The sequence below is a fragment of the Nesoenas mayeri genome (assembly GCF_963082525.1).
Source record: "Nesoenas mayeri genome assembly, chromosome: 2".
In the NCBI taxonomy this organism is placed as follows: Eukaryota; Metazoa; Chordata; class Aves; order Columbiformes; family Columbidae; genus Nesoenas; species Nesoenas mayeri.
The window spans coordinates 13,593,637-13,712,531 of record NC_137543.1 but is presented as its reverse complement, the minus strand read 5'-3'; the positions used below and the strand labels follow the sequence as shown (position 1 = coordinate 13,712,531).

The window sequence follows — 118,895 nt, the reverse complement described above, 5'->3', positions numbered from 1 at the left end:
TGAATGCAATCCAGCTCTCTTGGGCCCCTTTTCCTTCAAGCACTCTTGCCCATGGGATTTTGGACTATCCTATGTTGGCAAAATGAGGCTGAATTCCCTGGTGCTCTCAATGTGGGAGTGGTGGCTGGCTTCTAGCAAACTCAGGCTCAATAGGACCCGAGGGAATGGTAGGAAGATGTGCCAGGGGATGTTTAGGTTGGACATTAGGAAAAGGTTCTTCACCCAGAGAGTGCTGGACACTGGAACAGGCTCCCCAGGGAAGTGTCTCTTCCCCAAGCCTGACGATGGTCAAGAAGAGACTGGACAACATCCTCAGACACATGGTGTGAACTGTGGGGTTGTCCTGTGCAGGGACAGGAGTTGGACTTGATGATCCTTGTGGGTCCCTTCCAACTCAGGACATTCTATGATTCTATGCTTTGTAGACAAGTGTCCCCTGGGCTCCAGGTTATGCTTTGTTTTTTAATGGGTTTATGGTCAGGCATGTAGCCGGATAATATTTTGTGGGAGGAGGGAAGGAGAGAGAGAGAATGAAATGATTCTTAAGTGTGTAAATCTTATGAGACCTTAAGAAACCTAAGAATGTTTAGTACTGTTAGTAGATTTCCACTTGCTCGAGAAGAGCTCAGGTGGATTTCTTAAAATATTTAGGTGATGGGTTTAGTTTGCTTAAACGCTATGTGGTTTGCCACTGAAGAAAGCTGCCACAATGGGGAAAAAATCTCCCTTTCTGAGACCAATTAGTCTGTGCTGAGATCAATTAGCAGTGCTAGTGAGGCGATCCAAGGGAAGGAGCCTGACACCGGGGTACCTCGGGGCTCTTAGCAGGGCTGTATGGGAAGAAGAGTGGAAATCGATGGTTTAACACATCTGAGGGGACTCAAAGGGATTTTATTGCTATTGCTGCTGCATTTCCATGCCTGAACTGCTGGGCCAGGGTTGATTTTGCAGATCTTTCCGCTCCACCTGCTCTGGCTCTGCTGTCAAACCCCCAACTTGCTCCGTGTTGCTGTTCCAGCACACAACGGCTCTTTGGAAAGAGTTTTTCCCCGCAACAGTCACGCTGTGTCTATCACCGGGGCTCCTGCCCATACCACGCTGCCCACCTCCCCTTCCCACCCACAGCGCCTTAACTGTGCCAGAGGGATGGAGATCAAACCCATCCCAAACTGCTCCTGACCATCTCCGGGTCCTGTCATCTCAGATGGCTTCAGAAAGGTCTGTGCAGGGACCTGGAAGGGACAGCTGGGCCACAATAACCAGCAGAGAGGCCTCTGACCGAGCTGCCCTGTCTCTGTAAGAAGAACCTGTGTCTCCCGAAGGTGTGTGCTGATATCTGAGTCTTTCAGAGCTGTATGTAGCCTTTAAATTTGGAAGGATTTCTCTGTGCATGAGAAAAATTGAAAGACTGATGTTGGAAGAAGCCTTGCAAGGTGTTAGAAAACACAGAGGGTTGCACAGGGAGGAAAAACACAGCAAGCTTTTTCATTTTTTAATGCCGCGGACTCCTTTTAACTGTTGTGAAGTATTTGTGTCACTAAAATATTTCCAGCCGTAGTCACTATAAAGTTTAATTTTTGTAGAGCGATGAATTGAATGACAACTTGGGAAGAGGGTAATTGCACTTCAAAGTGGAGACATCATTCTGGAATAGGGTCATTTTTAATCTGGGATTAGGTGCCCCCATGGTAGTTACATGGGTGTATCTGAGCTGCCCCATCCCTCTGCTGGAATATTGCTTGCCCCTTCCTCTGTCCTCGTGTGGTCTTACAGGTTTCATTTGCCTAAAGTTTGCTTTGATCCCCAAGGTCTAAAAATAGGAGGTAATTTAATAGCGAGCTTCAAACTTGCCAATCAAACTTGACTTGCACATGAAGGGAAAAATGACAGAAAACCTTCAAATGCTTCAAAAAAGCTTCAGCTGAGCTTACCTGTCAAATAAGGTTTTTCTTTAATTACCATGTATGTTTGGTAAAGACTGTAACTATCCTCTGGGGTCAGGCTTAGCTTGAAAAGAAAAGGTTTTACAGAACTATGCTTCTACCCCCAAACTAGTGTTGACTTTTGCACATAGATTTATTGACAGATGGGGTGCAACCACCCCTTCCTGCCTCCCACCCCCTGTTCCTTGGCAAATTTCTGCCCCTGGGAGTTTTGCAGAGGTTGGACATGCTGCAGAGTTTGCTGCTCAAAGCTGCTCCGCAGGGACCCTTCTCCATGCAGAACCCAGTCCAGCCTGGCTGAATTTCAGCCTGGTTTAATGGATTATTAAGAAGGCGGCTGCAGCTCCTGAGCTCACCCGGTTGTGAGTCAAGGCAGTCGGGTGACTAAAACGGTGGCAGTGGTGGCTTTGTGGGTGATGTGGCTGCAGTTGAGATGTGCATGGGATAAGTGTGTTTGTCTTCCCATTCCCTTGTGTTTTTATAGTATTTTCTTTTTAAAAGTGTTTAAAGGAGGAGGGGAGAGAATGGCCTATGGCACTGGTGTGTCTCTGGATGTCACTTCCCACTTGGGAATATTTCCTGGAGGGTTCTGGCTTTTTATAGTGGCCAGTTTGCTGTCTTCACTTCTCAGACACCTGACACGTGTACAGCAGTGGGATGAAAAGGTTTTCCTAGCAGACAGCATAAATTTTCATTCTGAGTATAATTTCTGTGTGTTTAAAATATCTGCTGTGGGAATATATACCTCTCATCTCCTTGCCACGATCCTGTAGCCAGATATCTCATGGTCTCCTGCCTTCAAAGGCAGGTCCTGAAGCACCCAGCGCTCCAGAGCAATTAGGGCCTCTGAATTTTACACTGACAAAATGGTCAGAGTTTGCATGTGGAGGGCACCGAGCAATTCTTTTCTGCTCTGGTGTGACTGATTGGCACTGGCGTTTCGTACTGCGTGATACATTAGATTCATTTTCTGACTTACTGCTTTGCAGAACAACCGAGGTGTCCCCAGGGCAGATACATCTTTTCACGGGTGGAGGGAACAGACTCTGGCACTTGCTGCCTTTGGAAAAGTCCTGCTTTAGAGCAACTGTGGGAAGCCGTCAAACACAGATTTCATTGCAGCAGATCAGACTGTGGAAGCTGAAGCTGGTTATTTTCAGGAGGAAAACTGTTATCACCAAAAAGTAGCATGAATTCCTTTGTCTTGGTCTTTCTAAAGAAGCCCTGCTAAGGTGCACAAGGGGTATAAGTAACATGGGTGTAAAGAGGAGGGGCGACACACATCTGATGTGAGCTTGGATAGCTTGCCTGAGTGTGGAGCTTCGCCCTGGTGTCCTGAGACCTTGTGGCAATTTATTTCAGCAGACTGAGGTGCTTTAGGAACAGGTACCTTGGAGGGGGCACTTCTCCATGCTGTCAGGGTGTCAGACCTGGCTCTGGGGTGAGAGACAGAGCTGAGCTCTGTGTCCATACCCTGTGACCACAGGGTGCTGGGGGAGAGCTGGTGGCATCCTCCAGCTCCTCTTTGCTCCCAGCGCTGTTTGCAGGTGAAGAAACAACAGGTTAAACTGGGTGCGGAAGTTCAACTTCTGACGTTAGCCCTGCTGCTGTCTCCCAGTGGGCCTTGGCAAGTTGCTTTTCTGCCTGTTTTCTTGTCTGTGAGATGCAAATACAACATCACCAGCCTGGCTGCTGTAACCTCTTCGAAACCTCTCCTGGAGGAATCATAGAATCACTTTGTTTGGAAGAGGACCTCAAGATCATCAAGTCCAACCATTAACCTAACTCTGGCACTAAACCATGTCCCTGAGAGCCTTGTTTATACGTCTTTTAAACACTGTCAGGCATGGTGACTCCACCACTTCCCTGGGCAGCCTGTTCCAATGCCTGACAACCCTTTCCATGAAGAATTTTTTCCTAATATCCAATCTGAACCTTCCCTGATGCAACTTGAGGCCATTTGCTCTTGTCCTATTGCTTTTTACTTGGGAGACGAGACCAACACCCTCCTTGCTACAACCTCCTTTCAGGTAGTTGTAGAAACAGACGGGTGCTGTAAGTGTTTCTGTTGCTGCAAGTGCAGCAGAGGCAGCTGGGCTGAATTAGCTGCTCTTCTCCTGGGGCCACTTCAGCACAGCTGGTGGTGACCAGGTCCTCGGGCCAGCTGTGCTGAGCTCCCTTCTGCCAGGGCCAAGCTGCAGGGAAGATGCTAGTGTAAGTCTGGCTTATTTTTGGGCTTTGTGATTTCCCCAGCAGGCTCAGTTTATTTCTTTCTGAGGATTTCAGCAATGCAGCACGTGAGGCAGCTGGGCTGGGAGGCTCAGCCGCGTGCCAGAGCACCCTGACCAGTTTAATACACCAGTGTAACACAGTTAACATGCAGCTCATCAGGACTAGCTGGGATGGTACATCTCCAGCCTAAGGACAACCAGCAGGTGCCTGGAGTGATCTTGTACCCTGTTGTTCAGCTGCTCTTGTAAACCATCACGCTGCTGTGGAAAGAATAAATGCTGCCCTTTGCAGGTGCTTTCTCATTTTGCCACCCCTGAGCTACATTACATTTTAATGTAGCCTTGCTCTTCCCAGTTCTGGTTGTGGAAAGGAAGGTAGGGGTCTGGATGCTTGAGACACAGTTCATTACCTTCATCTTTCTGCACCTCTGTCATCTTAACAGAGCTATGGTGATGCAAAAGACAAGAACTGCAGAATGGTTAGCTTTGGGTATGTAGAAATTAAAGGGCTTTGGTGGCACTGAAGGGGACATTTTTAGCATCTGTTCCTGGGATGCTCCCAGTCCCACATTTACAGACCAGGGAGTGTGCTCTTGAATTTCACAGCAGCACCTGTAGCTGTATCCAACCCTGATATAGATGCAAAAACTCCTGTAGGTAATGAATACAGTCACCAGAATCCCAGTAGGCTTTTTTTTGTCTCCAAACAAATCTAGATTTCAATGTAATGATGAATCCATCATGCTAATTACAGCTGTAGGGAAAGGTCAGTCCTGTCTGCCAACAACTCATCTGCGTTGCTCAGGCGCAGGTCAGACTCAGGAAGAGTTTCTTTCTGCTGCAGATCTGTATTTTATCACAGTAACAGTTCTAGGCTTTATTATGATACCAGCGCGGACACCCTCTGTTAGTTCGTGTTGTATTGCTGTGCCTGTCACATGTGAGCTTGAGGCTTCAGTGCTCAGTGGTGCCTCGGGCTGCATATGGATGGGTGATGTGAGGAGAGGGATCAGGGCAGAGATTGCACTTTTGGAGGAAGGAAAGGATGCTTAAACCAAAATAAAATACATGAGGGTCTTCTGAGGTTTGGGACATCTCATTAATATTTAGAAATAGAGCTCCTAGCTCTGGAAATTACAGAATCATGCTGTGTATCAAGTCATTTTGCTGCAGGCTTATCTTTGCCTTAAGTGGGACAGAGAATGACTGTGGCTGCATTGTGCCATTTTATTTGTAAATAAAAACAGGTAGGCCACCAGTGACTTTGCTATGAGCAGTATAGATACCTCCTTATTAATTAGAAAAAAAGATACTTTACTTTTGAAGACTGCATTTCTAAGGAGTTCTAACGAGGTCAGAAGGGTCTTGCGGCTGGCACCAAATGAAGGTGGGTTCTGCAGGCTCAGCAGCAGCGCGGTGCTCAAACCATGGGCCAGGTCTGAAACACTTGTCTGAAGATGGGACTGAGGGTGCCAGACACATTAACACTATTTTGTCATTGTAATTTGAAAGTTTACCATAGTCTCTGCAGACTTCAGCTGGCCTTCATGGATTTTTTGCTGCCATATTTAATATTTGCTTTTTTTTACCATAAATATTTAACTTCCAAGTGTGATTTTGTGAGCTGGCTGCCCTAGACTGGAGTTAGTCTTTTCATCAGACAGTTCTGATGGCAAACTAATGGGAATTAAAACCCAGACCAAATATGAGATGCATAGTTACACTGTAACAATTGATATCTGTAAAACCTATTAGACTGTTGTAGACCGAGGGACTTAGCATGGTTTGTATGTTAATTTTATGCACAGAAACATTAACTGGTATTATCTGTGTTAGAAGCTTCTGGATGGAGTTGTGCTTCTGAGGATGGGAATAGTAAAGCAGAAAGGATGGAGGGTTCAGTGTTCGCCTGCAAGAAGAGGGATGTTGAAGTGACTGTCTTCCCCATGGTGTTTAATCCCCGCCTAACACCTGCTGTCCATAAAGCTTTGGCTCTGGTTCTGGTGCCATAGTTCTCTACTAAGTATTCAATAGCTGTACAGGGCACTGGCGTTGCTGTAAATGGATTTTAGTTATCTACTCCAAAGAGGCTGAAAAATCATGGAATTAGACTCTGGAGCAGCTGTTCCTAGTTTTACAGATCATTTGAGCATGACACTTTTTCCAAAGAGATAACTATTTTAAAAATTTTAATGCAGTTTTTATGGTTTAAAAAAAAAATCAAATAAAGTTTTTAAATTAGACACAAAACTTTTTAACTTTTAGAAATTTATTGAGTTGCACTTGCAAATCGTGCTAGCAGCTTTTTGATGTGGTTTTAGTGCTGAAAACCTAGCTGAAAACCTGTGTTTGGGAACCTGAGCTGCAGCTGAAGCTCTGTTGGCCATAGTGGTACTATTGTATTTGATTCCACTGAGGTGAGAAAGACTGTTTTCAGAACAGAGGTTCTCTGAAGTGTATTTACCTACCTGAATATCCCATCTCGAGCGATGATGTCGGAAGGTAAAGCTGGCATGACAGCTCTGTTGAGCCCTGCTCACAGTGTGGGCTGAGCTCCACAGTGCTGGGCTCTCGCCCATGGGGATGTCAGCCCTGGGAAATGGCAACTGAAACATCCCCACACAGGGTGTCTGTCTGACAGAGGCTATTTCAGGTCCAATGTTGTTGTGGCTGGAGAGGGAAGCACACAGGCCTGTTTGCATCCCGAATTTTGGGTGCAGGCAGATGTGAGGTGTGGGGGACAATGGGATGTCCGGCAGGGACAGCTGGCTGAGTTACCAGAAGGGACGGGGCTGTTCTTTTGCTTCACCAGTACAGGCAGGGAGTAAAATTGTAAGAAGTAACATTCTGGTTTGTATTACTCCCAGGGGGACGTGCTGTCCCCCGGCTCTCACTTTGAGCTCGGTTCAAACTTGAACATGCCACAAACCACTGGGCAACTGCAGTGATCCTGGGCAAAGCCCAGGAGAAACCAACTTCTCTGGTGGGTTTTGGAGCAAAACACACAAATGTTTTATTGGCCAAGATGTGCATGATCTCTTGCTGGTGTTAAAGTGTGAGATGCCACAAGGGATCCACAATGATCATCGAGCCCAACTCCTGTCCCTGCACAGGACAACCCCACAGTTCACACCATGTGTCTGAGGATGTTGTCCAGTCTCTTCTTGAACACTGTCAGGCTTGGGGCTGTGACACCTCCCTGGGGAGCCTGTTCCAGTGCATCATGTACATGTATTTTCCAGTCTGTGTTTTAGTTGTGCTTCCTCCCTCCGTGTTACCTGCCCATGGGGATTGCGGCTCAAAAGGTGTCGTAAGAGAAATAAGGTCAGAACAGCTTGTACCCAGTTGTATCAAATATTTCATTTCAGGGTGCTGTGAGCCCTTCTTCAGAAATAAAAATCACTTGAAGGTCTTCTTTTGATGATATTTTATTTATTCTGAAGCTGGTAGAATGTCACTTCCACAGCTTGTCGTCGTGAACTCTGAGAACTGGAATAGTTTTTACATCTCTGTGGCCGGCTATGGAGACGGAGATTGAGCTGCTGTTCCACGCACCTCTCCCGCTGTGCCGTGTACCCCTCACAGCTTTGCTCCACAGGCTCTGCTTTTGTCAGCTCTTCCTTGGGATGAACGGCGATGACAAGAAAAAAATGAATTGTCTATGTTCTGCTGCTCAGATTTATCTGGAGATTTCACCCTCACTTGTTTAAAAAAATTGCAAACCAATCTGCAGCCCTGTGCAGGATGTAGGATGGCAGAAAGATTCATGCCTGCACCAAGCTCTAATTTGTTTTTGTCACTCACTTCAAAGAATACAGATAGCTAGTATTTTCTGAAGGAAATGGAATTAATCTTTTTCAATGCAGGATATAAAACAAAATTAAACAGAAAATTGTTGAGCCAATTTCATCTACGAAGGGAAAAAAAGCTTACACTAATAGCAAAGTGCTTATTTAGAGGGATATGTTATGGTACATGATCATCCCTGAAGGAATTGTCATAATATTTTTCAAAAATTCAGGCTGAAGCATCACCCCATTTTCTTCTGAATGCGAAGAAGCCAGTTAAATCTGAAGACTGGAGCTGAAACACTCTGTTTGAATGTCGTATTTTGGACGAATAGTTTACCTGTTGAAAAAATGCAAATGAAACAGGCTTTTTTTTTTTTTCTGAACTATTTTCTGCTTTCACCTAAATCCACACACCTGATGGAGAAGCAGCCTCAAACCCCAGCAGCTAGTGGGAGCTGTTTGGGGAGGCAAAATGCTAAAGCGAGATTGTAACCAGCTATGTCAATAGGTTCTTCTGTTGGAGAGATGCAAAGGGCAGAAAGGTTTTACCTGTAAGTAATCCGTCAGTTTTCCCAGCTTGCTGAGCAGCAGCACTGTGTCTGTGTCATCTGGCTGACACCTGGAACAATGGTGCTTTGGAATAAGGAGAAAAGACCTGGATGAAAATAGAAGGACAGAAGTGAAGGGATTTCCTAACTACAGTGGTCCCTACAAACCTCCTAGGACTCAGTCGTTCATCAGCTTCGCCATGATATGGTGGTCAAATAATTCCTTTTAATTTAAAGGAAAAGAGCAAAGATCCATATCATTGCACTGAACTGAAGAAATGTTTATTTCTGAATTGTGCCAAGGGGCAGGATTGCTGAAACACTCCCAAGCCAGTATGGTAACCACAAGAGCGAGTTCACCAGGAGCAACCCAGGTACCGTGACCTATAACGATAAAAGAGGCAAAATATCTTGTCTTTCAATGCAACAGATTAGTTCCAAAAATAGCTTGCAAATCCCTGTGTCTGGTAGTTTCAAATACAGCCCTGTTTGCACAGCATAGCTTGAAATGGCTCTGGCAGAGGCTAAGTCTATTTCTAAATAGACACACAAAAATGTACCATTTCCTGCCTTTCTGGCAAATATTCGGTTAAACAGATATTGCTGGGACTGTGCCTTGCTGTGTTGTTAACATGAAGGATTTGGCATTGCAAGTTAGGGGACAAAATGGTTTGATATTTCCAAAAACAAGGGGGAATGCACATGCCTGTCCCTGAGTGTTTGTTGCAGGAGAGTTTTATCCCACTGTCAGCCAAAATGGGGATTTTGTCCCTGCTGTATGCTTAAATCAGCGTAAAAACCCCACAAATGTTGTTGAACTTGATGCTGCAGTCATCGTAGTGTCATGGGACAGATAACATAAATACTAGGTCTAACTTCAGCCTCTCTGACCTGTGTCTATAGGGAATGTTGCAGTCCTCAATTATTCAGGCAACTTCTGGCAAGATTCAAGGCTGAATTTATCTCCAGATCATAAATCTGTCAGAGCTTTTAAAACCACAAGAGACCAGGTAACACTGGTCTTCAACCAGACATGTCACCGCTGCACTGCCACGGAGATCGCTGCTGGGTTTTGGAGGTAGAGAGGCTGCAGTTGTTCTGGAAAGAGAGATGTGGGCAGTAATTCAAGGTTTCCCAAGTCAAGGATTTGCGTTATTGGACCAGCCTGCAGTTAAATAAATCCAGAGAATTCTGCTAGTAAAGGTGCCCTTCGGGACCAGCCTAAGGGGGAATAAAGTGCAATGGAAAAGCTCCAGCAACCTGGGAATTGCCATCAGAAGAAAATAAAGATGGTTGTGTATTTCTTGCAGACAAACCAGCTTTGGAAGTAGCTGACCTAAAAATAAAACAGAAAACACTGACACCAGCCCTCAAAATCTTCCAGGGTGCATTTGCTCTGAGTTCGGCACCTGGCTGTTTGTCCTGGTTTTGTTAAAACCAAGTTTCTCTTTCAGTGAATTTTGCCTGTCAGCTAAAGCCTTCATATTAACTGCATTTTCCTGGAGAACCAGACACATGTTTTGGTAAACATAGCAATGGAATGCAAACTTATTGATAAGCATGGATGGACATCTCGCGAGAGGGGCGATCAGAAACTGGTGACCAAGAAACTGACCAACTGTGTATAACATTCCATTCACCTGAATACTTCATATAAAAGATGGAGATCACGAGGATCTCATCCCTTTTTTCCTTTTTGCCCTTTTTGCACTTTTTGCCTTTGCTTTTTCCCTTCTGCTTATGGCCGACATTAGGAGAGGACCTTGCTAGTCGTCCCTGTGAACTGAGGCCTAGTGACAGACTGAATCCAGTTCCGGTTGGCTGCAGAGTCCAGTCCAGGACTTCGGGTGCCGGCTCTGCAGTTGCTGAGATTTTCAAGATTAGTTTTGTATATTTTGTATTATTTTCTCTATTCTTATTAATAGCATTAGTAAAACATTGTTAATTTTTCCAACTCTGTTCTCTCTGTCCTTCCTTCCCTCCTGATCGCCTGTCCTTAGTGGGAAGGGGGGAGGGGGAGGGGCAAGAAGGAGGAAGTGTGATGGGGAGAGGGGGTTAACAATACATCTGCCAGGGTTTTATTGTCACCCCGCAATCTAAACCCTCGACACTGTTCCTGTGCTCTGTTGGATAAATGCCTATTGCAGCTTTCCCGGGCTGTCCCAGGGCTGGGCCACCCTGGCCCCTGAGGGATGGGGATGGCAGAGATACAAGATTTTTTAATTTTCTATTTGGAGAATATATTTGTCTGCCAGCTCTGAGATCCATCCCATCCGGGGGTGGTGAGCCCGTGGCAGCTGAAGATTATACAGAGCATGTGCTGGTTCAGGAGCCTCTCCCTGGCGGCCCCATGAATATACTGTTATTTAAATAAAGCAGAAGAACAAGTTCAGGAGAGACCGAGACTCATGTTTCCTCTCTCTTTTCATTTTTTCCTAAAACCACAGTGAGCGCATCCAGGCAGGATGCAGAAGGCTCACCTCCCGGTCGGGTTTCTGTCAGACAGCTACATAATCTGGCATTTCCCACATTTTTACAAAATACCTTAGCAGGTGGTGAGTGTCAAGACTTTAGCACAGAAAGCTTCAATTGCTGTACAGGCACGTTAGGATAAATGCCTAGAGTTTTTGGAAGTAAATGTCATTTCAGATTAGTAACTGGCTTTATCCGGCCTCTGATAAGTGAATATTTGGCTCCTGAATATATATATATTATACTCCAAGATACAGCATTATTTGTAGTGTGTGGTCAGAGCTCTGTGTGTTCCTGATGCTGCAGCTTATTTTCTGTGGCCATGGTGGAAATGGATCTCTAAGAAATGGGGTGAAGGCTCTGCTGCTGCAGATTTTGGGGAAAAGGGAGATACCATACGGGCTTTGGGCTCTGTTTGCAAATGGTTCTCTACTCAGAAAGAAAGCAATTAAGTGACAAAGAGTTTTGGTTACCCTTTGCAAAAAAGCATTAAGCTTTCTTCCCTTGATTTCTGTTCAGTGTTTGTGTGAAAACATAATGACAGTTAAATGAGCTTTGTTAAATCTTTCATAAAACATGTTAGCTGTGGAGAAGGCAGAGGAGTTAAAATAGAGTCTAGCATTTTCCCTGCAGACTTTCTTGCAGAGACTCCTACAAATACTGGGGTCTGCAAATCTAGGATTCCTACATCCAGCTGCTCATTTTTGAACACAGAAATTCCTGCGAGTGGCTGTTCTGAGAGATCCTGAATTTTCTTCTATTCCATCTGAAGTCATTTTTCTGCCATTTGAAATGGGAGGAAAAAAATTGTGTAAATGTGACAGTGCGTTTATTAATAAATCCACTGTCTTTTCACGAAGGATCAGCTAATTATTTTGAAAGGATCTGAACAGAGAAGAGACAGGCTTTTAGGGACAGATATAAATTTCTTAGATCATCCTGTTTTCTGGTCTAATAAACTACCCCAGGATATGAAACCCTGTATGAGAGCAATCCAGGTCTGCACTCCACAGAGATTTTGGAGAAAGCAAAGGCTGTATTTGCTCAAATGCTGACATAATTTAGTTATATCACAGGTAACTGAAGCTGCGTTTTCAATATCAAAGATTTTCACACTGCTGCTTGCGTTTGCCTTGTACTAATTAGGTTTCAGTATGCCTCAACTTTGTGTTACTACCTTTTTATTAAGTTAATATCTAAATTCAAATTGAAAAGCATGGCCAGCAGCTTACACAGTACCTTTTCACAAAACGAATCTAAATGTCTTGAAAAAAAGATTTTAATTCACATTCATTGAGATGTCTGTTTTATCTGGCTTTCAAGTCCCTAGTGCAGTGGATTTTTGCTGTTTAAAATAAAGTAATTCCTCTGCAGGACAACAAATGTGCTTCCACGTCAGGAGCTTCGCTAACCTGTGCTAATGCTGCGAGAGGGTGGGTTGTTTCTGTGTTGATTCTAGCAGAGTGTGATCAATAACTAGACGTCTCGCTGTGAATTATGGCAGTTCAGAATACCAAATATTATCACTAACTTCATTTTGTGCAGAATAAATGACACAAAGCAATGCAGCTTTTTGTACACCTCCTTGTTTAACAAAGACAGTAATTTCTGCAGCATGTGTTTGGTGTGGAAAAAAAAAAGAAGACATATTTCCTCCCATTTAGAAACCAAACCCTCCTAATGAACAGTGAGTCAAAACACAGGAAGCCTAGGGAGATGCTTCATCTCTTATCTGCTCTTTTCTTTCCTGGTTAGTGGCTTTGAGGCAGCAGGTACATTTTCCTGCCTCTCTGAGAGTCTGGTCAGAGCTCAATGGACCATTGGCTTGAACATCTCACAGAGTATTAAAAAAGGAGCATAGAAGTGACTTGTAAGAAAATAATAATCTCCTTTTACCTTTGCCTTTTGTGGTTACTGTATTTTTAGTGTAGTTGGAGGCAGTGATCAGAATGAAGATGTCAAACTTGCGCTGTGAAACCAATTCATCCTGCAATCAGATGGCATATTTGGAGTTTGGAGAGGGATGGAGTAATCTATGCCATATACGAGATCCCTTCAGCCCTGGTTTGTGCTTAAAACTCTGAATTAAAGCCCTGGGGACAAAATGCTCTTGTCCATTCTTCAAACTCTCAATAGGGAAAAGATGCTGCCACAGAAAGAGCTTGGACCGATGTTTCAGCCAACTCTGTGCTGCTGGTTAAATGTCACCACCAAAAAACAAGACAAAAAAACCTTTCAGAGTGAGAATGACCAGGATTTTGGGCATTATAATAATCTCTATTAAGGGTCTATGTGTTGGGAGTCAGATTCCCTTGGGGCAGGTTTTGGGTACTGCAAAGCAAAGGGGCAGGCTCTGGCCCACCTTTCTCCCACCATCCATGGAGCACAGCTTGGGTTGGCTGTCCCGTGCTGGCATCTCTGAGGGCTTTGCCAGTGACCTGCTGTGAGGATACACTGGTGATTCTGGTATTTTCGTGTTGCGCTGTTGCCTTGTTGACTCAATACGGAGCTGTGTGTTACCTTCTTCATTCACTAAAGTGGGAACTGAGTGGTCTGGGCTCAATCTGTGTGACCTTACCAAACTCCTGTTTTCTTAAGCTCATTTTTTTTTAACAACTTTGAGTTCTTTTTTCCACCTTGTCATTTTGTAAGTCAGTTTTATGTGTAAGTGATATGAAAAGCAAACCCAAGGAGGAGAGGCCATGCCTCAGGGTCTATTTATAGGCCAGTGTATGTACTGAAGCATACCCTGTTTGACCAGGTTTTTAAGTTTTTTGGGGCAGGAACTATCCCCCTGCATAGCTCTGAATGAGTCTTAAGAGGGTGGCACCCAATTTTGAGTGAGATTCTTAAAGAGAGGTCACTCTTGCTAAAACATCACTCACAAGCATTTAGCAGTTGCTGAGGCCGTTGAGGGAAATATAAAATACTAGTGTTTGGACAACAGCAGCAGCATCTTTCTTATGAAGAGATTTGAGTAACCAAGGAAAAAGGTGTGAAGTGCAAATGTGGAGCCAGGAGGTACCCACCGGGTGAGATCCACCACGGTGACTGTGCTGGGTGATGTTTGCCAGTCTTGCTGTCTGTTCTGTGCCCTGATAAGGGAAGTGAGTCCACTGAGCCAGAGAAACCACCATCCTGGCTTTGCATATTCTGATCCGAAGTTGCACCTGAAATCATGACTGTGTAAATAAACATTTGCCAAAAGCACAAGGAAAATTCTCACGGCTGCAGCACTGAAATGACAAGATACTTCCTCGAATTCCACTGCATGTTTGATATTGACTCAAACTGGTCTGAACACACAATGTATGGAGGTGTTGACACACCAGCCTACTTGACAGAAATTCTGTGTTATAGTCCAATTTTATATTTGTATGTGGCCTACCATTTGATATGTGCTATAAAAGCTGCACCACAGAACAATCTCAATGGGATGACAGTCAAAAGGAAGCCAAGAACTGCAAAATAGCCATTGCAAATGGAAAAAATGGGTCCCGTTGCCAGAACGGTAGACAGGAGTTTGCATTGCATCTCCTTTCCCTTCTCCATGCTACGCCTGAATGATTTGCAATAATTGTGACAAATTATCTTATCCCTTATGAGTTATTTGCATGATATATGGGAACATTAAAAACTACAAACCACCCATAGGTGGAGCGCCCCAGCAGGTAAGAATCTGAGTTATTTCTTGATTTCTCAGCCTGTAGGTGGTTTTGCTGCATATGTGGATGGGTCTGCATCCCATCTGATGCTCTGCAGTCAAAGCATGCTAGAAATGGAAAGAATGGAAGCAAAGGCTGAGGTTCTCAGGTGATACTGAGCTGTTCCAACAGCTCAGACTATTAAAAAACAAAACAAAACAAATAAATGAACCCAGTAACAATAACACAAAATGACAACAAAACACAGAAAAGGATAATAGGATACCTTACAAAAACTCTAATGATAAAATCATGCCAACATCAATATAAACCTGCTCATGGAAATACTTGGGAAAATTTTCTAGCATTGTTCCTGGCCAAGTAATGACACCAGTGGGCAAAATCCCTTCAAATTTGTTGTTTTGATATCAGAATATGCAATATTTGTCCATCATTTTCTTTACCTGAATTGAGCTACTACTGACTGAGTGTTTTGTGAGGACTAATGAGAGCTGAACGCCATCTGGGATGCCTAAATTGAGGCCAAGTTATCAGGTATTCAGAAGTGGCGGTGTGGCTATTGTTGAAGAGGTTCGCCATGCCCAAAAGTTAATGCAATCATTTGGAAAGCTTGATTTGATTAAAAATTCTGTTCCTGAATGAGCTGAATCAAAAGTTGCCAGTTCAAAGGCCTTCTTGATGTTCCCTGGCACAGGTCAGCTGCACAGTCAGTATAGGGACCTCAGAGCTGTTCACAGGGGGAGTGTTTACCTCCCCAAAAAATCAAATGAGGGAGAGAGTGGCACCTTGTATTGGCAAGCAGGACCATGGCTGAAAAGTGTTTACCAGCTGTATTTGGAGTTATTTTAGGGGCTCTGCATTACAGCATTTGGGGGACTGGCTATTTTAGGGACAGGAAGCTGAAGACAGGCTGCCTGCATCTGGCCCTCTGCTGCATTTTGGTTTCTGGAGTTGGTCTGCAGTGATATTACGGCATCAAGAAGCAAGAATGCTACCTAATACTGCTGTAATCTTCTGTTTAAGACCTGCATGCAGCTTTGAAACAGAGTCGTGTGAAGACATCACCATTCTTGTCTCATTCTGGTTTGAAACATCACAGAAGAAAATTAAATAAGGAGATAATGTAAAGACTGCTTTACAAATTATCCCACAGGTATTATGAAGACAAACTAGTGCAGATAAAATACATGGAACAGTTTCAGATCCACGAGCACTGGATGTGTTTAGCAGCCCCATGTCTATTATGGAAATTGGTTGGCAGCTGTCCATAAATTAATACAAATGAGCAATGCTTATGATGCTGAGGCTGGAACCATAATGGGGGAGCTGTGCATGGCTTTGGTGCTAATTATTCTCTGTAACTATACACACAGAGAAACAAAGACGAGGCAGGGAAAATCAGAATTGTAGAAGGAATTAGTCTGTTTAATGCAGAAATTAACAAAAAGGAAGAAAGTAATTATGTACAATCAGGGGCTCAGTCTGACTCACACCAAAATCAGAAGCATTTCAAAAGTATAGCTGTTCTTTCCCCTATCAAGTGTATACTATGGAATAAGGTTTGAACAAATGAAGAAGCATGTGTTATTACAGATGCAATAACTACCTGGTCATGCAAAAGATGAGAAAGTATACAAATATTTCTATGGGCAATGTTAATTTTAAAGAACATGTTTGTAGAAAAGTAGGTTCAGGGGCATCAGAGGAGAGTAATGAAATTAATTTTGGAAAGGAGAATAAAAGATTGCTGTGGGCAATGCTGTGTGATGTTTAAAAGCACAAAACACTCCCTCATGCATATGACCAAGCAGCTGAGGCTTGGAAACTTGCCCAGAGGTGAGATTGTATTATGGACACTGCTGAGCAAATGCTGTATAAACTTGTTTCTGTCGAAGTTTAAAAAAACCAAAATAGGCATCTGCTGACATATGAGCATAAAAATGTCTCCCACAGGATTTCAGATTCAATTTAAATGAATAACCTTTTTGTGGATTAAATAAACCAACAGAATGTATCTATATGGGATATCAAGAAATGCTAAAAATTTTATTTCCCTTTTCTAGTGTAACACAGCTGAGGAAGAAATTTTTTACAATGAAGGCAGTAAAACACTGGCCCAGGTTGCCCAGAGAGGTGGTAGATGCCCCATCCCTGGAGACATCCCAGGCCAGGCTGGACAGGGCTCTGAGCAACCTGATCTGGTTGAAGATGTCCCTGCTCATGGATGGGAGTTGGACTAGATGAGCTGTGAAGGTCCCTCCCAACCCAAACTATTCTATGATTCTAAGAAAACAAATCGACTTTATCACATTTTTAACTACATGGGCTGTGTAGACACAGCAGTTTGAATGGTTTATATAGACTTTTATCACAGAGGGAAACCAAAACATCTGCATATGAATTGCATGGGTAGCTGTAAGAATACAAATGAGAAGACATTGATTTGATTGACATTTACATCTGGCTCCGTTTGTCTGTCTTTCCGCTTTCCTTCTGAAGTGTATGAGAACCTCTGCCAGCTTTGCAACTGCCTGGGTAGAACTCTGTTCCTCATTGCCTGTTTTCCCATCTCTGTCCAACTAGGTGCTTCACCTGGACCATGCTTCTCCTCAGCATTTCAATGCACTACACTATGCTGCTCAACTCCCTCCTTGCAAGCATAATGACACTGTTCAAACTAATAATGATAACCATATAATGAAAGCTAGCCACACCTTTTGGCTACTCTTGTCTAAACTACATGATGAACTCACCCTGTCAGGGACTGAGGAAATATTAGTGGGTAAACACTTATGAGTCACAGGGGTTTCTAGAAGTCACCTGCCCAGGAAGCAGGAAAGTCCCTCACCTGGGAGCTCTCTCTGATCAGCATCGCATTGCTGGACATGGGTCCTGACAGACCTGCTTCTGCCTATTTTTGCCCCTGTGAAAACACACAGTGTTTTCCAGGTTTAATCATCAAGTAGCTGTTTTGAAAACATTGTCAATGTGTTATTCTTGAGTTGTTAGTGTGAACTGATAACAAACCAAATCCCACCGTGGATTTCCAGTACAGTCAATCATTATTGACTATTTGTACTATAAAAGTCTATTAATACTGTAAAAATACCCTGCCATTTCTATGAGTATATTTTAACCCTAAGATACTGGTAGAGTGAAAGCCTGTTATCTACACACTTTTCCTTTCCTCCCTGCAGGCAACTGACCATCACTGCTTTCCAGGTCACAGTTAAGTTATTTTGCAGCATCTGCCCCTGGGGTGCTCAAGTGGATCACACAGACCTCATTGGACTCCTGGGTGACTTCCTCCAGGGCAATGAAGGGTCCCTCGTTTCACTTTCACTTATTTCACTTCCAAACTTAATCAAACCAAATCAAATTACTGTCACGGTAATTCTGAGCATGTGTCTCTACACAGCGATTAATGCAGTTGAATTTGTCCACTTCAAAAGTTAATTCAGATTAACTCCGTAGGGCCCTCTGTGCAGTAGAGCCATCAGTAGTCTCCCACAGAGCCGAGATACTAGTGTCTTCCAGGGAATTTGGAAAATAAAAATACCTAGTGTGAGATTAAAGTCACTTAATCTCACAAAGCTCCTTTCCAGGCCATGCAGGGTGTCCAGGCACAGCTCCACGGGCCTCCTCTGCACAGGGACATTGGGGAGTGCCCTGGAGCGCTGAATTGAGGGCAGCTGGACCCTGATGGATGTCTGGCACCACATGAGATAATTCTCCCCCCTTAAGATGGGTCAGTATCTGAAGTGTGAAGGAAACAACATCAGTTCTGTAACATAATGATCAGTGGCAGCTATAACACCCACTGAGCTAACTGCACTCCAGAAAAATGCTACAAATAATTATGAAGTGAAAGAACTCAGCACTGTGAAAAGCAAAATCTTTTGAATGTGAGAGCTGGACTGATTTAGGTTCACCAGAATAGCTTGGAATTACTTCCAAAAAGAGTCAAATTTCCATCTGTTGTTTTATTTTAGTCAGTTTTCAGAACTCAGCCCTGTCACATTTCTTTCTGAAAATTAGTGGGTCACACTCAGCTGCCCTAATCTGCGCTATCACAAGTGAAACTGGAACTGTATAAATACAAGCATCTAGTGTCCCTAGAGATGCCAGGGACTTCAGCCAGCCACTTGGGCGGGCAGGTATAGCACAGCATCCATAGGACACTCACGCATTTCTGGAGCAGTGAAGGGAGACAGAGCAGGATGTCCTGAAGCACCACAGATTACACTGATTGCCCCTGTTGAGGCAGAATTGCTCCCTTTGCATTCTTATTTCTGAACCTCTCCTGTTTCCAGTTGCTGTCCTGATGAGGACCCATATGGACCTACCTAGAGCCCTTCCTCAGGAAGCTTCTGAAACTACTTTGTCAGGATAAACTTATCTTTGGGTGAAGAAAGGTAGAAACAGCTTTCCTGGTACCTTCATAGGCCACACAGGGAATCTGTGAATTTGGAACAAGTACTTAAGGTTGTGGCTTCATCAGCAACTGAGCCAACCTGATGGTTCCACCTTCCCTCCCATTCTTCTTCCTGCTCCCTGCTGCATGGTGGCTCTCCCTCCTTTCCTCCTGGCTCCAGACTCCCTGGTTCCTCCTGCAAGATAGTTCCAAATTGTCCACCATTTCTGGTGGAATGGTGAGTTAAAGTGGCTCAGAGCAGTGTTGCTGTCGTTGGCATAGCAAGCATCAGGAACATGGCTGAGAGCAGAAGGGGGGATTGGTAAAGGGGAGTGATGTCCCCATCCTTTCTCAGCAGCAGTGAGCTGTTAAATTGGCTCAGATTGCTACGTGAAACCCCACCAATGATAAATGTCTAAACTTGGTGGTATGAACATGTCACTGTGTCTTTTCCTTAGCACCTAGAACATCTGTGCTGACTAACCAAGTGCTAAACCAGTCTTAAACCCTAAAATTCAAATAAAAAATCCAAATGACTGTTGAGGCTTTATTGTGTCACTCTGTCACAACCTGTTTTTAACCAAGCTGGAGAGCGGCTTCTGTTTGGAAAGACCTGAATTAACCTTTGTGATGTAGGACATTCCTCTTGCCAAGAGATCAGGCTTTTCTTCCCCGTTTGCTCCTCAGCACAACTCTTTGGCAACCCTTGAACATGCATTGCAAAGCTACTGACCTGAGTAGCAAAATGACTGTGTATGCAATGTACTGCACGGTGAGCCAGGTCTCCCCTTTTTGTACTAATTGTATTAATTGCAGCAGTTTGTTTATCCTCTTGTGTGAATGGCATTTTTTAATAAGCGAAAGAGATTTACTTTTGCAGAACTATGGAGCACAGTGAAGCATGTATATATTTTTGACATAAGAGGTGAAATGGTCAGCTAGTTAACACTCTGTATTTGGTCAGCAGGTTGCTGTTCAGTTAATTTAATTAGGTTACACAAAACATGGCCTAAAATATGTCTGTGCTTTGTCCCGAAGTTTACATTTGTACCGCTCCAAGGACTAATGGAAATGTTGCATTTGCTGTGTTGCTGTGACACTGTAGAATGTCGTTTGCTGTACGAATAATTTGAAAACGTTATGCTATGCTTGTAAGTGCCCCAGAGAGAAGCACTCCATTATTGCAGCTGCATAAGCAGTAGTTCAGAGAGCACGTGTGACTTGTGTGGTCACAGTAACGCCAATATCGCTGCAGGGAGCAGATTTCATCCTCAACACATGCTGTAAATCCTGACATACCTGCACACACCATGACTAGTATCAGAATATAGGATTGCAGGGCAGGATCAGAGGAGAACTGAGCTTGGAAGGGCTCTTGGGTGGTCTCTAGTCCAATCTCCTGCTCAGAGGAGAGTGAATCATGAGCACAGAGCTTGGTACTCAGGGCTTGGTCTGACCAGGTTTTGAAAATCTGCAAGAACAGAGACCGTACAGCCTCACTGAGCAGCGTGTTCTCATGCTGGACTGTCCTTATTGCGAAAACATTTTTTTTTGCAGATCCAGGATATATAGGGAGCAACATATCTGAACCCTGGAGGGAGCTAAACTCTCAAACTTTCTCTTGTGCCCATCCACTCTGCCAGTTTCTAATCATTTGACCAAACTCCCATTCGTCTGCCTGGGGTATTTGTACACTGGGAAGAGCAGTCTGGACTGGCAAGTCTGGACAGAGGGTCTGTGCATGTGGAGGAGCAGAAATTGTATTAGTGCAGTAGAAGCCTGAACTTCATGAAGCCCTGTGAAAGGAAATGCATACTTCATTTTGGCATTGTCACACCCCAGAACATCAGGCTACTGTTTTTCTGGAGCTGTTTTATGAGCCAAAATGCTGTCTGAGTCATAAGAGCACTGTGAGCCAAAACCACAGAGTTTTGCAAGGCTTCACTAAGCAGCTAACTGCACTTGTGCATTCCAGTGCTTTGGGAAGCCTTATCTAGAATAAGAGCAATGAATATAATTAAGTGTTTAAACAGCCTCACCCTACTGTGGCGGATATCTCAGCGGGTTAATCATAAACACAAGCAGAATCCCTATGGCAGCCAAGGGAAGAAGAGTGGTGTGTCTCACGCATGCTGGATGAGCCGCTGAAGGCCAGCTTGACACCAGACAGCACAAAAGCATAGGAGATGGAGGAAAAAAAGCCAAGGTAGTACCTCTTCTACTCTTCTATTTTTCCCTTTTTTTTTTTTTTATTTTTATTTAACATTGAGGTTCTGTCTCAGGGTTTCTTTTATGTCAGCAAGATTTGTATTTGTTATTTTTGTACTTTAAAAGTCTTTAAGGGAAGATCATTAGTTCTACTGAATTGCCAGTGTGAGGAGATGAATGTCTCTGGCAAGGATATTTTCTCGTGTCTTTAGGGTTTTCTTTTCCTGTCCACTATTTTTTAGAAGTGTAGTGTCTTCAGGATTATCTTGGTTCACACTTGGTGTGCACCAACCCAGCAGTGCAAGTAGGACAGAAATCACCTGGAGCACCATGGCCCAGGACTTTGGAGCTTCAATGTATAAGAGTGGTTTATATGGCCACATCAACTGGTATAACATAACCTTTAACTCTCCCTGTGGTTCTGTGATTCTGACTTGAAGAAGTATGTAGAAGCAGCATGCCATCTTTCTTAGGTAGATGCATGTATGCTTCACTTTAGGCAGCAAGAATTTCTTTTTACTTCAATGGGATGCATCTAGGGGCAAAATTTGACACTTAAATATTTTAATGCTCAGGTGCTGCAGCTGGAAATAATCTTATTTTCCCGAAATCAGTCCAACTAATGAGCTAAGGATTAGCGCTGATTTGTGAAGCGCATGTTTTTCACAAGGAAGGTTACTGGCTTTTTGTTGAAAGAGAACAAAGGCACCAATGGGTGTTTGTGCCTATGAATGTATACGTATGCATGTAACCATGTTTATTCATATGTTTCTGTATTTCTGTTTACAGTAAGATTATTTCAATAGGATGTCCTGCATATAGTGTATTTTCTTGTTTCTACCTTCTTTTGCAGTAGAGCTGAATATGATAGTAGCGAACAAATTTTGCCCTGGCTGTAGTGGACCAAATCCAGAACTTATTCATGGATTTTGTACAGTCTTTACAGACTCAGAGATATGGAACTGAGACCAAAGCTTGGCCAAAGCACTTAGAGGATTTGCCTGAGAATGTACCATAAATCAATTTATATAAACAGTAAATAAATAGTAACAATTAAGTAAATTAACATAGTGACAAATTTTAATTTGTGCCTGCCCTAAATTCTGGGACAACTCCACAAGGTTTTGTTTGTGAAGATAAAGCCATGATTTTTTTCAATAGTTTTCTTTCTTCATTGAAACAGTCTAGTAAAATGCACCTGAAACTAATCTAGCATTAGCTCTGGTAAGATTTAGATTAACTTTTCTGTTCTTACTGCTGAAATGGGTTTGTTCTGCTGAGAGAGGTACATGGTTTCGGAGCCTGGGTCGTTCACTGTTCTGTGGGCCTGATCCAGCAGACAACAGGAATATTCTCCATCAGGTGCCTGTGATGTTGGATTAGCCTCTGCACCAGGGAGTTCCCTGCTTGATGGTTTTTAAAATTGACTCTAAAAAATGTATAAGTTTTAGAAAGTATTAGCGGTCTGCTTTTCATGGATTAGATACCTCTCATTTCAGCTGATGTAGTTGATTTTTAAGAAGCCATAGTCACAACAATACATAACGTTGTAAACATGCACTGCTCGAGCACTTGGGAATTTGAATCATTCATGGGAAAATATGAACGAGCACAATGACACAAATCTAATCTAAAAAATATTAATACCAATTTCTTGTGTGTCCTTTGCTTAGATTGCTCATTCTAACACCAATAGATTTTTACTCTGAGGATGCTGGCGTGTTTGGTGTTTCATTCAGTTCATGGTCTCGTTTTCTTACGTACTGCTATTGTAACTTCAGAAGTGAACGTAGTTTCTATGAGTTGTAAGGAAATATGGGTAAAAACACAGCTGATGTTCTACTTATTGATTCTGATTTTATCTTAGATGCTGTTCTTGGATAGCTCTAGAGAAATAAGTAATTGCTTCAGAATTTACATCAGCATACCTGACAGCAGGATTTGACCCACTAAAAATAAATGATGTGATTTCAGCTATTTATTAAGGTATTTTTTAAAAATGCACAATCATTATAAATGAGATCAAACAAAGCACGGTGGTTCCCACTTGTGTATATCCCTTTGCCACCCCGTGTTCTGAACACTTCGAGGCAGTGGCTTGCAGCTCTGTTGTGTGCAGCACTGGAAGGAACCCCCATCACAAGGCAGCTTCAGGCTGAGGTAGCCATGGGGAGTTTATCAGGAAACAACACACAAGATGCAGCAAGGAAGGAACTGGGCCACCCCTTGGCAAGTTCTGGGTGGTTTCAAGAAGCATCTGACTTGTGCTGACACTGCTTTGGAGGAGGGTTTGAGTTTGTAAGCACTCAGGGAATTGTAATCCCTCCTTTTTCTTCTCTGTGCTGTGGATTATCATCCTGGCTTGTATCAGGAATAGTGTGGCCAGCAGGACCAGGGCAGTGATTGTTCCCCTGTACTCAGCGCTGGTGATACTGCACCTCAAATCCTGTCTTCAGTTTTGGGCCCCTCACTACAAGAAAGACATTGAGGTGCTGGAGAGAGTTCAGAGAAGGGCAACAAAGCTGGTGAGGGGCCTGGAGCACAAGTCTGATGAGGAGCAGCTGAGGGAACTGGGGCTGTTCAGCCTGGAGAAAAGGAGGCTGAGGGGAGACCTTATCACTGTCTACAACTACCTGAAAGGAGGTTGTAGCATGGAGGAGGTTGGTCTCTTCTCCCAAGTAATAAGTGATAGGATGAGAGGAAATGGCCTCAAGTTGCACCAGGGGAGGTTTAGATTGGCTATTAGGAAAAAATTCTTCCCGGAAAGGGTTGTCAGGCATTGGAACAGGCTGCCCAGGGAAGTGGTGGAGTCACCATCAATGGAGGTGTTTAAAAGACAAAGAGATGAGGCTCTTAAGGACATGGTTTAGTGCCAGAGTCAGGTTATGGTGGGACTCAATGATCCTGAGGGTCTCTTCCAACTGAAATGATTTTATGGTTTTATCATCTGCACCAAAGCTGAGGGAAAGGCAGGGGAAGAATCCCCTCACAATCTTCCTGGGGAGCATTTTGCTCTCATTAAGCCTGTGCCCAATGGTACAACCTGGTCCTTGTTTGTGAGCATGGAATGAACATCTGCTGGGGTTCTGGGATGCTGGTGTGTTGAGCTGGAGCATGACGGGATTTGGCGTCTTGGGATTCTGTTGCTCAGTGTTGCAGGTTGACCTCTCCAGGCTTGGTTGGCTTGTCCAAGGAAGGAATTTGGATGCATTCAGTGCCTGCAATTTGCCTCAAGCCAGCATATCCCCAGTTCCCACAGGTGAAAGTCCTGGCATGTGGAAAACTTGAGAGCTCAGATTTAGAGCTCTGAGTACTGGGCCGTTGCTCAAGATGCCATTAATTCATAGCAAGCCAAGAGCGATGGATGCAAGTTTTCTCTGGGAAAGGCAAAATCTCTCTCTCAGGTTTTATGACCTGTCTGTGTAGAAGTAGCTACTGGGATTAAGCCTGTAAATACAGTGGGAAACCTCCTGCTGCTGGTTTTGCACTTAGAAAAATTGTGGTGGTTTCTGAGGCCCAGAAAGTGCTCTCCACCAAGAAACAAGCTAACAAACAATCAGTGGCACCTGAAGTATTTTGAGCAAGTACTTCCAGAACACTTTTTGCCTCAAGGATGCATACAACACAGCCTTCTTCATTTCCTCATTACTTGCCTTGAATCCTTTTTCCTGGCATTTCCATGGACTGGGGTGACATGCAGGCACTGGAGAGCAAGCCAGTGCCTCCAGCAGGTGACATGGGAGGTCTGGGGCAGCAAGGACCTGGTTTCACTCTCTGTGGGTGGAGAAAGCTGCCCCGGGAGAAGGGAATCTCCTCCAGTCCCCTTTCCCCCGGGGAATATGGTAAATAATCTGTGATCTGCTGTGACAATCAGCAACTTTGCACATGCAGTAGCAGTGAAGGACTGGGACAACTCCTGAAAATGGTGAAACCCCTGCTCTTTGGAGTCATTCCTCTTCTTCTTTACTTCTTGTTACTTCTTAATGGTTATTTTAAAAAATTATTTCATTGCCTTTTTATTGTTTATTACAGAGCTACTGTAAAAGTTCTGGAAGTGTGACATTCAGGTCATGCTCCTAAAGCTGGTAATGGTATCACTGAATAACTTCACCTGACTAAAACGAACTGCATGGATAGAAAAGGTGGCTGATGCTGAGGCCTTTGGATGGGACTTGGAAAACATGCATTGACTTGTGTGTGTACTACCAGCCTTGGGTCCTGCCTTCAATGTACACACCTCAGGGAAGTTTTGATGAATTGGTTCTGATGCAGCTTTTCCCCACTCTCTGTTTCTGTTATAATTTATGTTACTTGCAGCAAAGTTTGCTTCTATCTGAAACTCTTTATTACAAGCCCATCAAATAAATACACTCAATGGGGACAAGGACTGCAGGAATATCCCTTCCTGCAGAAAGCTTGCTACTCGCAGGACACAAATCAGCTTGATTTATCCTCAACGGATGCCTATAATGACCCCATAGACCTTCGAAGAGGCACCACCAGGTGGCATTTGAGGACCAAAGCACTGGTGGCACAGCCAGCCTTTGCAATGTCACTTAGTCCTCCATTAGGACAGGGTGATGGATAACCTCACTTTAGAGTGGGAAGATTTGCTGACTCCAGCCATGAGAGGGCAAGAACTCACATCGCTGTCTCCCATTCACCAACCTAGAGATATGCTGACATCAAGTTACTTGTGTAGAGCTAAACTGATTGTGTTCATGAAAAGATGAGCTATGCTCCATGTGGCGTTCAGTGCAAGGGCAGGGGAACCCTTGCATTTGGGCTTCTCAAATGAAATCCCCCAGATTTTAGAAAAACCTTTTGTTTTTCTTTCCCTCAAAATACTCTACACAATCTCTCTGTATTTGAAATCTCTATCTCATTAAGAAAGTTTGATATATCTTTTTGTTGTTGTTGTTGTTGTTTTTATACCCTCTTGCTCAGGCTTGCCACATGGGGATGGGGTTAATCTGGACAAATGGAGATGTCTCGAGTGTCTAGACTCCCTTCTCAGTTGATAGGGAGAAATGAACACTTCTGGTGCCTGATTCATTTGGATGCATTTCTGATGCCCACTGGATATGGATTACCTGAGATGACTGGCTAAGATGTAGCAGCCTACTTTTAGATGTCTGAAGTTAGGGCAGATAAATCTGACACTAGTGTCTAGATGTGTGGCCACAGATCATGCTCAAATAAACCCCATATTGTGCCTTTAATGGAATATTTATGTCTTTTTCCTCTCATGTTTTTCTGCTGGAGGTGCTGGCCAGGTGGCTGAGCTGGATCCAGCTGGTCTAAGCGGGAAACCTGTTAGAGGGACAGCCAGCTGAGCATGTGTTCTAAATTTCTTTTTCAATATTGGTCCATATTTCCTACTTCATGTATAAACCACTCTGGAAATCTCGTTTCCTGGGATTTTTTTTTTTTAAGTCATACCTTTGCAAATGTCAAAATTCAAGGGTATTTTTTTCTATTAGTGCTTTACTCTTGCTGCCTTCAGAGGAGATGAGGTAGATTTTCTGGGGTGTTTTATAGAATTTCTGAAATACACTATCTTTTCAGTGACAATGGATATCTTAAGTTCTTTTGTTTCTTGCTGTGCAGGCTGGAGCCCTGCAAAAAGACTGGAAGAGCCATTATCCAACATGCAGACCAAGGCTGAGACATGCATGCTCTGCCTGACTGACAGAAACTCTGGGCTTCTGTACTCTTCGAAAATAGGAGATGATTTTAATTAATTTAGCCTGCAACAACAGGCATTTATATTAAGTGAAATTACTTTACATTGCCTGCAGCTGATGGTCTGTACTGATACAAGGCAACTCAATCGTGCCTGAACCCTGTTCTCAGTGGCTGTGTCTCTTCCAAGCTGTAGCTCAGGGCTTTAGCAAACTCTAAAATGATGGTTTTAGTCAACACCATTAGAAATGCCACCCTGGTAGAAGTGGCTGAAAAAAGCATGTACCTTACAGATGGAAAACTACCAGGCTTTGGTGTGTCCCTGCTGAAGGCAAAGGGGTCAAAATGTTTTCTGTGTGTTGCATTGCAGCTTCCTCCAAGACAGACGTTGTAGGATGGTCTCTCCACTAAGAGCAAATGTCCGTATTGCCTCTCTCAGAGTGTCTCACATTGCTCCAGCTAGTATTTGTTCGTATTGAGGTTTTGTTGGTGTCAGGGAATTATAGAAGATAAAAAAGAGACTTGCTATAAAACACTGCTTGTGACAAAAATAAGTAATCCTTTCTAAAGCCAAAATCAGCCTTCACTTCTCACCTTTTTTTCACATACTTTATCTGTGTCCCAAATAATCCTGCCTTTTGGGCAAGTAGATAGGAACTCTGAAATATGACCTATAGCCTAGCCTCCATAGGACCATTAGCTTCTCTGTTCCTTGATTTTGCCATCTTTAAAAATGAATCTATGTTTGCCCTTGCCTTGCCTTGCTCCCCTGAAATCCTCAGAAGAGAGCATTTCTAGTTATTATCATATAGATTTTTCTGCTGCATTACTGAGGAATACATTTGAAATAAACAAAAGGAAGTGTCTTCTGAAAAGGGTTTATCACAGCAGAAAGGCAATAGAAGGCTGGATGGCATTACTTGGATTAATTTTAGGTGTTGTATAGGATCCATGCTCCTCGTTGTCACTGAGGGAAGTATTCCTCCTGAAAACAATTTGCTTAATATCAGGTAAGCCTTTGCTGTTAAATGCTGCCTGGAAGAAGCTGTCTGTCTCCACAAGTCTGATAGTAGGGATCCTGCTAATTTGCAGTGGGACTCTCCCTTCCTCGACCTCAGCAACGGTGAATGTAGCAGATGACTTTTATTTCAAGTTTGCGGCAATAAACCTACTCAGTACAGCTCAGCAGCTCTCTTAGGGACTGCAGCGCAGGGGAAAGTGAATCATTTGTGCTAGGGAACAGGTATTTTTAAAATAGTAGATGTAGAAAATAGCTTCAGTGCTGTGTTGCTTTTCTCCTTCAGTGATATGAATACCCTCAGCAAGTCTGTAGAAGACGCTAAGCTGAGTGGTGCAGTTGATTTGCTTGAGGGAAGGGCTGTCATCCAGAGGCACCTTGGCAGGCTCGAGTAATGGGACCATGTGAACCTCATGAGGTTCAACAAGGCCAGGTGCCAGGTTCTGCACCTGGGTTGGGGCAACCCCTGGTATCAATAAAGGCTGGGCAATGAATGGATTGAGAGCAGCCTTGTGGAGAAAGATTTAGGATGAAAAACTGATCATGATCTTGTAATGTGTATTTGCAGCCCAGAAAGCCAACTGCATCCTGGGTTGCATCAAAAGGAGCACCAGCAGGTGATTCTTCTTCTCTGCTGTGCAAGACCCCACCTGCAGTTCCCTGCCACCATTGAGTCCCACTCTGCGGTCCCTGGCACAAGAAAGATGTGAACCGGTTGGAGAGGGTCCAGAATAAGGTCACAAGAATCAGAGGGCTGGAACACTTCTCCTGTGAAGGAAAGCTGATAAAGTTGGGGTTGTTCAGCCTGGAGAAGAGAAGGCTCTGAGGTGAACTTATTGAGGCCTTTCAATATATTTAGGGCACTTATAGGAAAGACAGAGAAAAACTTTTTACCAGGTCCTGTGGTGACAGGACAAGGGGCAATGGTTTTAAATTGAAAGAGATTGGACATAAGGAAACAATTTTTTATATAAGGGTGGTGAGACACTGCAACAGGCTGCCCAGAGAAGCTGTGGATGCCACGTCCCTGGAAATGTTCAAGGCCAGACTGGATGGGACTTTGAGCAACTTGATCTAATGAAAGATGTCCCTGCCTATGCCAGGGGGGTTGGACAGGATGATTTTCAAAGGTCACTTCCAACCCAAACCAATCTATGATTCTGTGATTCTATGATTAATTATTCTAGGATTCTAGGATTAATTATTCCTCTGTATATTTATTCCTCCAACAATCTTTCTTCATATAATCACAGAATCACAGAATCAACTGGGCTGGAAAAGACCTCAGAGATCATCGAGTCCAACTCTTGGTCCAACTCTAGTCCGTTTACTACATCATGGCACTAAGTGCCATGTCCAATCTCAGTTTAAAAACCTCCAGGGATGGCGAGTCCACCACCTCCCTGGGCAGCCGTTCCAATGCCTGACCACTCTCTCTGTAAAGAATTTCTTTCTAATATCCAGCCTAAATTTCCCCTGGCAGAGTTTAAGCCCATGCCCCCTTGTCCTATTGCTGACTGCCTGGGAGAAGAGACCAATCCCCACCTGGCTAGAACTTCCCTTCAGGTAGTTATAGAGAGTTATAGTTGTCTGTATCTTATTTCGTATTTATTTGTTTTTCTTCTTTATTAAATAGTCCCAGTAAAATATGAATGGTCACAGTCCTGATTATTCAGAAGGAAGTTAATTCCAAATTTTTATTTGGAGACAGGCTCCTTGTGAGACTACACAGATGATAACTGTTTTTGACAAGCAGTTTCCATCTCTGATACTAGCAATGCTTGTGGCAATTGCTGGAGCTTGGCTGCTTCCAAACAGCTTGACAAATACTGCAGTAATCGAAAGTACTTAGTTCAACTGAATGTCCTTATTGTTGACAAAGTGTGAATCATATCCCAGAACAGCAAACACCTTTGAGTTGCACCCTGTGAAGGCGGGATGCTCTCAGAGACATCAATGAGAAACAAATATTGAGACAAAAAGGTGTTTATTTTATACACTAGCTATTTTACACTTTATACACCAGTATTCTAGTCATTTTATACAGCCTTAGTTTCAACAGGTTCCCTCCAACTCCAGTAGAATAAAGAAGCAATATTGATGAGTGATGTTATGTTGATGGCTATGATAAAAGTGGAGACAGGAGATGTTTTTTCTGGGAAACTTTCAGGCCCTCTTATCTGAAAGATACAGCTGGCTTTGAATGAAAGGTTGATTTTGTGGAAAGTCTGGGCTGGTTGCACACTTCATTTTTACAAGTTCAGATTTTTTGATAGCAAATGGAAATGGAATTGCTGCAGTACCAGTGGAAACCTGTTACCTGCCCACTGTCAAGGGGTTTGGCAGTGTCAGCATGAAGCATGTGTGCTTGTGACTGGCCATTGCCACCTCCCTGGTCAGCACCTCCACCGGGTCACCTGGTGCTGAGGGACAGCAGCCCTGTGTCCTGCTTGTAGCCCTTGGGAGCTCCCTGGGATTTGGCTCAGGCAATAACCAAATCCTCTATAAATAGTTTTTTAAGGTGATTTTTTTTTCTCTCATTATTATTTCAGGAATTTATTTGCCCTGGAAGGGCACAGGCTATCCAGAGTAAAAATCAAATCAACCTGCAATGATTACAGTCTGAACCTGGACACAATTACTGTACCAGCTATTTCGTAAAATGCTCAGTTTAAACTTGATATCTACAGAAAGGCTGAAGGCAGCATTTGCTCTTCTGGCTTTCAAAAGATGTAAGTCTGTTATGAAGATGATCCTCTAAAATCATACCGAAGATTAATTTGAAAGTTTTGTGGAATAGGAGACCAATCTGGAATATATAACTGTTAAGCTCTAGCATTTTGCAGCCCCTCTGAGACAGAACTAAATGAATTCTTAGCACTTTAAGGGAAGTGGGATATTCATGCTGTTTCAAGAAAAGTCAGAAACACTTGCTACTAGCCTCTTGATCTAGGAGCATCTTTTACATCAGTCAACAACTGTCTTGGCACTTGTTCAGGCTGGGACTGAAGTAGGCACAATAAGAGTAGATAGATGATGGAAGGATAGATTGGAAAGGTAAAGAGATATAATACTGGTGATGTGGGATCACAAGGACATAGGAAGTGAAAAAGTGTTGTCAGCACATGGGCAATGCAAAAGTCATCACTTCAATCTCATACATAGGCATCTGTAAATAGAGAACTACACTATGTGCTTAAGAACTGTGAGTAGCTTTTGGTAGAGCTCTGGGAGGGCAACCTAAATCCCTTATGCTCCACATCTGCCCATCGGTGTCCTTGTGTGTGCCCAACAGGCACTTCTCTTGGTAAGGTGAACTACAGCCTTTCTGAGGCTGGAATAAAAGAAGTGCTCTTCCAGGTGGAGTGACTGCTGAGCTACTTTGTGCTCAGACACCTTTTTGTTTATGGAAACCAACCTGCTTGGTCTCCTGAACAGTGTTTAAACTTCATGTCTACTTGGTAGAGAATCTCACCGTGTGTGTGATGAGTTCAGATGCAGAGCACTTCCCACAGCAAACAGTCTGGTTTTGTTCCTATGCCAGAACAGATTCATTTGGGATTAATAGTTCTCTGCTGAACAGCTGATGGTTACTGAACAGCCAATGGTTACATTCCAGTGCTGATAAAACAGAAGCATCTTTGCAAATGTCAGCATGTAATTGGCATTCACAGAACATTTTACGTCACCACTGGAGAGCGATCAGCTGGTCAGCAGTTTGGGGTTCGTATTGGTGGGCTGTAGTTCTGGGCTGTGAGTCCTGAAAGCTGGATGCAGAACCCTGGACTGATCAGAAGGCAAAGCATCGTATCCCAGTCAGAGCACAGGAGAGCTCATGGCTCTGCTTTTGGGACCAAAAAGGTTCGGTAAAACATAGGGCATCCTTAAAGATGTTTCATATCCACAGCCCAGGCAGCCTGCAATAACTGAGAATGTGTGTATGCAGAAGGGAGAGAGAGGAGTTAAACCCTGTGGCTTAATTCATACCTTGAGAAGCGAGTAATTTCTGACTCAGAATAGATCCTACAGCCATGTCCAAACCTTACATCTTATTGTGCGCTAAAGCTACCCAGGTAGGACTTTATGTTCCTCTCCCCTTCTCACTTCACAGTAATTTGCTGGCAAGTCTTGCCAACAGTCTCTGGAAAGTCAAAGATTAAGTATGTTGGGAGTACTGTAAAATAACAAGCCCCTTGGGTAGAAGCAGGATGCAAGACACAGGCTTTGAATGCTAAGACCCAGCACTGCCTGCGCGAGGTTGAAACACTGCCTGTGAGAAATGGTGCGATAAGGGATACTTGTCTGCATGACTTCAGGGGAACAAAGCTTGGTCAGGAAAGATTCCTGCCCAGGACAGAGAACCAGGATTAAGTGAGGTATCAGCACTGCTTACAGACTGATTACAGACCCCTCCTGGCTGACCTGGCAATGAGCCTTGCTGGCTGAGCAGTTTTCTTTTGCAGACCCAAGCCTGACACTCATGCTTCATTACTGCTGTAGCTACAGTAGGTTTGTGTGACATTGCAAAGGTAGAACCAGAGGTGTTAGCAGGGGTCTGAGCCACTTTGTGCTGCTGAGCCACGCTGCATCTCCGGCAGCACAAGCAGGTGGGTGGAGGGGGATGCAGAGAGCAGGGATGTGCCAGCAAATGCATGGCTGCCTTGAGGCAAAATTGGGTTCTCAAGTACCATCCCCTCTGCACTTTGTTATGTTTTTCTTTTCCTAAAACAAAAATTTGTAGTAAAGCAAGGGCAAAGAGATAGAGTTAGAGATGTTATCACAAAGCCAGGGTCCCCCTGGGACTTCACTCCCACAAAGCTTTTATTCTATTTTTCAAATTGGAAATATTTTCCTTTACACCAAAGCATCCATCAGTCCCATATTCAGTAAGAATTGCACTTACTGAGGGTAACCCAACAGTGTAGCCCCACACCAGCCAGGACTTGCTGCAGTTGGCAAGTTCTGGCTCCCCATCCCTGTCTGACTGCTCTGCAACACGCTTGCTGAAGCTGCAGGAAGCATCAGGAAAATGCTCCTGCTGTGGTCCCGTATGGATGCCTCCATGTCTGCACTTCTCTTGGCCCACGACTAGCTCACAGTATCCCTCACAAAAGTCAAATTCTGCTTTTTATACTAGGCTCCATCAAACAACTTATTTTCAGCTGGATCATTAGCTGGATGCCTTTGCCTAGTTGTTAACACATGGATTCTTCCCTGAAAAATTACAGTAATCTCATTTCTAGGGCCACGCAGTCACTGACGTAATCTGACAATTCATACCTGCTGAGGAGGTGGCCTATTTAGGTTTCTCAGTTTTTCTAACCTAGCATCTCTTGCTCTCAAATAATATTGTTCCAATGCTTTGAGGACTTCCCAGCAGTAGACAATTTGTAGTTCAAGTTCCCTGACATGCAACAGCAAGAATTAACTCCTATTTGTAGCTGCCTGCATTTGGCAGCAACGTGCCCAGTTTGGGACCATTTGGCTCAGTCCAGATCCCACAGAGCAGAAGTCATTGAGTCCTTAAGGGTTTCAAAGCTGATTAAGAACAATATTCTGCATGCAGCAGAGAAACCAAAAATAAAACATGCAGATTGCTAAGTCCCTGTAGTAGTTGTGAGGAGCCATTTTGTTCAAGGGACTCTTTCCTTAGACACACCAGCCCATCTCTATAAATACTGTGGTTTCAATCAGAGTACTTCTCAAACAACAATTAAACCTCCTGATGCTCTTCTCATGCAACAGGTAAATGTTTTATATTCATTAACTAAACAGGCCACCCCAAACTATGTAACTTTATGGACGTGGCAGGAATGAACCTGGAAGCAGACTCAGTATCTTGACTACTTATCCCTTCCTTTCCACTGAAGACCTCACTTAGCCCAGGACTGGTCTACTTTTTATGAGAGAAGATGGGATGAGTCACTTTTTTAATGTATTGACTATTGAAAACCTCCCCTTATGTAAGCTTTCTGTTTCTTTACTCTCCTAAACATCCCATAACTTGGTGCTAGGCACAGCCCCCACCTTGGTTTAGCAGGCAGCTCAGAGAAACACCCCCTTTGTAAATACAAAGGCGTTTCTGTTCGACTTCGGATTCATCAAATTAAAACTCTGGCACTTTCTGTTCACCTGTTGCTGTGGCACAGAGCAATTCATTCGGCAGAGGGAATCATAGGATAATTTCATAGAATCATTTTGTTTGGAAAAGACCTTTACGATCATCGAGTTCAACCATTAACTGAATCCTGTTGAGTCCACCACTAAACCATGTCCCTAAGAACCTCATCTATGCATCTTTTAATCACCTTCAGGAATGGTGACTCAACCATTTCCCTGGGCAGCCTGTTCCAATGCTTGATAAACCTTTCAGTGAAGAAAGTTTTCCTAGTATCCAATATAAACCTTCCCTGGTGCAACTTGAGGCCATTTCCTCTTGTCCTATTGCTTATTTCTTGGTAGAAGAGACCAACTCCCTCCATGCTACAACCTCCTTTCAGGTAGTTGTAGACAGTGATAAGGTCTCCCCTCAGCCTCCTTTTCTCCAGGCTGAACAGCCCCAGTTCCCTCAGCTGCTCCTCATCAGACTTGTGCTCCAGACCCTTCACCAGCTCCATTGTCCTTCTCTGAACTTACTGCCCTGTGCTGCCTTGCACAGCAGCACGAAGCCATCACTGCCGTGGCTGGTGGTTTGATGCTCAGAGCCTGTTGTGTGGGCATTTCTGCTGACCAGCAATGGGAGATGCAAAGCATAGCTGGCCTTTGAGCATGGCAGGGCATGAAAAATTGAGTTTAAAAAATGTTACTGGGGATGGATTTACTAGAGGAGGGGAGAGAAGAGGCAAAACTCAGGAAAATGTTGCCCCCCAGGTAGCAATTTGTGATGTGTTTTGTGATCTATGATGGACTATGTATAATAGTATATTGGTGTAGCTCATGCTTTTCAATGAAAAATTTACAAAGGTTTTCCAGGAATTAGGTAACTAAAGCTACAGTAACTGCCTGGGGCCTCAGCACATCTTCACCCAAAACTAAGGCATCTGCAGCTGGTGATTTCTGTTATTGTATTTTCTATGGTGGCTTGTTTGTGTAGAAAGAGAAAGAAGATGAGATAAAGTAAGAAAAGAAATTGAAGAAAAGCACTCTCAGAAAAAAACAGAATAAGAACTTGGGGCTAACTGCGAACTTCAGAAGGGTGAATGAAAGAAAACGAAGTGCATTTCATTTTCTGCTCCAGTGGAGAAAAGGGGATTTTGCACATGCTTTTTAAAGATACAAGATTGTATGAGATATCTGATTCAATTACCATTTCTCCTCCTAGCAGAGCTTTGCCCAACTGCTCAAGTCAAACGAGAGTACAATTGGTGCCAGTGAAGGGCAGGGCAGGTTCTGGACAGCTGGGCTGGAAGCTTGTGCCTTTTTGAACTGGGCAGAGCAAATAAGTCTGACCTGCAGAGACATCCATCTCCCAAAAGTCACCCCAAATAAATGAAAGGATGCAGAATTTTGAACCTGGCTGATCACTTGGGATAAGCTGCCTGATGTAGTTTAATTTCTCTGCTGCATTTCTCACTCGAGTAAAACTACTGATACCTCACTTGCTGTGGGTACTTCATCACAGCAAGGAACTTAATCTTGGGAAGAATTAATCCCCCCACTTTGCTGCATTCAAATATTTGATTCCAAAGGTGTTCTCAGAGAGATGTTCAGTGTCATGGTAATAGACTTTCCCCTCTATAGGTCAGTTCCCATCAGACAAGGCTAAGAACAATGTCAAAATGCTCTTTTGAGAAGTGCTGAAGAAAGATCTTGTACCTCTGTAACCTCTTCTCAACAAGGACTGGAGTCCATCCAAAAGCAAATGTCAGGGAAGCAGCTGTACAGACAAGACTGGAGGCAAGAGATGTGAATAATGTGAAAGTTTACTTAGCGAAAATAGCACACATTAAACCTTTTAGCTGAGGAGATAGGAGGAGTAGAAGGGGGAGCCACAATCCAGGGCCCTGTATGTTGGGCTACGATAAGGAGAAGTCAGGCAAACTATGGGTGGAAAAAGTGAGAAAATAGAAAAAAAAGACATTATATCCTTATTAAAGACTAACTGTGTGTAAGTACATGAATACTTAAAATAGGCCTGTTTTTCCAGAGGGTGGTTTATCAGTCTGTCTGAAATCAAAACATTTTCAAGGTGTCTTGGTGGGTATGAAAATCTCAGCGTCCTTTTAGCTTGGAGCTGTTTCTCGAGGGCGCTGGCTTGTTCCCACAGGTCTCTGCAGAGCAAGAGGAGTTAATGTTTGCACAAGGATAAGTCTTTTTCTTGTTCAGTGTTTACCAACTTGACTAACCAGGCACAACATTTGCTACCAGCAAGTAGCAAACTTAAATGCAGTCTTAAATGCAAATATGAACTTGGAGAGCCTGTTCGTGATGTAAAAGGTAGTGGCTGGAAGAAAAACAGCAGGATGGAACCCTCAACAGTGTCACTTCAGACACACAGGTATGTCTAATACCCCTAGGGAATTATTCCAAGGTTTGAGTTAAATTCAGCTAATTAGATTTAAAGACTTCTTCATGAAGTAAAAATAAATAAATCCTTTAATGCTTGTTTAACTGCTCCTGGCAGATATGACTATTATTGCTGGTATTTATCTATTCCATACTGACTTGTGCTTCATTTAATCATTTCTACATGCAAGGGAAGACTTTCTGAGACCAGCAGGTGATGGCTCAAGCTCCCTGTGGAGGGAGAAAAGGGTTCCAAGAGGTGCAAGAATAGGAGGAAACAATCCCCTGTGCATAATAATGGCATTTTTTATTTTGTGAGCGTATATAAGTATGCAGTAGATCTGTTACTCAGATTTTGTGCACTGACATACAAAATGTTGCTGAATATGACCCTTAAATTGCACCTGTTCAGGATGTGGCTTCTTTGCTGTCGTGACTCATGACATACAGGAATGCTAAATGTGTCAATAAAAAGTCATTGCTTTTCTGCAGAAGGGATAGAATTTGAAAGAACCAAAGCTGCATGTGCCTGAGTAAATGGCCAGTGTTTGCAGCGAACCCATGCTGTGGCATTGCTGTCTCTGAAGCTTTCTCAGAGCTTTGGACTTTAGGATCATTTGCAGAATTTGAAAGTTCCATTGTAAGTTGTTCAGAGTACATTGGAATATAACTGGTATTTCTTCTTCCAGATCTTCTTTAGTCATTCTACATCTAACAACATGTAGGGAAATAATACTTTTTTTAATTACAATGCTAAAAACATGGAAGCAACTGGGTCAAACTGTAAGGTCTCCTTCACCCCCGTTTCTGCCTCCCATGAGGGGCCAAGGATGGATACTTGGGAAAACAGTCTGTGAAACAGGTATGAGCAAGTGATTCTGCCCTTAGCAGTTTCATGTGGTTAGGAAGCTTATGAGCTGGATGGATATTGGACCATTTGGCCACAAACTCCATGAATTTACCTGAAATATCTTTGGTCTCAACCTGAAAGTTCTTTGGTCTCAACAACTTTCCTTGCAACATGTCCTACAATCTATGTGTCTCACTGAAGAACACTTCTGCACTTTTGTTTTAAACTTGTTGCCTGACAACGTCATTGAGTGCTCCCATTTTGTGGTCCAGGGACTGAAACTGAGAAACTCCTCTATTCATCTCTCCATGTCACTCATTATTTTATAGCGCATTTCCAAGCACCACTTCAGCTGCAGTAGGACAGTACAGTGAATCCAGGTACCTCTCAGGAATATGGTGATCATGTGAGGCCGTGCTTTTGGGGATGAACTCACCTTCCCATTCAAGTGTGTTCCAAAAACAAATTCATTTTTTTGCTATCAGACTTTATGCTGGATTAGATATGATTCCGGCAAAAGCTTGTGTTGTGTGTTTTGATCATTCTGACAGTAATGTGATAACAAGTCCCTACCTGATTCAATCCAGCATGACTGCCAGGTGAACCAGCCATGCACAGGTCTGGTATTTATGATCAGGAAACCATTAGAACATAAGAAATACCCTATGAGGTCAGATGCAGTATCTGTCTGGCAAGGTGCTCTGTCTCCAGCAGTGACAAAAGGAGGTGATGTTCAGGGAGAGCACGTGAACCTGGCTACTTTCTGTGGTCGATTCCTGTAGCATCCAGAACATTTTTATCATGAGTGTTAATGGATACATCCCTATTTGCTTCTATTATTATTTTTAGACCTGTTTCATCACGTGCATCCTTATTCTAGCATGGGTTTTCCTGAGTAACAAGCAGCTCTGCTTTCACCTTGTTCACAAGCTTAAATGTATAATTTTTGATCCTATTCCCACTTAGTCATTCCTTCTCCAAAAGAAAAGTCCAGGCTGTTTCAGTATCTCATCAGTGGGTTCTCCCATGATTTTCTGTGCCTCCTCTAACTCCATTATCTTTTTTGACGTGTGGTGACCAGAGCTGCACACAGTGTTTAAGATGTCAACCTGCATCACTCTGTAATCCTGTCTTGCAATCCCATGTGGATTCACCAATGCTTTAGAAGCAAGACAACACTCACTGGCTTCTTCCCAATATCCACCCTGATGATACCTACCACTGTTTTGGCTTCTTTGACTGATGCTTCACACCAAGGCGCTGACTTCAGAGACCACCAGCTATAATACCAGGACCAGCTCCATGGGTTTGATTGCCAGTTCTGAGTTTAGCACTTCTCGGACATGCTTGGTTATTTTTAACTTGGTGCACCACCTTAAAAATACAGTCTGTTATCTCTTTTCTGGGCTGAATAGACTCTGTCAGGAGCCATTACCCTCATCTGGTCACACTTACTGGTGTTTTCTGCAAATTGCTGAGTTTTGTGCTGTTTTCAAGAGGAGCCAAATGGAGCAGCAAGCAGTAGCCAAAATGCATCAATCCAGTGTCGTATGATGTTCCCTATTATAATTTTAACTCATTTCTTACACTTCCTAATGATTGATTTCAGTTTTTGACTGCTACAGTGCAGCAAACTGAAGTTTTATAGAGAATTACCCACAAAACCATCTGATTTTCTTTCCTGAGTTGCAATAGCTATTTTAAAGCCTATTGTTGAACATATAGGTTTAGTGTATAGCTAATATTGATCACCATATTCGCATATTGCAATTCATTTTTCCTGTTGCTGATGATAGCTGAGACAAGACATATAATGTCATAGTGTCACGCAGGTGTGAAAAACCCCAAGCTTCAGAACTGTTACCTGTGTGTGTGCCACAGCTGGTTTTTAAATAGCATCTTGTTATACAGGATTGTATAGTCACCTTCTTGAGGAGCTGAAGCTTTTCCATTGCAAATTCTTGGACCTGTCAAAACAGCAGAACCAGTGGGAAATCAAGAAAAATGGAAACAAGTTAAGACAGCTAGTGAGACCTCTGGACTGTGAAAGAACCACAGCAGAAATAATGGATTTTGGGATAGAGACTCATAACTGAATCAGGATAAAGTGTCTGACAATACACTGTGTGAAGCAACTCTGCACCGGCAATGGAGATAAATTAAATAAATAAACAGAAAATAAATCTTCCCTTAACTTCTGTAGTCCTGAGAAAAGAAGGCAAGAAATGAGTACATCATTAACCATTCATTAAGGTGTTTCCTGCTTTCCATATGATGCAGTACACAGAAGCTATTTTATACATCTCTCTTTGATAATTAAATGTAATGCAACAAATTCGTTACCTGGGACTTCATTTATTATCACAAATGACATACAAGCTTAGTAAAAAATGCTTCTGAATTAGCCAATTACATTATAGTTTTAGATTGAATAGACTTTTTATCTTTAAGCTCCATCTTTGTATTGTAGTTATGTTTTACTCTTTGAGATGAGTGGCTTAAATTATGAGATCATTTACTTTCCTTTCAATTTCCTTGACTAGTACATATTGTAGAAGTGACAAAATGAGAAGCCAAGAGTCTTTCTTATGTTTTTGCATTTAAAAAGGAAAGAGAAAATATTTTTATCCCCTAGGGAATTACGTTCTTTTTGCTTGTGTTTATTTCATCAAAGTTAGAACTAATTGTGTGGAAATAATTATTCACCTGGCACAATACTGGTTGATCTACTGCAAAACTCTTTAGAAAATTAAGTTTTGTTGAAAGAGAAAGAATTATAACGAGCTGCAAAAAATACAAGCCACCTTACACAATGGAAATAACAAAATTCAAAGATACAGATCCACATAACAATTTTTACATTAATGTGTGAGAAGGCTGAAGGCTGTTTTTCCTCTTTGTTCAGTTTCTAACATTTTCTCGGTGAAGGCAGTCACTGTAGCCATTGCTTTACAATCCTTAGGCACTGGAGCTGGCCCAGATCTGAGCTGTACAAACCTTTGATCATCCCTGAACTAAATCATTTTGATGGTGTCAAAAAGTTTGCTGAGACTGCTGCTTCCAGGGAGAAAGAGACTTGGGAGGAAAAGTGGGGCAGCTGCTCCAATAAGGGTTTTCTGCTGCCAGGAGCACCTTGGCAGCTCGCTCACCCTGTCCCATGAGGATTTCTGGATGGTCTCGGGAGACGTTCTGGATAAAACAGGGTTTGTTTCTATGTCTTCCCTCCATGTTTCCAAGGATCCCCAGTTCCCACCTCCCTGGTCTCATTCCTCTGTGCCCACCAGCAGCAGGTCACACGCCAGCACTAGGGAAGGGCCTCCCAAGTCTCGTGGCCACAAAACCAGGCCATGACAAGCATCTCACTCTAGTGCAGGTTAAGCCCAAGACTGGGTTTCGCTTGAACAACAGATAGAAAGCCACCGTGAGAGTGGGCCTTGTGGAAGGAGATAGAAGGTCCTTCTTTGAGCTATACATCCCTGTGTTCAAGATGGCTCAGTTTGTTCTTCTGACTGTATAACCAACAGACAAGTGATTTCTGCCATCCTACAACAAAGGGCTAGAGCGAGTCAGATAACCTGCACCCTGGAAGTGTCTGTTTGCCCCTAGATGATATGCGACCATTCCCCCAGCACGAACTTTTCTCCTCATACATCACTTCTCTGAGCACATGGACTTGTGGAAGGATTTTTCTGGAAGAAGAAACAAGTTTAAACAATGCAGAAAATCTCCAAGGAGATTCAGTATTTAGTAAGGTCACTTGCACTCTCTTGCTGACTACTCCGAAGTGCTTTTTTGTGCCAGCTTTCCTTTAAATTAGGCTGCAGATTGTAATTATTTGATAGCTGAGAGAATACTATGTAGTGCAAGAAGTGATCATAAAGCCTCTATGATGACTGGATACCTTACCTGAAAAAGAAAAGGCATGAAATGATGTTTTTTGAAAGCTAGCAAAGCAGGAATGCTGGAAGCTGCCATGGATAAATCTTGATGAGAACAGAATGCACTTTGTAGGTGTTTTTCAGAGTATGGAAATTAATTCAGAGACCCAGTGGACCTGTGGCACTGAGAATGAGAAATGAACTCTTGTATTTACAGATTTCTGGTGCAAATCTGACACAGTCTAAGTATAGTCAAATGCTATGGTGTGTTTGGTGTCCCACTCATTTACTCTTTGAATCAGAGAAACCTCAATGAATCGCAGTCATAAACTAGGACCCACATTGTCACTGTACCTGTGCAGAAGAAAAAAAGTTGTCCTTACTTCAGACTTTTTTTCAATCCCCATGTGGAAGATGCTGGGAGAGTCAGTCCTCTTTGCATTAATCAGTGTTCTTTATTAGCTGAAATTTATTACTTCCAGTCAAGGAACTTACAATGGGAAACCTTCAATGTAAGCATGTCGGTAGCCTGTAGGAACTATTTCTTCCACCTTCTCTTGGGCAGGAGTTTGTTTTATCATACCTTGAATTAGCGTGTTTGCTCCAAGAAGGAACAAAATCCTTACCTGGATTTGTGTATCACGTAGCATATGGAGACCAAAACTTCACTGAATTTTGTCAGTACTGCCAATATACCAAATCTCCACCTCATCACAAGCCACAGATGAAAGACTTTTTCTGCACCCCAAGGGATCAGCACCCCAAGTCTCTCCTGATTTCCCAGATTCTTGCAGTGCTGTGTTTGTGCATTGCTGACAGCCAGAAGGTTCTGTAGGGAACATGGGAGACAGTTCCTACCACACCTTTGGGATCTACCCAGAGGTGACACACACGGTTTCATGCCTGGCTTGAGGATAACAGATGAATATGAATAACTCTGGGGACATGATCAAATCTGGTAAAAATGCATGGAAGCCCGCAACTTTCCCTTCTTGGCAACATTTTCCTGTGAACATTTTCATAATCTTAGAGAGAGGGAAAGGAGTAATTTTCAGCAGTTAATTGAATTTATGTCTTGAAGCTGTGGTGAAAAGAAACATTCTTTGAGAAAATTGGAGGAAAGCTTACTTTTATTTTTTCTTTCCAAGAAAACAGCATTTCTATTGCATTTAAAAATGATGGAGCCTCTCTGTTGTGAGGGACTGATACCTAAAATTCCCTGAAAACTTAATTTACTCAGCTTAGACATTTAGAGAGAATATTCTCTTTGGCAAATCCCATGTACAATGAGCGCTGCCCTGCCATCTTGGCAAACAATTCCTTGCTCTTCTCCTTTCCCATAGCTGAGCCTTGCAAGTGACTTGTGCTTGCTGCCTTGGGTGCTTTTGAGGGACAGTCCTCTGCATGGCCACAGCTGCCCTTGGCCAGGTGACTGGTGGGACCAGGGGTGCAGGAGAGCTCTGGTGTATCCTGGTGCCTCTCTGTGCCCAAACTTCTGTCAGACTAAAAAGCTGAGACTGAAATCTGGTTTGCTTCAAATGTAGGTTTTGCTGTTGGCACCTGTGGAGTTCTCTCACCTCCAGCTGGGCTGTTTCTCTTTCTGTCACTCCATGGCACCTTCTGCAGTGCTGTCTTTAAGCAGTTTTGGTGATAGGTAAACATAAAAATCATGGAATATGTCCCAGTTTCCACATCAGGCTTTATTAATGGCCATTCCATTCAGTTGCCCTCTGGATCCTGCTTTGCTTGGCCCATTTTTTTGTCTCAATACTTGCTGTGGATTAACCCGAGCTAGCAATACAAACACGATAGACACTCACTCACCCCATCCCCAACCGCCTCAAAAGGGGAGAGAATCAAAAGGGAACAGAGAAACTTGGATTGAGATAAACACAGTTTAATAAAATCACAAAATACTAATACATTACTAGTAAATATATATAAAATGGAAATAAAAGATACTCAAGGCAATTCCTCATGAACACACTGAACAGCCAGTTCTAGAAAACAGCCCAGTCGCAGCATCTGATCCCAAAGAGAGAGAAGAGAGGAAAAAGGCAGAACAGTCCGGAGGCCTCTGCAAAATGGCAAAAGGCTGGGCTAAATGTCCCAACCGAACTGTCCCAGGCTGTGTCCCAGAGCAAGCAAACAAGAATAATGGAAGAAGTAAACTAGAAGATCCCAGCTCCCAACTTCTCCTTAAATAATTAGCATGATGCTAATGGGATGGAATACTCTTATTCATCAGTCTGGGTGTCAGTCAAGCTCTGCCCCCACTTCCTCGATGCCTCACACCTGTGGGCAGGGTGCTCAGAATGGCTCTCAGAGCAATTAAAAACATTAACTCTGTGCTGCAGTGTTATCTGCTTGTTCTCAAACTAAGTCCAAATAAAGAAAAAGAAAGGTTTCTAACTGCACAAAGAAAATTAACCCAATTTCAGTCAAACCAGCACAGTGCTACATTTCCACTCATACTGGCCAGGTTTTGGCATGCTTTGGCACACAGAAGTTGTGCATTTTCTATGATTGTGCCCAGCTTGGTTAACTCCTCTTGGGCCTGGCTAGTAAACTTAAATTGCTTGCCCTGAATACCGTTTTTAAATATTATCAGCTTCCCTTTCCAGTTTGCAGTAACTTTTCCTCCATAGCTAAATGCACCTTGAGTTTGCAGGTGATTTTTAATGTTTGAGCATCGCGAGCATCGCTTGTTATCAGGTTTGCTCAGCTCGTAGGTGTCTGCTTGTTTGGACTGGTTGGACTGTGCACTTCTCCAGGTAAGGTTTTTATTCCTGTAGCAATGTAGGCAAACAAGTCCTTTGATAATAGGGGAAAAAAATGTGCTGATTGTTTATCACTGTATGCTTGTGGTCAACAGAGAACCTGACAAATATTGCCATTATACTAAATCCTTTGTATTTCCACCATCACTACCCGGTTTGTTTGTTAGTAGAGTTAATTGCACAAAATTGTTTAGCAGCATAGGCAGTTTCTCCCTCTGAAATATGCAGCATATTTGTTTCCTTGGAAAAACTGTAGTATGAAATCATGTCCACAGAAAGCTCCTCTGGAACTAATGTGACCAATACTTGGGAAAACAGTACAGAGTGATACACAAGTTAAGTTCTAGATGGGCTGAAATCCACCACTGCTCACAAATTTGTGTGGGATTTAGTGAATGTTTCAGCTCTTCACATGAGGTGTAAAGCAGTATATTTTCAAAATATAAAAACATGCATTTTTAGCATTTCAAAATGAAATGAATATGCTGAACATTTGACATTCCAAATTGAAAAGGACCAAATTGCCTGCAAACAAAACTGCATATTTCACTACTATACAGGGTATTTCAAAAAGATAGACCACATTTGAAATCACTATATCTCCACAACGTATGAATGAAACTTGAGAGGGCCAGGCATAGACTTTCAAATGATTACTGCTAGATGCTTCTCTCAGCACACAAACAGCCCCAGCCTCAGTCATTCGCAAGATGGTAGCTCTGCAACTGCCTTAAAATTGGGTCTACCTTTTTGAAACACCCTGTATAACATGAAATTCAGCAAGCAGGTAAGATCAGCAACAGTGGGGTTTACGTTTTCACCTTCAAATAAAGCCAAGTGAATAGTTTGCAATGACTTTGGATTTCTGAGTATATGTCAGGTTGGTCTGGTTAATTCAAAATGGTAAGACCACAGGCTTTTATTTAATGAAAATAGCCTCTCAAGCCTGCTTTGGTTCTACTGATATATTTTCCCATTTTTTCTTTCATGTTTTAGTTCAGACATTCAAAGCCAAGAGTCCATTATCACCAGCCTCTATTCCAAGCACTGTCCAGTTTACTATTAAGGAAGAACATCTGCATATATTTCCCTCATTATTGTGACTGTTTTACCAGACCTTGATTGGCAGCAAGAAAAGCTGTGCAGACTCTAAGGGTCATTGTTAAAGCATCCAGAAACCTTTAGAAACCTGGAAAATTAAAATGAATGCTCTAGTGCTCAACGATTTGATTTCCACTCTCCAGTCCTCTCTTGAGTGATGAATCATGTGGCTTAAACCTACACACTTTGTAAAAGGAAGAAAAGATAAGAAAAACTTGAAGATAAACAAAAATCAGCCAGTTCTTTCCAAAATGTAAGGAGAGCTGTGCTAAATTCCCCATGTTAATGTCTTAGGGAAGAAACTGCAGGACAGCTGGCTGCTTTCCACATCTCCAGAACCTTGGGTTGAAAATGGTTCTCTGGGCACAACTTTAACACAGAAAGTGGTGTTTCTCTTCCACATTGCTGAGAATGGATGCTGTGCTGAGCCCTGCTCAGGGGCAAGGGGGAGAAGTCCCATTTCCTTTCCACAGCTTTCCTCCTCTGCAGTGCATCACCTCCTGCCTAGGATCTGGGGTATGGCAGAGCAGAAGTTGGAGCAGTAGGCCAGGTGTGAATTGGAGACTGTGAAAGTTATTAATCTTGTAGTCATACTTTGATCTGTTCTCACAAAATGTCAGAACAGCGATGGTGTCCTATTGCACAACCGGTGCTCCCAGACCCCAACATAGGGCAAACAAAGAGTCTGATGGGATGAAGCGGAATGGCAACCAGGAAGGAGGGACTGGTAGCTATGGGAGGAAGAAGGAGACCCTTTGTCAAGGGCAAGATACTATATGACGTTTGTAGACATAATAGCTTTCGCCGCCTCTTTAAAACCAACTCTACAAAATACAGCTGCTCTTTCTCTCTGCTCTCTTTACTCACTGAAGAGCTAAAAGACCAATGGAAGAGTAAAATAGGAAAAGGACCACCAGCACAGACCTCTGAACAGCCAACCTGGGCTTGCACCATTGCTGGGAGAGGTGCTTTATCACAGCTCAGCAGCTGTACTTCCCACCTCGAGGCCATGGGGAATTTTGCCATCAGTTTCCCAAGGAGCAGGACTGCACTGTGGGTCCTTGCTGAATGTCTTGAGATGCTTTACCTGTGATGGCAACCAGACCGAGGCCATGCTTCCCTGCCTGCAACTCACCCCATGAATGCACCTTGTTCCTGGGTGACTATGGTAGGCTCCTGGAAAGGTGTGGTGGCTAAAACTGAATGGAACTCATGGAATAAGGAAGCCCTAATGAGGTTACAGAGCCTCTTTAGCCAGGCACGATCTGAAAAATGACCTCACTAAGCCTCAACTGGGATGGTCAGTTTTAAGCTGGATCAATTCCCTAATCTAGGATAGGAAGAAGCAGGAGGCAGAAAAGCCTCATGCAGTGGTGGCTGGGTTGATGCTGGACCGAAGCACCTTGGTAACATAGCTCAAGAAGAAACCCTTGTCCAGTTCTGTTCATGGCTTTGCTGCTGGGAGTGAGAACAAACTAAATAAATGGCAAAAGCTGTTGTGGTGTATGTGCCACTGACATAGTGGGTGTCCTCACCAAGGAACTTTCCTCAAATGCTTTTATGTTTATCTTAATTCTCTGGGAAATCTGCTTTTGATCTGGAACGTGTAATTTCTGAGAAGCTTTCATCTCTGATCTTGTCATAGGCATAAGAATTACATGTGTGGGAAGTCAGTAGACTGGAAACTTATCTTGGAATTCCTTTCTTTGCCTCTTCTTGCTATCTTGGTTTGAAAAGTTTTGGCTCTTCTCTCAGTATATATGTCTGTACGCACCCAAATTTAAAAATAAACAAAATTAGATGGAGCATAAAACCAGAGCTTTATGCTGTTTGCTTTCAATATAAGGAAAATAAAAATATAATGATCTCTCTTGGAAATCAAATCTCCCTCTTAACAGCTCCTTGAATTAAATTAGAGTCCAGCACAGAAAAGGGCTTGAAGATTTGCACTGATTGCTTTCCTTCACTTTTTCAGAAAGGGATTGTTTGCTGGCATGAAGCTGAAGAAGAAGAAAAAAGACAAGAAAGGCTTGACTATTGCAAACAAAGACGCATTGGGTAAGGCCTCATAAATCAATATTGCAACTGGGAAGAGCAGGTGGGGGTTTATATCTAATTTCATGAGAACTCATTTGAATTGTGTTTTAGGGTTTAGTATTGATAAAGTGGGCAGTAAAGTCCTTATCACTCCCAGGTAAACAGAGACCTAACTTGCTTTAACTATTTCATTAACTTCACATTCAAATTCCATGAATTCAGACTGCTGTATCTGGTAGAGTAAAAGAAAAATGTCAGCCTGACTTTCACCACAGAGAGATGACAGATTTTTGTACATTTTTTTCTACTCTAGAGATAGATAATTCATAAAGATATGAGATAGATAATTCGTAACAGGTATGTAACTCCTCCAGAAGGTCTGCTTCTTCTAGAAATCATAAGAACACAACCTGAGTAGGCTCTGATGGCTGGATGGGCTGTCTTGATAAAGCCAGGAAGTTTACTTAGTAGCAACTTCTCTATTAGATGTATGTCAGTTCTTTTCTTTTCTTTTCTTTTCTTTTCTTTTCTTTTCCCTTTTCCCTTTTCCCTTTTCCCTTTTCCCTTTTCCCTTTTCCCTTTTCCCTTTTCCCTTTTCCCTTTTCCCTTTTCCTTCCTTTTTCCTCTTTTTCCTTTTTTCTTTTTCCTTTTTTCTTTTTCCTTTTTTCCTTTTCTCTCTTCTCTCTTCTCTCTTCTCTCTTCTCTCTTCTCTCTTCTCTCTTCTCTCTTCTCTCTTCTCTCTTCTCTCTTCTCTCTTCTCTCTTCTCTCTTCTCTCTTCTCTCTTCTCTCTTCTCTCTTCTCTCTTCTCTCTTCTCTCTTCTCTCTTTCCTTCCTTTTCCTTTTCCTTTTCCTTTTCCTTTTCCATAATTACTTTTTTTATTATTATTTTTAACAGACATGGGTGCATCCATAAGACATGCAGAGTATCCAGTATTTTCCCTTAACACACCATTGGCTTCCAAGCTAAGGAGACATTTCCCCACACATCCTACCACTTCCATTTTTCTCTTATCAATCACCACAGTTCCCCCATCTACCAAAATCCGTAGTTCAACCACAACCAAGTATTCACCTTCTGTAGTTTTATTCTGCAGTCTCATGCATCACATTTCGTGGAATTTTTAATAGATGGACTACTATTTGTTTAGTGCAGACCTTGAATTACAGTGTTGTAATAAACCAGCCATATATGTCTTGACTCACTGTTGGGCAGAAGTAGGAATGCATATTTTGTGCCATAAGCATTATTTAGCTAATGGGCACTACTTATTTTCCTCTGGTCCTTACAGTAAGGAATTTGGGCTTTTGGAGCAGAGAAAACTAAAGACCATTAAATTTCTTACTAATTACAGACATGTTAGAAGTTATCTTATGTTCCTTACAATATATCATGCTCTACAGCATATCCTATACTGTAATTTCCTTCAGTCTTTCATGTGAGCATTCCAATATCTGTTTATTTAAAATGATTGTGATTGAATTATTGGATAGATGTAGGTCCTTATGCTCCATTTTTGTCTATTTCATTAGCATCTTTGTTACTGAAGAATCTGAACTAGCAAACATACGACAATCACTGTTTCTTTCTTGTCTTGATTGGGATTTGGGCTTAAGAGATCTATGAGGAAAGTGTACAGTGGGGGAACATGGTCACTCACTAAACTGCTTGCATTTTCTGTGACTGTCCCACACAGGGGAATAATTCCTGCTGGTCAGTTGTATGCAACATACGTATGGTTACTGAGGGGAAAAAAGGATATCAAGTCAGATATTAACATGTCAGGAAAATGGAGTTTTAAAGAGAAAGACACATTGGAAGCAGTACATAGCTCAATAGAAACAACATGGAACTCACAAAATGTGGCCCAGATAGGGCATCATGCTGACACACACCTGTCCCTGCTTGGGGGGAAGTTTTATCTGCTTTAGCCTGAAAGCAAACAATACAGAGTACTACAAGCTCAAAATCAAACATCGTGCTCTAGGGTAAACAGGATATGGAGGGTAGTCATGGGAACTTTGTGCTACAGATACAAAACTACAGACAGATGCCTTTGCCTCAAGGGGTGATAATCAGTCTATGCCTGCAGGGGTTCACCGTTCCTGTGTTACATGGGGGCTGGACAAGAGCCAGAGCACAGTCGGTGAGCACATATGGTATATGAGATTGCTAGTGCATGAACCTTCATTGAGAGGCCATGTATGTCAGCTTGGGCACAGAGCTGCACTAGGGAGGCAGTGGGGCACCTAGGCTGGAGCTGGTTCACTTCTGGCTGCCTTGCAACACAAGCAAAAGTCATGTCTGTCTGTAGCCGTCTGGTAGTTTGTTTCAGAACATGAACTTGTGGAAGCCAGATGAAAAATAAACAGATGCATTCAAACTTGATGAGAGTTGTAAGTAGAAATCCAAGTGAGTTTTCCTGTACAGTGGATGGTTCTTCACTACCATTACCAGCACTCCTCAAGTGACTGTATCATTGCAAAGAGACAAGGAAGTGCTATTAGAACCCTTTGTATAGTTTGTGGTGGGAAGACAGTGCCACAGAGTAGTTGCAGACAATGCACTTGGATGTGTTTGCTTTCATTTCATGCAGGGATGTCTCCACAAGGTTACCTAAGTCCCTGGGTATCGTTGGGCAAGTTATCGTTACTGCCACAGGTAGCACTTGACAGCTTCTAGACTGGAAATAGCTCACATCCAGAGTCACTGAACGTTTCTTGCTTGTAAATGTAAATATTGGAATAAACTACAGGCACCCAAACTCTAAACTTTCACTTAAAACACACAGCTCCCTTACCAAGGCAGGTGTTGAACACAAACATGCTCGGCAATGGGCAGAGATGCTGACAGGACTTCTGTCAGACCAGGAGGACAAAGCAGAGCAGTGTGAGAAGGGCTTCTCTGGCCAAATGTAGATGTGTGCCTCTGAGCTAGTTGCTGAGATTCGTTTTATGGTCAGGAAGAAAAACAAGCACTTATGGAAGCAATTTGTCTGATCTGAGTATAACTCTCTACAAGAGATCCCATCAGTCACACTCTTCAACTCCTTTTCTGTCCTTGATCTTCCAGTTCATCATCTCTACAAAGAGGAAAGTTGGGAAATAATTTCTAAGCTAGGCTCCACTTTGGTCATTTGGAAGGGGCTGGAGTGTGTCAGACTGTTATGACAAACCATGGATGGCAGACTGCAAAGTAATACGTGCAAAACAGAGCAATAATTTGTCCCACTGTCTTTCTATCAGATGAGAGATGGGACAGTCAAACAGGACCAGTATACATGTGCCTGTTGTGGGTGCACATGGCGTGAAGAGAGAGGCTACAGTCACCATTTATATAGTACATGATTTTGCACAGGAGCTGAGATGCTGCTGTAATCAATGCTGCTCAATACAAACCACAACTGTATCTCTAATTGTGATACCAAAATAAATGAAATATTCAGTTTATGCTGGTTAATTCACTGCTCTGCTCCAAATTAGTTTTTTGCTAGTAGAAATCAGAGGTGGGTTTTAATTTCTTGATTGTTTTATTCACCAGGTGATCATGATGACAGTGCAAGTCTTCACCATGACACTCTAGGAAGACAAGAAGAGGAAGAGGAAGATCTAATGAGCAGCGATGAACTGTCCAATATTTTTGGATCCTTAAGCCCAAAGAGGAAAAGGTGCTTCTTGGCATACCTTACCTAATATCCCCCAAAATACCTTTCCATCCTTCTCAGGAATGGCATTGCCCTAGGGCAATGCATCTGACAGGAAATCCATTTGCTGACAGCAGAGATCACTTCACTCCTGTTCTCCCACATGACAGGTACTTGTCAGCAAAATATTATCAGCTCAAGACAGATTGTCACCAGATGCTATCCAGTGCAGGGAGAGATGGAAATGGATACTGAGAACCTCAACTCTGCTGCTAATGAAAATGAGACAAAGGGGAAAACAATTTCTATAGCCAAGAGTTTGTGCAGTTGTTTTGCTCATACAAGGGAGGAGTGGAATCAGGTTTGATGGAATCAATGAGAGCAATAATGCCCATGCCTGACACGTGGCTGCACTGGTCTGTGTAGATGCAAAACTTTTCCCTATTGCCCAGTATATAAGAGACTGAGGGGTATGTCATTAAAATCTAGGTATGAAATCCCATAATATCCAAGGAGTAATTACATCAAAATCTTCCATGTGAACTGGATAAGAACCTCCCATCCTCTTCTCATGTTAGAATCATACAATGGAATCACAGAATGTCCTGAGTTGGAAGGGACCGACAAGGATCATCGAGTCCAACTCCTGTCCCTGCACATGACAACCCCACAGTTCACATCATGTGTCTGAGGATGTTGTCCAGTCTCTTCTTGAACACTGTCAGGCTTGGGGCAGTGACACCTCCCTGGGGAGCCTGTTCCAGTGCTCCAGCACCCTCTGGGTGAAGAACCTTTTCCCAATGTCCAGCCTAAACCTCCCCTGGCACATCTTTCTGCCATTCCCTCGAGTCCTGTCACTGGTCACTAAAGAGAAGAGTTTGGTGCCTGCCTTCCCTCCTCCCCTTGTGAGGAAGCTGTAGACCATGATGAGGTCTCCTCTAGTCTCCTCCAAGCTGAACAAACCAAGTGAGTTTGGCTTCCCCTCCAAACCCTTCCCCAACTTTGTAGCCCTCTTCTGGACACCCTTAGTAGCTTCTTAATATCTTTTTTATACTGTGGCACCCAGAACTGCACACAGTGCTCCAGGTGTGGCTGCACTGGTGCAGAGCAGAGCAGCATGTTGCATGAGAAGCAATAGGAAAAGTTAACAGACACGCTGGGTGCTGTGCTTTGTGAAAGCTGGAATTACTCTGGCACAAGCTGTGGCACTTATCATGTGCCTGATGGTGATTATCATGTGACTGCTGGTGAAATCAAGTCCAGTAGTTCACGACAAAGCTACCTGCCATAAATAATGCTGTCTTAGTAACCATAAGTCTTTCCAACATGTGTCCATGTACCAGCTCTTGCCTCGAGATGCCTGACGACCTGTTTTATCATTTAAACAGGGCAAAGCTGGTGACCAGAATTCACGAAGAGGAGATGAAATCCCAGAACTACCAGGTGAGGAGGGGGTGACTGCCCATATGTGCCTGTGAAATCCACAGGCAGGCTGCACCTGAACGCAGGTGTGTGCATGATGTCCTTGTGCCCCACAGATTGCCATCACCATCATTGAGGCCAGGCAGCTGGTGGGTGAGAACATTGACCCTGTGGTGATCATCGAGATAGGTGACGAGAAGAAGCAAACAACAGTAAAGGAAGGCACAAACGCCCCTTTCTACAATGAGGTAGGTGCTCTCTCTTGGAGAAGACAATTTCTTCAATGGTTATGGGTTGTCCTTCACTACTTGATAGCTTGAATGGGGATGAACTAAGTTGGTAGCACTCACATGCCTGAGCAAGGAAGTCTCAGAAACACAGAATCACAGAATGTTAGGGATTGGAAGCGACCTCGAAAGATCATCTGGTCCAATCCCCCTGCTGGAGCAGGAACACCCAGAAGAGGCTACACAGGAAGGTGTCCAGGCGGGTTTTGAATGTCTCCAGAGGAGATTCCACAACCTCCCTGGGCAGCCTGTTGCAATGTTCTGTCACCCTCACTGTGAAGAAGTTTCTTTTCATATTTAAGTGGAACCTCCTGTGTTCCAGTTTGTACCGATTACCCGTTGTCCTATCCTTGGTTGTCATCAAGAAGAGCCTGGCTCCATTCTTGTGACACTCACCCTTTACATATATATCAACATTAATGAGGTCACCCTTCAGTCTCCTCTTCTTCAAGCTAAAGAGCCCCAGCTCCCTCAGCCTTTCCTCATAAGGGAGCTTTTCCTTAACATTTATTTTTCCCAGCTGGTAAAAAATGAGACCAAAGTGACTCCCAAACCCAACTGCTCCTTTGGGTTTCCCTGTGCCTCCTGTCCCTTCTGGCAGTACCCTTTGATGCAGAGCGATCACCATGGGCATTTGCAGAGGTCAGCACTGTGCAGCCGTGCACAGAGAAGAGTAGCAAACAAGCCTGGGCCATGGCAGCCACAAGCCAGGTAGCAGGGAAATGTGCCCACCACCACCTCCACAGAACCCCAGTGTCTCACAGGGGCTCTGTGTAGCAACCTAAAATGATAAACCGTGTTGCTGATAGCACTCACTACCAGCACAAGGATGATTCTGAATCTGCTTTTCCTTTTTTCCCACAGTACTTTGTGTTTGACTTTGTTGGACCGCAGGTGTTCCTGTTCGACAAAATAATCAACATCTCTGTAAGTACCTAGGAAAGCTGAGCTCAGTAAGTAAAGGTCATTGCTGTTTATGTCACTTCAACTTTAAATTATTCTTCTCAATGTAATTAAAAAGAGAAATACTTTTAGGTACCAAGAGTGCTATAAACTCAGCATGAAGTATAAGAAAGAGAAATGATAGGGGCAAGGAAAAGGAGGAAATGCAACCGGTAATGTTTTAATGGAATATAACACTACAAGAAGATTAACTGTGCATTTTCAGGGACAATAATTGCTGGCTTGGCAATCTGCAAGGTAGAAGGAGAAACTTCAGCTTAGTTAACACTTGTCAGCATTGTCCTCTTGTCTCTAATTTTCAAACTGCTACTTGTTTCAACTGGCTTAGTTAAAACTTCTGGCTTATGTCAGTTCCTCAGATATGACTGTTTCTAACTAAAATATCCAGGTACCTTATCCTCAGTAGCAGCTCTTGGGCTGCCCCTGTGTGTCAGCAGCTGGTTGCTACTATAATAGCATGGGAGTGGGCTCCAAGTGTTCAGTGCTGCGGCCACTGCTCGCTGCAAGTAAAGTCCCAGTGAAGTTATGTGACACCTCAGAACAGGCCTGATGGAAGACACACATGCTCTCTGACTCAGGGCCTTAGATAATGATTTGCAGTTTGGGATGCCAAGTCTATGGAGTCATGCTAATTATCTTACCTGAGGCTCCTCAGGTTCATCACCACATGTAGCAGAGCTGCTAAGGAATTAAGAAAGATTTCACAAGACTCTGGACTGTTCTATATTTTCAACACTTCCAAATACCATAATCTGAGCCCCTCATGAACTGTTTTTGCTTTTCTACTCCCAAAGGTCCCACCAATTGGCCAGAGAACTGAGCAGGGAGTTGTTACCACAAGAAAGGTTATTTTTTTCCTGAAGTGCTTTGTCCATTTGCAAAAATGTACATCAGGAAAGGATCTGTGCTGGTTGTGCTTAACAGAGCTAGGCATTGGTAAAGAGAAGTAAGAAAACATCTGTGTAAAACCTCCTGGAGATGTTCACTGTGTACTTGCTTTGCTGAGCTGCTAGTAAAGTGACTTTTCCCAGCTACAGAAGTAAAAACTGTTTATTTACACACAGCCAGCTGGACAACTAGGTTTTCAATGCTGGTAGTAAATTGATGGTCTGAATCCTAAGCTCCAGTTAAAATCCACTGTATCACATGCACAGCTCAAATATGTGAAATTCATACCTATGAAAGGTATCTGCAGATCTGACCTTCACTTATCCTTGAGGACAGAGTTTACTACAGGCTGACACTGGCTCATCTCTTGTGGGAGTAGATGTCGTCCGACTGTTATGACTCAAATCACATTGTTTGGTCCCACCATGGTTAGTGTCAGCACAGTACTGAGGCTTCAACTCTTGTGAGCTACTACTACTACAGTTATTTTTCTCTAAAATATGGCTAGTCTTTCCAATCTCACATTCTTTTGGTAATGATTCCATATATCCAGTGGTGGAGGGGATAGTGCCAGCTTTCTGAGTGTGTTGGAGGGGGACTACATAGTGTAAATCTGCATAGTTTTGTCAAGCTCAGCAAACTTATTTGATTTATAGCTGGTGACAGTCAAACACTGAGAAATTATAGGTCTTCTAGATAAAAATTACTTTAAAGAAACCCTAAACCACAAATTAACCCAGTGCAATGCTCAAATATGCTATGGAAAACAGAGATTCATCACCTTGCAACATAGTTTTGGAGAATGTAATATATCAGGAGAATAGAAACAATTAAGAGAGGAAATACGTGTGCTGGGAGTGAAGGAAACACTGAAGGATGGAAAGTTTTGCAGCACTTGCTTAGCATGAATCTCACTGAAGGGGAAACAAAGATTGGCAGCTTCCATTAGCAGCAATCTTTCATGAACTGAGTTTGCCTAATCTGTGAACATGAACTCATCTGCATATGGAAGCTCAAAGAATATTAAAAAAAGATTAATGTCATTGTGCATCAATTCAGTAGCTAGTCTAGCTGTATTCAAACCCTGCATTTGAGGGGAAAATGAGATTTTCTATATCTTGGCACCTGCTAATGAATAGATTTTTTTTTCTTCATTAATGTCTTCCATTGCATTCCAACAACCTTGTAGTAATACTGTAGTAAAAATGCAATGGCGCTTTCATGTTAAACCTGTATCTCCAGTACTGAAATATTGAAATACTCCCCAATTTAACAGTGTTCACGCTTGTCCTGAATCAGAAAATCTGAAGAAATTTCAGAGTCAATCAAGTGTGGAAAGACACAAACCTTTAACTAAGTACAACATAGATGCGATGCTTCCTCTCAGAGAAGAGGTGTTTGCTATAATCTTCATGTTCATGCTCAACCACTTTATTACATTAGAAAAAATGTGCTTACAAAAAAAGCACCAAGAAAGATGCAGAGCACTAAACAGCAGCAGTGAGTTAGTTCTTCAGCAGTTAAAAACACTACAAGGAGTGGAAACCCTCATCGTTTCAGTGGGCGCAGGGAGTATTTACCCAAGGGCACCACACTTCACACAGCCAGTCTGATGGATGGAGAAGTGAGGGTTTACTCATCTAACACTCTCTGAACAGACTGTCATGCTGTGGAGAGAAAATGTAAAGAACAATGAGACACCACCACCTTGGACTCACCGCATATCCTCGTTTTGTTTCTGGGACTTAAAGAAACTCCTTTTTTTTTTGGCTACAGGAAGGCTACAGCCTTCTTCCCCCTTTGATCCATCCCATGTTGGATCAGCTGATATGGGCAAGCTCCTATTTCCATGTAATTCCTCCAAAGCTGTAATTTTGCCTGGATTCAGGGTGAAACCCACCAGTTTTCCTGGCAGCTTCCCCACCTTCATGTGCCCATGTGCAACTGCAAGGGTGCAGTGCTGTGATGGGACCTGGCAGCATCAGGGACTGAGGAAAAGCAGCACGAGTGTATGAAGTGTTGGCTTCACTCTGGCTTCTCTCCCACATGAAGGTTGCTTAATTTATAAGCTTTAATAGTAGAGTAAAATAAAACTGCTCCTTTGTCCACTTCTGATTTTTCAGCCCTGGAAACTCCTCCAATGTTGAAGTGAGGAATTACTATGAACAACTGAATGTAATCCCTAAATCATAGGGGGACAGTGGCCCCAGACCTTTAATGGGGAAGTTTGTTATGTAGCAGCTAGCAACTGCCTGAATTTTCTGGTAGATCTCGACTGAAGTGCCAGCGACCTTTACTTTGGAATAGATTTCTCCTCGTCTTGAAGAAAAGCTCACAAAATGAAGTCACATGACAAATCCAATACAAAATCACAGAGGTCTTTTACCCCTATCTAGGACGTGTAGTTCCAGAGCCAGGGTCTGATGTCTCTCAGATTCCTAAAATGCTCTCCGACGTTTGGTTGTTTAGCTCCAACATTTAGATTTAGTTTCTGTGGACTCGAATCCCAGAGGCTTAGTTTTTCTTTGCAGTTTGGTCAAGGTTTTCCAGGCAATTCAGCCTATTTTCAGAAACTTTCCTACAAACGGGCAGTGGGTTTCACCTTTTTTAGCTATTCTGAAACGAAGTGAGATATGTTTTTTGAGAAATACAGTTTGAGAGCCAGTCTTCCCTTAGAATATGCCACTAGCCTCTGTATTGCCTGTGAAATGAAGCACATTCATGTATTTGAAAGCAAGACACAGAAGCATATAGATTCAGGAATTGTGACAAAAGAAAACCAATTAAATTTGAATTAAATTAAATTAATTATTTGTCAGGAAGAATAAGGACATAGACTCACTGGGGTCTGCTTGCCATCTGATTTATATCTGTATCACTTATCTGACTTCATTAATATTGGGGGGGTAATTCAGAATCGAGCCTCTTGGTTTAAATGCACATTGAAATGTGGCAAAGAAACAGTTTTTCTCCTCTGGGTGTGTTCAGTTCTGATGACAATTCAGTTATTTCACATAAAGTGTTATGATTTCTGCAGCTTGCTGTGAAACCCGTTATGTCCCATGTGTTTATATTCATTGTGATTTATTTAAAACTACCAGGATAAGTAATACAACAGCATCTGCTCTGAAGACACATCCATCTGATCCCTGCTCTTTACAAGCCTGGAACCTGAGATGAACCTGTGTAAATCCACTTGGATACAAATATATTTGTTTCTAAATTGGAAGAATATTGGATGAAGAACAGATTTCAGATGCTTGCAGTATCTGCCGTGGCTATGGACACCCAATTTTGGGTGATGCTTCATGTTGCTGCTTATTACCTCTGAACCAAATGTGATCTTTGTTTGGATTGCTCTTTCTTATGCTGAGTGGGAAGAAAGATGGTGACATTCTTTAACCTCTCTTTTTCTAACAGGTTATGCATAATAAACTGATCGGTAGTGTGCTGATAGGCTCCTTTAAAGTAGACCTGGGGACAGTGTATGCTCAGCCAGGTAAGTGATGCGTTTTTCTGCCGTTTTTGTCTGTTAAATGAGATGTGAGGCAGGGAAGAAAAGGAGAGGGAGGTGTGCTGCTTTTTCACTTAGATACTTGGGGTTTATGCCAAGAGATAAACTTAACAAGGTTTTGAAAGTGTTGTTTTCCTATTTGGATACCAGAGCATCAGCCAAATTTTTGGAAAAAGACTCAACACTGAAAGCAGCTTGGGAATCTGCCCATTGGTGGGAAGCACTTATCAAGGACGACTTTTCTTTAAGGGGTCAGAGTCGGCAGCTGAATACTCTACAAAACCCAACTCCACTCATTTGTTACAGAGCATTCAAAACTCTGCTACGTGTGTTGGGGTAGAAGCAGGGGAGGGAGAGCGGGATGGAGCACGGAAAGAACAGTAAGGAGCTCGCGAGATGAGAGGAGGAGCAGACAGTAATGGAAAAGAGAAGAAGGAGATGACAAAGAGGCAACCATGGGTCCATTTGACCTGCTCTCATCAGAGCTGTCTTGTGCTTTCTGAAATACGAAGCTAAGAAAAGCTCACCTACCTCTTTTTGGACCGTTTTTACAACCATCCACAAGTATCTTTCTCTCTTCTCTAATTCCTCAAGGACCTGATCTCTTCTTAGTCTTTGGGAACAAGCATATTTAGGCCACTTGCTATAGAGCTCACCCAGTTAGAGCAAAAGTGTCGAGTCATTCAGGCCACCCTCTCTTCAGGGCTCCTGCAAGAGTCAGTAGAGAGAAATAGCCTGACTGAAGTGAGCAGTCTATGTCCAAACTCAGACTTCCTTAGTCTCTGAATTCTGTCCTTTATTTCCTGCTCACATTTCTACAGGAGGGTGGTGTCTGAGGGTTCATCATATCCCTGATACATCCTGATCTCTCCCTCCCACTCCTTTACACACCCAAAGTGATGGCCAAGGACTTAATGTAAGGTTTAAGGACCTTGCTCAAGGAAAGTTGCTCAAGCAGGGATGCAGCAAGGGCTGCTGTGGGTGAATCATCTTGTGCATTTTACCACTGGAAAGATGAAGCCGAAACTGCTTTTGACTTGTTCTTCCTCTGATGGCCACCTTCCTTTCCTTTCCTTTCCTTTCCTTTCCTTTCCTTTCCTTTCCTTTCCTTTCCTTTCCTTTCCTTTCCTTTCCCCTTTCCTTTCCCCTTTCCTTTCCCCTTTCCTTTCCCCTTTCCTTTCCCCTTTCCTTTCCCCTTTCCTTTCCCCTTTCCTTTCCCCTTTCCTTTCCCCTTTCCTTTCCCCTTTCCTTTCCCCTTTCCTTTCCCCTTTCCTTTCCTTTCCTCCCTCCTTCCCTCCTTCCTTCCCCCCCTCCTTCCCCCCCTCCTTCCTTCCCTCCTTCCTTCCCTCCTTCCCTCCTTCCCACCTTCTTCCCTCCCTCCCTCCCCTGGCTGCCAGTGTAACACCTGGCCACAGCTTCTAGTGAGGGTTCTGCTGCCAGACAGTACTGAGATTTTCAAACAGCTCTCATCAAAATACGTGGCCTTTCCTCGTAAAGCAGCAAGTTTAATTCAGCTGCTGAATGTCACTCAACTTTCCACTGATCTTTAGTCATTGACCTCAGTAACCACTCTAGATCAATCCTTTCATTTGCCTTTTTGGTCACACAACACTTCGGACCCTCCAAGTGTGTCTGATAAACAGATGTGCTTGCACATGGTCCTCCTGGAAGCACAAATTTTGTTGGCAATGCTTTTTTTCTGGGAGAGGAGAGAAGAAGAAAAGTGCTTGCGTATTTTGCATGCTTTATTTGAGTGTTTAAGTTTGTCCATCTTTCAGGTCATCAGTTTTGTGACAAGTGGGCCCTTCTCACAGACCCTGCTGACATTCGGACAGGAACCAAGGGATATCTGAAGTGTGACATCAGTGTGACTGGGAAAGGTGACTCAGTGCAAGCCACACAGAAAACAGCTGATACTGAGGAGCAGATTGAAAAGTATTCCAATATTTTCTTCTTTACTGCTTCCTTTTTTATTGAGTACCTCTAAAGTCCTATGGTCTCCTTCTAGTCCTTTCCTTGCTAACTCAGGGTTAACAGCAGGACAGTATCATACACCTGGCTGTTCTGATGTGCTCAAAGAGAGTTTTTACAGTCCTTTCAACTAATTTTAATGTGCTCAAAGTGAGTTTTTACAATCCTTTCAACTAAATTGAAGGGTATGTTAGGTCACTTCTCTGCAGTTGAAAGAGTTGACCATGCTCTGTGGCTAAGTGCCAGATTATCTCTGACAGAAGGTTTATTGATCTGAAACCAGTTAAATGTTTCCGAAAAGAAAAAAAATGAGGAAAAGCTATTGCTGTCAGTTGTGTGTGCATGGATATTCTCCATATCCTTAAATAAACTCAAATGCATTAGCATTCTCCTTGTAAAATACAGAAGTTCAGGGTGGTAAAGTATGCTGCTAGCATACTTTAAATTTTACAGGAGCAATGTTTCTGGTTGGTACTGACGTAATGGACCATGTCCATAGAGAGCCACCCAGATGATGGAGAGCTGGAGCATGTGGTCTACAGGGAAATGTGTGTGTGTGTGTGTGAAGGTTGGTTTCTTGAGCCTTGAGAGAAGCAGATTAAAGGGGGATCATACTGCTGTCTTCAACCACTCAACTGCCCAGTATGCATCTCTGAAAAGAGTCTGGAAAGAGTAGAGGATGTGAGGCTCTGGACACATATTAGAACAAGGGAATTTCAGAACAGCTATAGAATCATAGAATCATTTATGTTGGAAGAGACCCTGAGGATCATCAGGTCTAACCTTTAACTTCACACTGCCAAATCCATCTCTAAACCATGTCCTTAAGCACTACATCTACATGTATTTTAAACACCTCCAGGGATGGTGACTCCACCACTTCCCTGGGCAGCCTGTTCCAATGCTTGACAGCATTTTCAGTGAATAACTTTTTCCTAATATCCAATTTAAACCTCCCCTACACAACTTGAGGTCATTTCCTCTTGTCCTATCACTTGTTATTTGGGAGAAGAGACCAACACCCTCCCTCTCTACAACCTCCTTTAATGTAGTTGTAGAGAATGATAAGACTTCCCCTCAGCCTCCTTTTCTCCAGGCTAAACAGCCCCATTTCTCTCAGCCACTCCTCATAACATTTGTTCTCTAGACCCTGAAAAAGAATTTTTGTTACCTCAAAGGTGGTCAAACGTAACAAGGCCCCAGAGACAGTGGGGAATCTCCATCATTGGAGATATTCAGAATTTACTGGAGAAGGTCCTGAGCAGCCTAATCTAACCAGACCTATTTTGAGCAGGCTTTGGAGCAGATGACTTCCAGAGTTCACTATGTGTTTTGTGCTTTTGTGGTTCTATATCACATAGACGTATTTACTGCATAATGAGGTATCATTTTCTCATGGTAACCAGAATATGTTTTGATTTAGATGCAGAAACAAATTAATATACCTTTTTGTGTCTTCTCAAGACACAAGCTAACTTGAGATAACAATTTTAGAATATCACCACATTGTCTGAGTTTTCAATTTTAAGGAAATGGCCTCTGTTTTCTTTCAGGAACCTCTTGATCCCCAAAGGCTTTCCATCTGAAAGACCATGGGCCAGATTTTATGTGAGAATTTACAAAGCAGAAGGACTTCCAAAGATCAACTCTAGCATCATGGCCAATGTTACCAAAGCATTCATAGGCGACAGTAAGGACCTTGTGGATCCCTATGTGGTGGTCATGTTTGCAGGTCAAATGGTAATTGGGATCCTCTTGATCACAACTGTAGGCCTTCTTTCCTATTAGCTATGCTACAGGCAGGCGATTATGCTGATATCCTTTAACTTATAGTTACATAAATTAAGTAAAAGACATGTGTCTTCCATCAGAAAGAAAATTTTCAGTTCTTAAATTATGCAGGAACAAAGTGATGGAAACATTAAATGCCACCTGATCTAATATCAGCCTCACAGTAGTAGGCTCGAGTCAGACAGCAGGAGGGGAAAGAGAAGTCTGTAGATTTCTCACTAAAACACCAAGTTACAAGACAGTGAATTACCCAGTGTGATATTAGGTAAGTGCTATGTTCTGGTCTCCTAAGACTGAAAAAAAGAAAGGAAACAGGCCTGGAATCAGTAAAGATGGTTCAATCTGTATTTTAGGGCTGTGTATTGACTTCTTAATTACGCTGCTGTAACTCAGGACCCCTATAGCTTCTCTATGGGTAGCAGAAGAGGAAGCATCTAAGTAGACTCTTGGCTTGGTGTTTCCTGGCTTCATTGCTCCCGGAGTTCCTTCAACATAAAACCTGGTGCTGCAGAGAGATGCTGAGAGGGACCTTCTGACTTTGGTGGAAGAGGGGCACAGAGGAGGTCCAGGGGCCTGCTTCCTCTGGGGTACACCCATGAAACGCCATGTCAGGGAGCGTGTCTTGATTGGTGGTGTTAACAGGGAAAAAATCAGACTGGAAATGATTGTAAGCCAGCAATGCTTTCTCTGTGGTAGGAAGCCTTAGGGAGAACTCCACTTAGTCCTTTACAGATGTTTCAGGCATAACAATGGGGCCTTTGGTGCTTATTTCATGTTTTGTTGTGAATCCAAATTGCAGAGTACTAAATCTCAAACTAATATGGGTTATAATGGTCAAATGCATGCAGCTACTTTAGGTTTAGAAGACAGCTGAAGAAGACATAAGAATAGGTCACTGGTGTGAGTTTGCATGATGGTGTGTAAAATATGGGTTTAGAGGTATAATTAGTGGGTTTTATGACTCAATTTTCCCCACCAAATGTGAAAGCCGAAGTCCTGACACAGCCCTGTGTCTGCACAGACTTTGACACAGTCCTGTCAGCTCCTTCAGGCTCCAGTCCCTACACCCCTAGAACACAGGCATGTGCTCAGAATGCGAGTCACAGTAATCATATTTTCTACTATATAAATTGCTTCATTTAAGGTAATTCCATTGGTACATGTATCCTGGCAGCTGTAATGAATTTCATCTTTTATAAGACAAACAGCCCTGCATTACTACTACCCAGATATTTCAAAAGCCATTTGAAGGTGTGCAGTTCGTAGCAGAAATGCCGAAGTCTGGCTTCACAGATAAGTTTTGTGCATAAGGGCTCTGAAGAATAAGATCTTATTCCAGGCTTGGCTGTGTACAGGTGAGAATTCTTTAGACATAATGTGGTCTTTTATTAGATGTGGAGGGGAAAATAAACAAGCTAATAGAAAAGCTGAAGTACTTTCAAGATAGGATATCTGGAGAGATATTGCCAAGCACGATGTGTGCTATACTTATTGCCATTCTGTACAACCTCACCCCTTTGGGGCTAAATTTGCTGGGCTTTCATTTCAGGGACGCACAACAGTGCAAAAGAACTGTGCAGATCCAGTGTGGCATGAACAGATTATCTTCAAGGAAATGTTCCCACCACTATGCCGAAGAGTCAAAATCCAGGTCTGGGATGAAGGTAGCATGAATGATGTGGCCTTAGCCACGCACTTCATTGACTTGAAGAAAATATCAAATGAACAAGACGGTGACAAAGGCAAGTGGGAAAATGTCTGTTCCAGAACATCCTTTTACTGTAAAATCTACTTGCTTGAGATCTGGGCTCTGACTTATCCCGTTCTAGAGATGTACAGCACTCAAGTGAACATCCACTTTTTTTTTTTTTGGTTCTGAAAGACCTTCTCTTGCTTCCTTTGAAGTTGTGCTTTGTGCATGGTGGTCTGCCATTGCCTTTCTTGTTACAGGGCTGCTCCATAATATGGTACCTTCTTTTTGACCCTGACAATTGTCTGCCTTAGTCCATTAGAGATGACTGATGTAAATTCATAGTTTGTGCCAGTTTCTGCCTGGCAATGAAAACACAAAATGCAAATCATGGGCAGATCAGGCTTGTGTTTTTGATGTACTCGTTAAGAGCAAATTATTGAGGTAGGGCTCAGCTAGGTGTTATGACTGCTCAAGGAGGTACCATAGGCTAGTGTGTTTGTCCTCATATATTTGAGGCAAAGTTCACTGTCTGACATCTTTTCACTGATGTTTGAGCCTACATGTACAAACTTATTTATACTGTGTGATCTAAGTGTGGAACGTGTTCCGTTACCACAGCTCAGCAAACTCAAAATAACTCCTTAAACTTGGCAATTCAAATATGTATCTAAATCCTTAATCAGAAAATAAAAGACAAATCGTATAAGATAGGTAGTGGCATGAATCTGGGAACAGTTTGGACAAGGTGAGAAGGCCTCCATTCCTTTCCCACCATGCTCCAGCACCCAGTCTGTGGGACCAACCTTTTTTTCTTAAGACATATAATAGACCTTATGTCCCAGCACATGTGGTATGAATACCTTCTGAAAAAGAGCTTCGTATTGGCAGAGTCCCTGTTTGAGTACTGGTGGAGGCTCCTTGGTGTCTAAAGTTTGCCCTGCAAACAGTGCTCTGTATGAAGTGGTCCTCACCTGCATAGAAATGGGTCAATGTTTGGATCCTGGTGTGCGAGAGGCACAGACAGTGCAGCAGACAGTGAGGAGAGCATGCTAACACCTAATGTCATAAAATGTGTTTTATCTCCAGGGTTTTTGCCTACTTTTGGGCCTGCCTGGATCAATCTCTATGGCTCACCCAGGAATCACAGCCTCATGGATGACCACCAAGAGCTCAATGAAGGTTTTGGAGAAGGTGTCTCCTTCAGGGGACGTCTCTTCATTGAGATTGCTGTGGAGATACTTTCAGGAGGAGCCCGTGAGCCGAAGTTTTCAAGTTTTATCAAGGATATAAAATTTCCATCTAAAGATAAAGACTTCAAAGCCCCCAAAGGAAAAGACAGAACTGAGAAAGCAGGAGAGGATCGAAAGTCAGTTTCTCCTTCAGATAAGATGAACTCAACCGAAGTGGAAGTTGAGCCATTTGATGTGCCTTCAGAGGTTGGTATGATATTAAGAGATTGATTGACATTTGCCCCTAAATCTCCAAGGATAGGACCAATGTGTGTATTTGAGTTCAGACCATGTAATACTGCTTTTATGTGCCTTTGATAGCTTCTCTGTGGCTCTATAGTCTTGGGACCTTCCCACAATAATGCAATGCAAATGGAGCATTAGTGTGCACCTGTAACTCATAAAAACTCTCGAGTAGGACTTGGTTTCCATAAAACTTAGCCTCCTCTTCTATTGCCCCTTCTACACGAGCTGCACCCACGTGCTCCTACTAGAAACTTACATGATGTAATATCTGCTAAATGGCAGAAAGCTGGTGGAGGCAGCTGGTAATGATCAAGTCTGATTTTCTGCATTCATTTGCGAAAATTGATAGTTGTCAATTGAAGGCAGGAGGGAATCACTGGTGCAGAATTTTTACAAGTGCAGAAGGATAGAGCCCAGCCTGTTTGATTCTCCTGCTTTAATCCTGCATTGGCAATGTAGTTTTAGATTGCTGATCTCTTTAGGAGAGGGCCTGCAAATTGCGTCCAGCCACAACTGGTGTTAACTGGTATTGCTTTCCTAACTTCACCTGTTATACTGAGATACATCATAGGAAGATCTGTGCTATGATGTTTTGAGAAGGTTGTACAGTTGTGGCAGGGCATGTGGGTTTAGGTACTGAGTCAACACTTGGATTCTCTGCTCTGTCACATCACTGTCTGGAAGCAACAACATGTTGGTACATATGCAAGCTCATTTTTTTTTATTACCCCATAAATAGAATAATAGAATCATTTCAGTTGAAGGAGACCCTCAGGATCATCGAGTCCAACCATAGCCTAACTCTAGCACTAAACCATGTCCCTAAGAACCTTGTCTAAATGCCTTTTAAACACCTCCAGGGATGGTGACTCCACCACTTCCCTGGGCAGCCTGTTCCAATGCCTGACAACCCTTTCCATGAAGAATTTTTTCCTGATATCCAATCTAAACCTCCCCTGGCACAAATTGAGGCTATTTTGTCTCATCCTATCACTTGTTACTTGGGAGAAGAGACCAACCCCCTCCATGCTACAACCTCCTTTCAGGTAGTTGTAAACAGTGATAAGGTCTCCCCTCAGCCTCCTTTTCTCCAGGCTGAACAGCCCCAGTTCCCTCAACTGCTCCTCATCAGACTTGTGCTCCAGGCCCCTCACCAGCTTCATTGCCCTCCTCTGCACTCTATAGGAAGAAAAAATAGTCTCATAATCAATTTTATTTCCACTTCAGTATGTCACTAATCAAAATTTTGGCTTTTGTAGTGGGCCTACCACCTCAGTGCTTAAGGCACTTGTGTCCTTTATCAGATCTGATTCTTGGTCTTTTGACTCCTTCTGTACAAGTAAACAGGACAAGAGAGATTGTTCTTTGATCCTGAGGCCTAGCCTTGACAGGTGCTCTCCCTTGGCCTGTGCCATGTTATTGCCAGCATGAGGGTTAGCTGGAGCAAGTCAAGGCATGTGTTAGCAGAGAAATGGCATGAGTAATTCAAACCAGTTGTGTGAACCTGTGTCCTGGTCTTGCTTTACATACTCATGCAGTTGTAAATTGCTTCTGTTCATTAGTTCTTCTCTAAAGATTGTAACAGAGGTGACATGAGAAATTTATTTCCATATAGATTTTCCTTTGTATGGAAAAAATCCATTATTGTGAGCAGCTCAAGTACTATGGTCTTATGAGCTAGCTAAATACTCCAGGTAGAGGAACAAACCCTGTGGTAACACCAGTAAATATTAATAGTAGTAATAAGGATTTATTTCTGGCCACTGTGCCTCAGTTTCAAATATAGAATGAGTAAAAGGTAAAAAAATAATACTTGATAGCATTTTGCTTTTGACATTCAGCAATATTTCATGCTACGATAGATACAGTAATTGTATTAAAACTCTCTGAAAGAAAAAGCAGCAACTGGAGACATTATAAATAAGGTGAAAAATGTCTCATAGTGCCTCTGAGACAACAGAGGCAAATTACCTAGCCCCGCAGCCCAACTTTATTGACCTATTCCAGCAGCAAGAAGATGTTAAACTTTTGCAATATTCTTTCTTTATAATGGGAGATAGATGTGTGTGTTGTAGCCTCTGAGCCTCAGCTTTATTAGCCACTTTGTGCTCTGGGCTCATGCTGAAAACAATCAAGGCACAGGGAAGCTAAAGCTACTCTGCAGCTGCAATCTGTTTGTGCTGTTAGCTGTGATATGTGATGCTGCTAATCCTTTCACTGGAGACCTATGCTCCTTTACTGTGTATAGCAGAGGTTTTTTAAAATGAAGAGGTCATGGGCTGTGTCAAAAGCTGTTTCTGCTTTGCGAAAGTCTGGGAAATAAATATTCAGCTGATATTTTATTCATTGCCTCACTCTGTTGCAAAAGAAGCTAGTACTGATCTTGCCTAATGGACTTTAGCACACTGGTGTCCGTGCTGTGAAATCAGTAGGGTTTGCCTTGGGGAGACTGTGGCAACCAGGGTGTATATCTGGGGAGAACTCAAACCACAAAATTTATCTTCTTTGAGTTTGGTGTTGATTTGGGACTAATAGCTTGTTTTGTTAATGACCCAAGAGCTTTAGAGGTGTTAGCCTTCCTTCAGTGAGAGTTTGTGCCAAGGATAAGCAGATGCTGGGGCTCCAATAGTTTTAAACAGAGGCAAACAGTGCCTTAAAACTCCACAAAGCATTGTCACACTTTTCAGGGTATGCTGATGCACCAAGACCCTTTGGTTCCTGTGCTTCCAAGGTCTGCAATAAGCTGAAAACAGGGTTACTGATTTCTGTGCTGTGCTGCTGGGGAAGGCAAGAAGTGGAGGACCACAGCCCTCTCATCCCCTGAAACCCACTTTTGGGCCTATAGCTTAAGGCACAGCAGGAAAAAAAACCCAACACACACACACACCCACACCAAAACAAACAAACAAACAAACAAACAAACAAGGACTGCTCGGTTTCAATAGGCTTTTGCACAGGGCTGCTGCCTAATAAGACGTGGATGCCAGAAATCTTACCGGCATCACTGACTGCTGAGTGTCCCTGAGCAAGGTCAAAGTCTTGATAGCCCAAACACATGGGCAGTAGGTTAAAGTCATCCCTGGGGAAAGCAAAGCTGGACAAGAACTCCCCTGCCTGGGTGTGTTAGGATGCAGTATTTACTATTGCAATGCAAGGGAACACTACTGCTGTATTCACTGCTAAATGACTTCTCTCAGGGTGGCAGTATTTTGTTTCTGTTGTACTAAAAGGGCCCTTGAACTGCCATAGATGTGTGGTTTGAATGATGGTATAAGAGTATGTGAAGATACTGAAACCATTTAATAACAGCTACTGGTGAAGCAGAGTATGAAGTGAAGGGTAATGACTTTTATGTAATTGGCCATGATATAACTGGACAATATTGACAAGACCAAAATCACAGAGGTTTATCTCTTTTCCCAACCATATCCATTTCTCAGAGAAGAGATACTATTTCTTCCTACGAATTGTGCCGTGCTGACCACCTCAGACTGATAGATCTACAACGGTAACACAGCTGTTATTTATAAATACTTCTCTGTGCTGTAAAAAAGAGTAGAAGGTAAAATAAATGTAATTTTCTTTTTTCTGCCTCCTCCTTCTCCAATAGATCTATGAAGAGAAATTTGAGGAATTCCTCCTCTTTGGGACATTTTTCGAAGCCACAATGATTGATAGGAAGGTTGGGGACAGGCCAATAACCTTTGAGGTTTCCGTTGGTAAGTGTGTTAAGCTTCTCCAAAGCAGAGAGGGAGTCTCAGAAGCAAATGGATGCTCCGTGCTATTGACAGCTGTGTCTTAGGGCTCAGGAGTCAGCTTCAGAGCAGGGCTTAAACATTTGAATTGAACTCTCTGGGTAGTGGTCAAACTGGTCGTACTGATGCATAGCTGTCTCTACTCCGAGATGCCCTGTGTTACTACAAATCCTCCCAGTCAATATATAGAACAACTCACCCAGTGTTTAGCCTCCTAATCTTTTGGGAGACCCAACTCAAATAATTTACCTCAGGGCAGAGTTCATTCTGTGGTGCCCATTGCAATTAGACCTTGGCTGTGAGGGAGCCCCTTTGCAGGGAGGACCCATGTGGACCCTCTTGGCCAATTTCTTTGAGCTACATGTGGGTCTGCGAGGGTTGACATGGGGGTGATGTACAGCCAAGCTCCAAAATGCATGTACCAGCTTGTCCTCTAAGATCCACCTGGTAAGTCCTGTCCTCTTCCTGAGTAAAGCAGGACTGTACTGTGTGAGGAACCTCCTCGTGGTGGAGCTGAATTTTCTCTGGGAGCAAAATAAAGAGACCATGAAGACATTTTCATGAATATTGACTGGATGTTTTCAAAGCAGAAGAAATTCCCCTTAAGAAAGGAGTTTGTATAGGTCTTCTTTCCCTTGCAGGGGTTTGCTTATCTCTCTACTAGCTCCTCTTAGAGTCCAAGCGCACAGTAGCACCCTGACTCTTCCCATCTTCATGCTTGTGTACCTGAGTGTGCTCAGCTGTAAGCCTATGTGTGCAGGGAGGGATGTCTGTGGCAAACAGGGCAATTGATCAGGGATATTGATTCGCACTGAAACTTACCAGGAAGCTGAGCTAGGAATGACAAGAAGGTCGTTTGTATAGTTGGGCAAGAAATTATAGTGATTCTTGTCTGAATTAATACTAAAGATGAACCTGGCTCTGAACTTTGCACCTGAATATCTCCCAGCTACTTGTGCAGTTGAAATTGGATCCAAGTTTGGCATATGGCCACTATTTACATGAAAGGCTGAACGAAGAGTCCAGATCAGGAGATTGTATGGGATGATTCAGCACTTCCTTCTCCTGCAGGGAATATTTTCTGTCTGACTCTAATAAAGTTTGTAATTATGAGTCTGATGGATGCACCTCTTTCTCAGTTCTGATAATTGCCCTTTAAGCCAAAATTATATCAGAGAAGATGGCTGTATCATTACAAGAGTTGTTTGGCATTAGGCTTGAATCTGGAACCTCAAAGCATTGTTATTACTAACTCTGCAGTGCCACTATGCAAAATTTTCTTCTCTGAAAAAGAGCTTTAGTGCCTCTGAGATCAAACTTTGAAATGTCCATCCATATGTTGTAAAGAAGACATATTTCCTGTGTAAATCAAACACATATCGGGGCTCCTGGGTTTAGAAATATCTACAGCAGCATTGTTTAGCTTCTGAATTTCTTTAGCAAAAGCAGAAGATCCTGAGGGCCAGTAACCAGAGGATCTAAGTGATGGCGCTAGTATTCTAGGTATATAGCACATAGGGCAGGTAAGGAAGCACTGTCCTGGAGTCTGGAAAGCCATTGGGACTGACATAACCTGTCAGGACCTTTACAAACTGTGGTATGAGCGGAACAGGTAATGAGCAGGAGGGGACAAAGACTTTCCACTGCTATGACTGTTTTTTCTCTTTTTTTTAAACCTCATTCATGTTTGCCACCTCCAAGCTAGTCATGTCTTCACTTGTAACCATGTGTCTCTAGGTAACTTTGGAAGTATTGCTGATGGGGTGTCAGCAGGAGCTGGAGGGAAAAAGAAGACGCGTGATGGAGAAGCGGAAGAAACTCTACTACATGAGGGGGAGGATGAAATTACTCATGACCTTGGAGTACCCCTGATATCCACCACACCCCCTGAGAAGCCACTGATTACAGGTGGGAACAGGTGAGGATCGGTGTTTGAAAAGCTTATCCTGCAGGACTCTGGTTCCTATTTTGTAATACCATGGGACTCATTAATGAATCCTGGCAGCATTAAACATGTTGTGTGGAATTGAGTCTTTCAAATCCTCAATTACCTCTTTCACAACAGTAAATTTTCCAGGCTTCACTGAAGTGAACGGACTCTGAGCCATTTTACACTTATATTCTGTTCTTGGTCCCATGGGCTCTTGAACTTCTGGTGTTTCTGAAGGGACTGTGTTACACCAAATATGCATTGGAAATCTGTAGAGAACTGCAACTCCTTCAGTGATATCCTTGGATTAGGGTCCCATGCTCTGATCACAAATAACATCCACCCAGTGACCAGCTCCAGAAGCAGAATAACACATCAAAAATATTGAAAACTGGTCAAGACAAAGTCAGCTTCCCAGAACACTTTCGACAGCTAATAATTAGAGATATAGACTTAAACAGCAAATAATAACAGAAGTAGGAGGAAATAGTCCTTGACAAAAAGAATGGATCGATGGATGAAAATATGCAGAATAGTTCTTCTAAATGGCCTTGTTTATTAACAGAAGTGTAAATGTTTAATTCATTTCAAAGATGCTAAAAAAAGAAATATTTTCTTTGTTGCTTTGGTAGACAGAATCATCTCCGATAGTTGATGAGTGAGTGACAAGGCTAGGTGGTACCTCTTTCTTTAGAAGGCCAGGCACTGCCAAGCAGTTTACAGATATAAGGACCACATGGGAAATATCAGCCTGGATCTCTTTGGTTTCTGGACCTCCTTAAAATTAAAAAGTACTTTCATCCTTTCTTGCAATCAGTGGCTCGGTCAGATTAAAAAAAGAACTAGTGGAAGAAAACAAGAGTGAAAATACCATGGTAGAAATTTTTGTTTCTGCAACAAATAAAGAGAAGTGGGGAAAAAACAATGTTTAGTAGAAATATAGTTGTCTCTCCTCATTAACAGGGCTGCAGATTTGGGTACATGCTGGATCATTATCCTCCCTGAGAGACTGTGGGATTTTTAGTTTCTCTCTTAACAAGAATTCAGATTTAAAGAACTATTGTAAAAGAATGAATCAGTCTTCAGATCTGCTATTTGCTTCTTGTCTCACTCCAATATTAAAAAAAGTTTTCTCTCATTAAAGATCCCTTTTCCTCAAATATATGTAAAATACTGTGTCTTTTTTTTTCCCTCCTGTGCTATCTAAAACAGTTTGGCCAGGCACAGATACCAACTAAAGACTTTGTGACTGTCATATTGGCATCCTACTGGTCTCATCACTGGGTATTTTTAGTATTAATCAGTACTTAATGGGATATCCAATAGCTTAGATAAACTCTGCATTTTAGAATCATAAATGAACAACAGAAAATGACAATGAGAGTCCATTTTGGAGATTAAAATCACTAACTAATTAAAGGAGTAGGCAGAGCAGTAAGACTTCTAAAGCAGACATCATGAAATTGCCAGGAATTTTCCACATTTATATCAAAATGTATAGCAAGGATAAGCTAACACTGAAAAAGTGGTTCCCTCAAATTCTCATAGAGGGAATAATAGACATGAAAGTTCAGTCTTTCATGTGAATTATTTCATGGATATATAATATTCTTAGTAAATCCCATGAAAAGATTCATACGCTCTATGAATTTCAGGTTAAGACATTGTGGTGTTGGGAGAGAGTTGAATTGTTTTTCCCACTTATGAAACCACCAAAATTAATAATTGCCTGAGACCTGTGTAGCTCTACTATGCACCAAGTTCAATGGGTAATGCTTACCTTGCTGTAGGTTATTGAGGAGAAAGTGAGTGGGAAATTCTGTTTCACTTTTGGTATCTATCCCATAGGGCAGGAAAATGAAGTTGCAGAGCTGATCTTCATCTTTTTAAACAGAAAATTTCTCACATAAAACTATTAGAGATGTGTGGAAGTTAGGAGTCATGGATAGAATGCTCAACAGTGACAAGGGATTTGGATTCTGGGAGCTTGGCTTAGTGGTTGGACACATGCTCAGTTCCATGAGAAATGACTTAGTGTATCTGAGGCATCCTCACAACCAAACATGAGAGATTCAGCCCCTTCTGGGCCCACAGGTAGATGCCCATGCTTAAGCATCTCAGCCTGTTGGGGCTCTGGATTTTAGGAGCAGATGATTAGCACTTTCTAGAAATTTGTCTGTGCTCAAATAGAGAGACCTTGAAAAGAAAGAAGTCAAGTCTTCTCTCCATACCAAGTGCACTCTCCTTTCTTGAGTACCATAGCCTCTCCCAGAGGAGAAGAGATGGAAAACACAACCATTTTTCTGCCGATTGTTGGACATTGTGAAGAGTAGGAGGCACAAGTAGTCTTATTCTGTATTAAGTGGGAATCAGTTTCTGTGGAGAAAAACTGAAGTGTCACATGGCGAGTACACGCCAGAAAATAGCTCTCTGGTTCAGCCTTTTCTCAGCTGCAGTGCATGCATTGGTGGCATTGGGTTGGAGCCTTTCCCAGAAGAACATAAAGTAGTTTTTAGAGCTTCATATCCAGTAAAAAGCTCTCCATTACCCCATCATTAGTAAGGAAAATGGTGAGGCCTCTAGTGTTAAGTCCAGTATGGCTGAGGATAGAGTTTCACAGGGCTGCAGTATTTATATAAAGGGAGGAAAAAGTGCTTCTCAGGTACCTGGTTTTGGCATATTGCCTATCACAACTTTAATGGAAACAGATTTGTAGCAGGTGTGCGTTGAAGTCCGCAGAGCCTCTAGTTATGCTCATATTCTTCTGTACAAGACACTTGCACAGCTAAACAGCCAAAGAAAACAACATCACAAAAAGAGTCAATATGGCAACTTGGACCCAAGAAAAAATGTGAGAAAAGAGAGAGCAGCAGATGCATTTTATCACTGAGTTATTATGAGTTTGGTATCACTTTTACTGAGCAGGGTCCTACAGATCAGCTTCTGCCAAGGAATGTCAATCTACACTACCAATTGCTTCTGAAAAAAAGCATCTTGTGAAAGCAATGTGGTGGGAGACCCTGCTGTGTGGTGTGCAGAGCCATTGCTCTTGAAGAGGTGATCAGATTTTAATCTTTGCTCTTTTTTCCCCTGTTTCTTCCCATCATTAACAGTATTTCAGAACTTTTCTGCATGCCTCTTTGCCTGCCTTTTCTCACACCCTGGAAAGCACTGAAATTAAATCATTGACTTCAAGCTTTTTCTCTCCAGGGATCTCCCAGGTGGCGTAAGTGATGCCTGTGTTTGTTCTTCCTGGTGTTTACTGGTTATCACATATGAACACATCCTGTCGTGTCTTCAGTTTCTGTGTTATGATAGAGCATCAAGCAGTTTTTCTTTCCTGTGCCCGCCCTGAACTCCTCTCCCACTTTTATGACCCGCTCTGTACTTTGTTTTCACAGGAACTACCAGTACCTGCCGTATGAGGAGAAGAAGCCCTGTGTCTGTTTCAAGAGCTACTGGGGTGACCAGACCTTTCGTCTGTACTTTTCCAACACTCTTGAGAAAATGGCAGATCACCTGGTAAGTGGCAGCCATCCTCCCAGGCTCATGTATTCAGCAGAGTAATTCAACAAGAGGTCATGTTCCCCCAAACAGGCCTTCAGAAATTCCCTCAACTGCATTCCATTTGTGAGAGTAGCTGATACCAGCCCTTTCTTTCTTTTTCCAAATTGTTTTTATCTATTAGAGATAGTCAAGTATTCCTGTCTACAATTTGTTATCTTTTTTTTTTTTTTTTTTTGGCTATAGTGCTGTCTTTCCTCAGAAACTTTTATTCTTTGTAAGAACAGTCAAACAACTAAAATATGTGATACAGAATAATTCCGTCTCCTATGGCTTCTCTTCTGACACCTTCTTGCCAGCCCACATGGTTTAAATGGTATTTATGCTGGTGACTATTTAAAGGACACTCTTGGATTTTAGTTTTCCTAAAAACATCGATAGAGACAAAATGGCATATCATCTCATGGACACTCATTGTGTTGCCCTTTTCAGTGTTTGCCCATAATCATGTTTTTCTACACTTTTTTTAAAGCTGACCCTACCAGTAATCTCAAAAAGTAGTAATTTTTTTTTTTTTTGTAAAGTGACTTCTAATATTGAATATTTTAATTGGGTACACTTAGATTAAAAGTCTGATTCACCTCTCATTAATGCTTACATACCTCATCAGCATCAACACTAAAGTCATGCTGATGCAAGGTTGTATCACAAGAATACAGTGGCCAATAGGCAAACATTTTTGAACCCAGGAATCTGAAAAGTTAGCATTGAGTATATATGTGGAAAGACAAGTTTGTCAGTGTACCTGAACACCCACAGAACATGCTGGAAACCCAGCCATTTATTTTACTTTGTGAGGACAGGCTCCATTTCTCAGTGATAACAGTAGGTGTTACAGTAGAACTTGCGTACGTATTTGGGTACCTCCTAATGTTTGAGAAGTTAACTCCAGCAACTTGATAAATTTAAGCAGCAGGGCTGGAAACAGAACCAAGGAGAATGAAAGTTTTTCCTTCTACCTAGTGGAGAATGTTTTACACTGATTGATCTTCACCAAACAAGTGAGAAAACGAAGCTGTTCCATGCAGTAGCAGCTTGGACTAGTAGTTGGAGAAATTGGAGAAAATAAAAATAAATCAATGCTACCGGAGTCTTCTCTCTGCTCATTGCAAGCATAGTGATATATGAAAGGTCCCGTTTTGTGAGGTTACAAAGTCGCCTCCCTCATGCGTGCTAGTCATACAGTGAATAATGGTGCTATAACACTGGCAGAATGACAAAGTGCCCTCTTTTACATAATGACTCTTTCATGTGTTTTTCATAGGAAGAATCATTAGATCAAGTAAAAGATTTGATTAAGGTTTCAGAGATTGCATCTGAGGAGAAAATGAGGATGACCCTAAATGATTTTATCCATCAAAGCAGGTAACTACATTTACTAGAGGCATACGTGAGGAAGAAATTTTTTACAATGAGGGTGGTGAAACACGGGCCCAGGTTGCCCAGAGAGGTGGTGGATGCCCCATCCCTGGAGACATTCAAGGCCAGGCTGGACGGGGCTCTAAGCAACCTGATCTAGTTGAAGATGTCCGGGCTCATTGCAGGGGAGTTGAACTTGATGACTTTTGAAGGTCCTTCCAACCCAAATGATTCTATGATACAGCAAATCAACTTTATGTGCTGACTGCAAATTCAAGGCTAGACCAGGAAACTGGTGATAATAAAAAGAAATACAGTAAACTTACTGATATATTTTATTTATTCTGCTGTAAAAGCAAATGTCTTACCAAATTTCTATTTATACAGAGAAAATATTTTATTGTTATTCTCAATACTCAATATTGACAGTAGATTAGTGCCAATCATTGTCATGTTATTTTGGCTTTCTGGACTCTAAGAATAAAATGTATATGGGATAAGTAGGATTTAATGAAGTGTGTGATAGACATACTGTAAAAAAGGACAAGGTTAAAATAAAAAACAAAAGATTCCACATGCTGGGTAAATCACTCAGTGAGCTCTTTGTCAGATGACGTGATTTGACTCAAAATAGATATAAACACTAATTTCTAGATATTAACCCTATTTCTGTGAAAAGCAGTGGAGAGTTTTCAGACTCTATTCTTTGAATCTTATACGTGCTCAATATTTATTTTAGAGAATTCAGAATCTCTGTCTTCTGGTATATGTACTGCAGCTGCCAAAGGACATTTAATTCCAAAGTATTTTAGCAGCTCAGGTTAAAAAAGAACATATTTAAAGAACTTGTTATTCTTTTATCCTAGAGTCTTCATTACTATTGCTGAAAAGAAGCGGAAAGGGTTGAACTATACAGCTTTAGACAAAAAGAGACATATGCTGTTCAAGCAAGAGCTGGTATGTGTGTTCTTTCCTTTAAGCATTGATACAATGATGTTAACTGAAAGAACAGTAGTTGTATACATCGTAATTTATTTTATTTTAACCATACTGGAATGCTTTGTAATTAATAAGAGTATAGTATCCAAAAGCATTTTTAAACCCCGTTATATTTAATAAAGGATTGTAAGACAGCTTAAAATATTTCAGAACATATTGTTTTTAAAAACAAATAAGACATCATAATAATGAGTTGCTTTTTCTTTTCCACGCATCTTAAAATGGGATGATGCTGAGTTCAGTGGAAAAATGCCAAATTAACACCACTGTTAGGCATCTAATTACTGTGGTGGGGCTGAACTTCAACACCAATAAAGTCTGGCATTTAATACTCTTGGACATAGTCACCTCCTCCAGGGAACCAGTGAGAAGAAACCAAACTGGATGGAGGTCATCTGAATGTTTATCATCTTTTTTTAACTGTTTGTAGCACAGAATTCGGTTGTGACTTTGTTAGGACTGAGGCCCAAAATTCTAGGTGGAAATCCATGTGTCTTGGGACGTGTATATACACAAAGAGAAAATGAGGAATATTCAGATTTTATGTTATTCAGCTCCAAAGAGTTAACCACTTTCTGTTGTGACAAAGAAGGTAATTGTTACCTTGAACCAAGTGCCTCTATCTTCTCTTTCAACTTGAATTCAAGACTGTTTTTCTGTGTCCAGTTCAAACTACTTGATAATGCATAAAAAATATATATTGTCCTCCCTGATTGCAGGAAGCAATGTCCAGTGATGCCAAGGGAATTGTCCAGCAGCAGAAAAAGAAGATGTCATTGGATGAAATGATGCGTGAGACTCAGAGCTTTATAGATAAAATCCGATTCTTGGCTGATGAGGTAATCCACACAGAAATCCAGATAAATTTAAGATTCAGGGCTTGACTTTGATTTTCATAACTCCTGGCCTGGTTATCCAAAGAGTTCTCCTTTGGATATCTGGCCCCAATCCTGTTTTGCATTAAATGAAGCTGTTAACAGAGTTGTGCCAGAAAGACTGGGCTGTGTGGTATGGAGAAAAATGTGAAAGGAACGGGTTGGGTTTTTTTTGTTTGTTTCACACACAGAATCACACAGAATGTCAGGGGTTGGAAAGGACCTCAAAACATCATCTAGTCCAATTCCCCTGCTGGAGCAGGAATGCCTAGGTGAGGTTACACAGGAAGGTGTCCAGGCAGGTTTTGAATGTCTCCAGAGGAGGAGACTCCACAACCTCCCTGGGCAGCCTGTTCCAGTGTTCTGTTACCCCCACTGAGAAGAAGTTTCTTCTCAAATTTAAGTGGAATCTCTTGTGTTCCAGTTAGTACCCATTACCCCTTGTCCTACCATTGTTTGTCACCGAGAAGAGCCTGGCTCCATCCTCGTGACACTCACCCTTTATATATTTATAAATATTAATAAGGTCACCCCTCAGTCTCCTCTTCTCCAAACTAAAGAGACCCAGCTCCCTCAGCCTTTCCTCACACGGGAGATGCTCCACTCTCTGAATCATCTTTGTTGCCCTGCACTGGACTCTCTCCAGCAGTTCCCTGTCCTTCTGGAACTGAGGGGTCCAGAACTGGACACAATATTCCAGGTGTGGTCTCACCAGGGCAGAGTAGAGGGGAAGGAGAACCTCTCTTAACCTACTAACCATCCCCCTTCTAATACACCCCAGGATGCCATTGGCCTTCCTGGCCACAAGGGCACAGTGTTGGCTCATGGTCATCCTGCTGTCCACCAGGACCCCCAGGTCCCTTTCCCCTACACTGCTCTCTGATAGGTCATTCCCCAACTTATACTGGAACCTGGGGTTCCTGCCCAGATGCAAGACTCTACACTTGCCCTTGTTATATTTCAGTGAATTTTTCCCCGCCCGACTCTCCAGCCTGTCCAGGTCTCGCTGGATGACTGGATGTTTGTTTTTAAACTAAAGTCATCCCTACTGGGCCCTGGTACTCTGGAGACAGCCTGTTTTCTGATCTAATTCATGTCTCCACTTGTATGGACATTGTGGTTTGGACTCTTATGAGCTCAGGGGTGTCTATACTATACTTCACTGTACAAGCACTGCTTAGACATACTATTAGGCCTGAGAATAACAGCAGAACAGCTGTATTTGTTCAGGTCAAAATCCATCCAGTGGGGTGCTGTCTCACTGAGAGCTGTCTGTGCTGGCAAGCTAAGCAAGACCGTGACTATTTCCTGGCTCAGAGAGCAAGTGACACAGCCTGGCATGGTTCCCATCCTGTGCCCAAATTCTCTTCCTTCCCGAAACAGTGACCTTGCTTACACTGTCTCCTGGGAACAGCTCCTGGGCTGGTCTTTGCTTCAAACCATGCTCAAGCTTTCCTTGGGGACAAGCGGACAGGGCAAGGCCGTGCCATGGAGCATCCTCACAAGCAGAATAGATGATCATGTGCCAGGGCTTGAGTTTCACCTTGATCATTTTTGGTTCGCAAGTATGGATGAAGTGGATGGTAGGTACTTTTAGCTTACGTAGACTGTTGTTGTTTTTTGAGACAGAATTTTACACAGATTTTTAGTTTTAGTCTCTCCTGAAATGATTTAGAGAGTGGGTGCTCTTTAGATACTCTTCAAAGCTCTTTACCTTCAGCTGTACTGAGGAGTGGAGATCTGGATTGCAAAGCTTGACGTGACTGCCTCTTTTATTTTGGGTGCACATCTGCCACTCCACAGGAGCTGTGAGGGAGTCAGGTCTTGGTAGAAAGTGTTTTAACAAAACATAATGGGAGTGGATAGTAGAAAGAATTCAGTTTTATTTCAATATTCCTTATCCTTTGACAGCCGCAGAATACGGTGCCTGATGTGTTCATCTGGATGCTCAGCAGCAACAAGAGAGTTGCATATGCAAGAGTGCCAGCGAAAAACATTCTCTATTCCCCAGCGAAAGAACAGAGAGGCAAAGACTGTGGGAAGATTAAAACCCATTTCCTGAAAGTAAGTCTGGGGCACTCTGCAAACACAGGTAATGCCTGGGGACCAATCGATATTCAAATTTCCTCCAGGGATTGTATTTTACAGGCTCATTCTTCTAATATACTAAAAATGTGTAAGATATTTATATCTGCCATCTATTGATGTTTACTTCTTATATTTATGCTTATCCTTCTTTCAGCACTGTATCATTGCCAGGCTTTTGGTGTCTGAGTAATTAATTCTTTCACTACTTCATATGGCAAGTTTATAGCATTGTTTATCTAGAACTGTATACATGAATACATAGAAGAGGTACAGCCTTTTTGCTGGCAAAGACATCAGAATGCAGAACATGAAAGTCTGGGAAGAGACAAGTAAGGGATCAGCACGCAGTGACTCAGATAGCAAGGAAACCTAGGTATTCAGAGTTAATACAGCAATTATTTATGCTTTCTGTTTGAAATGTGCCTAGGGTTGTGTAATAATATGTCCAAAGTATTGTTATGGGTTTATTCATCTTGAAGGAAAGTCTTAGTGGATACACTCCTACAAAGGCAGTGCAACTTGCACTGCAGTGGAATATTACGCAATATAATTGTTTCTATGACCAACAGGAAAAGCCCAAACACACAAGAAAATAGTTACTTCATATAATGACTTTTTAGTGTTTTTTCATGTGGAGCTACTGGGAACACTCCCATAAAGCACAGCTAAAGAGGAGATAGAAGCATCTAAGCTCCTGATAGTTGCCATAGGTACTTGTTAAGCACAGTGCTATTTCCCTGCATGAACAAAAAAATATAATTAACTCTCCAGCCCCTTCAGTATCTGTAGGAACAGATAATACTAAACACTGATCTTAGCAGAACTAGATGAAGTGGGAGGGGAGAAGAAGGAAATAATAGTATTTTTTTGTCAAGTGTAGTAACATTTTATACTGGAATACATTTTCTGACCTGTCTAATGGGGTAACACTGTTAGTAATATGCAGGATCAACTACCAGCAAAACTGCATGAAATGTAAAGTGGGCTGAAGTCTGGGAAAGCAGGGTACCAGCTAGTACTGTTACGCTTGCAGCTATTAGCTAGTCTCAACAAACCTCTGCATATTAGCCAGTACACCCTTTACAACCCTTTACACAGACTTTCAAATGAGCAAACTACTAATTTCTTTGCTAAGACTCACAGCAGTTCCTTGTACTTAATAAGTCTCAGGGCCACTCACTGTGAAGAAATGCCATTTACCAGTATATGAGGTCAGTGAATGTTCCCTTATTTTATTCTGACTTGGTAGGATTCAGCATCCAGCCACCTCTTTTTCTTGATCTTGGTGGTGACATGTGGATTTTTTTCTTCAGTTACCAGGCAAGCGCCCTCTGGGCTGGACTGTGCAGGCAAAGGTGGACGTCTACCTGTGGCTTGGACCTGCCAGCTATGCCCACAGCATGATGGAGAATTTACCTGTAGGGTATGAGATCGAAATACCATCCTCCACCAGCTCAGGGCACAGCATGGTGCCTTCACCTGCCTGCCTGCTGTATGAAAGTAAGACGCTGTTTCTTCTACATATTAGAAATTAAGAGGTCTTTCAAGAAACACATGGCCCAAAAAGCCATAATTCAGAGGGCTGCAAAACCTCTGTTTAAAGTAACCGTTCTCAGATGATCACAGCTTAGCATCTTGTCATCAGAAAAGGCTGGTTTCACTGCCAAGTCATCAGTCATGCCACTGGCACTTTGCAGATGTCAGGGAAAGAAAGTGCTCTTGCAATTTCTGATCACTGTCCCGCAGGTCTATCTCTTCATAATCAGGAAGCATCTTTCAGTTTTCCTGACGAAGCTACCATGTTGAACACCTAGTAGATAAACCAGTGATGGGAGATAAAAACTGACAGTTAACCACCTTGCAGTAGACACTTGCATCAGACATTGATTTTAAGTGAATGCAGAAGTCTTATACAACTTCTGAGTGTCTCAGGTGTTTCACTAGTGAGACAGTTGCACTTGTCAGAGCCTGACTGGACAGTGGATGGTGAATCTTCCTATCTGTGTGCTGCATCATTTCCATGAGGTTGACATTACTGTTTTCTTTGCAATGATGTAGCCCCGCAGTTCTTCCAGCTGAGAGCCCACATGTATCAGGCGAGGGGGCTCATCGCAGCAGACAGCACTGGACTTTCTGATCCCTTTGCAAAAGTTACTTTCACATCACACTGCCAGACCACGAAGGTAAGTTCCAAAGTCTCTTTCACTAAAGGAAAACACCTTTTTTTTTTGTTTCTTTTTTCTTATTAAGCCATGAAAAGAAAAATTCCTGGTTTTGTAAGGAGATGCCTAGGAGAAAAAATTAGATACCTGCTGTTAAAGGGCAACTCCTGACAGTGCATTGCAAGCAAGGCAGAAGTTTAGGTGTAACCTGCTACTCTAACATAAGATGCAGTAGTCCTAGTTTATTTTAGCTCATTCAGAGGTCACATTCTCTGGGGATACTGGGCCTTTGCAGCAAGTGAATTATCTTTCTCTCATTCTTTTTATAAATGTTTTAAGTTTAGGAACCCTCATGGTTCTCTTTTTCTGTAATATATGCTTGTAATGATTAAGCAAAGAGTAAAGAAGAGCTTATATGGCTTCTGTAGCTGTGCAAGCCAATGTGGCTCTTTGCGATGGAATCTGTCAGTGGACTGACTCAGAAGTCCTGAGCCCTCAACAACCATCCTGGAGTTAAAATTGGGTTGAGAGTTCTGAGATTTGGGCTACAGGGAGCATTTGCTGGGCCAAACATAGCATCACTTCAGAAAAAGCTTTTTAACATCTGACATCCACCCCCTCCCCAAAAAACTCCACAGAAGCCTGTCTAAATGTAATTAGCAGATACCTGTTCTTGAATACTCCTGCTGAATACAAGAGCACTGGCTGAACATCTCATTGCCAGAGGCCAGTGAGTAGCACGAGTGTAAAAAAGCATCTGTTAGCTCTGTGGCCCCTTGAATTTGCTGACCCTGTGCAAGATGGAAAGACCTTGACATTTCTTGAGCCATGATTACTGAGCTTCTAAAGTCTCTCTGACACCTTCTTCTCTTAGGAAGCAAGTTCTGTAGCACATGTCTAAGGGAGGAAGAAGAAAAAAACCTTTCTCTGCCCTAAGTCATAGGTGACAGTACTGATTTTGCCTCAAATATATGAATTTATTTTTTCCTGTAATGTGCTTTTAACTTCTAATAAAAATTGGTGAATGAAGCCAATGGAGTTAGTGTTTAGATGCACCAGATTCAGGAAAGTAGAATCTGGCCCTGGAAAAATAGAATTTTATAGGCACAGAAGTGTTAGATTTATTCACTGCCTGAATAAAATGTTGCAGCCAATAACTTGCATGTTTTTAGAAGACTCTCATCCAAGTGCCAATAAACTGTAGTCAAGAGCCTTATTTCCATTCAAAAGAATGATAGCAGGTTATGAGTCATTTTGCACTTGGCATATTTTTCCTCTTTAAATGTTATCTTTGTTAAATATATTTCCTGCCAAGATAGTTAAAACATTGTCTGTGATGAAATGGCTTAAGCATCCACATAAACCAAACTACAACAAATTAAAAACTATTGATTCATTACAAGTGATTCATTAAAATATATATTTTTATTGAAGTGCTGTGTGTCATTACACTGAAGTAAAAACAAGATTGAAAAAATGTACCCTGGAGAAGCGAAAACTGGCCTTGGTTTAGGTCAAAGGCTTCATTTTAATAGACCTGGGCATACTCCTGCTTTCCTAACCCAATAGTTTTCCTCTAAATTTGGTATCAAGCTTTGTCTAAACAGACTGGTGGTCATGTATTAATATGCCCATGAGGCAAACAGGGAAATGGAGAAACTGTAGATACCGGCCTCAAGGCAAAATAGTTGTATTCTTCTGGCTGGGAACAGCTGCTGAAAAATGACAAGGACAAGGAGCTGTTCAAGTGGTGGGAAAGGACATCACATCCTCCTGAAGGACTCCCAGCCAAACAGTTCATAGCTCAATGAATATTTCCTCTCTTCCTTTAGATCATTTCCCAGACATTATCCCCCACCTGGAACCAGATGTTGCTTTTCGACAGCATCGTGCTTCATGGCAACAGAGAGGAGATCGCTCAGTTCCCACCAGAGATCGTCATTGAGCTGTATGATGACGATGCAGTGGTAAACTCAAAATCCTTAGTAAAAAGCCTGGGCTCTTACAGCTTACTGTGTGAAACCAAAGCTGAGTCACTGAATAGGCATTAAGTGGGTGACCTTGTTGAATGGGAGCTCCATGTCACAGTCGTTTGCATTTTCACATCTGAAAACAGCCCTGAGACTCAATTTTATGTCCTTGCAAAGCTGTGGCCTTGTTTTTTCCCAAGTGATTCTTGCTCCTGAAGGCTAGCTTAGAGAAAACAGAAGCATCTTGCCCCCACCTCCCTTGCACACAGCTGTAAATATTGTATGTAAGTCTGTGGAGACATGGATTTATCTCTGACCGCGCAAGCTGACACACTCTCACTGCCTGAATATAGAGCTCAGAAACTTCGGCTACACTGAAGAGTATTCAGCTCTTCCATTTTCATAGTTGCCTTCACTTTTACCTTGTTCTTTACTTCAGGAGAAAGTTTTTTTTTTTCCCCACAAATATTAAACTCTGCATCACCTTGGTGCCCATGACAACTGTGAAATTCAATTGCATTTGACACCTGTATTCTCCTTTGTTTAGGGTAAGGCGGAATATATTGGGTCTACAGTGGCTGCCCCTGTGGTAAGACTTGCTGATCAAAACTATGAACCACCTAAACTTGCTTACCACCCAGTGCATTGTGGAAATCTTTCTGGAGGAGACCTTCTTGCTACATTTGAGCTTCTGGAGGTAAGCTGGACTTTCTGGACCATGACACTTTTACACCCTGGGCTCACAAAAGCAGCCGTGGCATCAAGACCCATCACCCTCTTGAATTAGTGAGAATTGTGACTGGACCAGGACCATTGTGTTGTTGGACCTCATAGTCCCCATGCAATCTGTGTCACTCCTTCTGCCCCACCAAGGGCCACTGTCCATGAACACCCACCACCAGCCCCTTGTAAGCCCTGAGCCCCATTTGCCCCCTTCCCCTGTCCTAAATCAGACTCTGGCCTGAGAAACAACCAAGAAAATCGCACCATCATTGCAATGAGCTGCTCCTTGGAGTGGCACATGGCACTGACTTTAGCAACCTCAAAGCTCTCAATAGTGCTTTCCCTCTTAGGAAAAGGAAGCAGTGAATAGTAAGGACTGGATTAGGGAGACTGAGTTTTCAGACACCCCTAACATATTAAGAGAAATGTTACACTTGTGTGCAACTGCAAGGCCAAAGGTAAATTCATTGAACCTGGTGGACACATGAGTGGGATGTAGCATGCCTGAGATTTCAGGGAATTTCAGTAAGTATTTCCAGAACCACCACTGAGAGGAAACTTCTCTCTGCTAAAAATCTATGGCAGTTTATTCTGAAATCCTAGATGAGCAAAACGTGGAGCTCCGTGACACAGTTTACAGGTATTCCCAAGACAAAACAGGCTTTTAAGCATGATGGGCTAATTATGTTCTCGGTGAAAGCCTGAAATATGACACCATGGGGAATATATTATTATGGTGGGTACCTAGGGATAGAATCAGTTCCCTAGCCATAATTTTCCTACTTTTTTCTTGAAATCCACTTTTGGTGAACAAAGAGAGCATTGGATTTTGTTTTCCCATCTTTTGGGACAAAGGAAGCAGCACAGCTTCTGGGACATATCCAAATATACCCCTAAGACTTCTCTATAGAGTTGACAAGAACTGTAAGTAAAGACCCTGCAGTTCTTATTTTCACACTATTATTCTTCTTAGTGGCAGCACTTTAGAGCATCTCACATGGTAGATAATAGCAGTATGAACATTAGAGACATCTTCAGGAAAAAATACGTATAGATGTGTACCAGACTTTCAAGCACTCTCAGAGCTGATGTGCTGGTGGCTCCTTCCAATATCAAGGGATTCCTGATGAAGCTCTGTGTGAGGATGGAAACACAAATCTCATCACTAATTTATTCTCATTCCAAGCCCATAACTTTTTCCATGACATACCATGTTCAGTAACTCTGATCAGCTGGTTCAGCTGAAGAAGTGGTGTGTAAGAAGTAAATGGTCCTTTCTCAAAATGGAGGCTGTTATGCTGGGTTTTGCTGGGGTAATAAAATGATTCCTGTAACAAAGCACTCTGGCACTTAGAAAAATAGTAGACTAGTGAATACTAGGAATCTTGTTTTTGTTTGAAGTGTGCTCAGGATTTACTGATTTTTTAAAAATCAAAAGAGAAAAATCCCCTTGTAAACACAACTTGTGGGTATATTCTTCTACTGTCACTTGAGTGCTAGATCATTCTCCACCTCTTATTCTGTGCATTTTCACTGTGGCTAAGAAGCAAAGTCCTTTCTGAGTTATACTAAGCTGATTTCACTAAAATTATCTCAACTCCAGCAGTGGTTGTTAGATCCTGGAACACTGGGGACCTTGCAATATATTGAAGAACTGTTAACTGCAGTATTTAAAAAGAACAAAAGTGAAGAACCAGAGAATCTTAATTTGATATCAGTCTTCTGTTTTGCAGTCCTGGAGTACAGTTTGAGGAAACTCTTGATGAGGCAATTCTGTCTCCAAATGTGAGGTCTTGACAGCATTCTTCTCCTAAGTCCTTCTCCTTGGGAACTAATCCCTTCTCACAGCTGTAAGAGGAGACATAAATATCTATGTACAGTTTAGTTTTTTTAAAAAATAAAATGCAGTTTAGAAATTTCATATGCATAAGTCATTGTATCATGCAGATTAATATATTTTTCTTGATGACATGTCATCAGTACCCAAGTCAGATAATGCAATGAAAGTGGGTACTCTGAGATGTGAATTGTATGCAGGGACATGACATCTGGTATGTGATCAGGGTCAGGTTTTGTTTGCCTCTCATTTCATTTAAAGTACCAGTTAATTTTGTTATGAGGTAAATTTTTAAAGTGTTTAGTGTCAGCTAACATAGAGTGAGAAGTTCTGAATATGTTTAAAACTCAACAGGTGGATTTCTAGACAGGCAGGTATTGTTCACCAACTTGTGATCTTTTGTTTGGTTTTTGAAACAACATCATAGGGATGGCTGATAGAAACCAGATACATTGAGGAACAACAAAACTAGACCTAGACCTCTGGCCTCAAGTTGCATTAAGTCTATTAAATGAATTGCTTTGGATTTCTACCAATAAGAGGCATTAAATATATGTGTGTGAATTATTGCTGTTAATTATGTGGTCACCTATGCTGCAGGTGTTATGCTAGAAGATACGTTTTCCACCTACCTCCTCCTTCATCTAAAAGGTGCTAGGGAACACATCCTTTCTCTCTTATGCTAATCAAACTCCCACACAACTGTACGTAGCTGCAGAGGACAGACAGATGGCCTAGTTAGAAGAAGCAGAAGACTTCAACTTTACAGGTCCTTCGAGAACTGTATCTCAGATGCTTTACCTCTCAACAGTGACAAGTTAGCTAAGGAACTATGAAGCACTCCAGAAGTCGTGTTTCTTTTTTCTGGAAGCCATATGCACAGTATGCTTTAGGTACCATACTCCATGAGAAAGCCTGTAGGCTGTGAAACCTGTGTTCCTACTGTCCTCTGCTACCACAGCCTGAGCTTCTGGTAGCAGTGATCACCAGGTCCTGGCTTCAGCTGTTTTAAGTAGAAATTAGCTAAATCAGGCCAGGCTTCAGACCTGCCCTGTGTGGACTCAGAAAGCCATAAATACACTGTGGAAAATAGGAAAGGATTGGGAAAAGAAGCCAGGGAGCTTTCCCACAGAAGGAGAACCAAACAGGCAGCAGAGCCTGGAGCACAGCAAGCGGCAAAGAGAGGGTCAAGGCCCAGAGTGGCGGTGGAGCGTGCTCTCCTCCCACCCACCTGGCACGGGACAGCCCTGTACACCCAAATAACCTGTCCCACATTCAGGAGCTTATGCGCGATCACAGGCAAAGGACATAAGTGCTGCCTGCCTCAAGGTTTTAGTAGTTGCACAGAGAAGATTCAGCACTAACGCTGGAGATGCGATTTGCAAGTTCTCAAATGCTGACAGCATGTAGTAATGCAGAACTGCTATTCTATAGTGGCTGAAGAGCATTATGTCTGTCTGGCAAATGTGTGGTTTACCTGATGTGTACTGTCTGTTCACCAGCCTTTTTTAACTAGAATCAGATCAAGAATTTTCCTGCTAAAGCCTTCTAAGCAGTTTTGCTCAGGATTTTTGTTAAATAGAATTACCGTGCTTTCTATTTTTAGTAAATATAATTACCATGCTTCAGTACACGCATGTCTTTAGGGCAGACTATGTCCTGCTAGGACAAAAGGGACTTTTTTTTCAGGAAGGTGCATAAGCCCAATCTATTGAATACTCTTTCTGCCAAGTGTTTTAGTATCACAGCATGACAGACAGCAATCCAGGTCACATTCCTTCCACAGCACAACCTAACTCCTCTACAACTCTTGTAAAGCTTCATTAAATTGATGTGTTCTATGTACCATTCAGAGACACTTCTGATACGGCTTTTATTCTTCCAAAAAACAGCCTAAGTTATGACTGCTTAATTTTTCAGATTCCTGAATTAGATCCAGACAGACTTCCCTCACTGGATCCACCAGATATTGGCCAGATCTATCCTGTCCCTGCCAACATCCGACCTGTTTTAAGCAAGTACAGAGTTGAGGTAAGTTACTTAGAATATTCCCATTTCCAAATCCTAGCTCCTTTCATTCTTTCACTGAACTGTAACAAAAAGGGATGATGATTTTAAAATCCTGACCAATAGGAATCACATAAAAATAGCATATGGATCCCAAAATAAATATGATAAGCTCAGGTCAAATTGATTCTCTGAGGCTGGGCATGCGAGGCAGTTCATCCACCTGAGGCCACCAAAGGCTACATCTCAATTCCAGCCTGCTGGAATGGAACTGCACCCACAGCAGAGGGTGGCTGAGGGACCTGCTCTCTGTGCAGCCCAGGGAAGAGTCTGCAGGAGATGGAGAGCTTCTCCTTGCAGCCGACCTCACTGGAGGTGAAGTTCAGCATCAGCCACCTACCAGGTCTTTTCTGGGTCCCAAACAACTATGACACTTTAAACAAAACAAACCCCTGCTCTTCCAATTGATAGTCCCTTTGTCCCATTATGGCTTTCTGTTGGCAATAACTTCTCAATAACAGCTGAATGTTATTCATTGTTTAAACTTCCATCGTAATCCTGATGGTTATTGGATATCAGATTTAAGTTTTTCTGTTTTGTTTTGTTTTGTTTTGTTTTGTTTTGTTTTGTTTTGTTTTCCTGCATTCCCAAAGGGATACAAGGTGATGGGATGCCAGCAGTGGCTTCCCCTAGATTGAGAAGTCTCTGCAGATGATCGATGTTTCTCTCTCTGCCCACCACAGGTCCTGTTCTGGGGTGTTCGGGAGCTGAAGAAAGTCCAGCTCCTCTCTGTAGATCGCCCCCAGGTTCTCATTGAATGTGCGGGGAAAGGAGTGAAATCCTCTGTCATTCAGAGCTACAAGAAAAATCCCAATTTCAGTGGCCTTGCAGACTGGTTTGAAGTGGTGAGTACAGGGTGCTGCTCCTTGTCTGTCCATTCTCTGATTAGGCAAGGTGTTAGTTACTAATTTCCATCCTTTATCATTATGTAATTTTGCCAAGAAGGATTGGACCAGGTGATCCCTCTGAGGTCCCTTCCAACCTGGTATTCTACGATTCTGCAAAATAATTTCCTCTGTGTCTTGATTAAATAATAAAGGACAACAGTTCTTATGCAAAAAGCTACTGAAGATGCTTTGAAAGACTTCTACAAATGCATGATGAAAGAAGATGAAATTCCTCATGTTACGTCTCAAATATGCAAGGCAATATGTTACAATCAGGTTTTTAGTAATAGAGTAGAACTTGTTGGCAGATAAGAGGATTATTTTTAGTGCTTTTTCCTCCTCTCCCATTTTGCAGGGAAGGGCTCAGTTTCCTTTATTTTCTTTAAATTATCTTTATTTTCATTTATGTGTTACTGGACTATTAAGGGTTTTGATAATTTCTGGCTCAGAAGCTCTGGACCTTTTCACACTAGCTGTTATGGACTGGAAGTCTAATTATCACCTGTTGACTGGGTTGTAAGAGCTGGTACTTTTAGTGCACAAACATAAGCATCAGAAAAAAACATGTCCAATTTGCTCTAGTTGCTAGCATCAAGAAATAAGCTGTGTATTTTTAAGATAAAAAGATATTAAAGCACTAACCTGGATACTGAAGTATGGTTACTGTATTATTTTCAACCTCCATCGTATATCATATGTCCAAAGAGCTGGTTTCCCTTTGTAATTCATCCTATAAAGCATGTTGCCATGCAGTGTCCACATCTGATGGTTGAGCACATGGGGTTCATAAGCTTGAACAAAGCAGCAGTGGCATTAGGACTCACAACCTCCAACACTGCACTCACTCCTTCTATACATTTCTGAATCTCTCAGTTTATTCTAACAAGAGGTGTATATATAACAGCACAGGACTCAACTCAGTAGCACAGGCCACATGGTCCACGCTGGATTCTTAAAGACAAATTTTTCTCCAGACTTTGCAGAAAACTGTGGGCAGAACTTTGTTGTCTATACTGGATGCATTTTGTGCTTTGAGTATGTTAATAGCTGGGTATTCTATACCTGTTTTATATTCTCTAGCAGTGCTCATGCTGCTGTTTGTCTTCCTCCACTAGGAGCTGCCTGAAGATGAACTCCTGCACCCACCACTAAGCATCTGTGTGGTCGACTGGAGAGCATTTGGGAGGAGCACTCTTGTTGGAACACACACCATCAATTGCCTCAAGCAATTCCTATGTAAGACCCAGCTGGGTCCCCAAGCTACACCAAACACACTAGACATTGTAGAAATTGAGAAAGGTAAATGTCTGATCCTGACCGCAAACAAAATACAAAGGACTGACTCAGAGGCTTAACACTGGCACGTACTTGGAAAATATACTTTATTGTGTTGAGAGTAGGGTCAAACTCTTAATGAGATGATCATTTGATGGTCACCAAATGTGATGATAGCATTTCTGGCAAAATCTTACCTAACTTGCAAAGTTTCGGTTTCAGCTTCACCTGAGACATCCCAGCCTGCTGATTTATCCCAAGAACCATTTTTAGCTGATCACGTTTATGCTGAGGTGGAGCAGGGTAAATGTACAGTGGTAGAGCCAGATCCGTATCTCGCAACACTTCCTGCTGGTGAACCAGAGCACTCTGCCTCTGAACCAGAGAAAGAGAGAAAACAGAAGGTGAGTATAGCTGAAGCTGCTACCTAATTTCTGCTGCAGCCTTGCAGACTCAGCCCTTCTTATAAAACGGGAATCTGTTACTTAACTCAGGATTAGAGACTCTGGATACTAATATTAACACCCACACTATCTTGCTGGCCCTTGAAAAGAACTAGTTAGCAATGCTGCTATGGCCCCATGTAATTTCACTACTTCCATTAATAGATACTACCTTTCCTTCTGTGCTGGATGTTCATCCCATGGGCAAGCACTACTGGAATAGTAGGATTTTTTATTTTTCTGGCTTTGAATGATCTACTTAATTGCAAAACTCTCACTGTGAATGACTGTTTCTGTGTCTGTGGTATTTAGGAAGGGAGGAAAGTCCCTTTGTGCTTGGTGCTGTACAAATGTGGAACAGAAAGTCTGCTTCCAAAAGATCTTATCGTCAAAGTATAAAGCTGGTGTCAGTCTATGGGCAGAAGGAAATAGGAAAGTACAGCAAAACAAGGCAATTCTGGTCCGCATGCTGTTTACAGTAGAGTGTATGCTCTGGATTGTGCACATTGTTTTTGTTCAGATGCACATGCTCCTCCTTTGTAGTTTCTCCCATCACAATCACTTTTTATTAACAATAATAAACGTAGAGATGCAGGACTGAGTTTCATTTAAGGAGCTCTTTCTCCAGCTACATAAAGTGTGTTTCTTTGACCTTTGATGTTTCAGTGGTCAGATGTTTCCAGCATCCTTCATAATAAGGATGTCAAAGAAACTACGGGGATGTATTGATCCCTAGATGTACACACTAGTCTGGATTTTTCATCTGGTACAGAACAATTTTGAAGCGTGACAGCAAAGTATAGCAAGAAAAGAGTCCTAGAGAGAACCCCATAATTTAACCATCTGTGTCATATTAATTATAATACTCACTTATCTATCATTTCCAGTTGTCTATCTTTTCTCCAGCCTCCCCAGCCAAGCTGACAACTCTCTGTAAAAGGTGCAGGATGAAATACTGTTTCACAAGGGCAAGAATGAAGTTATTAAGATTTACCATGTGAGGAGGTGGTCTTCAGGAAACAATTGTAGCTCTTTTGTGGGAAGAGAACAATTAACTTGCGGCAACTATTGAGACTCTTTCTCCTTCTAAAAGGCAACGAAGTAATAATGAGAATCCTTAAAATACTTGCAGACTTAAGTGGTAGAAACTGACTTGTATCTGAATGTTTAGATCCCTCAAATCATTATCTATTTCTCTATGTAGATCATGTATTTCTTCATGTAGCCTGTTGCATGGGTTGCTCCTGTGGCAACGTCTCAAATGTTCAATGTTTTGGCATCATCAGTAAGTAATCTATAGATAGCTTTAATATGATGATCACCATGAAGTGTCTTGGAATGAAAGACAGAGACACTAATTCATATTGTACTTTATTTAGCTCTTGGAGGCCGACATTTTCTTCCTAGACATCTGTTCATGCTTGATGTCGTGAGTCAGGTGATTAGTTTTAATCAGTTCTGGAGTTCAACAGTGTTTTCCCCGTGCTTTGGTAGGATATGAAAAAATCCATCCGACGGTCAACGAGAAGGAGAAAAAGAACAATTGCAGATGAATCAGCTGAAAATGTAATTGACTGGTGGTCAAAATATTATGCTTCTGTGCTCAAAATGCAAAAAGTAAGTCACCCAGAATACGAAAAACTCTCACGATGTGCAATATTGTAAAAGCAGATTTACTTGTGAATTATTACTTTTTTGTATTACATACATAATGAGGAGTTTCTCCAACATCTTTTTCTTTTGAAAGGCAAAAGGAATTTTTTCCAGTGAGGGAAAAGCAGAAGACAGTAAGTGAACTATTTGCATTTTTCTATTATTTTGTACTAGTGATTTGCTTCTGTAATATTTTACTGTCAGCAATTAATATCTGATAACAGAGTTCCAACAGTATAAGGGGTTCTTTCCTCTGCAGATGATCAGACGGCAGGTAGGTTATTACTTCACAGGCAGTGTGGGGTTAACATAAGTTTCCTGTCATTCAAGTCTCCTGCATGAAGACTTGTGAAGTCAAATTCCTAAATGATAGAAGGTGGATATTATACTAATCTTAGGTTGCATTTTTAACAGGTCTAGAAAATAAATTTATTTCAGTTTTGAATCCAATTCAAAATCCATGATGTAGGAACAGATTCTGCTAGGAGACTCCATAGGCATGTGTGTTACTTCTGTGGCTGTGGAATTTTGTGTCTAGCTCAGGTTCAAGCAGAAAATATTTTGCACAAGAACCTGAAAGGATTGGCCAGAAATAGGGTCTGTGTGTGTGTGTATGTATATATATGTCTTCCTAGGTTCATACTCCATGGCTTAACAGGTCTTCCCACAATCAGAAATCTAGATTTTTTTCTTTATTTTTTCTGACATAAGCGACTGCTTCAGCAGCGTGGGAAAGAAAACAAACAAATCTGCACTGTTTACACACAGCTGCTATTCAGAATTAAACTATAGCATCTTCCCATGCCAAGGCTGAGCGCACTTCATCAACAGTTGAGGTGATTTCTATTTTAAAGGAGGTGTTGAGATTGCTGTGGATAGAAGATATGACCTAAATGTCAGATGGTATCCTTCTGGAGATAGCAGCTGACAGTGTTTCAGTGATCATCAGAGCTGCTGAGAGTTGAGATGGAGATTGGTTTCTGAGAGGAAATCACTTGTCCAGATAGATGAAATATTCAAATAGAAAATGTTCTACAAAGGTGTGATATTCACTTACCATTAGATATTTACTTGATATTGTAACATCCATTCACATGCTATTCACGCGGTTGTGACATATTGATTTTGACTGATGACTTCAGATCTTGTAAATACTCTTCTGATAGCTTTTGTTATGTATTTTAACCTATGATGATAAATATTATACATAGAGGACAACATTGATATAATGTATACATATATATATATTTGAAATATCTAGTGATATCAAACACACACGAACTGCTCAAAATATGAAGATAAAGCCAACTCAAAATGATTGGATTCAATGACTTATATTTGGACTCAATGATCTTAGAGGTCTTTTCCAACCTAAATGATTCCATGATCCTATGAAAATCCAGAACTTAGCCAAAGAACTGAACCACCTCAGTGCCATTTCTGAAAGCTCAGCCTCTATTTGTTAGGAAGCCTCCTTTCAGTGTTTGAAGTCTGACTTGGGGCTGGTCAGATACCTCCTTCCATTTCTCATACTTCTGGGCTTTCACAAGGTGAGATAAACTTATGATGCCTTTGAGCAGAGAAAGACTTGGATCACCTGAAATCTGAAGTACCAGTCAGCCTAAATAGTGTCTTCCAGTTTTAAATAAGCCTTTTAATGTGAAAGATGTTAAGATTTAATAGTTTATGTTTGGGAGGACTCAGAAATGAATGAAAAGGGTATTCTGGGAGATGGCCTACAGGGAGGAATTTATACAAGACACCATCACACTTGGTCCACAAAGCTCATCATGAAGACTGTTAGGCCACAGAGAGGATAAAATGCCACCTCTATGTCTGGGAGGAGTGGTGGGAAAAAAAAAGAGGACCCTATGCTTGGCAGTGGGAAAATGAATGCAGAAAGAGCAAGGGGAAAACTTTAAAATATATTTTGCATCCTGATCTGAAGGATTTCATGGGCTTTGCTCACTAAAACCTACACGATGTCATGAAATCTCTGCAGATAAGCAGACTTCTGACCACATCGCATTGATCATAGAAGAGGAGCCAGACAAAAAGAAGAAGGACAAGACATTGAAAAAGAAACAGAAAGAAACTCCAAACCTAGCAACCCTGCAGGTAAGAAAGAAGTAAGGCTAAGGTGTGAGGCTGTTATTCACTCTCTCCAAAATCTGACATCAGTGGCTGAGTTTAACAATGCCCTCCTTACATTTATTTCAGTCACTTTGAAACGAATAAAAGGCACAAAATTACGGTGGCAATGCATATCAGCACATGAGACACAGAGGAAACTAGGTTCTTGTAGGGTGGATGTGACCTTCTTGGCCTTAAACCTTTAAGTTACCTGGATGGATACAACCAGAGAGGTATATGTGAAAATTCAGTTTTGTCACTCTCCTGTAATACACTGAATTTGGAAATTCCAAATTTGATGTTGGAGATATTACAGCCTATTAAGAGTGACTTAAAAAAGACTATGGAAAGCATCACTGCAATTGCTAGTTATGTCCTTCCTGATGTGAGTTAACATTCATTTTGCATTAAATTTGGTTGGCTAAAGATAGAAGGAATACAAAGAAAACTCTGTGGGTCATGCAAAATGACTGGAGAAGGCTTGAAAATGTTAGGACTTCTTGAATTCGATTTTAGCTGAATAAAGGGTAATTCTAAACCACTGTTTCCATTTTTTTGAGAGATGGCAGTAGTCTAGGCCCTTCTATTTCACACTGAATAGCACTTGATAAATTACAGGGGAGAGTGTTGAAAGAAAAAAGCATCCTTTAAAAAATGGTCTGGTCTCTTACCTGTCCTAAAGGTCTGTCCCCACATCACTTCATTAGTTTCTGCTTTGCTCTCATGTTCTGACACATTAAAATAACAGAATGGTAGGTGCATGAAAGGCACACTGCAGAGAGGGAACAGAAGCAAAGCACACCACTTCCACACTCTTTTCCCCCCACATCAGTGCTTATAAATGTTCATTCTGGCCCTTCTAGAGCCACTTCTACCTTCTGCATTAACATGCTATTCCAGTAGTTGGGAAGGACTTTGGTTAAGGACAAAACTGCTCTTTTTTAAAGTGGGGAATTAACTTCTTTTTTTCTTCAAGAACTTTTGCAAAACTTCGATTTCATTAAAATGTGTATTTGAGTCAAAATGGAATTCTAGTCATCCTGTAATAAAAAAGTTGCCATAAATATTTTCACTGCACCATAAAAAAATAAGCATTCTCCTATTTTCAAAGATTTATGAAGGAGACTTGGAGAGTGAATTTAATAACTTTGAGGACTGGGTGAAAACTTTCCATCTCTTAAGAGGAAAATCTAATGACGAAGTTCATGCTGACTCTGAAGACAGAATAATAGGGAAGTTTAAGGTGAGCTTTAGTGTTGATTAAATGAGTAATACTTTAGAGACTTTATGTTTTTCATGCATATCTCAGGTATGCCAAAGATGAAAGAAAAAGACATTGACAGTCTGTTGTAAATACTTATCTCTTTTATTGGATCCAGAGTCATATTTTTCCTTTCCTGTTATCTGATAGATGAAAGCAGAATCCAGCACTAGGTGGTCACTGTTGTTTTGAAACAAGGAATTACAAAAATGTTTTCAATCACAGAAGAGGGAGAAGAGATATATTGAATGGTCCAGATTCCACTAATGTAACTTAATTGCTGAGCTATCAGTTACAGCACCTTATATGCACTTTTCAGTAATTTAAATGGAGACTCTTACCGCTACTCTAGTTGGAAACAATAGCACAGCCTGATCCAGGGCACCATTAGGCAATCCGAAAGTGTAGTTCAAAGCATGAATAATGTTAGTAGAATTTCAAGCACTTTGTAGTTTAAAGGAACTGATTGAACTCATTGATACCTCAATTAGTTTGCAATGCAAATTTCTGTTCAAATGACTTTCTAGTTGCTTTGAGGCAGTATGAGCTACTCAGCAGTGTGAGTCAATATTGGTTTATATGAGTTGTACAGTGGCTGCTAAAATACAGTTGAATTTCAGTCACTGTGCTGTGAAACTAACTCAGTTGAATTATCAGTTTGCAAATATATAGCTAAGGACAAAACATAATTTTTAGAATATTAATACCAAGAAAACCAGATTTCAAACACCTGCAGGTGTTAGTCCTTTAAATAATGAAATAGTGAGCTGAGACCATGCAAGCACTTCTTATGACGATTTAAAAGCGATGATAGTACCATTTTATAGAGCAAAGACATTTTAAAAGATGATGTTTAATGCACTGAAGCCACAGTTCCCTTTGAGTGGTACCAGTAAATGTGCTGTGTATATGTAGGTACTGCATTGCAGGCTGCATGAATGATGTTTTGTTTGCATTCAAAAGGTTGTTTTTGTATTACATTTGATCTGTTTTCGAGAGAGATAAATGAAAGTGTATTACTAGGGCTCCTTTTGCATATACCCAAGTCCTGAGGATGGCAACTTGCTGGACGGAGGGCAGCCCCGCATCCTGCAAGGGATACCACCAAACCATTCCGTCAATGTCCTCATCAGGGTTTATATTGTGGCAGTAAGTACACAGATGTTCTTTTAACATTGAGATAACTTGAACGTTTCTTTTCAACTTAGTTTACCTCCAGTCTCTTTGAAGTGAAGCTTCTGAAAATCCTCATCCATGTGGTACAATTTTTATTGGTCATATTTCAGAGGTTTCATGTTGTAGAAATGGGTGTTCAGAGTAGAAAATGTTACATATTCCTCATGATAAATCACAAGACATGAGAATCACTTTACTTATTCAAACTGAAAGGGCTAGAGACATAAATAACACAGTATGGACAACCTGTTCCATCCATGTTATCCAAACTCAGCTATTTTTAGTCAGTAGAACTGTTTCAAAATGACACACATTTAAACAAAACCTCCTTGGGAAGAGGGAAATGGGATGATATTTTTTGAGTTCTATGAACTGCATGTAATCAAAGTAGTAGATGTTGTGAATAAGTTATGGAGTGGAGAAAGACGTAGAAATACAGAGAATGAGATGATGAGGGAGCATGGTGTGAGAAGTGAAGGGGGTAGAAGGAGCTACTGTTTCAGAGAAACAAGACAGTTGTTGGTGATCTAAGATGGGAAGAATGGCATGCCAAAGAGACAATGACAAACAAAACAGAAGAGAAAAATAGAAAGAGGTTGCTTTATTTCCTGAATATAAAGACTTCCAAGCCACCTCATAAATACAGTCTGAAGAGCTTTTTTTTATTGTTCAAGGATCTGGACCAATATTTTGGGGAAACCTTTCATTAATCCTTCATAAACTTGTGCAGACAGCTTCTTCCTAGTGTTGCCCCTCCTGCTCATCTCTATTTCCATCTTAGTGGTCGGACAGCACTCACATCTGCTGCACCTTTGCGAACTCTCTTCTCATCCAGATCATCTTTTCCCAGTAACCTGCAAAGCTAAATGCCAAATTTTAAACTACATGAAGCAAACAAAGCCCCTGCACTTCCAGAACATCCAGGACTTGGCAGGAGGCCCACAGTCCTGTGTACTGACCATGCTGCTTATTGAGGTCACAATTTTTATTCCTAACAGGCGTTTAACCTCAGTCCAGCTGATCCAGATGGCAAGTCAGACCCCTACATTGTCCTGAGACTGGGCAACACTGAAATTAAAGACAGGGAAAACTACATCCCCAAGCAGCTAAACCCGGTATTTGGAAGGTCAGTGATAGCATATTTTCTTATTCAAGGGTGATTTCTGCTTTATCACTTGCTGCCACTACTGTTGTTACTATGACAAAGGTGTTTTGTAATTCTACTTGATAAAACATTGAGAATTGGTGTCATCCTGTATCTTTATAAATTATTTCACTTTCATACCAGTCAAAACACATCACAGAATGCAATCTATGAGAAGCTTTGCAAAATGATGCATGAGACAAAATGAATCAACAAATGATCTTGTCTGTGCAGTCGTTAATTTTGAAGTCATTAATTTTGAAGTGAAATAAATATCAGCACAGTAAAGTGTGGTTTCACAGTCTTTGTTGCTATTTAGGTTTGAATAGAGTGCCAAATAAATCTCATCACATTAGGACTAGGACAAAAAAAAATAGTTTTTTGAACTCACACAGTCTTCTGAATGGAGAAGCCGGGATAAGCTGTCAGTGAACATCATTGTAGTATCGATGCTTCATGATTATTTATATTGTTAATGATATTAACTGGTTTTTTTTACCAGTAAGTTCCCCTGTTTTAAGAAGGCTGAAAATATTTTGGATTGAGATGGAGTTATTCTGTAAGAACATTAAGGAAGAGAATCTATACTACTTTGGACCGAAAGCCCCTAGGCCATAGTCCTGTCTGCAAAAGCAGAGACTTAAAGAAAAAAGTGTAAGAAGAAAAGACAAGAACAGAGTGGTGCCTCCATAGAATGCCATGTCACTTTCTGTGATTTAAGCTCTTCTTTAGCAGAGGTTGCAACTGAACCATCATTACGATAAATCGTAAAGCACAGCCACTATTGATGCATATAGAGTCATAGACTGTCCTGAGATGGAGGGACCCATTGGGGTGACTGGACCAGCAATTCCTTTGCAGCAGTAGCATTAGTCATGGTAACCACCTCTCAGCATGCTAGAAGCCCTAGTCATCGTGACACTACCAACCTCTAGCAATCCCACACCATTCCCAAACATCTCTCTCCCCCAAAATCTGTTCTGCTCTTGCTAAAAAATTGACTTCAGCCTCTTTGAGAAAAAGGGGAAAACTCATCCTTCAGGAGACAAAGATCAGTTCTGCCCGTGCTCTGGAGAAATCTGGAACCAACATCGTGCTGATGAGGATGTTCTGTCTTCCACTGACTTGTCAAATCCTTTTAAAAATCACTTTTATATTTTCAGCTTCTCTAAACATCCCAACAACAATTCCTATCCCTGAAAAATGTTCTGTGTGAAAAGGGAGTTCTGATCTTTGTTTTTTTGAAACTTGTTTTAAAGCTTTTGCCTGATAATTTTGTTCAGTGCCCCCAGATTCCTATGTGCAATATTTAATCTGGAGCTTTTGGAAGAAAACAGAAAAGACTCAGATATTCCTTTTGGGCATTCTGAAAAGTATGTGAGATCTCTTATACATACAGCTTTGTTAGCCTTGTAATTTGAATATTTCCACCTCTGTGGGATGCAGGATAAATCACTGCAGCTGACCAGCTCAGTCCCATTGCTCTGTCTACCATAGGTAGATACGATCTTAGAACTGTACGAGGGTGGAAGGGAAGCAGGAGAAAGAAAATGGTTTTGTACTGTGTGTTTCTAGTATGTTCAGATATTTCACCGAAACAAAAAATACTAAAAAAAAATCCCCAGTTCTTATTAGAAGAGTCACTTGCCAGACGTTGTTTGCACAGTCATTCATTAACTTAGTCCTTTAGGCTTCAAGACTGATTTGACCGCATATGGTTCTCATTTTATGCTGTAGATCATTTGAAATCCAAGCTACATTCCCCAAGGATTCCTTGCTCACAGTCCTGATCTACGACCATGACTTTGTGGGAACAGATGATCTCATTGGAGAGACTAAAATTGATTTGGAAAATCGTTTCTACAGCAGGCATCGAGCTACCTGTGGGTTACAAAGTCAATATGAAATGTAAGTATCTCTGCAGACAGCAACAGGGAGCAGCACACAGTGAATGACTTGACTGGAAGGAGGAATTCCAGATGTGGATGAATATTATGCTTTCTCCAACACAGAAGTGTCACAGGAGGTACTTTAATTAAATTTCACCAAAGAGCTTAGCAGTGGCTTTGGGTAGCTGCCAGCCTCAGTAGGAAGTGGATATTTTAAAATTAACAGCATTGTTTGTTCAACCAAGTATTTTAGATAGTAAACAGGCTATGTATAACATACCTGCTTGATAAACTGCCTTTGAAGAAGCTTAAAGGGCAAATGCAAAATAATCTGTCAGAGAAGTTATGACAGATCTCTACTTTGCTCTCAACTATTCAGCTGCAGCTGGAGTGACTGCAGCAAGGGTGGTGGGACTGATGTGGCACTGGGAGCAGCGGGAGCAGAGTGGGGCTGCTGCTGTGGCCTCTGAATGGAGGTGAGTCATAGGCCAGTGGTGCTGAGCTCCTCATCCCTGTCATACGGCTGTACACTCAGGGATGTTGTGCACAAAGATTAATTAATGCAGAGAAAGTCAAACTAAAATAACTCGATCACGCTGGGGTGAGGCACTAACCTGAGAGATGTGGGTTTGTGGTTCTTCTCCTGCGGTTGCTTCTCTGTTTTATCTACAAACAAAGGTTGGACAATGTAAAAAAGCAATTCAGAAACACAGACCAAACCTCACAACTCTCACTGTCAGCTCAGCCTCCAGTGTAAGATATTTCTTTATATGCTTGTTTCAGGTCCCAGATAATCTCAGCTTTTCCTCTGCATTTGGGACCTGCAGGAAACTTCTCCTTAAATGGAGGTAGAACATGTAGACTTGAATCCTTTTAGGTAGAACAGGGAATGAACTCTGATCCTTTTCCTCTTGGAGAGCATGCCAATGCCTGGGCTACTTTGTCAAAGCTGTGGATAAGGCTGCCTCAACTTCTCTTATGTTTTAAGAGAAACGAGTGATTGGCCCAGAACCTGAGCAGACAGACGAGGTATCTCAAGTAAGAAGTAGTGCTGGACAATTCAAAGGAAAAGTTTGGCTGAGCAGATGTCAGGGCCACTGACCATAAAGTGAATCTCTGCATGGGAAGTCCTGATTTGCCTGTGTGCTTTGCTGAAGGAAAACCTCACCCATTTTTCTTCACTCTCTGTTTTCTCCTTGCAGAGAAGGGTACAATGCATGGCGAGATGCAATCAAGCCAAGTGAGATCCTCACTAAGCTATGCAAGGACTACAGAATAAGTGGACCCTTCATGCGTCCTGGGGAAATACAAGTAGGAACAAAAGTATTTAAAGGACAGACAGTCTTCATAGAAGCTGAGAATGGTAATGAAGTAGTTAATCATTCTTCAACTGCATTGTAGCAGCACCAAGAGACTGTTCAAGCTCTAGCTGGGGCCCTATTGTGCTGTACACTCTAAAGTCAGTTTACTGGAACCTGTCTCTGCTTTGAAATACTCATACAACTGGGCTGATGAAGGCTGTGTCTGTATTAGCTATTACTGCAGCTTAATTGCAGAGAATCTGTAAAGTCAGACAGTTATTACTGATGACCTGACACCCCCATGGTAGGTGTCTGGGGATACTTTGGACTAGCTCCTGCCTGATCCCAAGGGTGGGGTGCCCAGGATTGGTTGAGCGCAGAGGACCCTCTTGGAACACTTTCATCTGAAAGGAGTGCAGCTTGCATGTCCTGAGATCCTTCCACACAGCAAATCAAAGCATGGGAAGTCAAGGAGAGTCCTTTAAAAAATGCATTCCCTGTTTAAACTAAAATACTAGTGTAGACAGACCCGAGAAGTGAGAAGAAGGGGGAAGGGATATGCAGTGAGTCAGGGTCAGATAAGTCCTCTGTTTGATCACAGCCAGGTTCCAGGACACTTACCTGCCAGTCTTACCTTATGTACTTACCTTTCCTCTGTTGTTTTTTTCCTTCTCTTGGTTATTACTACTCTAACTGCTCTTCTAAAACACTTATCTAGTGAAAAATGTCCCTGCCCATGGCAGGGGGTTGGACGAGATGATCTTTGAAGGTCTCTTCCAACCCTCTTCCATTCTGTCATTCAGTTTTATACTAAGGGTAAGGAAAAGAGTTGTGAGGATAGAGACTTTCAAGGGGAAGCAAAAGGAGCTGCTCTTGGAGACAGCAGTGGACACTGGCAGCCTAGGGAAATCTCTACTCCCTTCTCTGTGTTTAGTTGTCTCTGAGCAAATTCCCATTGGCAGCTACAAAGTATAGCTCACACCTCAAGTGGAAGGTTGCTCAGATAGCACTGTTGAAGGGAGAAGAGTTGATTGATATTTTGTTTCTTGTCCTGAGAGAGATTTATGACTCCAGTAGTGTTGTTTGTTTTTCTCACTAGCAGATGACTAACTGCAATTACCAGCAACAGGACCTCTTGCTCAAAATTCTGGCTCACTAAAATGAGCTTCAGACAAACCAACATCAGATAAGATGGTGGAAACCAAAAGCAAAGAAATACAGAACCAGATGGCAAAATCTGAAGTACTAATGTACAGAAGTTTTTAACATGTTATAAAGATACAGTTTACAGCATAGTCTTCTGCATGAACCTTATCCAGGCTGCTGTTCTGACAAGTACATCTGGATCTTTATTTCATAGAATCACAGAATGGTTTGGGTTGGAAGGGACCTGAAAGATCATTTATTTCCAACCTCCTGCCATGGGCAGGGACATGTTCCACAGACCAGGTTGCTCAAAGCCCCATCCAGCCTGGTCTTGAACACTCCCAGGAATGGGTTCCTGTGCACGTCATCATTTGGGTCTATAAAATTAACAAAGACCACAGATTTGAGCTATAGAGGGCTATCAAAAAGAGGGAGCATTACCATTTCTACTTTAGAGGTGGAGAAAATGATACTTGTGGGGCTTACATTCAGCTTTATATTGCAAGGGTAATAACAGTTTATCTTTGCTTTAGGAGTATAGAAGAATGTAATGTAATTTAACAGAATACAAGAATAGCATAGCATAGCATGGCATAGCATAGCATAGCATAGCATAACAATGGAATGGAATGGAATGGAATGGAATGGAACGGAATGGAACGGAACAGAATAGAACAGAATATAATAGAACATAATACAATACAATACAATACTTCAGTTGGAAGGCACCTACAACAATCATCTAATCCAACTGGCTGACCAATATGCCCAGGTAGTCTAGGACTACCTGTAGCCAATAGGAAGAAATAAACATCTTCAGAGAATGAAAGCAATCCTTAGAAAGATGCCTGAGAGAATATATGGGTTATCATGGGACAATATGTCCTTGCTATTGAGGCTGCCTGACTGAGTAGCTCAGGCTAAAGACCTTGCTTTTAGCTGGCTAAAATTAGATTAAATACACCACATCTCAAACCCATATCAGTGCACAAGAGAGACCTAGGACTCATAACCAGAGGGTCATCCTTCCTCCCTCTCTGAGCCATTAAGAAGGGTTTAATACCTACTATTTAAATCCCAAACAAACCTTTTATCTTCTACCAGCAACACTGTAGGAAAACAGACAAATGTTTGCTGACAGAACAAGTCTTAACTTTCTTCTCACTTGGGTACTTCTAATCTAGGAGACATCCCTCTTCAAAAATCTGAGTTTCTTTTGTGTGGAGCACACAAAAAAAGGGAGGAAAGAGAAGCTCAAGAGCTCAAAAGACTTCACCTGCTTTCCAGTACTCACCTTACCTTCAGTATTAGTGGTGCCATTCTCTGGTGTCTCTCTTCCTCCAGTGGCCAACCTGAGCTGGTCAGGATATGACATGTTCTTGCCCATGGACTCCAGCTCTCTTCACTTGAGGCGTGATTCGGTTCTCCAGGAGGGTCTTTGCTGTTCCCATCACAAGGCAAAATGAAGCATAGATTCCTAGTGACTATTTACTGTCAGCTCCATCAAAATTCAGGTCTCCCTGTCTTTAATGAACTGTAAAAAAGCCTCATATTTGCAGTTTTTCATAAAAGGAGTAGTTCACAGGTTTCTTCCATCTTCATCTTAGAAACTGCTGCTGTAATAGTGAAATGAGTATCTGTGTTTTATAGATAAAATACTGCCTAAGTGCTAATCATCTAGTGACCCCAGTGGGTACCCTTATTTACAATAATTTAAGGCATTTCAAGACCCTTCTTTACTTAGCTGGGATACATAAAACCTTCCTTTTAACTCTAACATATTTTTAATGACCGTCTTCAATAATTAGTGGAACATATTACCAAGGGGTTCAACATTATAATTCAGCTCTCTTTGTTCTTTTTGTTTTACTCTTTCCTATAGAGGAGCCAGTTGAATCATATGAGCATCTCTCCTTGAAGGTTTTACATGCTTGGGAAGAAATCCCTGGAGCTGGATACAAACTGGTCCCAGAGCACATTGAGACTCGGCCTCTCTACCATAAGGATAAGCCTGGCATGGAGCAGGTAGAGCAGCTCACAGATAGTGGTGATGGTAGACCCAGGCGCAGTTTTCCTTCTCTCCAGTGGCTGTGGTTTCTATTTGTACCTGCAAAATTGCAGACACAGCATCCATAAGAGTTTGTACAGTATCAGCCTCACAATTGTCACACATGTACGTATACAGCCAGTTACCTAAATACACAGTAACCACACAAGGTGTGACAGAATATTTTAATTCTTCTAGATACTTTAGTAAGTTAACACAAACTCTGCTTGTATTTGGGCTTTGGTTCTTTTTTTCCCTTTCATCATGTACTATTTCTATATGGATTTTACTTTGAAGTTGCCAATATTTCAGTTCAGTTTCAACTTTACCAAATTCCTGAGTTTGATAGAATATGTGTGTGACAATAAAATACATTGCATAGTAAGTTTATAGATTAAATCATAGTTACAGAACAGTGAGCTGCCTGGTGTTTATAGAGGAAGTGGTGGGTTTGGATGTCAGAACGACATTTAAAGGCTTTTAAAGTCTCTCTAAAATAGGGTTACAAATATATTTGTTTCTTTATTTTCAAGGGTCGTGTACAGATGTGGGTGGACATGTTTCCTAAAGATATGCCCCTGCCAGGACCCCCAGTGGACATTTCACCAAGAAAACCAAAAGGGTAATACTCTGCTTTCCTCCCAGCACAGTGGCATAAGCCTTCAAAGACTGAGTATTTCTTAAGTGTCTGGAAAGAACTATAAAAAGAACTATTGCAACAAACTTCTGTGATGCTGAGAAAAGTTTTCTTAGGTTCACACAATTTTGAGTCAAAAGAGAGAATCTTTTTTGGCATCCACTAAACAACTCCAAGAACTGCTGGTGATTTTTTTTATCAAGGGCTATCTGACACCTCTTTTAGAAAGATATCCCTTTTTCAGATAAAGATTGCAGGTTCCTAGAGGCAAAGAGTCCCTTAGTAATTCTGATTTATCATCCACTTGTTGAGCTAAAAGAAGTAATTCTGGTTTCACTACCTCTTTCAGCTGGATAACTTGCTTGTCCCTGGTTGAGATCTTTAATCTGATGTAATAGTATTATACCTATTGGACTCCCAGTAGTGCATTCAAAGATAAGATCAAGAAACACATCAAGCGGCAACAGATAGAAGGGACACGTTTGGAAAAATTTTCTCTAGAATCTCACATAGATACTCATACTGCTTTTTATGCAACACTACACATAGCTCTTCAAGATAATTGAATGTTTGTAAATGAAACACAAAAATAAGCAACAGAGTTCTCAGCCCACTCTTTATCAACTTTATTCCAATATTTTAGCGAGGCCTTTCCTGAGAATTTTATGTCTGAAGCAGCATCAGGTACTATTCCTGTATTATTTATATTTGAACAAGAAACAATGTGATAAAAACTTGTTTCTTTTCCTTTCCTTTTACAAAATCCAAGACCTGACAAAAAGTCTATGTGACAATTACTTTCTTCAGACCAGAACTTTCTGCATATAAAGTTCCTTAAAAATAAACATTTTCCCCTCCAAAAAGATTTAAAACTAATCATATTCAGAAAACCAAATTGCTGTTACCATTTTTGTAGTCTGCAAAAGCAGGGACAAATACTGTTGAACCATTAATGATGAAAAAGAAAGTAATTATGCAAACACAACTTACACATTTTGCTGAGAAATGCGTATTTGCTGCAGCAAAACAGGCTCCAGGCTCCCTAAGACTTCAAACACTTTCTGAAAATGTTTCTCGTTGATGATCTTTGACTGAACAAGGATCTGACAGAACATCGCAGATGAAAGTTTCTTTGGCTAGCGCAGAGGCTTGGTTTCCATGGTTGACATTTTAAGAGCTTCATGACCTAGGGTATCTGATAACTTCTGGGGTAAAGTGTTTCACACCTGAGATTGAGGTTATTTCCAAGACAACATCATATCAGAAAAATCATGCTGGTGCATGTTGTTGTTTCTTATTTATTTATTTGTTTGTTTCTTTGCAGTTCATGCAATGGCTCAAAGCATACCTAAATTTTTGAGTATCAATTTTTTATGTCACCTGCAACACTGGTATTTCAGTTCAAGGTTCCAGAGCTTTGGAATGCCACCATAAATATCTGTATAGAGGGAGTGGAAAGGATGGGAAAGCTTTAATTCCTTTTACTGCTGTTTCTAAAGATGATTGCACTTGCTTGAATGACAATATCTCTAAACAACGCTCCTCTTCCCTTTTAATGCACCAGATTTCACCCAATACAATGTTTTTAGGCATTTCTTCTGACAAACACTTCCCAGGGAGCTCTGGTTTTTTATTAGCAAGCTGCTCACTGTTTTGGAGACTGTTCTGATGATGTTGTTCAGATCAACTTTGCCTTGTTTCCCTGCAGCATTTTTGTGATAAGAATTGAAAAGGAACAGGCACATAAGAAGCAAGGAATTTTCCATTCCATTGAATCTGACAGTGACCCCACTGTTGTCCAGCACGTTCTGAGAGCCAAGAGGAGGCACCATCCCCACTCTATCACTAGACTTTTGTAAACAGAGGAGACCTGAGGCTGATGCTATTTTAAGAGTTTGCACAAATACAATATTTCTCACTTTATACCAGCATGATTTGGTAGACGTTTACATTAGTGTCTGACCAGAGCTTGAATGTACACAGGCCTGCTTTCTTTTCTTTTTCAGCTATGAACTGAGGGTAATAATCTGGAATACAGAGGATGTCATTCTAGAAGATGAAAATATCTTTACAGGGCAAAAATCAAGTGATATCTATGTAAAAGGGTAAGTTCTAAAGGACTTGGCTTCAAAAGAACATGTAACATTTCATTCAAAAATCATACAAAAAAATTATGTTGTGAGAATATCCAATAAGCTGTTTCTGTGACCCTGGCACTTTGCTTTTAAACGCCTGCCCAAATTACTCATCTATATTGGATACTGCTTATTTTTCTTGTTTTGTTTTGCCTTGTTTTGTTTCCTTTTTCCTCTTAAAAGAAACAAATAACTGTAAAATGACATTAGTCGTTACTTCCTGCTCAGGCAGAGATGACACGAGAACCAAGCCCACAGTTTAGCAAACAGGGATCAAACACTTACAGAACTTGAAACGTAAGAGCTTACAGAGATGCAGACATGTTTTACATAATCAGAGAAAAGTATAAGCACATTAAAAAGAAGAAAGCAGGTGTTTTCCAGGCTATTTCTATTGGAATTATTTTCTAACCTTATGTGGGGAGGGTGTGTGGGTGGATGACCGTGGCCATGCTGGGTAGAACATCACATGGGCACTTTCTCTCTCCATCTCCTTCCTGCTGCAGACAAAATATCTATCACAGCTTTGCAGATGTTACTGGGATAGTCATATAAATCATATAAAAACAATGAAGAGAGAGAGCGAAAGGGAAGATTGACACTCAAACCAGCTCTTTCCTGAGACTGTAGCAAGTTGCCTCTTAATCTTGCTTGTTTTGGAGTACTGCTTTGCACTTTCTGCTTCTGAGCAGGCTTTGAATGCAGGTACCAGAGAGGGGGGGGCGGAAATTATGGCAGTGGGAAGTATTGGAAATCTCAGGTGTGAGGCTGGTCTTGGTTTTCTTGCTGTGTTTCACTACTAGATTGAGATTATTATGCTAATACGAATTGTTATGAATTGTGTCATTGTGGAGTCCTGGAAAAATCTGAATTTGTAGAGTGCTAGGCAAATGGGAAAATGAATTTACCTAAAAATCTGCTGCAGCATTGCTGATGACCAAATGCAAGGATCTGGAGGGTGAAGCACTGGGACTGATGGAGCAGGGAAGGGAGGATGTTTTCCACTTTGCAGATTCTGAAAGTCATGCGAACATAAGAAGAAATCCAAAGTAAGCATAAGGACAGGGCAGCCTGGCGGCAGCTTACTCCTGTGTAGGGCACATCTACGTGCACTTTATCAGAGAAACCTGTGTTAGCTCTGACCAACCTGTGTGGGGCACCAGGGGTGGCACCACTTCTTTGGAGCAGGTGACATTAGCCCAGGTGATGCTTACACTAATGCAACCATATGTTCTGCAAGTGCAGCTGTTGCACACACTGGCTGAGCAAACCTCTCCTTGCAGTGTTCACACAGATATATCCAACTTAGCAATAAACTAATGTGTTCGAAGCAGCAGCAGAATAGCCCCGAGAGCATGAAATTGAAGAAATAAACAGGGATCCAGCCTTTGTGCTGAGCTGTGTGATAACATCACTATCAGTGCCAGAGTGGTCTGACAGGCAAAGCCAAGCGCAGATAACTTTTGCTTCTGTGCCTTAATGATGAAGACATAAATCTCATTATGTTCAGACAGTGCATGTAGCACTGAATCCATTGACAGGCATGAATTTGCACTGAGGGCAGTGCCATTCTTGGGGTTGTTACTGGTTTTCTCTATTTCTTTTTGAAATAATGGGGCTTGCAGGGGAGAGGCCAATCTTTGGATGCAGTGCAAAAATGCTAATCTTTACTCAAGCTGCGATAAATCATCTTCAGAACTAAAATATGCCTAGCTGGATCATTACCTCCATAGAGCTCTTCAGAAGAGAAGATTATGTTCAGAAAAGTGTAGTTTTGTGCCATAGCATTGCACATCAAATGTTGTGCACACTGTAGCAGAAACCAAGAGGAAATCACAAGAAAAAACACAGGGACTTCACCAGCCATACTTATGCCATGTTTATACCTTCAAACAGCAACTCCAAACAATTTAGACCCTAATACTGAGCACTTAAATCAGCCTTGGAACATTGACACAGAATTTATTAGTGTGGCACAATATGAATACAAGGTGATTAGTAGTGGATAAATGACTGTTGCCTATCTGAAACACAATAGGTGTTTTACCAATAGCAGATGGCCAGCTAATATTTTGGAATCTGATCTAAATAAAAATCACATTCTGACACTCAACGTTTGATCAACACTGTCCATTGCTGCAGCCGGTGCCATGGCTGGGAGGCAGCTGAGATCCCCGAGCCAGGGCTGTCACTGCATGTCACAGTCCTGAACGGTGTGTTACCTCCTACTGATTAGGGAGGAATTAGTAAATAATCATACCTATAACCTAATAGGGACAACTGCAACTCCAGCTCCTCTGGTGACGGCAATGTATTCCACTATGTGCTTGCCATAGGTGGATAAAGGGCCTGGAAGAGGACAAGCAGGAGACAGATGTACATTACAACTCCTTGACAGGAGAGGGCAACTTCAACTGGCGCTTTGTGTTCCCATTCCACTATCTCCCAGCAGAGAAACAAATGGTGGTTAGTAAAAGAGAAAACATATTTTCTTTGGAAAAGACAGAGCGCAAGATACCAGCTGAGCTGGTGCTACAGGTGTGGGACTTCGAAAGACTCTCTTCAGATGATTTCTTGGGTAAGTATGCAATGGATCTGCCTTTACTTCACCTGAGGTCTCGCCAGAGCTGCATTTTGTGGAGGTATGTACAAAGTGGTGTCTGACACCCAATATTTGCTTGTCTTTCTCTGAAGCACCACATTGCAAACTTATGCTTTTGTTGGGAAGGGAATATTTAGGAACTCCTCTGAGATAATGCCAGGGCAATACAAATGGATGACTGACAGTGCAGAGAGATCCCCAGCTATGAAGCTTGGGCCCAAGCTGCTGCTTTGCTCCATGTGTCTATCTGGAAGCTGCTGTTTGAATTCCTTCATGTCTGTCTGGTCTCTGAGTGTTGTCACGTCACTTCTCTCTCCAGGCACTCTTGAACTGAACCTGAATGGCTTCCCTCGAGCAGCAAAGACAGCCAAGAACTGTGACCTGGGCATGGTTGTGGCAGCAAGTGAAGAAAACAAGATCTCCATCTTTCAGCAGAAGCGTGTCAGAGGCTGGTGGCCTTTTGTCAAGGCTGGAGAGCTCACGGTAGGAAACACACTACGGACGAACAGCTTTTCTCTGGGGCTGATGTGCTGTGCTGAGATCCTGGGACAGTCAGATGCTAGTGTTGGATATGGCCTCTAAAGAGCAACCAACACATCCATAGGACTTGCCCAAAGTCTTCAGTGATTCCCCCATATACTTGGTTCAGATAATCCCAAGCTATGAGAGCACTTTATACTTTTTCATTGCTTTCTTCCACTGTTCATCTCCCAGCATGCTGGATGGGTAGAGTGGAAAATCAGGCATTTTCAGCCAATATTATGTTAGTTGAGGAAATCCTGGAAGGAATCTCACCCTCTTATTTGCCTATTTTCTATTGATTTCCCACTTGAGAAAACAAACAAACAAACAAAAAAACAGGATGAAGGAACTGATTTTGGAGTCTACCATTATACCCCTTGCTAGTGACATGTATCAAGCAGAATGAGCACAGTCCCTCTTCCTATTGAAGTGTGTCCATTAAGCCAGGATTTTTTAGTTTAGTGACAGGATACAATTGGTATAAAGGAATGCAACGGATAATGACAGTTTCCCCCAAACTCTACAAGACTTGTTAAGTTAGAAGTATCCTCTTAAAAAGAACAGAAATTCTGACACAAAAATTTTCATTTACTCAAAGCCTCTAGCTTAGCAAGTCTGGCAGCAGAGTGTAAATCTCACTCAGTGTGTACCTGGCCATTTATCTCAGTATTTTCTGCCTGCAGCTTCTCTTCATAGTGTTGTATTGCTTTCTGTGCATAATCTGGAGCAACACTGGTGTTTTTTGGTGTTAAACAAAACTTCTCCTTTACCCCCCTCTTAAAGGCTCCTTTGTACTGTTACAGAGGCACGGGGTTCCTCAGTGTCCATGGAAGACAGCTCTGCTCCTCTGCTGCTTGGGTGCAGTGTGTGTATCTAGGCATGAAGTACGAACCCCAGTAATTAACTCTGCGCGTGGTCTCTGGGGCATGTCTACAGGAAACAGAACATAAAGCAGATGACATGTTTCTACTGCAGGGTGTAGCTGGCATGATCTTTTATAAATGGTAATATTTGATTGGCCACTCAACAAGCTTTAATGACTTGCCACAATGAAAAAAAAGCAGTAAAGCAGCAGTTATATTCCCTTATGACTTTTTTGAATTCTACGTATTATTGGTAAGTCAGTGCTGAACAAATTTGCCCTTTTGTCACAGCTCTGAGTACCATCTTCTGGCCATCCATCAAGAAAATTAACTCTGAATTCACTGTGAGACTCCCATTCTTTTAGCCTGAACAGAGCCCTAAAACTACATGGCATTTTCTGCATGCAGATCTTATTTCTAGCCATTTTTCTTTTGCAAGCTCAGACCTCACAGCTCAACTGCTCTAGCACTGATGTCTGGTTGAATTTCCTCCCATTGATGGACTGTGCCTTGTCCAAACCAGCAGCACAGCTTCCAGCTCGACTGTTGAGCTGTGCCAGGATGTGTGTTAGATAGAAGACAGCTCTGCTCAGATGAATTATGTTGTAATTTAGGAAGGAGAAAAGATACATATGGGTCTGGAAAAAAAACATACTGCCTCTCTTTCCTTGCAGTCCCTGAGCACAAGTCAGGAATTTGATGCTTGGGTTTTCCTTTGGGCTTTCTCTTTATCTGAAAAGACTTTATCTTATTTTCTTTAATTAAATTCCTTCATCCTCAGCTGGTTTCATAATTTTTCCACCAGCTGAATCCTGCTGTGTTTTAACTATAATATCCCAGGACTGGATGCTTACATTTCATCTCTCTGATACAGGGCAAAGTGGAAGCTGAGTTTCACTTAGTCACAGCAGAAGAAGCTGAGAAGAATCCAGTAGGCAAAGCTCGAAAGGAGCCTGAGCCCTTGGAAAAACCCAAGTGAGTAGGAGCATACTGACTAAGCAAGCTGGGGAAGGGGTGTTCGGCAGGAGGCAGGGAAGAGCAGGTCTCCTTGCCTCTTTCTTGGCTTTTCTCCTCTTTACCGCTATAACCTTGAGTGAGACATTTGGTGAACTTGTGCATCACCGGGTTTCCTCCTGATGGGGCTGGCTCCTGGCACTCATAGCTGGCAGCACCTTCCAGGTTAGCTGAAATGTCCTTCTCTGCAAGCTGAAATAAATCTGCTCATTTGTTCTCAACTATAGTTCACATGTGGGCTCATTCCATAGCTGACCTGGCATGTGATAACCTCTTAGACCATCAAAACTTATGTATAGATGGATGATATTTATTATATTAGCAGGATAACTATAAGCCATTAATGTTTACATGCTTTAAAATGACTGTATGAATTATTTCCTGCATCTTTTTTTTTTTTTTTTTTTTTGGTGACCATTAGGAGATAGAGTTTTAGTATTAAGAAATGAGAATTTAGGATATTAAGAAAAAATTCTTCACCAAAAGGATTATCAAGCACTGGAACAGGCTGCCTAGGGAAGTGGCTGAGTCACCATCCCTTTAGGTATTTAAAAGGCTTGTGAACGTGGTGCTTAGGGACATGGTTTAGTGTGTTAGGCTTACGGTTAGACTCAATGATATTAGTAGGCTTTTCCAACCTAAATGATTCTGTGATTCTAAGAATTACCTGCACACATTTAGGGGTGTCTTAGTTGCTACATATCCATGGAAACCTGACCTCTGCATACAGCTGGTTGTTTTTGCCTTAATTAATCACTTGCAGGTAAAGGCACATATAATATGAAAATCAGGTCATACAGGAATGATGAAGCTTTTACAAATCCAGATTTAGTTTTTTTGTATTTTATAATCAAAAAATGAAGATGCTTATTTTTCATCATAAGATTTTTTAATGAGGAAATTTGAAGTGGTTTAACAAAGGCAGGTGATCTAGAAGGAGCGTTTTATCTTTCAGTATTTGTCACATTTAAAAAATATTATCAGCTGAGATTTTTGCTTCTAATCTATTTTGGCTCAAATACTTTGTTCTACTAAAGTAATGAGCTAGATTAAAAAACAAACAAACAAACAAAACACACACACAGACACAGAAAAAAGACAGAAATTGATGTTATATTTCCTGCAACCGAAGCTTCTAAAAATCAATTGCTAATCATAATGGCAATCATTGAACTTTGTTTAATTTTGTTGGTTTGATATATATCTCAGGATAAACAAGAAAAAGGAGAAAACAGCATAAAGCTGGACTTGCCAGTATCCCTAAAAAGGATATAAATTTTGCTTGAAATTTACAGATATCAGAGACTTATTGAAAATTAGCCTTGGAAAGACTTTATTCAATCATTTCACCCAACATCCTTACCCAAAAGTAGGATGAGCTATACCTGGCAGATGTCTGTCTGAAGAATTCCCAGTACTGGAACCTAAAGCACTGTCTTAGAAGAGAGGACTGGGATAGTTCTGAAATATTTGTGGTAGGAAGCAATTAGCCTGGGCAGTTTTAAGAGGGAGTGCAGTGTGTGTTAGAAAGATAACACCACCAGAAGGTTGTCAACAAGATGCACAAAGACACCGTCTCATTTTCCTCTCATTTTTTCAGGTCCATCCCATGCATCACAGACAGCCTGGAGCTCCAGGGCTCCCTCTGTTTTCACCTCAAGGTCATTTTATCTGCAAATGTGCTGTTGGGCCAAAAGGTTGCCACTAGCCTGGTGGCCCCTTTTCTGCTGCACAGGCAGCCTGGAGGTGTTTTGAAACAGAAGCCACAAAACCAAGGGATCTTGTACTGAGTAATCAGAGAAGCTACACAACTAGATTTTTACGATGAAATACACAGACATCACAAGGCTTAACTCAGTTCTACTCTTAATAAAGATGTATGGCTTAATTAAATTAAAATTAGGTTGGTGCTAGTCTCACTTGACATTACCCATCTCAGAAGCAAGCAATTCAGGCTCCATCTGTAGCTGCTCATGTACCTAACACACGTATCTCAAGATGGGAGCTTGTGAAAGAGATGGATTGTCCTCCAAAAGGTCCTTCTTCTCCTCCTACAGACAGCTCACATGACTGACCAGGCTGGGGACCTACATTTTAAAGTCAGACAAAATAAATCCTAAGGTTACTAAAGCAATATCAGAATGTAGATAGTAAATACTACTTTAGCTAGACACTCACTGGAAAGAAAATAAACTCATAGCTGAAGACACTGCATGCCTCAATTCTGTAAAGCTGGTATTAAAGTTTACCAGCTCAGTGCCCCTGAGTGGTGGAATATGTGGTTCATACATTCAGAGTAGTCAAAATCAACTGAGAGATAACAGGTAGCTTCTGCACTTCAAGTGAGTTCTTTTCAGGAAGAAGTGGACCTCTAGAAGCTTTGTGTCAGGACCTCCATATCTCTGTAATTAAGTTTTTAAATTAAAAACCAAAATAATTTCAAAACCAAAAGTATATTCTAGGACCTACTAGACAGTAGCACACTCTTTAATGTACCAGAGCAAAGGTGGAGAAAGATTAAATATCTTGAAATTAAAGACAAACAAGCAAATGAGAAATAAGGTGCAGTGACTAATTTCCTGCTGACCAAAGCACCATGAGGTTATGCAGCTCTTCATCTCTGCTGATCAAGACAAGATGCTTTTTCAGATGCACTCAAATGTGCTACTCTAACTGGCACTGAATTCTATTGCCTACGTTGCAAAGAAAAGAAATTAATGAGCAACAGTCTGGATTTTTTTTCCCTGTCTTTAAAGGTTATGAAGAGCCTTTAAGTAGTTGGAACATGCAGACTAATGGTTTTGTTACTCAAGTCTGTGATTCAGTAAGTTTTACTCTTTAGAGTATGCATTTTTAAATAATTCCTTTTAACCTGGAGGGCTTATTTGTTGATTTATTTCTGAGTAATTTCCACCTCAGTATAAAACACGGTCTTTAATTAAAAGATACTCAGTTGGCCTTTTAGATTTACAGCCTTTCTGTCACATTAGCGTTCAGTTCCACATGCTGAGTTCTCTAGATAACTGGGACATTGCTTAAATTCCTTGAACAGCTTTCTGGAATGAGACAGGGCTGTTGCTTTTGTGACCTTCAGTCTTAGTTTCATTCTTCTTACTGCTGTACCATCTGCACAATTGCAGTGATATTGGATAGGAAAGACAACCTGCACCCAGTTTTGCTGATGTTAACGTTGCTCCACACCACCACACTTGTCAGGTCACCCCATCACACAAAGCCAAGAGATGTTGCCTCAGCTCGTCGCAGGAGTAGGGCTGTGGAAGTCAGAGGCACAGTGACCTCCCAAGCTGGTGGCATGCTGGAAGAGAGACTATGCCAATGTTTTTCCTAAGGAGAATGTTGTTTTTTCTCACTGTATGCAGCCAGTTTTGCTGTACAGTGTGAAGAAACTCTGGCCATGGAGGACAATACAATATGAGGAAACATTTGGAAAAAACTTAGGATTGTGGAGTGCAGATATTCTTCACCAGAAGAAGGTGGCTTTTCCTTATGTCCTCAGCCCACCTACTTAGATTTTGGGTTTCGTCTCATTTCCTGCCTTCACGAGGCCTGTTTTAAATTTATTTCTGAAAATATGCCATTTTGGGCCATATGACAGACCTGAGCAGACTTTGCCTATTGTTGCACCGTGACTATCACTGAGCAATCAGGTTCTTTTTGTAGTGGCTTATTACTGCTTTTGCAATGCTAACTTCTTTGCAATGATTAGAAAGCTTTTGAACTCAAGTTCAAGATGTCTGCATTTCCTCTTTATGATTTATCATGATCGTGATTTTGAACCATGCATCTTACCTTAAATTGCAGTAGTTATGAAATGTGAACCAGAATTTCATTGAGTGGTGTGTGGAGCTTTGGCTCAGGGACAGATGGAAGAAGGGTGACCTAATGGGATGTGAAACTCCCTCTGAACTCTTTAGTTGGTTCCCAGGGGTTAAAGGGCATTTTTAGACTCAAATATATGTTTTGTAGTGGAGTAAGTTTAGAAATAGCTGAATCTGCCTTTATGTAATTTTTCTCTTTTTCTTTCTTCTCCTTTAGCCGACCAGACACATCCTTCTCTTGGTTTGTTAATCCATTCAAGTGTTTGTATCACCTAATCTGGAGAAATTACAAGAAGTACATAATCATCGGCATAATTCTGCTTATCCTCATTGTCTTCCTCGTGCTCTTCATCTACACGCTGCCAGGTGCGATCAGCCGTAGGATAGTTGTAGGATCAGCATAGGTAATATCTCTGTAACCAATCATATACACACGCTTCAGTTAAAAATGGAAGTCGGCATACAGAAATCAACCTGAAACACATTTCATTCCTTGTAAAAAGACAACATAACTATTCATATGAAAAACTGGAGCTCTCTTTGAATATTTTAATGTCTTCTGTGGCTGCTTATTCAGACACAGCCTTAATGCATATCATCATTAACACACTGGTGCAACTTTATTGACAGTGAAAGTTTGATTCGGCACCTAAAACTGAGTTTGAATGTAAATTCCTTACTGCTATGCAGAAACTGATTTGTCAGTCAAATATTTATTATTACAAGCAAATGATTAAACATTGAGAGCGAAATCTGTACACAAAAATAAATATATAGTTCAGTCTTTGCATAGTTTTGTATTTAATTATTTGAACTGTTTTTCAATGAACTTATAACGGCATGACTATTTGGGGATAAAATGTTTATTTAAAAAAATCTAAGGTTAAATTGTCTTATTTAGTGTCATGTGCAGAATTAATCCTGTACCTCTCAGGAGGAGCTCTGTGTGCTAGGAAGAGGTCTCACACACTCACAAATGAGGTGTCAGTGACAGGGCGAGATAGAAGCAAAGATGGAAATAACTTTTTTCAGCTGCAGTTTGAAAGTGCTGGAGGTCGCTGGAGGAGAGAGAACAGGCAGATGGAGACTCAGCCACCGGCACCGTGGCAGCAAATGATACTTGTTAAGGAGAGGGAACAAAGAGAATTCTGCTTGACGAGCAGAGGGAAAGAGGAATGGAAAAGAGAAAGGCTGCAGAGTGGAACAACTAATGGAGGATTAAAGAAAACAAGGAATAAAACCTTACACAGTTGTCAGTGTGAAAATCCCCATCCTGCTTAAGAATACAGAAGAAAATGTTGCAGCCAGTGTCACACACAATGCAAGGCTTGATAACTTAATGACCCCACCTGGCCTTAAAATGAGTGATTATGAATTTGAAATAGCTATAGAAACTTCCTCTACTCTCATCCACGGTTAGATGTTGTAAAGGTGACCTTTGAGACCATGTTCCACTCATAAAAAGTGTGAGGACTCTTTCCAAAATTTAAAGTATCAAAAGGCAAGAAAAAGCGATCATAGAAATGCTGATAACTTGGCCAAGCTCAGGGTGTGGGAATAGAAATGTAGGGACCTGTGTCATTCTCAGAGGCCACTTCTATGGGAAGCTGGTGTGGTACTGCTGATACCTGGCCTGTTAAGGTTGTGCAATCAACCTCTGTGTTCCCCTCCAGTCTACAACACAGGTAATTGTAGTATTCTGAAAAATAGAAGCCAGTTAAACTTCCACAGAGAAAATATTTTACATTTAAAAAGCATTTTAGAGGCTTATTTTGGATGGGATGAATTGCTCTATAAGTGCCTCTTCCTCATTCCACTGATGATAGAGACAGATGGCTAAAAGCAGGCTGAAAGCACTCCATCCCATCCCCATCTCATCTAGCTCACTGCATCTCTTAGTACTTCTTCTAAATTTCACGTTCTAAGTATACAGTAAATATAACTGAATTATTTAGGTATGTGAGTAATCACATTAAAATTAGACATGTGGGTTTTACTCCTGGACTATTTTCCATCGAAAGTGTATTTAAGGTGACCAAGAAATGAGAACACAATTACATGGTTGAATCTCCACTAGTTAAATGTGCAAGACAGTGATGTGGAGAGGTGCTGAGCAACCCTCAAGTCCGTCTTCATCTCATATCCCTCTGCACTGGGCCCTCATCTTGTACAGTCTCTGCTTCCACAGCATGTGTCACACATCCCTCTGAAACCACTTGTTTTTCACATTTGTGCTACTTTGCAGTTGAGTCTGTATGAAATAGAAAAGGAAATCTTATTTCTCCTAATATATCTCACCATATCGTGAATTTTGGAATGGCAAATTAAGAGCTCTAATAAGAGCAAATAAAATTGTATTTCATGCAAAAGGTGGGATGTGAATGGTGACAACTGGAGTATGTTGTGACAGCCATAAAGGCGATAGTTCTGATATTTTTCCAGTGTGTCAGGGCAGTAGGCCTGATCCTGCATGGAAGCTGGTGTGTCCATCTGTCCTTACTCTTCTTGTCTGACCTTGCTGCCATGGGCTGTGTGAAGCACTGGACTGTGTTTTGAGCACCCTGTCCTTGCCAGAGGCTTCCCCTGCACGGCTCCAGGACCAAGCCTTGGCTCAGGACCCCAGAAGCAAGCACAGTGGTGGCAGCACTGTTAGGATGAGATGGTTGAAATGACATCCCCCTCCAAGTCCTGGTCTGAGTGTGGATGAGCAGGGACCTTGCAACGACCCTGTCCCACTTCTCTTGACTCCCAGTGTGAATAGCAATCTTCTCCAATCCTGCTGGCCCTGGGGTCTTCAGTCCCCTGCAGCACAGCCATTCCTGAGCCC

At 41.9% G+C, this 118,895-nt stretch overlaps 1 protein-coding gene across 1 annotated transcript; it reads left to right on the top strand.

Moving 5' to 3' along the window:
* Positions 1–45,716: 45,716 nt before the first annotated feature.
* FER1L6 (fer-1 like family member 6) lies at positions 45,717–116,472 on the top strand (the record flags this gene model as incomplete). Its single annotated transcript, XM_080339631.1, has 41 exons — positions 45,717–45,853; positions 47,065–47,147; positions 50,666–50,792; positions 52,157–52,211; positions 52,307–52,438; positions 53,342–53,404; positions 57,749–57,827; positions 59,621–59,777; positions 61,367–61,553; positions 63,154–63,346; positions 64,384–64,733; positions 68,383–68,491; positions 70,265–70,445; positions 73,859–73,979; positions 75,286–75,386; positions 76,247–76,337; positions 77,099–77,218; positions 79,166–79,318; positions 80,656–80,842; positions 81,401–81,525; positions 83,337–83,471; positions 84,022–84,171; positions 87,955–88,065; positions 88,785–88,946; positions 90,104–90,287; positions 90,486–90,667; positions 92,201–92,323; positions 92,454–92,493; positions 94,362–94,477; positions 95,604–95,735; positions 96,777–96,902; positions 97,928–98,055; positions 99,811–99,981; positions 101,165–101,325; positions 104,292–104,434; positions 104,990–105,078; positions 107,100–107,198; positions 109,565–109,806; positions 110,150–110,313; positions 112,090–112,190; positions 116,286–116,472. The coding sequence occupies 41 exons, from the start codon at positions 45,717–45,719 to the stop codon at positions 116,470–116,472; spliced, it is 5,697 nt and encodes a 1,898-aa protein (XP_080195757.1).
* Between the last annotated feature and the right edge of the window lie 2,423 nt (positions 116,473–118,895).